This window comes from Armigeres subalbatus, chromosome 1 (assembly GCF_024139115.2).
Source record: "Armigeres subalbatus isolate Guangzhou_Male chromosome 1, GZ_Asu_2, whole genome shotgun sequence".
NCBI classification, from domain to species: domain Eukaryota; kingdom Metazoa; phylum Arthropoda; class Insecta; order Diptera; family Culicidae; genus Armigeres; species Armigeres subalbatus.
The window spans coordinates 307,321,106-307,443,001 of record NC_085139.1 but is presented as its reverse complement, the minus strand read 5'-3'; the positions used below and the strand labels follow the sequence as shown (position 1 = coordinate 307,443,001).

Here is a 121,896-nt window from a genome sequence, read left to right as displayed (position 1 = left end):
TTTTAAAGATTTTGTTCGGAGAACGATGTGTGCTCGTAGACGATTTTCTCTAGCAGATCGCAAACTCGGGGTGTTGGTGCGAATACAGCTTTGAACTATAAATTTGTTCAGTAATTAGTATTAAGGGTCTGTCTCATTTGGAGAATTAAACTGAAATTAAACTTAAAAGTGACACTTCAATAATTATCGAATAACCCTGCTGGCAGAGCAAGATGCAAAATGATTCTATATCTGTCAAAAGTAATCTTGCTCTGCCAGCAGGGTTATTCGATAATTATTGAAATGTCACTTTTAAGTTTATTTTCAGTTTAATTCTCCAAATGAGACAGACCCTAAGTTTCATGTACAATAAGTTTTACTTTACAATTATCGGTATCAAAGCCTATTCCGGATTATTCTATTGTGTTCGTCCAGCCAATATTTCTCTGTGATATTCAGGGGACTGAAGAGAAGGCTAATATGCCTACCCACCATTCATTCAATATGACGTAAGATGTTTTTGTTTTAATTTCGTTTGATTCATGATAACAGAACTTCGAAAGTATTGACCAGCTATTTTTCGACATAAAGAAGCCATACAAATACAAAAGGCTCGATGTATCTCAACCAATTGCAAGTTTTCGCCAGGAGAAGTTAAATGCCGATAATTAGCACTAACTGCGTACGAGCCAATCACCCAAAATGAGCGCTGAATTCGGGTATACTACCCAGAAACTGGGTACCAAAAACAGAAGTACCAAAAGCGATGTTGGGTAGAGTGCCATTGTACCGCGGATGACAGGCGTTTCACCCTCCTGGTGATATTAGTTTAAGGTTAGAACTGAGGAGTATCTCACCAAGAAATTCATCTCGAATCTCACACAAAAAACAAACATGGTTTTATAGAAAGTTTTGCACTTTCCACATGAAAAGTACTTGGTTTGCTTAAAAATAAAAATGAAACTAGCCTTCGTAAAAGTTATTTTTTTAAATGAAAGTTCAGTTTTTCTTGTTCCGAATGTGAAATTAAAAGTTCTTCCATTCAACTTAAAAATTGTAAAACTGTCAAATCAGTCACCAGTAAACCATTGTGCAAAAAGAGTTAAAGAAATATTTCAAGACAAAATTTTCAAAACGACTTATCTGCTTTTGTAAACAAAGATTCAAACGACGATTCGACGAATCTGATAGCTCTCCCACGCAAACCAACACCATCAACAGGTAGCGGAATCCTTCACCTACCCATTGATGGTGTTGGTTTGCGTGGGAGAGCTATTAGATTCGTCAAATCGTCGTTTGAATCTTTGTTTACTAAAGCAGATAAGTCGTTTTGAAAATTTTGTCTTGATTTCCGTGCAGTGCCCTATAGAGGCACTATGGTATACATGAGATGGTCAAAAACAAAACCAAGCTCAATTCAATGTTGGAGAAAGTATTTACCAGTCTAGCGTATACGCGTATACAGAGGGTCGTAGGTTTAAGCGAAGGATTAAGCCCCAACGAAAGGAATTGCATTTTTCGAAAAGAATCTTTCACATGCTGTGCAAATGCACATTCTATTTTCGAAACATTGTAAAACCATCTTCTCAAATTATGATTGTTATATGTCGTTAGAATTAAAAATAATCCACTAATTTAAAAAAAACTTCTAAACTTTTATACAAAATTGATTTATGTTTTGCAAATTGATTAAAACTATTTTTGACTATTTAACAACGGAAAAGTCACAGTGTGCGCTAAACATTTTTGACAGCCATTTTAACTCTCTCGCCTGTCGCCTCTATCCCCAGCCGAAAAGCATTGTTTGGCGGAAAATTAGTGGTGTCGGAAACCAAATAACAGTGTCTAATTGTGTTGTGCTATGCCCTGTTTTGTTTTTAGGCCAGGCTGGCCAGACAGTCTAGGTTTCGGTCTAGGCTATAATCATCGCAAAAAATGCCAAATCACCAGAAAAGGCACTGCCCACCGAACGGAACCTGGAGGTAAGTCCTTTTGTAAACGAAAACCTAAAATGTACCGATAGAACTTGAAGAATCACCACCGGTGCGGCATTATTGTGTACTCATTTTAGCCATCGCTAAAAAGCGCCCAATAACTCTGCTTCAATCTCAGCTTCAATAACGAGAACAAAACTGCTTTTGCTTCGAAAGCATTGCATATCATAGCCTGTACTTATATAAGATTTCTGCTTTTTTTTACAGATAATTTTATGTTTCGGGATTTGAAGCTGACGGAAAATTATGCTGCGGTCAAGGGTACGGTGTCTACATGCCTACGATGCGCACCACGATAAGAGGCTGCAGTACCTTGACGTTCTTTTAGTGCTGCCTTAAAATTGCATTCTACCTCAACTAAAAATGCTGAAAAAAAGGATCTCGAAGAATAAAAAAATAAAAACTTCTATTCATTAGGATTTAATTCGATTTGAAAGAAAATGATTAAGGAAGGGGAAGGGACTTTTTGGGCTAATCAATGTTTAATTTCAGAATAAAAATAAATAGATCACTCTTATTTTTTTACAGTGCCACAATTTGGATTTGACAGTTCTACAGTTTTGAATTGAAAACTTAAACTTTTAATTTCAGAGTGGTACGCTGCTTTTAAGCCATGGTGTGCGTAAAAGTTAGCGTACTTTTGTTTTGAACATACCCAACTCTCTACGAAAAAGAACCAACGCAACTTTTTATTTTAACCAACGGTTTTCTTAATTTTATTAATGATTTTTCTTTCTGTGTATGAGATACCCATGGAGTTTCTTATTATAAACCCTTCCGTAATTTTTGCAAACTGTATTTCATCCTTATGTTTTAGATGAAATAAAACAATGATCTCATTCACAAATCTGAACGATAGATAATAGCATCGGGTTACTATCCGAGTAATGGCCCAAACCCATAGACTTCATTCTTAAATCCACTTTTTCATTCAGTTCCTGGATACTCATGCCTTCCGGAGGAGAATGACTGGCCACAACTAATAACTTTGTGCATAATTTAAAAAAACACACACACACATTGATGTGGAATACGAGTATCTTTGAGTTGTAAAAAATATGCAGAGAATTTCATTAAAAATTAATCTAAATGCGTACGCCTGCCGAGCTTTTTGTTTCAGGGAGAACTAAAAGAAGTAAAAACCAATAATATGTTTCAATTTGGATAGAATAATAATCCAGACTAAACCAAGTTTTAAATGAATGCGCGAAATCCAATTAAAATGTCAACATATCAACGAATAACCGATTGCTAAGATCCATCTATAAAAATTATAGTGGACACAGCATGTGTCAACAGGGGTGATTCAAAGTATTATGGCACCGACTCGTAAAAAGCTGGATAGAAAGCTGATAGATAGCTACCTCTATTATTTAATGTGATACTTTCAGATTCCTATTTGAATGGTTCCTTGAACCCGATTCCTGAAGTCTTTTTGAAAACATAATAAGGTATTTTATGAGACGTTTCGCGGTGGCCCGATTATTTACTTTTATTGTTTTGTTTTGGTATGATTGTGCGTGAGCATTAGGTCCGAACACAAATTAATGTTTGAAACGTTTTTCTTTACATTCGTGTTTTCTTCAGCTTTTCATGCTTAGAAAGCAATGGTATGAATAATCTAACGACACGTTTCAAGAATCATATGAAGAACTTTGTGCTAACGCCTTGGTAGCCGAAAAGTAAAATAGGTAGAATTGATGATGGGACCCATCGGAATGTAATGCCCAAAATTACCAAATAAATGGACTCCCACTAATTGTCAAAGTAGATAAACACGAGAAAAACAGCTGTTTCGATCTGTCTCATAAAACGCCTTATAGTAATCAGGACTAATCCGTATAACTTGTGGATGAGAAAATAAAAAAAAATTGTTTGCTTTAGATTGCTCCAAATGTCTCTCCTATAGGCCTTTGGATCAACCCATATTCCATTTAGTTAGAAAATGGTCCCAGAGTAGTAAAATTGTTCGACAGTAATCAATGATTTTGGCGCCCCTTGAAGGTTGGCGCCAGTGGCGTAGCCAGAAAATTGGTCTGGGGGGGGTTTTCCGAACATTTTTTTTTTTCGAAAAATAAATTTCTTCTGAAAGTTTTGTCTCTGGGGGGGGGTTTTATGTCCAAAACCACCCCCGTGGCTACGCCACTGGTTGGCGCCCTTGGCGGGGGCCAACCGCACGCTACGGCGCTTCAAGTGCGGCATTATTCAACATTTGATATGCTATAGAATTCAATATATTTATGGTTTTCTTTTTCTATATTCCACGTTGCTAAATGGAGTGTGAAATTTTAATTTGAATGATGTGCAAATCCATGGTCAAATTATCAGCTTTCTTTACTGTAGCTTGAACAAGTTTGGACGTGTGTTGTATACGGAAAATTGCCGGAGATGTGAGCCAACATCGCAAATTGTTGAAAGGTAAAGGTGACCAACTCCACATCTATCATCAGTTTGTTGGCAAAACAAAAAGTGAAAGATTGAAAATTATTAGCCTTCAGTCCGATCAGTGCTCCGAAAATAATCCTGTGCTTGTACTGTGATATTCGACAATAAAATCCTGTGAAAATCATTTCTCGTAACGCCAATCCTACGCCGTTTCCATGGAAGAACATGTAGTGGACATGGTCGAGCAGGTTGTGCGCGAATTCCAGAAGAGTGAGCAAAACAGTGTCCGATTGATCAACCAAGAACCGGAACGTCTGGGCGATAAAAGTTTTGTGCAGATTTGTAATGCCTGCGAGGGTGTAGGAATTGCGGGACTCCCGGACACATTGCAACCGTTGATGGTACGACTTTTGGGTACCGATGTTCAAGATGCCGAAGACGGTGAGGCACTTCCCGAGGTGATGGAGGAAAGAGGATTGATTTTAAAGGAGGTATGTGTTAAGGTTCCCGTAATATTCTGAATTTCTTTAAATCTAATACACATTTTTTTTTTCCACAGATTGTATCGGAAGTGCTCGATCGAATCGATGAATTTAGTTCGCTGGAGCAGTACATTTGGCTGGTCAAATTCTCCTGCGGGTTATGTCTTTTGAAGAATTTGCCTATTGGGATGAGCTTCGAGATCAACAAAGTAATAAGGTCGGTGGCAGGTTTGGATACGGAGGGATATGAATTCTGCCCAGTAACGGTAAAAATCCTCATCGTTTTTGTTTGACATCAAGGCTAATAAATTTATAATCAACAGGTGCACACAATTTCCAAAAGTCTCTTCGAAGACATTTCGCTGGAAGGCATGAATCTTGTCCATGTGGTCAAAAAGCTAACAGTCCTAAATCAGAAGCTGTTCTATTACGTTTCAATCGCTTTAATATTCGCCGGAATCCACCATTACATTCATCCCGGCGAACCGATTTCCATGTACCGGCTGTTCGGTTTCGATGATGTGCTCTCTCAACTCGGTCAGATCCGCCCGGAGAACTTCAAGCTTAAGAAGGATATTCGGGAGTTTTTCCTGATTTTGAAACTGCTTTCCTGTTATCAGAATGCGGTGATTTTGCGGCACAGCCTCTGCAGCTGGCAGGATCTCCAGGAGCAGCACGAGGCCTTTGCGGAGTTCTTTCGCTTCTCCGCGGAGCAGAAGAAAACGTTCGTTCAGTGGTTGATGATGGCACGGAATATTGTGGCCAATTTGAACGCGCAACATGGGATGCAGGACCTGGGACTGAAAGAGGACTTGATGATGGTAAGGAAACATTGGGTAAATGATCGTGTAGTAATATGACTGTTGCTATTTTTATATTACAGGTGAGTGAATTGATAGAATTCGATATGATAGCTCTTATGGAAGATGATACTGACGAAGAAGTACACTAAAATATTTAAAACATTTCAAAATTAGTATTTAATGTAGCAAATAGATTTAGTTAGTTTTTCAAAGCTAAGACGTACATTCCTGTAACGCAGAGAATTGTGATATCTGAGCTGTTTTCTATGTATGACTGCTCAATTATATATCTTGATAGTTCATTTCGATCAGAGTTTCGTAGATAAAATCACTTTTATGATAGATGGTAATCTCACATGACCCAGAACCATTCAAATTAGGTATGTATAAATAGAAATTATCACATGCGTCGATGATTTATTAATATAGGTACATATGAAACGAATGCTTTTGTCCTTATTAACCAACAGCAGCTTTAGCGCCACTCTCCGGGGAGAGGCTGCTGAGGCGTTTTGATTGACGCGGCTGAGACTCAATCTATTCGGGCGGGTTGATAGGAGTTTCAAACACCGATCCCATTTTGAACTTCCCAAAGCATGTAGCTGCCAATCTTAGAATTCTTCCATGCCACGAATTCAAACCCGAATAAGTGGGGATGCAGTTCAATTTAAAAGCAGGTAAAATAAGAATTTAATCGATACCGAACCAAACTATTCCCAGGGAAACGTCAACCTATTCAATCAAAGAAGAAGACTAAATTTTATCTGACCATAATTCATAATAGTTGACGTCAACGCTAGCTATCTACGTATCTTAGGTTTGTACAATTTTAGCTTATTTCTAGATATCATAAAAAACTATAGATGGGTCTGACCTGTTGTGCTTAAGATGATGCTGACGGCGTGCGAGGCTTCATAAGGCGTGTATCGATTTATTCAGGCAATTCCGCTGGACGTACATGGTACTATCAAATATATTATATTAACAATATGGTTCACTTCGAGCTTTTCCATACAACGAAATGGCGAACCATTTGCCGGTGATAACAACATCATCTAGCGAGCAAAGAGGAATCTAAACGTGTTTTCTTCTTGTTTATTCTAGCAAATCTTCCTGCCAATTTACAGTGACAGTCATACTGTTGAAAAGTTTTCATACGACAGTGCAGGGATGTCCATACTTTTTTGAATAAATCGATCATCAACAGATCGATTTTTTTTCTTTTACACTTATTTCGATAATACAGAAAAATAAATTTTGATCCGACTGCTCCAATAGAAGCTGTTCCGCATACAAGAAAATGCTTGCGGCGCGTTAGAAAATATTGATTCAATTTCTTTTGGGTCGAAAATAATGAATTATTGGCAGTGGCTGATTTTCTACTCGCCGCTTCCACATCCAGGCGCTATCGTATATGCGCAAATAGCCAGCATGAGTTAACCGCCAGAAATTTGTATGGCGAAAGACATCTAACGCAGGTTTTCTCAAAATTAGGAACTTTTAATGAAAAACTATTTGGTACCGGTTATGTAGGAACGTGTCCGCTACTACGCCTACCAAATATTTTCTCGATGAAGGGGCTTAATTTTGAGAAATCGAACCTTAGATGCCTTTCGCCATACTGATATTTGGTACTATGCTCCGCATGTGGCAGATGCACTGTTGCACCCAAGGCATGCACTCGGCGATGTTACACCGCCGCTAGTTCAAACGGTTTCCACTAGGTGTCGTTATGCTGGCCGCTGCTCACGTCGATCGGTGGATCGAGGAAGTGTTATCAAATATACTATATTAACAAAATGATTCACTCTCACGAAATTTTGGCGACACCCCATGTGGCGCCATCCGTGCCCAAAAGGATCGATACGCGCTGAAACGAAACTACCCAAAATATGAGGATCGGTAAACACACACACTTCAAAAAGTCATCACAACAAAAAATAGGGATGTTTTATGTTTTTTGTGCACATAATCGATTAAAGTTAATCGAACACCAACGGAAAATCAAATGTTGTAGCAAAATTGTGGTAGACATTTTTTTACTAATATGTATAACAAATTAGACGGATTTCATCTTACATTGGCTCAATTCTGCAGCTCGTTTGGCTGCCATATATTTTTAATTTTTTGTTGTTTAAATTTTAAAAATATTTGAAGGCATCAAATAATACGGTTCTTAGGGAAATTTGACAATAAAAAAAGTCAAAGAATCGACTCAGAAAAAAAACAAGGTTATACTCAAGGACGGAAATCTACGTTTTACTATCAGTTGCATAGACGTTTTGATCAGACGCTCGACAATGCAGGCACGAATATCTCGCAGTACGCTGTCAAACTTCCATACCAAATTATCCGCCCGATCCTTAACAGCCGATTGATGATCGAACGTAGAAAATGAATATCTACCGGGATTGAAATGAATATTTGGAATTGCGGTTGATTTGCACCGATGAATGATTATTATTTTACTTTATATACTAAATAGATTCATATATTTTAAGAATCTGACTTTAAAATGTTAAATCCATGCCTTGCAGTACGAAATGATATTCATATTTTGAGATTTCAAATTGAATATCAATGTACTAAACTGAAGATTGATTTTGACACCGCACAAAACAACGCTGACACCGAGTTTCGACGCTTCCTGCTGTTCGTGTACATACCGTCCTATTCATTCGCACATTCAAATTTGTGAAATACTGGCAACTAGATTGTGTGTTGGATGTCAACTATTTGAGTGTAGTTAAAATGACTTTTTCTGTCCCTGGTTATACTTTTGGGTAGTATCAATTTGAAAAAGACATTTTTATATTATATCGTACAGTAGCTCATGCATTTTTACTATTTACATATATAGATTTTGCGAGCATTTAGTTCAGATTACGAGCTTGTGACATGTCTTTGTATTTTCTTGCTGACATTTCACGTGTCGAAAACATAATTTTCTAACTACTGACAAAGGTTGTGTTATCATGATAGTCGAATGACATTTTATCTGCACGGCTTATCATCCGTTTATCAACTCCCGATGAACATTTTGGTTAATTGAGTGACAAGCTAAGAAAATAATTATTTATTATTAATTTTTACTGAGAAAAAATGATATCACGCTCTGAAAATACTCAATAAATTTACAAATATGAAACATTTTGAATCTATTTATTCATCTGTTTATTCACAAAATTATTTTAAATATCCCTTGTCACTATTTAACTCACATTTCAAAGATTGTTTTTCTGATTGAATCATGGTAGGATATGAACACAAAATACAACAGCCATGAAAAACCAACACAATCGCACTCAAATTTATTTAGAATGTGGCAGTAATCCAGCTGACAGTAGGACAGTAAAACCTGAATGAAAATTTTGAGTAAAGAAACTAACGAGGCTAGATCTAAAACGCAATATGAAAATTCGGAATTTGGTTAACTGCAAACTAGCTATTCATTTGAAGTCAACCAAATTGATCACACGGTTTAAACATATACGAACGTAGAAAATTATTCAAGTACTTCTGGGGGGAATTCGTTAATGAATCAAATTGATTTTTATAGAGGTTAAGTGTACCGGTTTTGGCCACCTTAGTGCCTAACATGACCAATCCTGAAAAAGCATTTTTTCCAAAAAAAATCGATCAGTTTGAACAGTTAAGAAGCAAAGCCCTCCAAATTGCTTTAATTTCAGTAAATAATGCAATATGTAAATGAAACTAAGTTTGGCCACCGAGTCCATATGATTTCTTTTAAGGCCGATACAAATATTTAAGGACTATTTTGTCTCCCCCCTCGGATTTTTTTTGCCAAAAAATAATATTTTCAGGGGGCAACAAAATAAAATTCGGATAACTTTGAGGTTTTTAAAACATTCTTTAGCAAATCCGAGGAGTTTTTTATTTTTTTTCATTTTAATATTATTTTTTTATTATCCCCCCCCCCCTTTGAACTTTCGGAGACCAGTAGGACAAAATGTTAATTAAATATTTGTAACGGCCTAATTTGTTCACCACGTCAAAATATAAAGCCACAGACAAACAGACATAACACATTGAACATTTACTCAACAAATTCATCGTCGTTCAAACACTAACGACATCTGTTGATTTCAGTTAGTTTGGCAAATCACGAACCAGGTGGCGGTAGTGAGCAAACGTCAAACTTGAGAAAAAATGATGCGCGCGCCACGAGTGATCGATTGGCCAACTACTGATTATTCAAATTGACCAGTAAATCAGTGAACGATTAAAATTTGACGAGTGTTATGTCTGTTTGTCTGTGATAAAGCTGTAACATCCTTTTGTTGTGGTATGCCATATTGTCACAGAGAACAGACGTTGAAGCTGCACTCGCTATGTTGTGATAACTTTTTACTGTTCGTTTTGAAATAACTTTGGAATGTCGACGTTATCACGTACAGAATCAGCGCTAGTATCATCAAAAAAAGCCACTGTGCGCTAGTGTCGTTATGCATGCAAAGAGCATACCAGCGCCATCGTGTTGTCAAAATGAGTTTGTGAGTTGCAATGTCGACGTCGATGGCGTTGACACAGACAAACAGACGTAACACTAGAGAAATTATCATCGACCATGACTTCAACGATCAATTTGAATTTGATTGATTGCACGTTTCACAACTAGAGGCGCTAGCGCCGTAATTCTTCGAGTTTGACATTTCACTCCAGCGCCTTCTGGTGACAATGTCATACGAATCATTGTTTCGTGTAACATGCTCGCAAGATGGTGGTACAGGAGTTGAGCGATGGATTTTTCAGATAAATGTTCAAGCTGTTACGTCTGTTTGTCTGTGGCGTTGAGGTTCGGTTCGTTTATTTACACAATAGGGTGGTTCAAAAAATCGATTTTGCTCCACAGTGCTCATCTGATTCTTTACCATGTTCTGAGTGTCCTCTGAAAATTTGAGCTCATTTGGATTAAAACGGATTTAGCACAAGCCGTTTCAAGTTTGCATGCAAATTAGTATGTCGAAATTTATTTTTTCATTATACTGTTAATGACGTTTCCCCATTAAGCGCAGGTTAAAAGAAAACCTACATAGCTAAAAGGGATACTCAACAGCTTTCACCCAACGAAAACCGCATGTTGATTAATCGTCCCAATAATTAGTAATCGATTTTAAGACAGGTTGCGAATCTTTAGTCATGATCGTTAAACTTCTTTGAGGGCATCACTGAAATGTGCAGTGCAACATAGTAGCCTGAATTTGTGCGTGCTATCTTTCGCGCCACGAGCAGCAATGTTGCCTGCTGAGGAGTTATGCAATTAGCTCCAGAAAACTACGGTATAGATTAAATTCGATTACTAATTATTGGGGCGATTAATCAACATGCGATTTTCGTTGGGTGAAAGCTGTTGTGTATTCCTTTTAGCTGTGTAGGGTTTCTTTTAACCTGCGGTTAATGGGGCAGCGTCATTAACAGTATAATGAAAAAATAAATTTCCTCATACTAATTTGCATGCAAACTTTAAACGGCTTGTGCTAAATCAGATTTAATCCAAATGAGCTCAAATTTTCAGAGGACACTCAGAACATGGTAAAGAATCAGATGAGCACTGTAGAGCAAAATTGATTTTTTGAACCACCCTACCCTAGTAACATTTTCGTTTTATGCTGGTTTTATAATACTCTTGAAGAGTAAATTATGATCTTCAAGAGCGTTATAAAACTTAAAATGTTACTTGGGTATTACACATGTTTTGCAAGAAATTTTGTTCGAGCTCCCATATCTGTTCTCTGTGATATAGTGGACCTGATCTCATTATCAATATGGCTATCTTATCTGCAAAAAAACTACACTTTATTATGTCATACGAGAATTGAACAAAAAGGGGGGGGGGGGAGGCAACACTTTATCAAAATTCAAATGACCATAACTCTGTAAAATATCAATAGATTTCTTTGGCTCTGCCAGGGTTCGAAAAAAAACTAATCTTGTTTTGGAAAATTTATGTTCAAAGCACTGAATACCGGCAAGGATGTTATCGATCATTTAGTAATCTGCGTTCGATCACTTATTAGTTTGTCAATAACTTACTCCAGAGGCTAAATTTCAAAATGTGTTGTTTGGTGAACTTCTAGTGCGAAGGTTTTTCTACACTAACAAGTCGATGTTTGAATTTAACTTATAACGGGGTTATAGCGCTAGTAGCAGTAACTTATACTAAATGATAAAAAATTTCAATCCAAAATTTCAATCATTTAGTATAAGTTACTGCTACTAGAGCTATACTGCCGTAATCTGGAAAAGTGACGTAACAGCCATTTTACAACATGCATGTTTTCCATTTTTCTGTTAAAGAGCTCGACGAGTAGTACTCGTTAACACCATTTTTGGAAAATGGCGTATACGTCACTTTTTCAGATTACGGCAGTATAGCTCCGTTATTAGTGTAATTAATTGAACGAACTGTTAGGCAGAGTTGTAGATAAACCTTTGCTCTAGAAGTCCACCATACAACATATATTGAAATTTAGCCTCTGGAATGAGTTATTGACAAACTACTAAATGATCAAAAACATATAACTAAATGATCGATAACATCCTTGGATACCGGAGAAGATCAAAATTTTTAGTCACATTCTTGTTGGATTTACTGCTAATTGACGATTGGGAAGCCGCTAGACCTGTGACAAATTAATCGCGAAAAATCTTGCAAATCTGTTAAATCACTGCAGAGGATGCAGAGAAAATCTCGACCAATTTTTATTAATTTTGCCTTCGGTGAAAGCATGGATACAGACCCATCCATAGTTATAAAACTGAAATTCTAACTCTTAAGGAAATTTAAGCATTTAAATGAAAGGCACTAGAAATATTAGTTCTGGAATCAATATTACGATAACATATATTGATTATATTATTAAAATGAAACAAATTTAGCAAAAAATATTTGGTAGGTGAAGTTGCAAATACCTTCCTGCTTAACTAACATCAAATACATTTTTCTAGAAAAGTAAGAACTGTTGAGAACACCCGCATGTGATGCAAACTTTCTGGTGGTTTACTAAAAACTAAACATTGCTTTCCACGCATATATGTTAGCACCTGGATGCTGGCAACTATGGATAAAAATCGTGCGAAAAACTAGCTAATGCTTGCAATGAATCGCCTGCTTTGAGCGTAATTACAGCGGCACACTAGGAGTTAACTTTCTGAAATCAGTATGGCGAAAGGCATCTAAGGTTCGATTTCTCAAAATTAAGCCCCTTCATCGAGAAAATATTTGGTAGGCGTAGTAGCGGACACGTTCCTACATAACCGGTACCAAATAGTTTTTCATTAAAAGTTCTAATTTTGAGAAAACCTGCGTTAGATGTCTTTCGCCAACAAATTTCTGGCGGTTAACTCATGCTGGCTATTTGCGCATATACTATAGCGCCTGGATGTGGAAGCGGCGAGTAGAAAATCAGCCACTGCCAATAATTCATTATTTTCGACCCAAAAGAAATTGAATCAATATTTTCTAACGCGCCGCAAGCATTTTCTTGTATGCGGAACACCTTCTATTGGACCAGTCGGATCAAAATTTATTTTTCTGTATTATCGAAATAAGTGTAAAATAAAAAAAATCGATCTGTTGATGATCGATTTATTTAAAGAAAAGTATGGACATCCCGGCACTGTCGTATGAAAACTTTTCAACAGTATGACTGTCACTGTAAATTGGCAGGAAGATTTGCTAGAATAAACAAGAAGAAAACACGTTTAGATTCCTCTTTGCTCGCTAGATGATGTTGTTATCACCGGCAAATGGTTCGCCATTTCGTTGTATGGAAAAGCTCGAAGTGAACCATATTGTTAATATAATATATTTGGTGTTATGCTAAGTTTAGACAAGGCAAGTGAATTGAGCAAGTCGCCTGAATCCGACGCGAATTGAACGTGTAAACACTTTAATTCAATTCACTTGAACGAAAAGAAAGTTGAACATGTTCAACTTTTGGCAAGTCAATTGAATTCAACTGAGTTGTTCAATTCACTTGCCCTGTCAAAACGTAGCATTATGCTCCGTCTCGGCGTGTAACGAATGGTGGTTGTCTTATCACACGGTGGAGCTGGGAAGGTTTGACTACACGGAGAAATAGGAACACCCAGAAGTGGGTGTTTTTTCACCCATCTTCGAGATAAGTGGACTAACCCATAAGGTGGGTAAAGTAGCTTTACCCATAAATGGGAAGAAGGCTTATACGTCAAAATGAATGTGTATTTTTCACTCATCTTCTCGAATCAAAAAATGCTTTTAGATGGGTGAAAAACACCCATCTGCAGTCAAATAACTTCAGCGCTGATAATTCTATCGAATTGATAAATTAAAAATAAATTGGACGTACAACATAATATTTATTTATTCCTTATCTTAATTCTATGCATGCCACAATTTAAAAATACTGAACCTATTAAAAATCACATGAAATTCTCAGCCATTTATTTTTCAAAGTCCAAAGATGTTCCAGTCCAAAGATGTTCCAGTGTTCCAGTTTGCTAGACTTCTGGGTCGTTTAGGTCCTAATCTAGGCATCCAAATTCCATTATATCCAATCATCACGCAATCCATCACGAAGTGAACTAGAAAAGGCGAAACATTATGAGAGGCCGGGAGAGTTTTGAAACGGATTCTGTATACTATTTTTTGTATTTTAATAAATTTCTGTACTTTGAAAACACTCGAAATTTACTTACGATTGCTGTTTTGATTTGGATGTCCTTCCTGTCGATTGTCCTTCGTTTTTTAAATAATAATTACGGGCAATGGATCTTCTAAAAACACCATACTGAAGTTTCTCGGAAAATTACTAACTATTTTTTCACCCATAAACGGATGAAAATCACCCACCTCGTTGACTGAATGAAGCTGCTGTAAGACGGGCACTTTTCACCCATTTGGCAAAATTTGAAATTACCCATCTTTTTGACAGCTTCATATAGATTCTAGAGGTGGGTGATTTTAAAACATTTAATGAGTATTCTCAAATCTCCGTGTACACGTTATGACAGCTACCACAGTAGCTCAAAATTGCTGTCACTCGCCCTTGGAGTGGGTGGTGGGCGTCCGCCTTTGCGGGCAATCGATAACGGTTGCACAGTGGTTCGGAATAGCGCCAATTGCACTCAAATATGATGGTGGGCGGCTGTACTGGCGGGAAAACGTTAACCACGTGCCAGGCAATCTCGCAGTTTGAAGTCACGTGTTGCACTTTTCGAAGCCGTGTGTGGTTGCCCCTCGGACACACCCACGTCAAACAGTGGGATATGCTGTTCCACGTACGAATAATGATTTATTAATGCCTTTATCTGCCTTTTTGCAATAATAGGTTGCTTACCTTGACCTAATGGCTTTTGATCACACGAGCCTTTTAGGAATCAATATCGAGGAGGGAGAGTTATTCTAAACTGCTTCACTTGACCTAATTGAAATACCTATAATATTAATCTTGAAAATCATTTACAACAGGTTTCTCACTTCTATAACTGCACTATGAAGCACGTTTTGCTTTCAGTTGGGTTTTAGGATTTTACTCGCACTATGACTGTTTAGTTCGGCGGATCAACTGGAAATGGTTCGATTATAATATTCAAATCGTTTCGACCGACCGATCCTGCTAACAAAGCCTCAATATCGTCTTTGCTGGAAACAATTGAATTCTCATCCCATCTCATCTTCTCTACTGGGTTTCTCCCTGCGACTGGCCTATTGTACAAATTTCGCGAATTTGCGGAAAACAAAATCCGAAATGTACTTTAGTAGCGGCAACGAGTAAGGTGGCTGTAGATGCATAGAAAATTTAAATGAGATCCGAAGTGGTACTCGCTTTAAATGTTTATGTTCAAAAGCTTGAACAGTCTCTACATCCACGTATAGGTGGCGCGTCGGCTGAATGAAAGGTTAATATCTGTTCGCATTCGTCGCATGATAACTAATTCGTTACAGGTTTAACTTCTCATAGAACTTTCGTGTGTTATTAGCGCGGTACAGTTGCTCCGTCTCTTCACGGTCTCGATCTTCCTGCTGGCGCTTTTTCCTCCGGAAAATCGAGTTTTGTCTGTTCCGCGCCTGTTTATATCGTGCCTCGTTCGCCCTCGTGCGGTGTTGCAGCAATCTCGCCCATGCTGCATTCTTCTCTTCTACTAACTGCTCACATTCGCCGTCATACCAGTCGTTTCTCTGATCCGGGGGCACCGTGCCAAGCGCAGCGGTTGCGGTGCTTCCAATGGCGGATTCAATATCTCTCCAGCCATCTTCAAGAGACGCTGCGCCTAGCTGCTCTTTCGTTGGGAGTGCCACTTCCAGCTGCTGCGCGTATTCTTGGGCTAGTCTACCGTCTTGTAGCCGCCCAATGTTAAGCCGCGGCGTCCGACTTCGACGCGTGTTGTACACCGTCGAGAGTTTTGAGCGCAGACAGGTTGGATTCAATATTCGCACTGCGGTAAGTGCGGACGTTCGTGATGTCGGAGAAGAATTTACCGTCGATTAGAACGTGGTCGATTTGGTTTTCCGTTTCTTGGTTAGGTGATCTCCATGTGGCCTTGTGGATATTTTTGCGGGGAAAGAGGTGCTTCGGACTACCATTCCGCGGGAGGCTGCGAAGTTTATGCATCGTTGGCCGTTGTCATTCGATACGGTGTGCAGACTATCCGGTCCGATGACCGGTCTATACATTTCCTCCCTTCCTACCTGCGCGTTCATGTCACCGATGACGATTTTGACGTCCCGCAGTGGGCATCCATCGTATGTCTGCTCCAGCTGAGCGTAGAACACTTCTTTCTCGTCGTCGGGTCTCCCTTCGTGTGGGCAATGCACGTTGATGATGCTATAGTTGAAGAAACGGCCTTTAATCCTCAGCTTGCACGTCCTTTCGTTGATTGGCTGCCACCCAATCACGCGTTGGCGCATCTATCCCAGCACTATGAAGCCGGTGCCCAGCTCGTTGGTGGTGCCACAGCTTTGGTAGAAGGTAGCCGCCCGATGCCCGCTTTTCCACACTTTCTGTCCTGTCCAGCAAATCTCCTGCAGCGCCACGACGTCGAAGTTGCGGGGATGTAATTCATCGTAGATCATCCTGTCGTAAACTGCGAAACCTAGCGACTTGCAGTTCCATGTTCCAAGCTTCCAATCGTGATCCTTTATTCGACGCCTAGGTCTTTGCCGATTATATCGAGTCGCATTATCTCTTATATTGTTCGTAATTATTGGTTTTCCAGGCGGCTTATTGGGCCTGCGCAAACCTCCTGTCTCGCCGGAGGGCCATCGTGTCAGGGCTGTTTAGTGTCCCACCTAACACCAGGACTTGGGCTTGTGCGCTTTGAGCGGCACACGGTCGCTTTGGCGGAGCCTACTTGCGGATACATGCAGCTTTTTATAGAGGTTTAACATGGTTTATTCATAGCAATACGACGGCGGCAAACACGTGGTCAGTTTTGAAGTAGCACTAAAAAAAATCCACGCCAGGGTAACGGGTGACGCTCTTTCGTCAAATTACGAACCAGAATCCCAAGGTTCATAGGTAGGGTGACTATATGAAATTTTTCCAAAGGAGGACAATTTCTTCAAATCGTGCCAAAAAGGAGGACATTTGGTTGTAAAAGGAGGACATGTGAAATAACTTACCAAACCCAAAATTTCATGTCTTATTTGATATTAAATTGCCTAATTTTCCGTTTGTCGAGTCAAATACTACATACAAATTTATGAAAATAACAAAGAAATAACGAACTCACTATCCTTATAGTAAAGTGACCAGACGTCCCGGATTGTGCGGGACAGTCCCGGAAAACGTCCCGCATTCCATGATGATTCTTTAAAGTTTAGAAAATCTATGAAATTTATAGTAAATGGGTGTCTAGCAAACTTAAACTGATCCAAATACTGAGAAAAAGGTAAACTTGTGCAGTTCAGAGGGTCTACTGAATTTAAAGAATGAAGGTTTGAATAATTTTGAGAAATCTGACAATTTCCGTAAGTAAATTAAAAATCTAGGCATGCAAAGGATCATTGAATTTAGTTTGTATGTCAGACTCTGGATAATACAAAAATCTTAGAAATCTGAAGCATTTGGAGGGTCTACAGAATGTGAGAATATTAAGGATCTGTGATTTATGGAACCAAAAATATCTGAATATATTCTGAAAAGTTTAGGTCATGACAATAATCTGAATCGGAAGGATCTGAGTCTGCTCTAGAATCTGAAAAAAAAAACTGGGATATCAGAAAATGTGAAAAATAAGCATTCTTTAATTAGCAAAGATCTAAAAATCTGAATATGTAATCAAGAAAACGACTGAAACATCCAAAGATTGAAAAAGACAGTTTTCAGCCAGTGGTTTTTCAGACTGAACACTCACCTACAAAAGTCAACGGACAATACTCAGACATACTCAGAATGAAGAATATTTCTGTTATCGAAGAGCTTCCATGACTGAAGCGGAATTCGAACCCTCATCTCATAAGACACAACAGTGCTGTCCAATGAGAGCTTGAAGTAGCTCGAAGTTTCTCCCTGTCCTGCTCATGCCCATTTGTTGACGAAAAAGAACGGAACAACTTAAACCATCAATCTTTTTAGAAATCTGTTTTGTTTCGTTGAATATATTATCTGACCTTCTAGACATGAAATCCAATTATCAACGAAACAATTCTAACTCAGAAATTTGAGATATTCATAACAATTTCAATTTGTTGGATTTTCAACAGCTAAAACCGTTTATATTCCGTCTTCGTACTGCCACAGGCTCTCGTGTTTCTGGATATCGCCAAATCGATGACAGTGTGTTTCTTTCTGATCTTCTTGGTGATTTTGTTGACATCCCGATTTACATTGTTTATTATAACTGTTTATTTAGCTTATAAAAAAATGTGTTGAGAAACTTATGTTTACGCGAAATTCGAGAAGCTTTGACAATAGGCGCCATTTTGTTGGATTTAAACTGTTTTACCTCTTTTCAAAAATTACAGTCGTTAACAGTGTATTATAATATACGATAAATTCTATTCAAAATTGACCAATCTGTCTGTTTTATATCGTCGTGTAAAACTGTCCTCTCAATAAACTGAACAGTCCTTAATCGAAAATCAATTTCATGCGGTTCCAACATACTCCGGGCCGAAAAATCGTGTAAAATAGTCGCGTGAAAGATGATTCCAGTGTACTACACAATATCCTCAGTATTGATGGTATAACATTTATTATTTCAAAAATACTTTAAAATACTAAGATTTAGGGATATTTGTTTGTATAAAATCGAGTAGCTACAATCGTACTGGGTGTAGTCGGTTGATAGGACTTAAAAAAATGAAACGATTGAACGTTTGTGTCCCGGATTGGTCCAAGAAATATCTGGCCACTTTACCTTATGGTGAGATTCATTTAAACAAGTTTCAACTTATCTGAATAATGGTACACAAATGTTTGATATGCCAATATGCTGGCATTTCAGGCAGCATTGCACAGAATCTTAGCAAGAAAAACTGAAACGATTACAATTAATTTTTCATTTAATGTAAATTTGGAACTTTATGTTTGATTAGAGAATATTGTTGAGTATGAAATATACTTTTGCAATGAGGTCATAAGTTTTAGTCCTATGTTTCTACCAACAAATTTTTGAACATGCTGTAATTATGCACTATGAGCTTCCAAATATAGTCCACGTTGAGTGGAGAATAGGCATTTAACTCTGATTCACAATTGAAATTCATTCTTGCACATTTTTTTGGGAAAACTATTCAGCTTTTTTAATGGAATGTCTTCATCTGTTATGGGTCGAGTTTAGTACTATTCCATTTTCATTTAATTCAACCACGTTGCAGGTTACCATTTTTAGATTTTTCTAGACTATTTTGGAGGAAACGTACCATGTGGCTATGACATTATTCACAATTTTGTAAAATTATCAAACTATTATTTCAAAACATTCCTTTGACATCTTCTAATACACTCATGTAATGTATGTTATTTACATTGATTTTAATCGAAAGCTAGATGGAAATCATTATTCCATTTACTTCCACTGGTATCACTTTGTATCAACAGATACGTATTTTGTTTTCTACTTGAAAAACTTTTTCAGTGTTTTGTAATCGACGTGTTTTCAGTGTTTTATTATATTTGTAACATTTTCCCTAAGACGGTCAACAATAATTAATTTTAGATGTAAATGATCCGAATTCGAAAGGAATTCAACCAAAATATATATTAGGGTGGCTCAAATTAGTATGGGAAAAACTTTTTTCAATTTTTTTGATGGGCCGCCCTCTTATTCGGTTCTATTTGATGCCTTGATGCTCTGGACAAAATTTCAGCCAAATCGGTCAACGTTTGAGCGGTGCTAAACTCGTTGGAAGTTTATATGGGAAAATGTATGCAGAAACATCCAAAAACAGTGATTTGCAGTTGGACGGCACAACTTACGATGAAGAACTATGATACTCATTCAGATATTGAAGAATTTAATACAGAATGTTATGCAGAAAACCGCGAGAAGATTAGAGTTAGCCCGGCTAAGTTATTAGCCTTTCTCTGAAGTGGGGTTTGAGCAAATTTCGTTTCTTTTACCTTTGAAAAGAAATAAATTCACCCCTACAACACTCCAGTAAAATGCTAATATCTTTGCCTAATAAACTCTAATCTTCTCGCGTTTTTCAGCATAACATTCTGTATTTAATTCTACAAGAACTGAATGAGTATCATTGTACTTGAACGTAAATTGTGCCGTTCAACTGCAAATCACTGTTTTTGGATGTTTCTGCATACATTTTTCCATAGAAACTTCCAACGAGTTTAGCACCGCCCAAACGTCGACTAATTTGGCTGAAATTTTGTCCAGAGCATCAGAGCATCAAATAGAACCGAATAAGAGGGCGGCCCATCAAAAATTTTGAAAAAGTGTTTTTTGAGCCACCCTAATATATATTCACAATCGTACGTTTTATTTGCGATTGGATCTCTGTTAAATTTTTTTTCAGCGATAACAAGAAAAAACTCTCAAGAAATTAATGTCTATTATTGTTGTGTCCTCAATATTTACAAAAAGGAGGACATTTCAGTGCAAAAGGAGGACAACCGATTTTTAGCGAAAAAGGAGGACATGTCCTCCTTTAGGATACTATATGGTCACCCTATTCATAGGTGACAACATGGAGTCCTGTTTGGCAAACATCGAAAAGCAGTATGTGCGACAAGAAAATTACAGATTCATGAAGAAAGAGTGCTAATTTTGCGAGGGCTACCGGAATCGTTCAAATCTCTAACGATAGCTTTGGAAGCGCGGGACGATAATGATCTCATCCTGGAGTTGGTGTAGGTAAAGCCTCTTTCTGAACAAACGCTCGAGGCTGTGTGGCCCTAAATAGCCGGAACGAAATTGTAACGACTCTCGGTGGATACATGTGCACGCCGCGGAGGTCCGACCAGCTCGCCGATTGACACGCTGAGGTGTGAACCTATGAACACACGCTGAAGCATGTGTTCGTGGCCTTCCAAGTGGTTCTCTGTTGAATACACACGCGACTTTTTTTACGCGGATTTTGGGATTTACGCGGTTTTAATTTTTTACGCGATTTTTCGAAAAAGTCTTGAAATCACGTGAAAATTGTGAAAAGTTGATTTTTTATCGATTTTTGCAAAAGTCGTTTTTTACGCGGATTTCGGATGTTACGCGGTTTTCAAAAAAATATACTAAGCCCTTTTCAAGGGAAATCACTTAGAATATTTAATGGAGGTACGATGCTGGGTCATTAGAGCGAAGGCCGTCAGTCCCGAAGGTCATTTGGCCACAGCCGTTAGGCCGAATGAGAAGTGAGAAGAGAGAAGTGAGAAATGAGAAAAAAGGTGTAATATGTGAGATGTGAGAAGTGAGTAGCAAGAAGGGAGAAGTGAGAAGCGAGAAGTGAGGAAGTGAGAAGTAATAAGTGAGCAGCGAGAAGTAAAAGGTGAGTTTTTTTTATCTTCATTAGAGTGATTTTTCAGTAAATTAAAGAGTTCATCACTATAGAATAAAGAAGGTGAGGTTTGGATGAAACCTCCCTTTGCGCCCAACCAAGGGGTCGAACCGAGGGCATTTAACGAACATGGTATTTTACTATAATTGATTCCGGTACATGCTTTTGCTTATACTAACAAAGGTCATGTGACCGTCTGCTTAGTTCTTGATTATATATCTAAAGACCAAAGATAGTTTATTGACCTACAGAGAGGGATTTCTATGTCTGCTGTTCGAGTTTTGGTAACTTAGCTTCAGTTAAAAAGGGATTAATCTGATTACATCCATAATAGAGATGGTATCTTAAGAGAAACTATGATACTAACCATAATCGGCAGTTTTGGTGGAGAGGTACAATATTTTTCCCTAACACTATTAAAACCCGCGTCTCTGATTTATGCATGCCTATCACACAAAAAAAAAAGTTGGTAGAAGTCAAAGAAACGTTGGTAAAATTAAGAAAAACAGTTAGTGATTTTCAGTAGAAAGTATACTATTGTTACATTTACCAATGCAAAAAATGTCACTTCGGTAAGAGCTTTGAAAAACGCCAAACCTTTTATGTTAACATTTTTCTCTCAAAATAAGATGTCATTTTTACATTGGAGTCAACTACTGGTACTTTCAAAACAACAATTTTTTTAACTTTCATTTTCATATTTGCATTTTCATTTTGAATTTGCCAAAATAAAATTCTACAAATTTAAAATTGATTAAATGTTTCATTTTTATTATCGCATTCAATGCTTCAATAAATTGATCAATCATAAACATAAAACAATAAAAAAATATTTGAAAGCCACGGAATACGGCTGCTACTTCCTATGTAATACATGTTCCGCAGAACTGGACTAAAAACGTTCAGCGGCTTTTCTTTTCACAGCGGCTTCGATGCACTGGAGAATCGGCTGGAGCAAGTTGCCGCATAACATTATTAAACCGTTGTACGTTGTATCCTCGAATGGGCGTGAAATTCGTTCATGAAGCACTCGATGGTCAGTGGTAGATTGATTGTTGGCGGACACCAGTTATTCATACTTCTCAATCTCGATAACCTCTGTGGAATGAAAAGGTAATAAACAAATGAGGAAATAATATTCAACTTGTTATGCCTTACCTCTTATTTGTCCTTGATATGAAATTCGTTTCCGAAGTGCTTCGCCAGCTGGCACCAGCTTGCCTTTTGAAAAAAAGCCGCCTTAATTTTGCAACGCCGTTCAACTTCAAACAACTTATGCTGGACCGTTTTAATGGTCGATAATTGATGGTAGAGACGTCGGGCCGGGACGAGTTTGTCGGATGCCGCTGGGACATCTTGATCTCATGAAACTGCTGCGAATTGCGTGAACGTCCAGAAATCCTCTTTGCATCCATGCAGTAAACTACTCACATACGAATCCAGAATCTCAAAGTCCTTCTGCTTAATTCGCGTCAGCGGATTCACTACATCAGTAAGGATGTCCTTGGAGGTGCCATAACGCAGAGACGTTGTTTATAGATAGAGACCCGCAAACAGTGAAGCCGAAAGTACCAAACGAACCGTCACACGCGGTACCAAACGAGCAAAGTAAACAAACATTACCAATAGGTACTAAATGCAAGATTGGTATTGTAATCAACATTAAAGAAATTTTGAAAAAGTTTGAAAAGTTCAGTAAATGAAGATGTTTTCATAGTTCTCATTGCAAATTTATATAAGACAGTTAATCATTTTTATTGTTGAATATAAGGAAATGGTGCTAAAGAATACAAAATATGTAGTTGGAGCAAACAAAATAACTCCTCACACTGAGAGTCACTTCAAGTTCTCACAAATTTTTATGTTGCCGATTGCACAGATTTTTTTTGTCTGCTGGCCGTGAAGCCAGAATTGCTTTTATTCTCTCCGCGTGTCTCTATATAATACCATCGTCTCTGCCATAACGGATGTGGAAAGCGCATCTGGAGATTTTTTTTGGCGGAACGAGAACTTCATTTCGCCGGAACGCGGGATAGTTGTTTTTGTTTCAATGGTTTTAATTTTGTTTTGCAACTGTCACCGACAGTCGAGGGCTGCCAGTTACATTATTTCTTCATGACAGTGCTGCCAAAATTGTGAAATGATGAAGCTTTTTTGATTATTTTAAATTTCTTGCTCTGAGAGTTTTGACTGTAAAAATAAGAATTTTAAACTGAAAAAAAACTTTCAGATCAATCAATTTAGCATTTGACTGAAAAGTTTTAACTCCTAAAAATACCAAATTCTTCGTGCTTTCAAAATAAAATTGGAAAATGTTGGAATCCCAACTTTTTTTTGCTCTGTGTATTATCTTGCTGATGCAGATGGGTGAGATAACCCGCATAATTGAAAACCATTTGCAGTATTCTTGTTACTAATCACCTGCATTAAGGAATACTGTTACTAATTGTGTAATCATAGATGTACAATGCAACTGTATGTTGATAAAGAGCCAATACTATACAGCATGTTTCATCGACAGTACTATATGCAATGATGTCATAGTTCATTGTTTCTGTATGATGCCTAATCTTCCGTTCTATTCAAAGGAATCGATAATATACTGTAAACGACTTACAAATGGTATGTCTACAATATGAGATATGGCCATGAAATATTTATGTATCTTCTAAATCTAGTTTAGTTTCCTCGCAGTGTGGAATAGCAATTAAGAATTATATCTTCCAATGATAAAAACGCGATAAAAGTATTAGTTCTACCATAATGTTTAATAGACCACAGAATTATTTTTCCGTGTGACTGTTGTTTATTTTGTTGCAGAAAAAATGGGTGGTTTGGTGGAACCAGAATGTTCTGGTTCTGGTGTGTTTTCTTCAAGTTTAATTTATTTTTGTGCTGAAGATCATGGGTAAGTAAATGCAATTTGTGTAATCCATTCAAATACTGTTAAATAACAGAATTTTCTACTGTTTCCAACAGCTTTGGAGGCGGAAAAAGTCTCAGAAAAAGTGAGTGCAGAACACCATTAGCTCAAACATAATTTAATTTGAACGTGATATTGGTAAGTATTGCTTTAATTAGATATATGATCTGCATGTTTATAATCTAACAGTTTCCCTCCTGCGTGTTTTGCAGGTCAATATCGGATTCTCCTAGATGCGGACGAGGATGCGGCTTCCTGGATGCCCAAGGAAAAAGCATATGGACATAAGCTGATTCAACTTTCCATTTCCCATATTTGTTTTAACGGAAAAACGAAAAAAATATTGTACAAATAAATCAAAATGTAACAAACATTTGTTTCATTTATTTGTGGGGGAAATCGCTAGCTTATTTCTTTCTAGTAAAAGATAAGGGGTACGGTGTGCCGTTTTTTCTCATATAATTCTACTGTTCTTATACCACATTCCATATTGTTCTCACCTAAAACACGGATTATAACTGGACCATACCACATTGTGTGTTATGAAAAATGCCCTTTTTTAAATGGTAATTATACTTAACCGCCCATTACCCGTATTGTCGATTTTCCGATAACAACATACCATACTGTGGATATCATTTATGGTGAGGTTAGTGTATCTTTCGTATTAAAAGCAATCATAATAGTAGGGGTAATGTTATTTATAATCATGAACGTTCTGATAAATAATCCACTTATGGTTTATAATTAAGCGGGAAATAATTTGTCTTTCGATTTCACTCGTTCTTTATCTACCTATTATTTGCGGTGATATCGTTGTAGAGCCAGATATAGGAAAAGGAACGAAGGTGATAGTGTGTCGTGTCGATGGCTAACAAAATGTGTTGCATGGGCTCCGGCGGAATACGGCCGGGGGTTGTGTCTGTTTAATTAATTTTATTTTTCTGTGATTTGAGCTGAGTTTGATGTTCTTGTTGAGGTATGCAGCTTAAGGTGGCTTGTCCGTCAAAGGATGTAGACTGGTGTTGTGGGGGTAGTCGGTTATTGGTCCAATCAGTTTTGGTTCTTCCCTTGTGCTGGTCTCATAGTAATAATGTTTTTGGTTGGTTGCAGTTTCTATCAGTTTGTGATTTTTCAGTTGGAATTCTTTTATGCTGGTGTTATGGTGGTGACGTTCACGTAGATGTGGGAAAACTAAAGGTGTTCTTTTGGTGTTTTCTGGTCTCAAGAAGAAAGCTTTTCTTTCGGTTGTGTGATGTTCTTGGAGGAAAAACGACGATCGATAAGAGTTGGCGAGGTGATGTGCGGCTATCGGTTTGAATGTGGACATGATGATGGTTGCTTCAGAGATCAACGGTTGCTTTTTTGCTTGGCCTTTTTCTATGCTTGTGTTTGCGTTATCTCCGCAGGGGAGATATTTGATAGCGACCGTTTAGTGAGTGTGCTTGGCGGTTGAGCAGGGATGCTGTTTCTTTGCGTTCTCGGTGCGATTTTCGGCCCGTTGTCCTTCAAGAGGAGGGCCTTGGGAACTGCGCCGGACGATCTTACTTCTGGGCGGTTGATGGGTATCGGAGTAAGCTCCGTATCGGTCATTGATACGGAATTGCTAGAGTCCGTGAAAATTCCTTCAAGGGGGTTGAAATCAATGCTGCTTTTCGCTGGAAATTTGTGGGCCGTTTTTAGGGTTGGAAGGTCTTGTGCTGAGGAGGGAGCGATGTAATTAACCGGCATAACTGAGCGAAGAAAGCTGTTGAGCTGGGTGGTGAGCAGCGTTATCTGCTGATCTTGCTTAGCGACGACCGCCTTTAGTTCGGTGATTGTAGTATTCTCTTTAGGTGCAGATGGCTGAACGGGGGTGTTGAGTGCTGCGCGTAGTTCGGCAATTTCTGCATCCTTTTGGGCGAGAATCCGATTGATATCAGTTCTGAGGCTTTTGTCGGAAGTACTGTGGGGGATGACATTCGCGTAGGTATTGTTGGCCTTGCGGGAATCATAGGCCCTCCTGGCCGCGGGGTAGGACAGGCCTAGATCCACCTTCATTCTTTGGATCTCGTTTTCTCGTCGATAGGCGGGACAAGAACGTTCCGAGATGGCGTGGTCACTGGATTGGCAGCGAGAGCAGAATTTGTCGTTGGAGCAACTCCTGTCCTCGACGATAACATGAGAACCGGAGCACTTGCCGCACACGGGGCTCTTTGATTGACAGCGTTTGGCCGTATGCCCAAAAGCCCAGCAGGTGAAGCACTGCATGGGCGCAAGGTAATATGGCCGGGTCCGACAACGGATATAGCCGAAATCGATAAAATTTGGCATGCTCTGAAGGTAATTATGATGGTTGGAGTATTCTCCCGTGTCTCTCCGACTTTACGTGTAATCCTCCTTACTTCTTTAACTCCTTGCTCTTTCAGCTCCTCTAGTAATTCAGCGTCGGACATGCCGATAACGTCTCTACAGCTGACTACACACCGGATGGAGTTAAGACTGGGGTGTTCCGTTACTGTTACCGGGGTACCATCAATAAGCGACGACATGGATAACACTTCACCTGTCGCATATTGCGGACCTACAGCGCATAGGATGTCCCTTGCGCTTCAGTGAATGCTCCTTCAATCTTACCATGGACCTGTTGCTGAACTGATTTCCGGATCGTGAAAGGGACTTTAGGTAATGAGCCACTTACCGCTGCTAAACGGAGTACATGAAGGGCACCGTGCATGTTGTCTCCGTCCATATATGGAGGGAGAGTTGGACCGGGTGGCTACCATCGATTAAGCGCGATCCACCAAGCGGTGGGTCATTCCACCAAGGGGAGTTGTCCCCGTTCATGGCTGCCGGGGATGGCAGCTGTCGCTATACGCTCTCAGTGCAGAGTGTGTACCCTTTTGAAAAGTTAGTCGTGACTCAATATGAAGATTTGATATCGAAAAATGACGATTTAGATGAAATTGAAAAACTGTGCAAAGTTTCAACTCAATAGAAAATCATGAATTAAAAATTTTCTTAAATTTTGATGCTGTTGCTTGGAATCGCTCTGTAGTTACCCACGCACAGTGAGTTCCAACCGAAACTTCCCCTATTCACTCTCGGTCTCTTCGTAGATCTGCCTCTCTTAGGAGAACCGATTGGAGGATCAGTCTCTTTATTGCGGATATTCTGCTCAGCCGCTCTTACACTTCACTTTCACCAAGATTAGCGAGTCGGTCAGCAGGACCGGACTCTTATCTTCCGCCTTGTACTTAGTCCACTCAGACAAACTATATCACCATTTTATCTACGGACGCGAACACCTCTCCGAGCAACCGCCCCACCGATTGAGGTAGGTATTCGGTGAGTATCTCTCACTTGAGTTTTTCGTGCCTCTTTCTTGTTACGGTTCAAACGCGGTTAACCAGCTGTTGGTGACCTGACGCTGATCACGCTTGGCATTGCCACACGCATTTAGATCTTTCTTTTATCTGCTATGCACTGCATACTAAGCATAAAAACCGGCCGTCCGGTTAGACGCACGCACTAGTCTTCGCGGAATCGTGACAAGAAACGATCAGGGACACTACTAGTAAAATTAAGGACAATATACCACTTAAAATTTGATGTACGGTACAAACAGCGAAACAAATTAAAAGCTTGTGAAGCGAGAGAACTACAAAAACGCGTCCGTTCACTCCGAATGCAAACGAATCTGATAAAAAAGGGTGAGCAGTGGAAAGTGTTTTTTGAAAAATGAAAAGTGAGAAAGGAGAAGTGAGAAGCAATATGTAAGATGTAAGAAGTGAGAAACAGGAAGGAAGAATTGGGAAGGCAGAAATGATAAAATAGCAGTGAGAAGTAAGAAGCGAGAAGTGAGAAGTAAGAAGTGGGAAGCGAGAAGTGAAAAGTGAGACGCGGGAAGTCAGAAGTGAGAGGCGAGAAGTGAATAGTGTGAAGTGAGAAACGAGAAGTGATAAGTGAGAGCCGAGAAATGAGAAGCTATAAGTGAGAAGTAAGATTTATAAGTGATAAATTCGATACGAGAAGTGAGGTGTAAGATGTGAGAAGCGAGAAGTGATAAGTGAGAGCCGAGAAATGGGTTGGAAGCGTCAAATGAGAAGTGAGAAATTCAATACGAGAAGTAAGATGTGAGAAGTGAGAAGTAAGAAGCCAGAATTGAATGGAGAGAGAAGTGAGATGAGAAAAGTGAGGAGCGAGAAATGAAAAAAGTAGTAAGATATGAGAAGGGAAGGCAAGAAGGGTGAAGTTAGAAGATAGAAGTGGGGAGTGGGAAGTAAGAAGTGAGAAGTGCGAATTGAGGAGCGAGAAGTGCAAAGTGAGAGGTGAGAAGTGAATAGTGAGAAGTGAGAAATGAGATAAAGATGTGATATGTGAAAAATGAGAAGTTATAAGTGAGAGCCGAGAAATGAGAAGGTACAAGTGAGAAGTGAGATTTGGAAGTGAGAAGTGAGACATTTGATACGAGAAGTGAGATGTAAGATAAGAGAAGTGAGAAACGAGAAGTGATAAGTGGAAGCCGAGAAGTGAATGGAGATAAGGGAGGGAGAAGTGTACCACGAGAATTTAACGTCACACGTTTCATTGCTTGGATTGCAATCGTGGCGTCATGCTCGTTTAGCTACACTAGTTGAGAGTTCGTTTGGCTACCCTCGTCTTCGCCTCAGCTTGTCTATAGAACCTACACTGTCAATATTCTTTCCGATTTGGGTACATTATTTAGACCACTACCCGGGATGTGGGTGGTCGTCAAGTAACTCGATAATATTATTAAATTCGCAAGCGAAAGGCAGAACATCATTAATGAACTGAAACAGAACCTGCTGGTGTTCGAGTCGTAAGACAAGAACAGGACGCTTTTATCAGTCACCCGGGAGAAGCGAGAAGGCCGACAAAGGTGCCACAACTGTGGCCTTTTCCTCCCTTGGAACATCGACTATGGCAGAAGAGACGATTGATTTCGCTCTGACGACCAACGAGAAAAATATTGCGCCAAACCAAAAACGGCTCAGCCACCAAACCGGCGAAGGTGCTCAGAGCAAAGCCAAGCAGTAGGCGACAGTAGGCCAAACGTCGTCTTGACGGAGCAGATCGGGATGTAGAAGGCGACTTCTCGGCCAAAAGAAGCGAAAGGTACCAACCGAACGCAAGTCGCCGGTCCGCAAGAGTGTACGGCCAGTGCCATCGGTACAAGAGACCGAAAATCCCTGGCAGCTCAAAGTAGCTCAAAGTGGAAGTCGAGCGCATCTCGACCCGCAAAGAAAGTTAAGGACAGAGTAGAGGCCTTGCTGCTCAAAACCGATAAGCATAAGTACGCGGACGTCGATGCAGGCGACCGAAAAGCTTTCGGCGCTGGAACAGATCGCACGAAGCGTCAGACGCACCAAGACTGGTTAAATGATCTTGGTGCTGAAACGTGGAGCTAGCAGGACGACTGGCCCAACCCTAGCAGCACACATGCTTCACATAGGTTGCTGCAACTCATATGTGACTAGATTTAGTCACAATCAAGTTACAGCAAACAATTTTTGTCTGACTTGTGCTGCTCGGCAAGAGATCTTGGGTGACGGTGCCGAGGTGAGATCGTTGGGGACGGAACTGATCTTCCAGTGCAAGCAACTGGCCGAGGTCACGAACGTGGACGACGTCGTCTCTGCCGTCAGAGAGCAGTGCGGTACAAAGGTCGTCTATTTGGCACGCAGCTAGCCTACCCTAGTTAATGGTGCGAGGAATGTTGAAATCGGCTGGTCAGTAAGCCTAATAAGCAAACTGGACTGGTACTGTTGGTGCTTAGAGTCGGGACATAAGTCCTACGACTTTAAGGGCCCAGACCGTAGCAACCTGCGTCGTCATTGTGGTTGGGAAGGGCACAAGGCGCAGGAATGCGATAAGTTACCAAAGTGTCCATCTGCGCCAGCAAAAAGCAAGCATGTTATCACGTTATGGGTAGACCTCCGTGTCCCATCGGAGAGGAAAACGAGAAGAAGCCACGCAAGCAACACAGTTGAATCATAAGGTCACTCCCGACGGAATCCAAGTTTAAAAGTGCTCGCGTTTTCGGGGGCACACCACTCGATACGGAAGCAACGCACAACTGTCATTTTTATTATTTCACGCATGCTGCGACGCAGCAAAGCTAAATCAACAAAAATGACAGTTGTGCGCCGCCTCTGAATCGAGTGGTGTGCCCCCGAAAACGCGAGCCCTTTTAAACTTGGATTCCGTCAGGAGTGACCTTAAGCACTGTGCATCTGTCCAGCAGCTGATGTGGCAGTCGGTCTCGGAGTCGAGGACCGATGTCGTTCTCCTGTCCGACCCGTACAACGTCCCTGACTAGGGTCGTTATTTACGTGACTACTTGCACTCGGAATTTATTCCATGTACCACAAAGAGCAAGCAATTTATTCGAAACTGGTCGACAGACCTTTGTTTACGCGTGTAGATGGAAAGGCCTTGCTGCAGGAATTTCTTGGAGAGACAAGAAACTATGCTGTGTACACATTATATTCTATCTACAATAAGGAACATGTACCATATATGAAACAGGTCGACAGACCTTTGGTTACGCGTGTAGATCTTAAAGCCGTACTTAAGGATTTTGTTTTTGATAGCCAAGAAGTTATTCTTCATACACATTCTATACTATGTACTACAAAGAGCATGCACCATATTTGAAACAGGTCGACAGACCTTTGGTTACGCATGAAAATAGCGAAAAACCGTTTTTTTTATTGAAAGTCCTTTTTTACGCGGTTTTCGGGATTTACGCGGGTTTTTTACGCGATTTTCGCAGATTTTTTCAAGTTTTTTTACGCTGTTTTTAAAAAAGGTTTGGAAACACGTGAAAACAACAAAAAACGATTTTTAACGAAGTTGTTTTTTACGCGATTCCCCCGCGTAAAAACCGACTCCAGTGTATTGTTTTCGCTATTCTTTCTTCCGACTTTCTCACTAAGTGACCAGCCGTATTTTATACGATTCCCAATATTTTCTTCTTTGTATACTTGATACAGTTCATGATTCATGCGTCTGTGCCACACCCCATTTTCTAGTTTCCCTCCGAGTATTGCACGCAGCACTTTTCGCCCCGAAAGCTCTCCGGTCCGCCTCTTTTGATGTCCATGCTTCATGTCCATAAAGGGCCACTGGTAGAATCAGAGTTTTGTATAGAGCAAATTTCGTTTCCGTCTGCATGCTGTGGTACCTAAGCTGGTTACGCAGCAGCAATACGTCTTTTCACTTCACGGGAAACGTCATTGTCACATGTCACAAGCGTTCCGAAGTTGTCCACCTGTCGGCAGTAGTCATCGACCGTTATACTCGACTGCCGCCTTCGCCGCCCGCAGTTGAACGGTACCTGTCAACCGCATTCGTCCGCCGCAATAAATTATTGGCAGTGGCTGATTTTCTACCCGCCGCTGTCACATCCACCCGCTGTAGTATATGCGCAAAGTAGCTTGCAACAGTAAACCACCAGAAATTTGTATGTCGAAAGACATCTAACTCGGGTTTTCTCAAAATTAGAAACTTTTCATGAAAAACTATTTAGGTAACGGTTATGTAGCAAGGTGTCCGCTACTACGCCTACCAAATATTTTTTCGATGAAGGTGCTTAGTTTTGAGAAAGCGAACCTTAGATGCCATTCGCCATAATGATTTCAGAAAGTTAACTCCTAGTGTGCCGCTGTAAGCACGCTCAAAGTAGGCGATTCATTGTTGCAATAAACCAGGTAATTATTATTAATTTCCGATAGGATTCAAACGCTCCGAAAGCTCCTTTTCGCCAGATCGCCCTGAGACCCGGTGCTAAAAGAGCCCTTTGGCGCCCACCCCCGCTAAGCTGCCGTAGCTAGACCAGACCACTGAGTAATTCCGGGGTCAAGGAATTGAGTCTTATAAACCGGAATCGGAGACAGTAGACCCGGCCTTTTCAGAAGAAGAAACGCCGCATTGAAGAAGCGGAGTGTAAGGAGATGGAACAGCTAAAAAAAATACGCAAGTTTCATCAGAAGCTCAATGCATCCCGCAAAGGCTTCGTGCCGCGAGCCGAAATGTGCTGGGATAAGGATGGGAGCATCTTGACTGACGAACGTGTGGTGATCGAAAGGTATGAGCAGCACTACGAGGAACATTTGAATGGCGCTGAGAGTACAGGCAGTGAAAGTCAAAGCAGCGGAGGAGATGACTACGTCAGTTCAGCGGACGATGAAAGCCAACCAGCCCTCACCTTGAGGGAAGTTAAGGATGCCATCCAACAGCTAAAGACCAATAAAGCAGCTGGTAAGGATGGTATCGGAGCTGAGCCCATCAAGATGGGCCCGGAAAAGCTAGCCACTTGCCTGCACAAATTGATAGTCAGAATCTGGGAAACTGAACGGCTACCGGAGGAGTGGAAGGAAGGGATTATATGCCCCATCAAGAAAGGCGACAAGCTGGAGTGTGAGAACTTTCGAGCGATCACCATCCTTAATGCAGCCTACAAAGTGATATCCCAGATCATCTTCCCTCGTCTTTCACTAATAGTGAATGAGTTCGTGGGAGGTTATCAAGCTGGTTTCGTTGACGGCCGCTCCAGATCTTTACTGTACGACAAATCCTTCAAAAATGCTGTGAATACCAGGTCCCAACGAATCATCTGTTCATTGATTTCAAGGCGGCATACGACAGTATAGACCGCGTAGAGCTATGGAAAATTATGGACGAGAACAGTTTCCCTGGGAAGCCTACCAGACTGATCCAAGCAACGGTGGATGGTGTGCAAAACTGTGTGAAGATTTCGGGCGAACACTCCAGTTCGTTTGAATCGCGCTGGGGACTAAGACAAGGTGATGGACTTTCGTGCCTGTTGTTCAACATTGCGCTAGAAGGTGTCATGTGGAGAGCCGGGTGTAACAGCCGGGGTACGATTTTCAACAGATTCAGTCAATTTATTTGTTTCGCGGATGACATGGACATTGTCGGCCGAACATTTGCAAAGGTGGCAGAACTGTACACCCGCCTGAAACGTGAAGCAACAAAAGTTGGACTGGTGGTCAAAGACAAAGTACATGCTTGTGGGCGGAACCGAGCGCGACAGGGCCCGACTGGGAAGCAGTGTTACTATAGACGGGAATACTTTCGAGGTGGTCGATGAATTCGTCTACCTTCGATCCTTGCTAACGCCTGATAATGAAGTTAGTCGTGAAATACAAATGATGTACAAAACGTTTATTAGACCGGTAGTCCCCTACGGACATGAAACTAGAACCATGCTCGAGGAGGACTTGCAAGCACTCGGTGTATTCGAGAGAAGCATGCTTACTACCATCTTTGACGGTGTATGGAACCGTCCGGCGGTTCCAGCAGTGCGTCGACAACACCATCGATTACGAGGTGCGTCCGGAGACGCCAGAAAGTATCGACCGCCAGCTGTGCGCCATCGAAGAGGCAATCTCGGTGGCCAGAGAGCAGCATGTCCCGACGGCTCGGCAGGTAAGCAACTCCTTAAACATCTACACTTCAACAACTCAAAAACATCCGCCAAGGCCTTACTCGATGTCGAGAAGGCATTTGACAATGTATGGCATGATGGCCTGGTGTACAAACTACAACGCTACAATCTTCCCAGCTACCTGATGAAAATCATCAACAATTACCTGTCGGCAAGGACATTCCGGGTCTCAATCAGCGTAGCAAGTTCCAATGCGCACAACATCGTCGCAGGCGTCCCCCAGGGCAGTATCCTCGGGCCCCTGCTTTTCAATCTGTTCACCTCCGACATGCCAGAACCTCCAGAAGGCGGCATTCTGTCTCTCTTCGCAGATGACACCTCGATCGTCTACAACGGTAGAGTGATCAGAGCGCTAGTGGCAAAACTCCAACGAGGCCTGGAGCCCTGACAGAGTACCTAATCAACTGGAAGATCTGTATCAACGCGGCGAAGACCCAGGTCATCATTTTCCCCCACTCTAAATCCCCTAAACATGTTCCGCCTGGGGACTGTAAAATCATCCTCCACGGCACGACTGTGGAATGGGCCAATGAGGCCGACTACCTTGGCTTCATCCTCGACAGCAAGCTTATTTTACGCCAACAGGTTGACAATACGGTGACGAAGTGTAACGTTTTGTTGAAACTACAGTACCCTTTGATCAACCGTCGGTCGTCATTGTCCCTGAAAAAATAAGCTTGCTCTCTACAAGCAAATCATCCTTCCTGTGATCGAATAAGGCATGCTGGTCTGGGAGAGCTGCGCTAAAACCCACCACCACAAACTTCAATGGGTCCAAAACAAATTCCTGAGGATGATCCTCAACACCCCTTCCAGGACAAGAACATCTGAGGTCCACCGTCTGGCCGGGATAAAATCCGTACATGAACGCTAACGTGAGTGTAAAGAAAAGTTTAGGGTTCGTTGCGCCTTCTCGGACCAAGAAGCGATTAGGGCGCTTGTTCCAATCTAGGTTATCAAATTATTATTGTAAATATTAGTGTAAATAGTTAGTTAGGTTATCAAATTTAATATTTAATTAACGCCTCTATAAGGCTATCATGATATATTAGATAAATTTTCTATTTTTGTAAACAAACATTTAAAATCAAAATCAAAGATGGAGGGTAGGGTGGCTCAAAAAACACTTTTTCAAATTTTGTGATGGGCCGCCCTCTTATTCGGTTCTATTTGATGCCCTGATGCTCTGGACAAAATTTCAGCCAAATCGGTCAACGTTTGGGCAGTGCTAAGCTCGTTGGAAGTTTATATGCAAAAATGTATGCAGAAACATCCAAAAACAGTGAATTGCAGTTGGACGGCACAATTTACGATCAAGAACCATGATACTCATTCAGTTCTTGTAAAATAAAATACAGAATGTTATGCTGAAAACCGCGAGAAAATTAGAGTTTATTACGCAAAGATATTAGCATTTTACTGGAGTGTTGTAGTGGTGAATTTATTTCTTTTCAAAGGTAAAAGAAACGAAATTTGCTCATACCCCATTTCAGAGAAATGCTAATAACTTAGCAGGGCAAACTCGAATCTTATCGCGGTTTTCTGCATAACATTCTGTATTAAATTCTCCAAGATCTTAATGAGTATCATAGTTCTTCATCGTAAGTTCTGTAGTCCAGCTGTAATTTACTGTTTTTGGATGTTTCTGCATACATTTTTCCATATAAATTTCCAACGGGTTTAGCACCGCCCAAACGTTGACCGATTTGGCTAAAATTTTGTCCAGAGCATCAGGGCATCAAATAGTACCGAATAAGAGGGCGGCCCATCAAAAAAATTGAACAAAGTTTTTCCCATACTAATTCGAGCCACCCTAATGGAGGGCCATGCGGCCGAACACTTGAAATGTTAATAATGTGAGGGTGAGATATATTAGAAATTGGGCAATCCACTTCCATCGTGCATTGATGACAGATATGCAAATATCATCCGTATAACGGTTCGGTTGCCAACAATGACTAGTGAATAGCAGGCCATGACTTTCCCTCTTTCCTCGTCGGGCACGAACGGAGTTGCACGCGCGGTAAGACAGCACACAGTGTGGAATTAGGCCGCACAAATATTAGGATGAGAACAAAACTGAAAAATAAACTTGAATTTATTGAAAAAAAAAAATAAACAATTGCTTCCGATCCGGCCGTTTAAAAAATTTACATATGTATATAAAGGAAGAAAAAAAAATCCTTGATTGTGGCTTTCTTTCGTTTACAGAATTTTCTACTGAATCTGTTGTTTACTTTCATTTTTCATTTATTTTATTAAAAACAACTCAGATTTTTCCATTCCCGTTGTTCTGTACATTACACAAGTTCTGTGCACTCAAAGCTTGCTTTTCGGCAAAGCACTCCAAAATACTTTCCCAAATCATTCTTTCAATCTTAAATATGGCATTCAAAAAAGTATAAATTTCTACTCGATCAAACCGGAAGAGAATGTCCAATTTCCTCTTCTGGCTCTCTCGGGTTGGTTCGTTGCTGCTGCTGCTGCTGCTGCTGCTGTGGAGACGCCACGCCTACTGCATCTAATACGCTAAACAAGACGGTACAAAACAAACTTAAAAGACAGTTCGACGATTAGCGATGCGCATCCTAACATTAATTTACAATTACATAAATTAATTTATAGCAGTAAAATGGGTGAATATTTTGTTTTCTTGTTGTTCTACTCTAGCCTAGATGTGAGCTATTTGTTTTGCTGGCGAAACTGTTCCCCCGCACCATTGTTGATGGTAAGGGGGCCATTTTTCTAATACACGCAAATTGAGCAAATTCGGTGTTTCGTAGATTATACGAGATTTTTTTTGTTTTCGCATCGCGGATGCTCCTCTGACACGGGAATCCTCGCTCCGGGGCGTTTCAGTTTACGTTTTTTTTTCGTTTAAAGCTAATTGAATTTGTTTAAAACTTATTTAAGCCTTTCTTGGGTTGTCAATGGTTGTGAAATCAGGAGATTTGCGTATTCTTCATTCTTGAACGAATATCAGCTAAAATACAGTGTACTCTTTTCTACTGGATGTGTTCTCTAACTTGATGCTAATTTTGGTTGCTAGGTTGCTATGATTGATTCGTCTGTAATTTTCTACCTTACTGTTTTGACATTCCAATAAGTGACTAGTAGAAGATTTTTTAAACTTAAAAATCCGACAGAAATCTTTTCAACTTGATTGAAATGCTGTCAAGTTGAAATAATGACGATTGTTTAGTTAGAACGGTCCTCGGCAACTTAAAGTAAAATGTTTCGCAAACTAACCATTTTTTTGGTATTGCACAATCCTAGCTAAGTGTGTTTTTGTTACGTTTTTTTGTATGTATAAGTGCGCCACTGGAATCCGCTCACGTTCTCTCTCTAAAAATGAAAGAGAACGAAGAAGTCCCACCCGCTTCGTCTATTGTTCTTCAGGGGGTAGGATTCAGAATCAACGATCGGAAACCTGTCCATTTCAGTAGGGGTAAGCGGAGTTGCCTCCTCCGGTTACGCTACCGGATGCGACTGCACTCGAGCTCACGCCTTGGAAGCTGACGCTGGTGTCCTGGAGCGGGAGCTGCTGAATCTGCTCCGGAGGTAGATAATCGTTGCGTGGGGGCTGTACGACAGTGATCACGTCTTGTTGTGGGGGAGGTCCATATGATGGGGAAGGCGCTGGCTGGGGTGGCGAGTACACTGGTGGAGGTGGCTGTTGGAAAACGGGTTGGGGTGGCTGTTGGAAAACGGGTTCGGGCTGCGGTTGGAAGACCGGCTCAGGTGGGCCGTAAACTGGGGCCGGCTGGTTGAAGACTGGAGCTGGGGCTGGAGCAGGAGCAGGCGCGTATACTGGAATAGGTTGATAAACTGGGGCAGGGGCCGGCTGGAACACTGGTGCCGGTGGGGAGTAGCTAGGAGGTCCATAAGCTGAAGCGTAGGGGAAGGTGAAAAAAGTGATGATTTCGAAAAGAAGTTGATCATATTGACATAGGTTTATTAGTACTAAGAAGCTAAGTTGCAAACACGCTAGCAATTCTTTCCTACGTGGATGTCCGCCCTTTTAAAAATTACTCGAAGTTATGCAAAGTTTTACCGAATTGCGGTAGTACATTGCTCGGTACTGTTGAATTTGGCGAGGAGTTTACAAATAAAGCAAAATGTTTTCATTTGCGACTTAGTCTCTTATGATACTACATTGCTACTTACAGCTCGAAGGAGCTGATGGGAAACTAATTGGAGGACCGTATACTAGAAATTAAAACATAAAATGATTAAATGTCAGAAACAAAACACAAATATAATATTAGGTTCGAAACAAAATTCACCTGGAGATGGAGCCGGAGCGGGTTCATGGAACACTGGTGGAGGTCCATACACTACAACGGAATTTATGATTAGCACATCGACATACAACAAATAGTTATCAAAACTCTTCCTAGTTTACAATGAATTCATGCAATGATTGTCATGAAAACCTACCTGGGCGTGGTGGCGATCTTGGTCCTTTAACCGGTAGCGGAGGAAGAACTACGATGTTAGCGTAGGAATGATCATGAGTTAAACGAAAATATGGACAACAATTTAAACGTTAATGAATTTGAGAAATTTACTAATCTGAAACTAGCAACGAGCGTGAATGATTATTACCTGGGAAACGATCAGATGGAGGAACACTAAATGCTGTTAGGAGAACAGAAAATGGGTTAACATTTTGTGAGGATTTAGTTTGAAATGAATTGGTCGAGTTCGGATCCATGCACTGCACTGAGCACCGACTAACCTGGAGCTGGGATCGAAACAGGCGGTCCGTAAACTGGTCGAGGTGGGGCTACTGGCGGCGGTCCATACACTGGCCGGGGTGGTGGTCCGTACACGGGTCGCGGCGGAGGTCCGTACACAGGTCGTGGTGGAGGTCCATACACGGGCCGTGGTGGAGGTCCGTACACGGGTCGTGGGCCATTACCACCTTTGCCTAGCAGCTGTCCCAGGAGTCCTTGGATATCGAAGAGTCCACCGAGACCGCCGCCACCGCCACCCTTTTTACTGAAGAGCGTATCAAATGTGGCCGAGGAGCATGCCACAAGGGCGAAAAGTACTATGAAAACCTGTGAATGAAATTAAATATATTAGACGATCAAGCAAGAGGATAATGATGATGACGATGATGGTGTAGCGTTGCAGCAGTAGTAGTTCTTCGCTCTGATTAGTGTCCATCTTCGTACGATCAAAAGCTTGCCTAATATTTAAAATTGCTATTTTTATTCATCAATAGATCTTCGATCTGGGTCGGTTTTTAGCATACCACACGTGGCGATCTAAGTGCAGTAAACACATTGTCTTCATTGCACAAAACGTTCGGGCCTCAAAACATCATCTCCCAATTAACTCTGCGCTTCGTTAGACCAATTGCTCCGAAACAGTCCTATCATTACCCTCAATCATGGGGTTTTCTTCGGCAGCAACCCTGCCGTGATACAGTGGCCTACTACGAGGGTGATCGACCTGCTGCTGGCTGGCCGAATGGCATAACAATCCGTCGATCAACCAATTTACGGCGCCGAAAGGAAAATAAAGAGAGGCAGGCGCTTGTGGTGGCACGATGAAAAGAAATGATGCGACAAACGATTGGTTTCGGCGGGGCCTTTTTCTCGATTGAAGTTTGAAGATTGCACCGGCCAATGTTTGATCTGGTTTGTTTTGTTTGTCGTCCGCATTATTGGTGGAACGAACTGGGGCTAATTTTAGGTCTGGGTTTGATTGGTAGGTAATTAAATTACGTCACTGAAAATGTGTAATGTGGTTTTTAAAGTATGGCGAGAAAGAATGTTCAACATTGAAAGAAATGTTTCTGTAAACTGGAATCATCGGTTATTGGGAATCCCAAGCTTAGTTTTGGTAATGAGCGTGGACGGTATTGGTGTTAATAATACTTTTAAAGATATAGCTTTTTTTTGCATTTTGCGGTAACAATCGCGACGATATTTAGTATGTATCTTCAAAAGGATAAATACAGCTGTTCTAGGACTGAAGATGGAATGGGAATCAATTTCGTTCTGCCATTTCGCCTATGACTAGATGGTATCTAGAAACGAAGTATTTATTAACGAAGTATGCACGTTCTATAATTACATTATGTACTTTCACTCGAGGTCATCGCCTATTCATCGTCATCGTCTGTGTTGAGTTTGGGGCAACTGCACAGTGTCGACCCCTTAAGAACTTCATCGTCGTCGACGACTGCTTTAACTTGTCCATTATTCTCAAGGACCCTAATCTTACGGTGTCAAGGGACTTGTGCCAAGAGGATTCATGGTCTGAGGAATGAAATGGCGGGCCGCTTACGGATTCTTTGAGGTACCTGAGCACCCGCACAGTGAGTGACCCTTACTGCATTATATGCAGAGCTCTGGCGTGGTGATCCTGACTTCTCGTGCAACTTATGAGACGAAAATTCGCCTTCTTATTAAGGAAATATTCGCCTTCTTATGAAGGAAAGAGATCTAGCGGAAAGCCAGACTGCTGAACCTCGTCGGCCTTAAAAAGCTAGGCTGCTGATTAAGAAAGAAAATCGAGCAGATTGTCGACTCTAAGGAACAACGAGAACCAGTGCCTTCGAAAAGGAAGGTAACTGGGAAGTAAGCCGAGAGGAAAGCCAGTCTTGGAAGAGGCTCGTGAACTCTAGAAAGACGAAAATATAACAAAGGGAGGCTACAAGAAGCTCGGTTAAGTAGTAGTGCCAGTAGATACAAGAGTGCTCCTTCTAATGGACGCGGCAGAACGGACAGAGGCGAGGCAATTTTCGTCATGACAAATAGTAAGAGATACGCCGATGTAGTGAAGGCCATGAGAGGCAGAGAAAAGTTCTCTGACCTAGGTAAGGATATCAACTGCATTCGTAAAATGCGGATAAGTGAAATGATCCTCGTTCTGAAGTAGGACACTGCGCGGAAAAGTTTCGCGTATGAGAAATTGACAGAGGAGCTGCTGGTTGATGGTTTAGAGAAAACCATATGCCCAGTTGAAGTAATTCATGGTGGTCCTGGTGGTCCCACTGAGAGATCGGTGTGGCGTTGAAAACCAGGATACCGCAATTCGGTTAAGGTCACTTCTGACAGAATCCAAGTTTCAAAGTGCTCGCGTTTTCGGGGGCACACCACTCGATACGGAAGCAACCCACAACTGTCATTTTTGTTGATTTAGTTTTGGTGCGTCGCAGCATGCGTGAAAAAATAAAAATGACATTTGTGCGTTGCTTCCGTATCGAGTGGTGTGCCCCCGAAAACGTGAGCACTTTGAAACTTGGATTCCGTCAGGAGTGACCTTAAGGAAAGGACACGTGTGAACTAAACTTGCCACAGAACCTCTGACAGATACCTTTGGGCATTAATCAACATCGTCGGATCTGTTAGAGGTGCTACGAGTATGATTATAAGTCATATACGACTGTAAGGGTCCTGGTCGTTGTTGCCGGAGGTGTGGAAGAAAATATCACAAAGCTCACACCTGCCAGGTGGCACCAAGGTGCTTTATCTGCATCCCTGGCGAAGACAGCAAACACCAACCACTGCAAAGCAGCGCAACTGCTGCTATAACAGTCGCTTCATGAGAATAGTACTGATGTTGCTTTGCTCTCCGACTCGTATCGCATCTCTGCTGGAAACGACAGTTGAATTGCGGATAAGTCCAAAACTGTTCTAACTGTTCAAGTAACCGTCAACATAAAAATCCTTCATTTGGGAAGATCCATCCATTACGTAACGCAAAAATTGGCCATTTTCAACCCCCCTCCCCCCTATGTCACACTTTTTGTATGAAGCCTCTAAAATTTTTGTATGGATTGTCACACTTCGGGTAACCCCCTCTCCCTCTCTAAGCGTAACGTAATTTATGGACGCTCCCTTACGTTCTTTTTCGAACGGATCCGGAGTTCCCCAAGGCGCACTTTGGGTCCATTGCTGTTTTTGTTTGTCTTCGTTATCTGTGCAGTACATAAAAGTCTTCTGCATTCTTCTTGGTGAATAGATGCACCACATTGCCAGCCATGCTGTACCGTCAGTACCGTCTGATAGAAACCGGACGAACATGCTTGAGTTTTGTACTTAATAGTAGTGAAATAAACGGTGTCTTAGAGTCGCTGGCAAAGATTCACGGGAAAACATTTTGAGGATATTATCTCAGGCTGGCATATCTATGCCACATGAATTGCGCCAGGTAGTGTTGTTTTAGTTTTATTTAAAAAAATACCAATAGGCAATAATTAATATATGATGGACCAGGATTGGAGTAATTGTTAAAACAGAGTGTAAAATAATCGAAATTTTTTGGTGAAGTCCACCTTTTTACACTAGTCAGCTCACTCCCAGACACATTCATGGTCGGCTACAGGAGAAACCTGGACTGTCAATATTCGGTTGAATATTAGTCATTGAATATTTATGCACATTCTACAAATTGATAAATTATCTGAAATCTGAATACGTTTTAAATGAGTAAAGTAGTTTATCACATCCGATTTTTATCCGCGAGGCGCTTTTGGTAGCGAATAAATAATTTTTTAGAGTAGTCGTCTGACTATGTCATTCTATGTTTTGAATAATCATGCGATGTTTGTCAAAATTCGGACCAAAGTTTCTTCATGAAGATAAATATTTTAGGCTCTGTAAAACTATGAACTATAGAATTAGATCAGAACTACAATAAATCCCCAAAAATTACTGTAATAAAACTAGAATAAATAAGTTGAGATTACTGTAATAATGTGATATGTAATAGGGGAACTGTTCCATTTTCCATCTCACTGAACATATATTCATCTCATCGCGAAACTAAGAAATACGGCACCAATTTCGTCGCTTCTTTTTGCTAACATGCGTGCTCACTGCTGAAAAAAATCACAAAAATAATAAACAAACCAAATACCTTTTCATTGCTTTGTTTTTCGTGGGACCAATATCGGAGCTATGAGATGAAATCCAGGAGCAGTAACCCTAATTGTAATAAAACTAGAATAAATAAGTTGAGTTCAAAATGCTACCAGGGTTTCCGTTTCGTCCGTATATCTAATTTAATTTTGATACAAGCTAACCAGTCGATTTTTCGCGATTATTGGCAAATTATTACGATATTGTGAAATAGACGATGCAACAGTCGAGCAAATTGTGACTGCCAGGTGTAAGCAAAGTGGATCAGTGGAAGTGACGGTGCATCAGGGAATGGATTAAACATTAGCGACGACGGACAAGCTGTGGAGCCGTCTACACTACATGAGGTTAGAAAAGCCATTAGCAGGAGCTTCTTACTTACTTACGGATCCTGTACACCTCCGGTGGTGCAAAGGGCCGACTTGAAAGATCTCCATCCTGAGGGTTGCCCGCCATGATCCTCTGGGTCTGCCTCTGCTGCGATGTCCCGCTGAGTTCCAGTCTAATGCTTGTTTACAGATTCCGTTTCCGCCCCTACGTAGAGTGTGGCCGACCCAGCCCCATTTCCGATCCCGAATTTCTGTTGCTATCGGCCTCTGGTAACAACGACGATGGAGCTCGTTGTGTGAGATCCAGTTGTGCAGCCACCAGGCCCGAATTATATACCGCAGGCATCTGTTGCTGAACACCTGCAGCCGTTGAGTGTTCTCCACTGATACACACCATGTTTCGCTAGCGTATAACAGCACAGATTTCACGTTAGAGTTGAAAATTCGTATTTTGGTGCGTTCACTTATCTGCCTGTTTTTCCAGATATTTCTTAAACTCGCAAAGGCAGCCCTTGCTTTCTTGATCCGTGCGCCTATGTCGATCTTGGTACCGCCGTCCGACGCCATTTGGCTACCAAGATATTGGAAGCTTTCAACATTCTCCACTGGTTGCCCGGCTACTGTGAAACTGGAAGGAGTCACCGTGTTTACATCCAACGATTTGGTTTTGTTGACGTTGATGACTAAACCTGCCGAGGAGGAGTGCTCGGCAAGGTCGTTGAGCTTACTCTGCATGTCAGAGCGCCGTTGTGCGAGGAGTGCAACGTCATCCGCCAATTCGAAGTCGTTTAGGTGCTCCATGGTTATAGGCTGCCATAACAGCCCGCGGTTTGGTTCACGGTCAATCGCACCTACCAGAATCTCATCGATTACGATGAGGAACAGTAACGGTGATAGGATACATCCTTGCCTCACACCAGCTACGACCCGGATAGGGTCGGACAGGACCCCATTGTGCAGCACTCTACACGAAAAGGCCTCTTACTGTGCTTCGATGAGGCCGATGATTTTCTCAGGAACCCCTTGCGTCTCAGGGCGATCCACATATTCTCGTGATTGAGACGGTCGAAAGCTTATCGTAGGCAATAAATACCAAGTAAAGGGACTCTTGGAATTCGTTGACCTGCTCCAGAATGATGCGGAGCGTGACAATATGGTCCACACAGGATCTTCCGGCACGGAATCCGGCTTGCTGCCGCCGGAGAGTCGCATCGATCTTCTCCTGAATCCGGGCTAGGATAATTTTGCACAGAACTTTTAGAACGGTACACAGCAACATAATGCCTCGCCAGTTATCGCATACAGTCAGGTCACCCTTTTGGGCACCTTTACTAAGATACCTTGCATCCAGTCGACCGGGAAAGTTGCGGTGTCCCAGATATTATGAAATAAACGATGCAGTAGTTGAGCGGATGTCATGGGGTCAGCTTTGAGCATCTCGGCTGATATGCGGTCGACCCCTGGGGCTTTATTCGATTTCATGCTTTGGATGGCTGTTTGAATCTCTAGCAGTGATGGAGCTTCGGTATTGACGCGTGTTATACGTCGGATCCTAGGCAGATCATGCCGAGGTGGTGATGGCCTGGCTGGCACTTGAAAAAGTTGTTCGAAGTGCTCGAACCAGCGTTTCAGCTGGTCAGTTGGGTCGGTCAATAACTGATCATTCGCGTCTTTCACAGGCATCGTTGCATTCATCTTCGCCCGCTTAAGCGTCGTGAGATATCGTAGAGGAGGCGAATGTCCCCGGTTGCGGCGGCTCTCTCTCCTTCGTCGGCCAGAGAGTCTGCCCACGCTCGCTTGTCCCGTCGACATGAGCGTTTTACTTCCTTCTCAAGAGCCGCGTATCGTTGGCGGGCTAGAACTTTGGCTCCTCTGGTTTTGATCGCTCTATCGCGGCTTTGGCTTCTCTTCGCTCCTCTATCTTCCTCCAGGTCTCATCGGTGATCCATTGTTTTCTCTGGGTGCGTAGTTCGCCCAGATTGTTCTCGCTGGTGGCGATGAAGGCATTCTTGATGGCGGTCCATTGGTCTTCCACGCTGCCACCTTCCGGAATATCTGCAGCACGCGTCTCCAGTTCGAAGTAAACGAAGGACCGTTTCACCGTGGCATCTTCCAGTCGGAGTGTGTTGAATCGTCGTCCAACTCTTTCCTCCTGCCGACGAATCCGCGCAATGCGCAGGCGTATTTCGCCGATGAGGAGGTGATGATCAGACGCGATATCGGCACTACGTTTATTCCGTACATCAAGAAGGCTCCGTTTCCATTTTCGGCTGATGCAGATGTGGTCGATTTGATTTTCTGTAAAGCCGTCACGGGAGACCCACGTGACCTTGTGAACCGGTCCGATGAGGGAAGAGCGATCCCCCGATCACCATGTCGTTATTACCACAAAATTCTGCGAACAGCTCTCCGTTTTCGCTCATTTCTCCGAGACCATGGCGTCCCATAATGCGCTCATGGTTCGAGTTGTCGGATCCGATCTTCGCATTGAAGTCGCCCAAATAGATCTTGATATCACCCTTCGGAATTCTATCTACGACGGCATTGAGTTGACTGTAAAAGTTCTCTTTGTCTTGCAGATCGGCAGCATCGGTTGGCGCATAACATTGGATTATAGTAAGGTTTCGGACCCGTGTTCTAAATCTGGCAACGATTATCCTTTCACTTATAGGTTCCCACTTCATAAGCGCAGAGTGTGCCTGAGCGCTTAGTAGGAAGCCAACTCCGCGTTGCCGGGGAGCGTGTTCACCTCGTAAACCAGAGTATAGCAGAACTTGTCCCGACGGCGTTCTGTGTTCTCCAAAGTTTGGCCAACGGACTTCACTCAGTCCCAGGATCTCAAGCTTCATGCGGCGTGCCTCATTGGCAAGTTGTGCCAATTTACCCTGCTGGGCTAGGGTTAAAACGTTCCATGTTCCTATTCGTGTCCGTTGTTTCGCGCTAAGAGTCGTCGCCGTAAAATCAGTCCGTATTCTTTCATTATCGGATTCTCGAACAAATTGATGTTTCGGGAACAGTAGGTTGTTGGCCCAAGGTTCCCTATCCACCGGGATGGGGCTGCCATCTTAGGTATAGCTTCCGGGGAATAGCATTTCATACTCAGCCGCTGGATGCCAGAACAGACGCTGTTGGAGCCGCACCTCCTTGGTGGACAGACGCTCGATCAGTCGGGTCAAATTTGTTTAAAGTCCTACCCAACACCAGGACTAGGCTAGTGCGCTTTGAGCGGCACACGGTCGCTTTGATAGGGCCTGCTTGGGGACACATGCAGCTTTTAATAGAAGTTCAACAGAGCCCACTGTCGAACCCCACCACATCCTAGGCAGACCCCACAGGACGCACCCTCTCACTCTAGCTGATGTCAGAAGGACAACAGTGCCCAGGCTGCACTACCAGCTAAGTACGCAACCCTTAGCTGGCGGTCAATTGTCATCGGAAGACCCGTGGAAGCGTGAGTATTGGAACTTGTGAGGACCAGAGCTATGTTAGGCGCCCCTTCCCGGATGTCAACTCACCATTTCGCAGCCCATTAGCAGGAGCAGGAGCAGAAACACAATAATGCTGCGGTGAAGGACCAGGCCCCGGCAGAATTTCTCAAACATGGCAGTGAGCAGCTTTAGGAAGTTCTACATCATCCCGGGCAGAGGCCATGAACTGAATAACAACACATGATTTGAACTTGATTGATATAAGAGATAAAATAACAGGCAACAATGTCAAAAATTTGCACGGAAATAAATAACATTTTAATATCAATATATAGGGTTAAGGCAAGTATTTTCGTCTTTTCGTCATAGTCTCAAAAACCAATAGAAGAGACACTTTTTTGCTAAACTCATCCGTACCAAATCGTAAGCTCAGGAGAAACGTTCAGCTATAGTGAAATTATGGCAAATGGACGTTACTTTCATTGGATTTAGACCCTATGACGATGGACGGAAATACCTGCCGTGTCCCTACTATGGAAGAGAACAATCTAATAGCTCGAGATATTTCACTTGCTACACATATCATAACCTGATAGCGTCATGATATTTCAGTGCGAAATATTGATATTGTCGTTTCATTGTTTATTTCTTATATCAATCGTGTCCAATATCTCATTTTGCTTCCATTTCATATTCATATTAAAGTTCAGTTGATTGCGAGTTCCACATCTAGGGGCGCGCGCATCGTATACCTTTGTGTTTGACATTTCATACCAACGACATTGTTGTACTAAACCTGATTTCGTGCAACATGCACACGATATGGTGGCATTGTAACTGAGCTATGATGTTTTTTTTTTTCAGGAAAATGATCTAGCTGTTATGTCTGTGAGTTAGGATAGTTATCCCACATTATTGGGCGCATAGGGTCTGTCTCATTTGGAGAATTAAAATTAAAAGTGACAGTTTGAAAATTAAAAAATCACCTGATCATAAGCCAAAAGTAATCTTACTCTACCAGCAGAGTTATTCGATTATTATTAAAATGTCACTTTTAAGTTTAATTTCAATTTAATTCTCCAAATGAGACATAGCTTAGAGGAAGTGCTTACCAATATAAAAAGACTATACCACCGTCTCCGACTAGAGGTCGTACAGGCTAAATACTTAACACCTTACCGAGCAACTCCTATCCCTACCTCCCCGCGGTGCTGGCCGGGATACGAGCAACCTTAGGGTAACCAACCCCGGTGGGAACTATGGTCGTATGCTGACAGGGAAGGGGGGGTTTGCTCCTCTCCGGAGGTGCAAATCTTATTGAGCGTCTGTTCTCCATGTCAGGATCGGCTCACAACAGCGTCTGTTCTCCATGTTAGGGGCGGCTGATCATCGTCCGAGTGCCAGCGAGGGACTCTAAGTGAAACTGTGCACCATGGTCCACCGGAAATAAGGAGGAATGGTCCTCCGGAAATTTAGGGGGTTTTGGTGTCAGGCCCTGCAAGCCAACCAAAAAAAAAACTCACGCAACGAACAATCAACAAGAGAGTACGAACCGGAACCATCGGCGAAGACCACTGCGACGAAAAGGGACTAGCGATTGGAAACTCGGTTCGTGGAACTGCAAATCTCTCAACTCCATCGGGAGCACACGCATACTCGCCGAAGTGCTCAAGGACCGTGGATTCGGCATCGTAGCGCTGCAGGAGGTTTGTTGGAAGGGATCAATGGTGCGAACGTTTAGAGGTAATCATACCATCTACCAGAGCTGCGGCAACACACATGAGCTGGGAACAGCTTTCATAGTGATGGGCGATATGCAAAGGCGCGTGATCGGGTGGTGGCCGATCAATGAAAGAATGTGCAGGTTGAGGATCAAAGGCCGGTTCTTCAACTTCAGCATAATCAACGTCCATAGCCCACACTCCGGAACCACTGATGATGATAAGGACGCATTCTACGCGCAGCTGGAACGTGAGTACGACAGCTGCCCAAGCCACGGCGTCAAAATCATCATTGGAGATTTGAACGCTCAGGTTGGCCAAGAGGAGGAGTTTAGACCGACTATTGAAAAGTTCAGCGCTCACCGGCTGACGAACGAAAACGGCCCACGACTAATTGATTTCGCCGCCTCCAAGAATACGGCCATTCGTAGCACCTACTTCCAACACAGCCTCCCGTATCGGTACACCTGGAGATCACCACTGCAGACAGAATCACAAATCGACCACGTTCTGATTGATGGACGGCACTTCTCCGACATTATCGACGTCAGGACATATCGTGGCGCTAACATCGACTCTGACTACTATCTGGTGATGGTTAAACTGCGAACAAAACTATCCGTCATCAACAATGTTCGGTACCGACGACCGCCGCGGTACGACCTAGAGCGACTGAAGCAACCTGATGTCGCCACTGCATACGCGCAGCATCTCGATGCAGCGTTGCCGGAAGAGGGTGAGCTCGATGGGGCCCCTCTTGAGGACTGCTGGAATACAGTCAAAGCAGCCATTAACCCTTTATAAGGCAGACGAATCTAAACAATGAATTAACAAAAACAACAATAGGACACAATGTTGACATGGTATTAAACTCAAATGTATGTTTGTTATACATTAAACAGTTCAGAAACATTGAAAAATTGGTGGCAATATAGTTGCCACTGCCCGCCAAGCGGTAAAACATTGGTGGCAATATAGTTGCCACTGCCCGCGAAGCGGGACAACATTGGTGGCAATATAGTTGCCACTGCCCGGCAAGCGGGAAAACAGGCAACAACAAAAATATAAAAAGATTTTTAAAAATTTGGTTTTACGTAGAATCAGTCAAATAAAGGTACGTTACATTTTTTGGTGAAGAGTCCTAGTCAGAAAACGCATAAGTGAAAAAAAAAAAAATCGCGTTTTTTCTCCCAAGGACCCTTGGGAAAAAACACAATTTCGTCAAAAATCCAAAAACCAAATATACAGAAAGGCAAAGCTTTTTTCACGCTAATCACGTAGTAATCTAACACAGAAGATTCAAAATAATTGATACCAACGGGAAAAAATATATCTTTGTCGTTTTTTTAACGAATTATAACTGAAAATCCTCCTTCCACTCGAAACTTACTATCTGTTCGTAAAAAAACTGTTCTCAAATTGACATTTCAATTTTTTTATGGCTCAAATTCATCTGGGGTGTTACTAGGAAGCAAATAAAGTCACTACATGTGAAATAATAAGTAGAGCTCTTGTTAATAAATAGAAAAACATATTATTTGTTGGTGGCAATATAGTTGCCACTGCCTTATAAAGGGTTAACGACGCAGCGGAGAACAACGTCGGGTATATGGGTCGAAGTCGACGGAACGATTGGTTCGACGAAGAGTGCAGACAGATTCTGGAGGAGAAGGACGCAGCCCCATCTACAAGAAAGGCGGCAAACTGGAGTGTGAGAACTTTCGAGCGATCACCATCCTTAATGCCGCCTACAAAGTGATATCCCAGATCATCTTCCGTCGTCTGTCACCATTAGTGAATGAGTTCGTGGGAAGTTATCAAGCCGGCTTCGTTGACGGTCGCTCGTTAACGGACCAGATCTTTACTGTACGGCAAATCCTTCAAAAATGCCGTGAATACCAGGTCCCAATGCACCATCTGTTCGTTGATTTCAAGGCGGCATACGACAGTATATACCGCGTAGAGCTATGGAAAATTATGGACGAGAACAGCTTCCCTGGAAAGCTTACCAGACTGATCAAAGCAACGGTGGATGGTGTGCAAAACTGTGTGAAGATTTCGGGCGTACACTCCAGTTCGTTCGAAGTATCTCTACGACGAACCCAGTATCCAGAAGGTAGCTAAAGCCGGAAGGGTACGATGGGCAGGACATGTTGCAAGAATGCCGGACAGCAACCCTGCAAAGATGGTGTTCGCTTCCGATCCGGCAGGTACGAGACGGCGTGGAGCGCAGCGAGCGAGATGGGCAGACCAGGTGCAGAACGACTTGGCGAGCGTGGGGCGTATCCGAGGATGGAGAGATGCGGCCTCGAACCGTATATTGTGGCGTCAAATTGTTGATTCAGTGTTATCTGTTTAGATGTAGACTAAATAAATGAAATGAAAAAGTTCACAGAACTGCTAACATTCTGAAGGCATTCGGTCTATCTGGTCACATTCCAGGACACCCTGGAAGAAGTGAGCACTTTCTGATCAGTTCTTAAACTCGGCTTGGGGGTCGTTCACTAATCACATAAACACATATGGGGGGAGGGGGACTGCCACTTTCTTACTCTTCATATAAATAAAAAATAATTTGAATGGAAAAAATCTTACAAGGGGAAGAGGGGGGTCCGAAAAACCAAGAAAAATGCTTATGTAATTAGTGAACAAAACAAGTTCGAAGGAATGTTTCCGTCGTATTTGATCAATTTGTTTACATTTTGGAACACCATGGAAAGCTGGCCCTGGCCCTGGGAGAAATTGCATTACAATGATCTTCGCACGTGACACGATCTTCGCAATGACACGTCGCCATTCATGTTTACGGCTCGATCAGAAAGTGTTTTTTTTTTCGGAATGGGAGGTTGTCCAGAAGCCCCGTCACAATATCCGGAATCTTGGCCATTTTCAAAACTATGATCAATGTCCCAAAAGTATATGGGCTTTGAGATCGATTGCAGAAAACAGAACCAAATTCCGAAACCAGATTGCTGAGAGCTATCATTTTGAATACGATTTACATTTTGTCAATTTGGCACTTATCCTGAATGTTTGAGGCATATTAATTACCATGTTATTTTTCTGCGAATTATTTAGTATTTTTTGAAACATTTTTTTATTAGGGAGACTTTCAGCCCTAGGCTGGCTCTTCTCCGTTTTTGGAACATGTTGCAAATGCTTTGGCGGCAAATTGAAGTCACATGATCAAAACTACGAGCGGAAAAAACGTGTAAAAAATCCTGTGTATTTAGTTTTCTATGAAATTGGGGGTCAGGCACGAAAGTGTCAATAGTTCTATTCTAGGCAAAGCATAAAATATTCATCTTCATGAAGCAACACTACCCCCGAGTTTTTTTTTGGAACATACTGAGAATAGCCACTGCTTAAAAAACATAATTAGCCTTGATTGTATTGAATGGTGGCACTACCTCTCAATTGGAGGTCGGGATTAGATCTTCGTGGGTAATTATTTATACAGATACTGTATTTAAATATTACAAAATTGTAAAATTTCAATACAATGGTAGCATTGAAATTGATATGCCAAGATTTTATACAGTTTCTATAAGGTTCTTATTCAAAATTATATTAAAACTAGTCAAACCTGCCCAATCTCGCTCGTGTTTTTTTTATCTAACTGTCAATCGTTTGTTCGAGTGGCGCGTCGCACTCTAGATCGATTACTAGATTGGCTTTCTTCTGAACTCATGAAAACGGTGTTTTATGACAATTTGCCAACTTTTCCCGTCGAGTGCACCAACTTTTTGTATACATAAACAGTTGATTCAAAAGTATAAGATTGCTAATGTCGCTACTGTTCGCGTGTCCAACATAAAGGTTACTTCGACCTGGCAGCCAAAGTACCGGTACTACAAGTGTCAAACCGATATTGGTGATGAAACCAAACATGCACTACAACATGATTCATGAATTATGGCCAATTAGAGCTTGTTGAAGCATAATTTGTCAAAATAATTTAATTGACTACAGCGCCACTAGCATTCTAGTACTTATGCTTCTACTACATAAACACAGTGGATCGCAAGACGAATCGATTAGTGCGAAAACCGTACAAATCGGACAACCCGTTCGTGAGTTATATTGCCTCAAAGGAAATGCAACTTATTTTTATATATAGAACTAGTCTACCCGGCAGACGTTGTCCTGCGTAGTAGGCGAAAATGCCCATGTGAAATTTCCATATGAATCCTAATTTTAGTTTTTTACTATTTGCACAACCTTAAGTGTAATTTTCGCATGAGGAAATATCATATAAACCCGTCGGAAACGGTAACGAACATATCTGCTGAAGAAATGAAGAAAATCCATTCAGCCGTTTTCGAGTTATGCGGATACGAACACAGACCATTTCATTTTTATATATAAGAGAAGAAGAAGAAGTTAGAAAAGATAGAAAGAAAAGAAGATCTGCCATTTGTGTCAATTTTTACATTGAAAGACGATTCTAAAACTTTGTCACTTGGCTCAACCTAGAATATAGTACCCCTGGGGACTGGGTGTACTTTCGCTATATTCGCAACAATATTTACACAGTTTTTATAGTTTTTCAACATGACCAAATATTTAAAACGGATTAATGAAGGACACACAACATGGAGCATTTTTACGGTTTTTAATCTGCTCGCCCTTCCCAGGTGCTAATCAACCAAAGGTTGCTTCTTCTTAATTAACCAGAACTAGTAAAATTGAGCAGAGAATGTGCGAAGAGAAGAATTACTGTTGAAGAAAATAGGATTTCTTGGATGAGCTTTGATAGAAAATTCGGAAGAAGAAACTTCAAAACGTACATCTGTTTGAATTTATTGGAGAATCCATAGAAAAATGTTTGAGGATCCTTTGGATGAATTTGTGGGGAAATCCCTCCAAGAAAATATTTCAAATGAAATTTTATAAATCGGTCGATACACTTATTTCTTTAGCTGATTTAGTGTTTTGACTTCTAAACAAACTTCTTGGAAAACTCCAAAAAGTAAATTTTTGAACGAGTTCTGTGAGCTTCGTGGCCGTGCAGTTAGCAACGTCAATCGTCTAGACGCATGTGCTATGGAGTGTGGGTTCGATTCCCGCCTGAGTGTTTAGTCTGTACGACCTATGGTCCAAGACGGAGGTCATTTCTTGTTTTAGACTAGACTTCTAGATGGATCGACAAACATGATAACAATGTTAACATAATTTCGGTATCCAATAACAATGTTAAGATAATTTCCGACATCGAAAATGTATCACATTTTGGAATACTTCACAAAAAAATCCATTGATATGTTTGTTCGCACGAGCAGTAATCAGACACCATTATAAAGTTTCGTAATCAATGCAACACGATCCCGAAGCCAATTATCAATCAAAATCATAGATCACTATTGATAGAAACCCATGATATGTACGCTACATATTTCCTCCCACATTTCACTGAAGTGCGTTCGTTCCAATTTCCAATCCGTACGATCACTAATAACAATATTTTATTCATTTCCGCTTCGTTTGTTTTATCCCCCATGGGATGGTGGATGGTGGTGCACTCATTTCACATCTGCTGCGAAATTCTCCTCAAGTCCGTTCGTTAATAAGTCCGTTCGCGGCGGGTGCACTTAACCATCATCACAAACCACACACTTCCTCCATTACAGCAAGCACGGATCCAACAACCGCCAAGGATTGTGGATCCAATTTTGCATAGGCTGTAATTCGCCTTCACCACCGAGTTCACCCCTCACGCGCCGGCGACCGTTTCCGCGTACGATGATCACGAATCGATCAAGCTGAGGCCGCACTTTAATTGTGTGTGCAGCAAATGTTCCTTTCGCAGAATAGGTTTTTCTTCGGGGCCAACTTGGATTTGTTCCGCATCCATCACCATCACGCGCTGGATTGTAATCACAAGCCGCGATTGCCGATCGCGCAGTAGTCCTGTCCCCCTAATTTTCATCACTTCTGCTACTTCGATTTGTCGTCCATGATTATGATTATGGGTCATTTTCAATTTGCCATCACATGCATTAAAGTTCCTTCGCCGGGATCGTAAATAAATCGTTAACACTTCTCCCCATTGATCATAGTTCGACAGTTTTTCTTTTATGTATTGTCCATAATCACTTTGCAATTAGTCACACGAATTATGTTCGAATCACCCAAGCCATCAATCACTTTTATGTCTCTTCGAATGACGCCTTTGTTCGGGTTGTAACTCGGGGTTCCGATCACGTAATCAACCGTGGGTTACACAAATTTCCCAACACCAAAAGTTATCCAATCTCGAGTCTTCTGTCTGCTACTGCTGCTGCTGCTACTAATCCTTGATTCCCCGACTGTCCCAATCCAGGACACCCAGTTCCACCAACCTTCATTGCCGCGTGTGTGCTGCGCGTCTCACGAATCTAGTCACACTGATAGCGGGTCGCACGCTGTCAACGGATTTTATACCGCGGACATATGAACTCACGCCGGAGCCTACCGAATCATTGTATAACCCCGTCTCGCGGCATCTCGCTCGGCGCTGCCACCAGAGCTCCTTCGGTGCCGTATTGTTGCCCTGCATTGTTCTGCGAGATCCAGATGCTGAAGAGGACATCTTCGATGGTTTGGATTCCGACGGTTTAAGTGAGAGAGTAGACGCACATCAGCCTGGAGAGATTCGGTTGGAAACAAACGCTCAGGCTTGATTGGCATCATCAACGATCGAGCGCAAACCATCCGTACGCAACGCCGCATCAACCGGACCGGCATTTCTAGTTTGGCCTATGCAGTGAATAAGCGCGCGCCCGCGCGAACAAAAAACATCGAAGCACGTGCGTTTGCGACGACTCTCGCTCTCGCAAACGAGAGGGAGAGTGCGATGTTTTACAACCGCGCGGACGCGCACGCGCTTTCTTAACTCAATGAATGATAAGCCGCGACGCTGCTGAATGGGATCGGAAAGTGTGAGCGCGAGTCGCGCGAATGTGAGAAAACTGATGGAAAAAGTAGGGAGGAAAGGAGTCTGTTGCTATACGCGCGTGCACCTACCTTTTGTTGGCCACTTCGTTGACCATGACTGCGGACCGCGAGATTATAGCGGGCTTGAGAATGATAGTGCGTGAAAAAGCGATCCGGTGGAAGATGATCTTCGGGTAGGAGAAAGGGTGAGTAACGCCGCGCCGTTTTGATCATTCAAGAATCGGCCGCAGCATGCAGACTTTTGGGCGCGGTTCATTATCAAATAGCAGGTTCCTCTTTATTAGCTTTCATGGTCATGATGCTATTCTTGGGATCGGCCGATGGAAGAAAAATATTTAATAGAAACTTAGAAATAGAAGTCTTCTATTCTCAAGGATGTGATGCTAATCTTCATGGAAACTATAAAAAACGACCGCCTTGCAGATGTTGAAAATTAAGTATGCTGCAAATTGAGGTAATAAATTTTCGATTATTCGATGAATATTCATCATTTCATGCGAAGCTATCCTGATTCCCGTCCAGATCATTAACATAATAAAGTTCGTTGATTATCGGTGAAGTATATATAAAATTTTCTGTTGTATGGCAATATGCATGCAAATAATCGTGCGATTTCGCTTTGCAGGTTAAGAATTGGATTCTATGGAAAGTGGTTCATTAATTTATGCATCGAGATGGCGCGGTGGCTTTCCCTAAAGGTTAACAACTCTAATGGGCACAATATTTTTCCGATAGCTGGACCAAGTTCCGGGTTATGCAATCGGGTGATGTTAATGCCCATTTAAGTAAGTCGAATGGATTTTTTTTTAATAGAAAGTGATTACCCCATGGATGCCAGATAATTTTTAATAATATCTGTGACATCGTGTCTAGTTATTCATGCAACGAGCTGCAAATGTATGACATTTTAGCACGAGTTTTACGTTTCTTTTTTTCCAATTTCGTTTATTTGGTAGGCTCAGGCGTGTATAACACTTTACGGAGCCATTGTTCTTTGTGATATATACAATCAATATCATTTTATTATACGGTTAGTAAGAGGGGGGTAGAAGCCAGCGTACTCGTGGTGACTCGAGGTTAGTTTACAATGTTTAAGGATGGACGGGGCTTAGGATTTGGGATCAGGAAATTTCAGCTTCTCATCCGGGCATTTGGCGTCAGTGACGATGTGGCGTGTCGTCGTGCTCGAGGAATGGTTCGACTGGGAGCATCTTCCGGATGGCAAGAGCTATGGAGCTCTATGGAACAAAAAGGCAGAGACAGAACAAAAAAAAACTTTAAAGAAAGAAAAAAAAACAAAATATGTCAGAAGCACAAAGAAAACTATAAATGGCCTGCATATAGACAACATCACGATCTCCCAAAACACCGCGAACTTCCCTGAAGGGTTGTTTACCTCGGGCCACAAGGGTATCCAATAATTGCTCTCTGGAGGCGTCATTTTCCGAGCAGGACCAAACTACGTGATCGATGTCATCATAACCGGCTCCGCACCTACATAAGTTGCTATCGACAAGGTTTATTCTGTACAGATGTGCGTTTAGTGAATAGTGATTGGACATAAGCCTCGACATCGTGCGAATGAAGCCTCGACTTAAGTCCTCACCTCTGAACCACGCTCGCCCAGAAACTTTTGGAACTATGGAAAATAGCCACCGTCCAAGTTCGTTGTGTGTCCAATTTCTTTGCCAACTTTGAAGAGTACTCTGACGGACTAATGGGAAAAACTCGTTGCTCGAGTATTGTCTATCATAAACCTCACCTTCCTGTGCGCCCACCTTTGCCAGCGAGTCTGCCTTCTCATTGCCGTAGATTGAGCAGTGAGATGGGACCCAAACAAAGGTAATCTTGAATGATCTTTCGACCAAAACACGCATCTGCTCTCTTATGTTTGTAAGAAAGTAAGATGCGTGCTTAACAGGTTTCATCGACCGGAGTGCCTCGATAGAACTAAGACTATCCGAGAAGATGAAATAATGGTCTACGGGCTGATTGGAAATTATCCCCAAAGCGAAGTTAATTGCTGCCAGCTCAGCAACATAAACCGAACACGGTTCCTGAAGTTTTCGGAAGGTGGTTGAAGTTACATTGAAAACACCGAAGCCAGTGGATCCGTTAATGCGAGAACCATCAGTGAAATATCTGTTGTTGCAATTGATGTGTTCATATTTTTCTGAAAAAGGGAGGAATAGAAATATTTCGAAGATGATCTGGTATTCCTTGAATAGCATGTTTCATGGACAGATCGTATTCAATTGAGGAACTGTCGTTGGTGAAGTGAACTCGAGGTGGATTATAACACGGAAGACAAAGATCTGAAGAAATGTAGTTGAGATAAACTCTAAGGAATCTTGAACGACAAGTTAGTTCAAGCATATTATCGAAGTTATCTAGAACAAGTGTGTTACTTGTTCCACATTTGACGAGTATTCTAAGTGAGAGCTCCCAGTAACGGTGCTTTAAAGGAGTGACTCCAGCAAGCACCTCCAGGCTCATGTTATGCGTTGAATGCATGCAGCCAAGGGCAATACGCAAACAACGATACTGAATTCGTTCCAATTTGATCAGGTGGCAATCAGCTGCTGAGAGGAAGCAGAAAGAGCCATACTCTAAAACAGAGAGAATAGTCGTTCTATAGAGTTTGATGAGGTCTTCCGTCCCCACCAGGTTCCGGAGATAGAACGTAGAAAATGGATCCTTTTCCGGCATTTTTGTATCAAATACTCAAAATGGAGTTTCCAAGTACATTTAGAATCAAACACGACCCCAAGGTATTTAGAAGATAAAGATTGGTTGATGTCATCATTCAACAGTTTTAGTTTCAGTTGAGCTGGGTACCGCTTCCTAGTAAACACAACCAACTGAGTTTTTTGCGGTGAAAACTCGATCCCTAGATGTCTGGCCCAAACAGTCAGATTATCCAGGGTACTTTGCAATGGTCCTTGCAAGACAGCTGCACATGGACCTCTTAGAGAGACCACGGCATCATCTGCAAGTTGTCTGAGCGTGCATTGTCCTTCCAAACAATTGTCAATATCTTTAACATAGAAATTATAAAGCAAGGGACTTAAACATGATCCTTGGGGAAGGCCCATGTAGCTATTTCTGGAAGTTGTCAGAGTGCCGAGTGTGAAGTTCATTTGTTTTTCTGACAACAAATTATACAAGAAATTGTTCAAAATAACGGGTAATCCACTACTGTGCAGATTGTCTGACAGTACTTCTATGGAAACTGAATCAAAAGCGCCCTTAATATCCAAGAATACTGAAGCCAATTGCTCCTTGTGCGCAAAGGCCAGCTGAATATCTGAAGATAGCAACGCTAGACAATCGTTTGTTCCTTTACCTTTTCGAAAACCAAACTGAGTATTTGAAAGCAATGCATTTTCTTCGACCCAATGGTCGACTCTTGAAAGGATCATTTTCTCTAATAACTTTCTCATGCATGATAGCATGGCAATCGGTCGGTATGAATTGTGATTAGACGCTGGTTTCCCAGGCTTTTGAATAGCTATTACTTTGACCTGTCGCCATTCAGGTGGCACAATGTTGTACTCCATGAAACAGTTGTACAGGTCAAGTAATCGTCTTTCTGCGATATCTGGGAGGTTTTTAAGAAGATTGAATTTGATGTTATCGCATCCCGGAGCAGAGTTATTCGATGAAAGAAGAGACATAGAAAGTTCCAGCATTGTGAATGGTCTACCCAAAGAACCGGGATCAGTGACTGATTCTCGAAATAGCGGTTCTGCTGGTACGGAATCTGGGCAGACCTTTTTGCGAAGTTGAATATCCATCGATTGGAGTATTCTTCACTCTCATTGGTGGAAATGCGGTTCCGCATGTTGCGAGCCGTTTTCCAAAGTGTTGTCATTGAGGTTTCTCGTGATAGTCCCTCGACAAATCGTCGCCAGTAGCTACGTTTTTTTGCCTTGAGAAGATTTTTGAGTTTTCTTTCGAGCCTCAAATACTCTTCAAAAAGCTCTGACCTTCCGTGTTTACGAAAGGCCTTGAAGACATCAGATTTCTCAGAATACAACTTAGTACATTCATCATCCCATCCAGGAGTGGCTGGTCTTCTTATGACAGATGTACTTGGAACGCGTCGTTTCTGAGCTTCTAGTGCGCTTTTTTGAATCAACTCAGTAAGGAATCGATATTCATCCAAAGGTGGAAGAGTATCAGTTGAGTCAATACCAATTTTCCCGCCGATGCAAATTTTTGCAAGTCAATGTTCTTCGTGAGATCGAAAGGAACATTAACTGGCTCAGATTGTTGATAGCCACTCTTAATTGTGGTGACTATCAGCATATGGTCACTACCATGGGGATCTTGAATTACCTGCCACGTGCAATCTAATGATAGTGAATTTGAACATAAAGATAGATCAATACGGCTTTGTTGACCATTTGGTCCTATTCGAGTTACTTCACCAGTGTTCAAAATATTCAAATTGAAATCGTCACACAAATCATAGAAAATAGGCGCTCTATAATCGTCATACGTTTCGCCCCATCCAATACCATGTGCGTTCATATCACCCAATATCAATACTGGAGATGATAGGAGGGAGACTGCGCTCCAAAAATGTCGACGATTAATAGAGGCATTTGGAGGAATGTACACTGAAGCTATGCAAAGATCTTTATTCTTCACATTTACTTGGCATGCGACGATTTCTAAGCCGGGAACAGTCGGAATGGGAATTCTGTAGAAGGAGTAGCATTTCTTGATCCCCAAAAGAACGCCACCATAATGATCATTCCGATCATGGCGAATAATATTAAAATCGTGGAAGTTGATTTCATCTTCAGAAGAAAGCCATGTTTCACAGAGTGCAAATACATCGCAATCGGAATTGCGAATCAAAAACTTGAACACGTCTAATTTATTTTTCAGACTATGACAGTTCCACTGCAGTACAGTGATTGTATCTTCGGTATTGGCCGTATTATCCATCGAAAGATACAATTTCTGCAAGAAGGGGCCATGAAACAGTCAATTGCTTCAGATAACTTTCAACTGTTGGAATAAAGAGGTCAATGATTGGCCTCAATGAATTCGGAATATTGAACAAGTTCAAAAAACGGTCCACAAGGTCCTTAAAGGAGATCAATCCTCGCTTGGACGGAATACTTTTACTAGAAGTGCGAATTACTTTTTTTCTTTCGTTGATTCTCCTAGCCGGATGTTTTTTCGAAACATCGGATTTTGGCAATGGCGGGAATGTCTTACTGCAACTAGGATCAAAAGAAGCAGTAGGAACAGATTGCTTCGGGATTTTAAATAATCCCCCATTACCTTCAGATTTTGCCAAGCTTTTATGGATGATTTTTGTTCTCTTGCGGCGCGATCCCGGGGAAGACGGTTGCTTCCTCTTTTCGGGCACGTGTACCTCCGCAGGATCATCCATATCGGCTGCGTCAGAGTCCAATTCATCAATGGATATGGAATCATAATAATCACTTACACGAACGGTGGCTGAAATAGCAGTCGATGCAGTGGCTGTGGCGGATGTGTCTTGCGACTTAACCATTTCCGCATACGACTGCTTGGAGCGCTGTACCAACGAGCGCTTCACTTTTGGGTGCGCTTTTTGTACACCGGGCATTCCTGCAAACCATGGGGAGGATTCAAACCACAATAAGCACATTTTGTTGCCTGTTGCTGGCAGGACTCCTCCCGATGCCTTTCAGAACATTTGCCACAACGTGGTTTGTTGTCACAAAACTCGGCAGTGTGACCAAGTTGTTTGCAATTGGTACAATTAAATACCCTTGGCACAAAAGACGCACCGGAAATAGCATGTTTTCAATATCAACATATTTTGGGAGCATCGAACCGGCGAACGTCACCCGAAGCGAACCTGACTTGGAATATACCTTCTTTCCATCTACCGTGGCTGCTGAATGCAATTCCTTGCAGTCCAGAATATCCACGGTAGACTCCATTGCATTCTTTAGGCGGCCTTTTCCCGCAAGTACATCCTTGCAAGTCAGGCTCGCTGCGTTGATCACACCTTCAATTTCGACCTCCCGCGAGGGGACATAAACCATATATTCAACATTGTACGCCCTGTCGCCAGCAATTTCATTCGCCACCTGGTATGTAGGTGCGGTGATGCGTAGTTTGTTCCTGTTGATCTGGCTAAAATCAAGCTTCGGAAAACGACGCGTCAAATCTCGTTTAATGCCGAGAAAATCTAGGCTTTTTACTTTCTGCCGAAAGTAAACAACCCAAGGCCCAGACGAAGCCGCATGGTACAATCGAGTGCGCCCTCCATCTTTAGCAGGCACACTGCCTTCTCCAGTCTCCGCCTCCATTCTCACCCCGCAAGGTGGAAGGATAATTTTGCTTATACTAACTTAAAACTAATAGCAAATTAGGAAAAAAACTTAAAAAAAAACTAATTTGATTAATTCTAAGCAGTCCCACTCTGTATCAAACAGAAGGGAGAACAATAAAAAGTTTTGCCACTTATCTGCCCCTGCTGCTGTAGGTAGCAGCAGTAACAATAGCCTGCTTCACTGGCGTCGCCAGAAGCAGCTACTTCACTCGCCGACAGTGATCGCCTTGGATCCGTAGGTAGGAGCACAACACAATAGCCTTTTCACTACCGAACACAATCCGCGATGAGACACAGCACACACGTCTGGCTCGTTCGAACTATCGGCACGGAATCTGTTTTACGTTTCTTAAACAAAGCTTGCCGTGTTGTAAGTTGCATACTCATAGAAGGTGCGATGATCGGTTGGTCTATATGTCCAGTAAGCATATTCTAGATACCCTCGGCCGAAAGTTGTTTTGTTGCTTCGAGCCTTACCACAAGTCCAAGTGGTAACCTTTGTCATCAATGCGTTGAGGAAAGACACAAGGAGCAGGCCTGCGATAACTCAACTAAGTGTATTATCTGTACCAAAACGAAGTAAGCCCGTAACCATGTTATGAACCTACTTGTCCTTGCGGTTTTGAAATAAGAAGGCCGTGCAGGTAATACAGCCAAATCTTAATCATTGTGCATCTGCTCCGTAACTGTTGTGGGACACAAAACAGACCTAACACGAAGGCCCTCCGACTAGACAGGACCCAGTAAACACAAGGTCGTATTTGATGTCACATGTAAGGCATGCAAAGATAACCATGGGATCATTAAAGACGACTACTCCAGTATGATTCGTCGGTAGCCACAAGGGGGACCCAATTAAAATGAGTGAAGCTAAAAATAATTCTTTTGACGATGCGTTAGGCATGGAGGTGGTAAACCCCTTTTCCAAGAGGGGGGTTTGGAGAGGTCTCCTCCCATGGAGGCGGAGAGCGGAGTGACGGAGGCTGCAACTAGCAGCTCCGTAGTGTCCCCAGCAATGACGGGGTATAGCCCTATCAGCACGCTCGGCGGGCCACTACCCGGGATGCGGGTAGTCGCCGAGCAACTCGTTGATATAATCGAGTTCGCGAACACAAGGCCAGAACATCAGTAAGGAACTGAGACAGAACCTTCGGATGCTCCGCCAGGCTGTTCGAGTCGCAAGACAGGCGATTTATCAGGCGTTTATCAGGCGGGTGGTGGGAAGAAAGAAGGCCGACAAAGGTGCTCAAACTGATGCCTTCTCCTTCCTTGAAGGAGTGACCATGGCCCAAGAGGCGATTGATTTCGCCCTGATGGCCAATGTAGAAAAGACTGCGCCTAACCCGAAACGGCTCAGGCAGCAATCCGGCGAAGGCGCTCTGAGCAAAGTCATACGACTTGCGACCATAAAAGCCGAACGTCGTCTGGTCGGAGCAGATCAGGATGCATAGGACCCGAGAAGGTGACTTATTGACCCAAAAAGGCGAAAGGCACCAACCAGGCGCAAGTCGCCGGGCCGCAAGAGGGTACCAGTCGGCCTGTGCCATCGGCACAATGGATAGAAAATCCCTGGCAGCTGGTCAGTAGGGCAAAGCTCATTTCAACCCACAAAGAAAGCTAAGGACAGAGGCGAGGCCTTGTTGGAAAAAACTAATAAGGCAAAGTACGCTGAAGTCCTTAAATCGATGTGGGCGGCCTCCGGTGCAAGCGACGTCGTCTCTGCCGTCAGAGACCAGTGCGGTACAGAGATCAAGAAGACCTCTGTACGCCTAAGAGGCGGTCCCTTTGGCACGCAGGTAGCCTACCTTAGATTACCGGTTGCGGAAGCCAAAAAGGTAATGGAGCGAGGGAAGTTTTTTTTTTCTTGTTGGGTATTTTAATCACTGCGACCATTTGTTAGATCTATTGTGATATAGCGAGGGAAGTTAAAGATCGGCTGGCCAGTATGCCCAGTGAGCAAACTCCAGCCACCTTCAGTGGACAGGTGCTATCGGTACTTAGATTCCTACAACTATAAGGGCCCAGACCGTAGCAACCTGTGTCGTCGTTGTGGTGAGGAAGGGCTAAGGCGCAGTAATGCGATACGGCACCAAAGTGTCTTCATCTGCGCCAGCAAAAAGTAAGCCTGTAACCACGTTATGGGTAGATCTTCGTGTCCCATCGGAGAGACAAATAAGAAGAAGCCGTGCAAGTAACACAGCTGAATCTTAACCACTGTGCAACTGCCCAGCAGCTGCTGTGGCAGTCGGTTTCGGAGTCGAGGACCGATGTCGCCCTCCTGTCCGACCCGTACAACGTCCCTGTCGATAACGGCAATTGGGTGGCAGACGGGTCTAGGATGGCGGCTATTTGCACGACGGGACGGTACCCGATACAAGAGATGGTACACTTCTCTGCTGAGTGTGTCGCGATAGCCAAGATCAATGGTGTGCTCTATTCAACCAGATGATCGATAGGCTACCGTTTGATCTAGTGGAGTGGAGTGGGGCAGCCGCTGCACCAATCTAAGGGGTCAAGCGTTATTAGTGGCGCTAGCGAAGCTCGACGCAGTGCTAGTCAATGATGGCTCCGCTAGCACGTTCAGAAGGAACGGGGTCATGGATTGGCTTTAAGATTGGATTGGATTGGCTTTAAGATCAACTATGGCGTGCAACATCCGAGGTCCGGGGATCGCTGTCAGGTCTGTGGGTGGAGAACCAATCACTTCGACAGCGAAGTTTTCACCGAGGCCCTGGGACTGGAAGCCAACACTAAAGGTCTAAGCGGGGATGCGTTGGTAGCTGTCCTATCACGGACGTGCGACGCCACCTTGCCGAGGAAAGCCCTGCCGAGAATTGACAGACAGACAGACAGATCAACCTCCCTCAAGGCTAGACAAAGGATGCAACGTGCCCGCACCGAGGATAAAAGAGCGGACCGACGTGAAGTGTTTCGAGCTGCGAAACTGACCATTAACAAGGCCATCCAGAGCAGTATTTATTAATTTATTTAGCTTACATTTAAACAGATAACACTGAATCAACAATTTGACGCCACAATACACGGTTCGATGCCGCATCTATCCATCCTCGAATGCGCCTCACGCTCGCCAAGTTGTTTTGCACCTTGTCTGCCCACCTCGCTTGCTGCGCTCCACACCGTCTCGTACCTGCCGGAAAGGAAGCGAACACCATCTTTGCACGGTTGCTGTCCGGCATTCTTGCAACATGCCCTGCCCATCGTACCCTCCCGGCTTTAGCTACCTTCTGCATACTGGGTTCGCCGTAGAGCTGGGCGAGATCGTGGTTCATTCTTCGCCGCCACACACCGTCTTCTTGCACACGGCCAAAGGTGGTCCTAAGCACCCGTCTCTTGAATACTCCAAGTGCTTGCAAGACCTCCTCGAGCATTGTCCATGTTTCATGTCCGTAGAGAACAACCGGTCTTATTAACGTCTTGTACATGATACATTTGGTACGGTGGCGAAACTTTTTTGACCGTAGTTTCTTCTGGAGCCCGTAGTAGGCCCGACTTCCACAGATGATGCGCCTTCGTATTTCACGACTGACATTGTTATCAGCCGTTAGCAAGGATCCGAGGTAAACGAATTCCTCGACCACCTCGAAGGTATCCCCGTCTATCGTAACACTAATTCCCAGGCTTGCCCTGTCGCGCTCGGTTCCGCCCACAAGTTTGTACTTTGTTTTTGACGCATTCACCACCAGTCACACTTTTGTTGCTTCACGTTTCAGGCGGGTGTACAGTAGAGTGATTCAAATTTTGACTTTTTCGCTCCCCTATGCTTAAACGATGACATTTGATGTTTTATTAATCCTCCTAAATTTTTAGCTCATTTGGATGTAACTAGACTGAGCACGCGCAGTTTGAAGTTTGTATGAAAATTACTATGAAAACAATCACTTTTGTGGAAAACCGTTCCGCAACGTTGCTCATTAGGCTCTAAAAACATATAAATATGTTGCCAATATAGAAAATTTTGCAATGAAACTGATCGTCTTTGTTGCGAAACGATTCTATGCTTGCAAGATAAGTTATTAGAGAAATACTGAATCGTGGTAAATTCAATTTAACACGTAAAAGAATAACATCAATATCAATAATGAGCATTTTGTTTCATTAATAACTTTGCTTACAAAAGTCAAATCGCTTCGCAACAACAACTGGCCTCTCGCTTAGGAAGTATTCTATGAAAGCATCGTGTCGATTACATTTGAATAGTTAATGGGTCGCAACACGGAACAGTTTTTCACTTATGTGGCAATTCCTATAGTAATTTCCATACAAACTTCAAACTGCGCGTGCTCAGTCTAGTTACATCCAAATTAGCTAAAAATTTAGGAGGGTTAATAAAACATCAAATGTCATCGTTTAAGCATGGGGGAGCAAAAAAGTCAAAATTTGAATCAGTCTAGTGTACAGTTCTGCCACCTTTGTCATCCGCGAAACAAATAAATTGCCTGGATCTGTTGGAAATCGTACTCCGGCTGTAACACCCAGCTCTCCGCATGACACTTCTAGCGCAATGTTGAACAACAGGCACGAAAGTCCATCACCTTGTGTTAGTCCCCGGCGCGAATCGAACGAACTGGAGTGTTCGCCCTTAATCTTCACACAGTTTTGCACACCATCCACCGTTGCTTTGATCAGTCTGGTAAGCTTCCCAGGGAAGTTGTTCTCGTCCATAATTTTCCATAGCTCTAAGCGGTCTATATCTTTTTTTTTGTTTCTTTATTAAGAATACTTTCAGCCCGAGGCTGGCTCATCTCCAGGGTCTATACCTGATATTCACGGCATTTTTTAAGGATTTGCCGTACAGTAAAGATCTGGTCCGTTGTCGAGCGGCCGTCAACGAAGCCGGCTTGATAAATACCCACGAACTCATTCACTAATGGTGACAGACGTCGGAAGATGATCTGGGATATCACTTTGTAGGTGGCATTAAGGATGGTGATCGCTCGAAAGTTCTCACACTCCAGCTTGTCGCCTTCCTTGTAGATGGGGCATATAACCCTTTCCTTAAACTCCTCCGGTAGCTGTTCAGTTTTTCAGATTCTGACTATCAGTTTGTGCAGGCAAGTGGCTAGCTTTTCCGGGCCCATCTTGATGAGCTGAGCTCCGATACCATCTTTACTAGCTGCTTAATTGGTCTTTAGCTTTATTGGTCTTTAGGATAGCATCCTTAACTTCCCTCAATGGTGGGGCTGGTTGGCTTCCATCGTCCGCTGAACTGACGTAGTCATCTCCTCCGCTGCTTTGACTTTCACTGCCTGTAGTCTCAGCGCCATTCAAATGTTCCTCGTAGTGCTGCTTCCACCTTTCGATCACCACACGTTCGTCCGTCAAGATGCTCCCATCCTTATCCCGGCACATTTAGGCTCGCGGCACGAAGCCTTTGCGGGATGCGTTGAGCTTCTGATAGAACTTGCGTGTTTCTTGAGATCGGCACAGCTGTTCCATCTCCTCGCACTCCGCTTCTTCCAGGCGGCGTTTCTTCTCCTGAAAAAGGCGGGTCTGCTGTCTCCGCTTCCGTCTATAACGTTCCACGTTCTGCCGGGTACCTTGCTGCAGCGCGACCGCCCGCGCTGCGTCCTTCTCCTCCTGAATTTGTCTGCACTCTTCGTCGAACCAATCGTTCCGTCGACTTCGTCCCATATACCCGACGCTGTTCTCCGCTGCGTCGTTAATGGCTGCTTTAACTGTATTCCAGCAGTCCTCAAGAGGTGCCCCATCAAGGTCACCCTCTTCCGGCAACGCTGCCTCGAGATGCTGCGCGTATGCAGTGGCGACATCAGGTTGCTTCAGTCGCTCTAGGTCGTACCGCGGCCGTCGTCGGTATCGAACATTGTTGATGACGGATAATTTTGGGCGCAGTTTAAACATCACCAGATAGTCGTCAGAGTCGATGTCAGCGCCACGATATGTCCTGATGCCGATAATGTCGGAGAAGTGACGTCCATCGAACAGAACGTGGTCGATTTGTGATTTTGTCTGCAGTGGTGATCTCCAGGTGTACCGATACGGGAGGCTGTGTTGGAAGTAGGTGCTGCGAATGGCCATATTCTTGGAGGCGGCGAAATACATCGAATATTGTTGTCGGTGGATCGTGTACGTTATTCACTCCGATTTTGTTTTAACTATTCCCGTGTAATACCGGCCAACCCGACTAGAAGGTCATATCAAAATTATATCAACCTATGTTATTATGTTATGCTAAATTTTGATAACAAAATTTGTTAGAAACATGGTGCAGGATGTAGTTAAAATATCTAAATTTCTATCAAAAATGACACTACTGGAAACAAAAAAATATCAAATTTTGTTACAATTTTATCATAAAAATAACAAATTTTGATAAAAATTTATAACAGAATCAGATACAAAATATATTGTTTATGTGCAGGTGGATTATTTTACAGGTCGTGATAGGTCTCCAGATTGTGATCAACAATCAGAAATTTTTTTTTTATATGTACAAGAATATTTTTCGAGAACATGAAACTAACAACATTGCAATAAAGGCAACCTTTTCAGGAGGACTTTGCTACACTATTTTAATTGCCTACTGTTGGGCAATTCGGTGTTAAGCATTTTTTGATATCATATTATGATAAAATACTGTTACAACATTTGAAAGATAATGCTGCTAAGAACAAAATTGTATCAAAATAAGTTATAAATATCACAATATGTTAAAATTGTGTTCAGTTTCTGTTATGCTCTTCTAGTCGGGGAATCGTCTCGTAATTGTGTATTTATTGCTTTCGGTTACTAGTGTCACTTTTATGCAATGGAGAATCGCGCGCAAGTAATCTGTGAATTGAGAACTTTGTGTTAATTTTATTGCTTACCAACGACGGCGCATCGTTTTCGCCTTGTCTTTGTTTTTCTGTGCCCTAGCTACACTTCACTTTGCTACCGTACTATTGCATTGCATCGAATAACAATTGAAGCGTCGCGGAGATTAGAGCATTCCTATCTTTGTTTGTATAACAGTTTTGGTCTCTCACAAAATCATGTCTTCTGCTTGTGACAAATGTGCGAAGCCAGTTAAAGCCGATGAGGAATCTGTCACATGCATGGGCTTCTGCGACAGAATGATCCATTTGAAGTGCTCTGGCTCAAACCCAAAGCTGAATAAAAACCTTGTAAACGTGCTTCTGACCAGTCCGAACCTATTTTGGATGTGTGACGAATGTGTGAAATTGATGAAGTGTGCTCGGTTCAAAACCACCGTCTTGTCGTTTGGAGACGCGATCAATTCGATCACTCAAGGTCAGGAGTTGGCCCACGCGGAACTTAGAAAGGAGATAGGGAAGCAAGGTGAGCTAATTGCTCGTTTATCACGAGGAATCGTCCACTCAACTCCTATTCATCCTGGGTCTGGAGGGCGCCTGCGCCAACCACCACTGAAACGACCTCGTACAGATGGACTGTTACCATCCAAACCACTCGCTGTCGGTACCAAGGTAGTGACAAATAATGACATTGTGACTGAGGTCATTACAGTACCTGATCCCGCAGCGATGTTCTGGCTGTACCTCTCCCGTATTCACCCGAGTGTGAAGATTCGGTCAAAGTGGTCCCGCTGGTGAAAAAAGGAATTGACATTAAAAATATGAGCTTCATATCTTTCAAAGTTGGGATTGACCCCAAGTTCCGTGAAGTTGCACTTAATGCGAATACTTGGCCTATGGGTCTTCTATTTCGGGAATTCAAGGATATCAGCTCAAAAACATGTGAAAGCCGCTGCTAAATACTCCAACCGTCACGGTTTCTCCTGTTGGCGGAATCTTCCCGTTGTCGACACCTACCTCTGCTCTGGAACCAATGAGCTAAATTCGGCAGCCACGATGCACGTGACCTTTCCACCAGGACGCACCGACAAAAGCATTTTGGGAGTCCCCAGTTCCTCTTACTCAGTCGCGCCTACTGCTGCCAGCGTTCACCATAAATGTCCTGGCCCTGAGTTTAGAGGCGGATTAGGGGACTTCCAACTTGTTATTCAAGGCAAGTACATCTCTTATCGACATTCATCGCCTGATGCCGATTCAAATTTCAGCATCATCGATCAACTCTCAACCTCTGCTGGTTGGTCGCCTGCAATTACTCCCAACTTCCGATTCGCGCCCAGCCAAACATCTGTTATCTCTGCTAACATCCATTCGGAATTGAGTCCGAGTTTCATCGATCACCGTTTCAGGATCACCGCATTTCATTTTCATTTATTTAGTTTACATCTAAACAGATAACACTGAATCAACAATTTGACGCCACAATACACGGTTCGAGGCCGCATCTCTCCATCCTCGGATACGCCCCATGCTCGCCAAGTCGTTTTGCACCTGGTCTGCCCATCTTTGCAGGGTTGCTGTCCGGCATTCTTGCAACATGTCCTGCCCATCGTACCCTTCCGGCTTTAGCTACCTTCTGGATACTGGGTTTGCCGTAGAGATGGGCGAGCTCATGGTTCATTCTTCGCCGCCACACACCGTCTTCTTGCACTCCGCCAAAGATGGTCCTAAGCACCCGTCTCTCGGATCGCCGCATTTACAAGAATCAATTACCATTTCTCCACCGCAACGTCAAGTGTCTGCTATGCATTCATCTAGTTCTCATCCGGGACGCACTTTTGACACCAGCTGTGAGGAAGCCTCTATTCCACTCAACGCAGTCGAGCCATTCCAGCCAGCGACCAGCAGCCGTCCCGGCCCTGCGTGTGAGTTGGAAGACGAGGTCTTCCGGACACCAACTTTCGGCAAGTATGATCAGTATGATCATCTATGCTTAAACGATGACATTTGCTGTTTGAATCATCCTCCTAAATTTCTAGCTAATTTGGATGGAACTAGACTGAGCACGCGCAGTTTCAAGTTTGTATGAAAATTACTATGAAAACACTAACAGTCACTTTTGTGGAAAATCGTTTCACAATGTTGATCATTAAGCTCTAAAAATATATGACTACGTTGGCAGCATAGAAAATGTTCCAATGAAACTGATCGTCTTTGTTACGAAACGATTATATGTTTGCAAGACAAGTTATTAGTGAAATACTGAATACTGGTAAATTCAATTTAACACGTAAAAGAATAACATCAATATCAATAATGAGCATGTTTAATTTTTTCATAACTTTGTTTCCGAACAACAAAGTGCTTCTCAACAGCAACTGACTTCTAGCTTAAGAAGTATTCTATGAAGGCATCGGTTCGATAACATTTGAATAGTTAATTGGTCGCAACACGGAACGGTCTTTTACTTAAGTGGCGATTTCTATAGTAATTTCCATACAAACTTCAAACTGCGCGTGCTCAGTCTAGCTACATCCAAATTAGCTAAAAAATTAGGAGGATTAATAAAACAGCAAATGTCATCGTTTAAGCATAGAGGAGCGAAAAAGTCAAAATTTGAATCACTCTAATGATCAGCCATCATCTCAGTCTCCGTATGAAAGTTTCCCGATTTCCAGCGAATCCACCCGAATGCCGTGCCTACAAGCATCACACAGTACTTCCGGACCTCATCATCAAGCCGCTGCAACCCAGTCGTCAAATCGTTCACCGGGACGCACAATCGATACTAGCTGTAAGGAAGCCCCTATTCCTCTCAGCGAAGTCGAGCTTCCGTTGCCAGCGCGATCAGCAGCCGTCCCGGTCCTGCGTCTGAGTTGGGAGACGGGGTCTTCCGAAACCCTATAACCGGCAAGTACAATCAGTATCTTCTGTACCTGAGAGCATTCCGGTTTCCAGTATTGCTACAACATCTCCACGCCAGTTCAACTCCATGTTACCGGATGTTTCAAGTGATAGGCGTGCGGTTCAAGAATCTTCGAATGTATTGATATACTACCAGAACGTCGGCGGGATCAATAGTTCTCTTGCCGATTATCATTTGGTCCTTAGCGATGACTGCTACGACGTATATGCCTTCACCTGGCTCAACAATAATACCACCGTAAATCAACTCTTCGACGAATCATACTGCGTTTATCGGCAAGATAGGTCATCTTCGAACAGTATCAAAAGCACTGGAGGGGGTGTTCTGTTAGCCGTTCGCTCCTGCTTCAAATCTTGCTTAGTGAGTCCTCCTGGAAACTCGTCGGTTGAGCAATTGTGAGTCGCTGTAACTACTGCTGATGCCGCTCTCTTCATCTGCGTTCCTTACATCCCTCCCGATCGAATCAATGATGCGGAGTTGATCGACAGTCACCTCGCTTCGCTTAACTGGGTGGTCTCGCAATTAGATCCAAGGGACAACATGATTATCCTCGGTTACTTCAACTTGAGCACAATCATTTGGCAGCACCATAAATCGGGATTTCTCTTCCCGATTGCATCGAGATCCCTGATCGGCCAGACGTCTCGTTTGCTGCTTGACGCGTATAGCCTAGCTGGATTGAACCAGATGAATGATGTGGAAAATACAACCGAATACTTGACCTGCTTTTCATCAGCAACGAACAGATAAAACTCAAGATAAAACCGCTCCATAACTTCCACGAGCCATCTGAAAGCATTTCATATGACTTTTACAAGGCCAATTTTAGCGGGATGAATGCCTTTCCTGCTCAAGTTGACTGGGATACGGCTCTTTGAGATTCTGACGTCAACCTAGCTGCTTCGACCATGTCAAACATACAACTTTACGCCATCGACCAATTTGTTCCCGTGAGATCCACACCAGAACCGGTCAAACCAGCCTGGTCTAACGCTCATCTCAAAAATCTGAAAAGAGTCAAACGCGCGGCCCTCAGACAACACTGCAAGTATCGTACGGACTCTACAAAAGCTAGCTATATCAATGACAACTCCGAATATCAGCAACTCAACGATCATCTCTATAACGCCTTTCAAAATCGTTTGCAAAGTCGCCTCAGGAATAATCCCAAAAGCTTTTGGCGGTACGTCAACGAACAACGGAAGGAATTTGGATTGCCTTCAACGATGACTGACGGTTTATCTGAAGCCCAAACTACCAACGACATTGCTAATTTGTTTCGTACTCAATTCAGTAGTGTATTTACTAATGAGTATCTCGACCCGCAAGATGTAGTTATTGCCACTAGGAATGTTCCCAGTCTTCCTGCCGCTAGGCAGCCATTGGTCATCACAAACGATGCAATAATAGCTGCCGGTAAGAAGTTGAAATCCTTCACGGGATGCGGCCCAGACTGTATCCCATCGCTTGTTATTAAACGTTGCGCAGAGTCGCTTGTTAGACCACTTACTGCAGTATTCAACCTCTCGCTGACTTGCGGGGTGTTTCCGGTGTGCTGGAAGCAGTCATATGTATTTGCAGTTTTCAAAAAGGGCTGCAAGAAGACCGTATCAAACTACCGGGGAATAGCTGCGCTGTGCGCCGTTTCCAAGCTATTTGAGTTGATTGTTCTTGGCGAATTGACTTCAAGCTACGCCCATTACATTTCAAACGACCAGCACGGGCTTATGCCCAAACGTTCAACAAGCGTGCTTCACTTCCTTTGTAATAAGACAAATAGAGAATGGCCATCAGATGGATGCAATCTATACAGATCTTTCTGCTGTATTCGACAAAATGAATCACCATATTGCCATAGCAAAATTTGACAAATTAGGCATAAATAACGCTCTGCTCAGCTGGCTTCAATCCTATTTATCAGGTCGCAGTATGGCGGTGAAATCTGGAGATCACATTTCCTCACCGTTTGTAGTCCGATCCGGCGTTCCACAGGGTAGTCATCTTGGACCGTTTCTGTTTCTGCTTTATATGAATGACGTCAACTTTGTTTTGAAACGTCTAAAGTTATCGTACGCCGACGACATGAAACTGTATTATTGTATCAAGCAAACTTAAGACGCAATGTTTCTGCAACAACAGTTTGAATCCTTTGCAGAATGGTGCCGTATCAACCGAATGACGCTCAATGACGCTAAATGCTCGGTCATATCTTTTGGACGCAAACACTCTCTTCTCCAGCATGAATACTCTTTGGCAGATAAAAAGCTTCAACGAGAATCGCCAGTCAAAGACCTAGGTGCTTTGGTCGATACGAAAATGACATTCAAGGACCACGTAGCATATATTGTTTCGAAGGCATCTTCACAGCTAGGTTTCCTTTTCCGATTTGCTAAGAAATTCCGGGATGTGTACTGCCTGAAATCATTGTTTTGCGCCACTGTTCGACCAATATTGGAATATTTCTCGGTCGTCTGGTCTCCGTATTATCAGAACGAAATTCAGCGTATCGAAACTATCCAACTTAAATTTATCCGCTTTGCTCTACGACATTTGAGATGGAGAGATCCAGGCAACCTTCCCAGTTATAGTAACCGTTGCATGCTCATCAATCTCGATTCGCTTGAGGCAAGACGTAATGTGGCTAAAGCTTGCTTCATCGGTGACCTTTTACAAGCAGACATCGACTGCCAAACGCTTCTTAGCATGCTGGACATCAACACACGCCGCCGTAACCTCCGAACGCACTCGTTCTTCAATCTTCCTGCATCCAGAACTAACTATGGGCTACACGAGCCCATACGAAGCATGTCTCGCCTATTCAATAGATGTTATTCTGTGTTTAATTTTAATGTATCACCAGAAACTAATAAGTGCAATTTCAGACGTGTTTTATGTTAATCTTGACAATACTAATATATTTAGTTTTAAGTAAACGGTCATTGGAGTGACCATTTCACCTGTTACAATAAATAACAATACAATAATACAACAATCAATTAGTCGTTAGGCCGTTTTCATTCGTCAGCCGGTGAGCGCCGAACTTCCCAATAGTCGGTCTAAACTCCTCTTGGCCAACATGAGCGTTCAAATCTCCTATGATGATTTTGACGTCGTGGCTTGGGCAGCTGTTGTACTCACGTTCCAGCTACGCAAAGAATGCGTCCTTATCATCATCAGTTCTTCCGGAGTGTGGGCTATGGACGTTGATTATGCTGAAGTTGAAGAACCGGCCTTTGATCCTCAACCTGCACATTCTTTCATTGATCGGCCACCACCCGATCACGCGCCTTTGCATATCGCCCATCACTATGAAAGCTGTTCCCAGCTCATGTGTGTTGCCGCAGCTCTGGTAGATGGAATCCCGAGCAGGAGAAATTGGCCCAATAATATTTAATTCTGTTATTGATACCATACTCTGTTATGAACTAGCCCTGGATAAGAGGTAAAATACCAAAGGAATAATACCAAAAACTAATATGCGCAATACTTAAGCCATAAAAAACTCAGTTATTAAATTAAATTTTGTTATTAATAATTGGTTATGCATTACCAAATGCATAACCAATTATTATTCGTTTGGTATTGAAATACCTAAGCATGTATTCTGCATAGTTTTTGGTATTATTTTTTGGTATTTTACCTCTTATGCAAGGCTAAATCATACCAATTTCTGTTAACGAGGTCGTCGCTCCTGCTCGGGATGATTACCTCTAAACGTTCGCACCATTGATCCCTTCCAACAAACGTCCTGCAGCGCTACGAGGCCGAATCGGCGAGTATGCGTGTGCTCCCGATGAAGTTGATTTGCAGGTCCACGAACCGAGTTTCCAATCGCTAGTCCCTTTTCGTCGCAGTGGTCTTCGCCGATGGTTCCGGTCCGTACTCTCTTGTTGATTATTCGTTTCGTGAGTTTTTTTTTGCTGGCTTGCAGGGCCTGACACCAAACCCTCTAAATTTCTGGAAGACCATGGTGCACAGTTTCACTTAGAGTCCCTCGCTGGCACTCGGACGATGATCAGCAGCCCCTAACATGGAGAACAGACGCTCAATAAGATTTGCACCTCCGGAGAGGAGCAAACCCCCCGCCCTTCCCTGTAAGCATACGGCCATAGTTCCCATCGGGGTTGGTTATCCGATCTTCCCTAAGGTTGCTCGTATCCTGGCCAGCACCACGGGAAGGTAGGGATAGGAGTTGCTGGGTAAGATGCTAAGGACCGCGAGATGGGGTTATCTCTGTCAAACTGTTATCTATGTGCGCAGGTGAAAGCTGTTGTAATGTTGTTGGCCGTCTAATCAATCTTTCAATCCTACTTGAACTAAAGATACCTGTAGGGGAAACTGGACACACATGATCCCCGCTTTTTGTTTAGGATATTTCTTGATGTAACATGCACAGATGTTATTAAACTTTTCTCCTTTGAAGAAAAAAAAAAGAATTGAGAATGCTAAAATAATAATACCTCTCTAAAACCCATATACATGAAGTTACTTTTATCAAATGTTACTCAGATTCAATAATCTATCTAACGGATCCGTTAGCACATATCAGTGGTATAAAAATGTGATTAATTTTCGAGAAAACAGGTGGGATCATGTGTGTCCAGTTTCCCCTACAGTTTGACTAAAACTGTTGTTTTATTAGTAACCCGTAGACCGATATAACAAAAAAAAAACAAAAATCGCAAACGACGGTCGTAAATTCATCAATATCAATAGTACAAGCGAAAAAAAAATCGTGTGAAAACAGAATCCTGTGTATTTATGAGAAAATCTACCTTTTTTGTTGTCTGTTTTGTTTCATGTATCAATATATTTCATTGTTTTTGTTTGGAAGGTTTTGGAAGATAGAAATGTGCTAAGAAAATGCTCGTATTCGTAATATAAGTCTACATGGTACAAAGCCAAAGGCAAGCTATGGCAAAGCGACTCTGTATCGCTAGAAGCACAACAGCCCAATACTAAAGCCTGTCCACGTTAAATTTCGGACACCCATCTTCCAATGCGATTTTTAACATTTTTTACAAACCACTGAGACAATCCATTGACATGGCAGCTAAATGTTTTCGGTTTATGTGCTGCTTTCAGCATGTTTTAGTACTCGTACAAATTGAAGAAATCGTGAAAAATCATTCAAACATTATCTTAGTGTCCGAAATTTAACGTGGACAGGCTTTAGTTCCAGGTGAGACTATACGCAGACCGTTGGTACGATGGCCCACCCGAGAGACAAACGGCTGCGTTGGTGCGCAGGCAGAGCGATACCGACAATAAGCCGGCTCGTAAAATACATTTTTGCGAACAACGTTGAAAAGAACACGAGGCAATACGGGGACCGAAGATTCTTCATTAATTCACACATAATTTTCATGGATTGCATCCGTGTTCTTCCAAAAGTTGATCGTTAAATTTCATCAAATGTCCAATCTGTCTAATTTGTCTGAACTATCCGTAAGTTAACAAGAAGACTGGTGCAAAGCCGAACAAGCTGGTTATAACGTATTTTCAATAGGGGAACCGTTCCGTTTTCCATCTCACTGAACATATATTCATCTCATCGCGAAACATAGAAATACGGCACCAATTTCGTCGCTTCTTTTTGCTAACATGCGTGCTCACAGCTGATAAAAATCACAAAAATAATAAACAAACCAAATACATTTTCATTGCTTTGTTTTTCGTGGGACCAATATCGGAGCTATGAGATGAAGTCCAGGAGCAGTAACCCTATATCATTTTGTCAAAATATCCCATACAAACAATTTTCCTATTAGTTTTTTTTGCGTCCGATTTATTCGCTTATCCAAATTATATCTGCCCAATTTGTCAAATTTTTCGGTGTTGAACTTACATTTATTTATTGTCGCCAATCATAATTGTAGACCTATTTACATTTGTATTCTTAACTATTCTGAATAACATTAAATAATGTTGATACTGTTTAAACTTATTGTAAAGTGTCATTAGCTTATAATACGAGAGAAGATCTGTTTCAGCTGTGTTTTGGACATCGATAAGTCAATAGTGTCACAATGTTTATTATAAGTGATCATCATTTGATTCATTGGGCCATTTTTTGCATAGTTTGTTCGATGATAATTTACGGAGAATATTTGACGATGTCGTAAAGATCGTAATGGAACATAAAAATTAAGTTTTGATAATAGCTCCGTTGAGTCAATTCTGTTTGAAACAATATTGTTTATAAAAGTTACCATTGCTAAATCTCGACGCACTTTCAGTGAATGAATATTGATGAGCTTACAACGAGCTACATATGGTGGCAATGGAAATTCGGTCCACCCTAACTTTCGTAGTGCATAGAATAAAAATTGTTTTTGAACTGACTCAATTCTGTTGGCATGAATAGCTGAAAATGGGGACCAAACTATGCTGCAATATTCTAAGATTGGCCTTACATAAGCTGTATATAGTGTTTTTATTGTGTATGGTGTCGTATCCACTGCTCATTTTTAGCTTTTGCTGAGCCGAACCGGAACGCTGTTCTCGAGTAGAACGAATTACGTCTGCTCGGTAACACGTGTGTCGAAAAACTGACTAAAATGTTCTTTGCGTTTAGAGATGTCGCAAAATAATCGATTACTTCGATTAATCGATTCATCGTTGTGATAATCGATTAATTTTGAATCGATTATTACCCAACGATTAATCGATTCAATAATCGAGAGGAATCGTGAGTAATCGATTAGTTACTAATCGATTAATCAGAATTTTACGACATCATAAGGATGTCGAAAATTAATTGATTATTTCGATTAATCGATTCATCGTTGTGATAATCGATTAATTTTGAATCGATTACTGTACAATGATTAATCGATTCAATAATCGACAAGAATCAAGAGTAATCGGTTAGTAACTAATCGATTAATCGGGATTTTACGACATCTCTATTTGCGTTCTCTAAAATACCATCGAGTATATTCCTCTCACGTTCTCTCTTTTTCGCATACGTGCTTCATTCCGTGTCGGGTATATACAAACACAACCAACTCAATTGCACCGTCTTCTTTTGCTCAGTTCGGCGAACAAAGCTTTCTTTTGCTGTAGCTCCTCATGATATTCATACACTCACACAAATCACTCGGACAATTCGCTTTACTGACTCACATACTGAAATTAGCCATATTTTTAACGATAGTTCAGAAGAACTTCTCTCCTGACAAGCTTACATTAGCATCGATCTGAATGCTGCATATGCTTAATTTGAGAGCGTGATCGAGCCTTACTGGCACTGGAACGAACTAACTGTTATGATTCATTTTGCTTTTATTTATTCCTAATGCCTGCTATATTCTCTACATTCACCCTGTCTCCTACTCTACCGATTAGTATACTGCTTATAAGCCGAAAACAAGAGCAAATTCTCAAGTTTATCAACTTTGTTTTGATATTATCTAAAATTGATATAGTGCAATGCGTTTCTATATTAACAAAAAAATACAGCTCTTGAAATAGCTCTTTAGGTATTTAGTCCACGTATGGGCCAATTTTCCCGACAATCACTGCATTAACAATTTTGTAACAACATTTCTGTTCTGAGCCCACCTATTCATGCGAATTAAATAACAATTATGATTAATCAACGCCATATTGTTAAGCAGATGAATTTTGGCGTATTGAACTAACAATAATCCCGCACTATTGAATTGCACAATAGATAAATAGTATGTTACAGTATACTAGAAATACTAGAATAAGAGATCGGCGAAGACGCCATCTTGTTTCCAATCGAACCGTCAAAAGCGGTTCCATTTCGACTTGTTTACTTTTTACACCCATAAGAAGCAAGCAAAAAGTTCAAGTGCTGCCAGTATCATTTTCACGATTTCATGCATTTTCATACGTTGCCATTTCGACAGTTTTTCACTCCGCCGGTCTCTGGTTATAGGGTTGCTACAGTATACTGTTAATATTGTATTCGATCATGCTCAAAATGAATATATAAAAAAAATCGATTAACGACAAGCATAAAACTCGAGCACCCCTACCTTAACTGACCGATGACAATGATGACAATGCAAGAGAATATAAATACCGAGGTGAGGGAATTCATATTTTGTTTGCGCGGCATTTATGTACGTCATCAATTTTGTTTACATTTTTACTAGAGTCCTATTATTATATATTATTATGGTCACTGTAATTTTTACCAAACTTCCAATGCGGATATTCCCCACCTCAGTATGTATCATTGAATTAGAGTGGTCGATGATGTTGACACCGATGACACGGTTGAGGCTGACATCCGCACAGCTGATTTTCTAACGTTCAGGATAAATATACAGCTTTAAATTTTCCTGGAATGTTTGAGCAAATTTTAGACTCAACTCACTATGGAATACTTTCGCAGAATAAAGGTTAGTCTAATCGATATTTTCGGTGGTTATTTGTGCTTATATAATCAATGTTTCGAGTTCTCAGTATACTTATTTATTTTCAAACGCGTTTGTTTTAGCGAATCACGTATATTCTATTTATAAAAGGTTGTTCTTGCAATTGAAATTAACCCGAATTCAATATAATAATAATCAATTGAATGCTTTACATTCGTTTAATTCTATGCTACTGATAAACATGGTACAAAAACATATTCTTAAGCCTCTCTGGTTTTCTTATTGTCCGTGTAGGTCTTTCCTGGTAGCGATCTGTCGGGTTATCATCTGGAAGCTTCGTCAAAACTGCATCGTCATTGATAGTACTTGAAGCTGATTCTTCTTCGGACATGGTATCCAGTTCCACAGCCCTCTTAACATCAATAACGTTCCTGGCATATTGCACCCCTTGATCATTCTGGATGACCACCTTCGCTCCTTGGCGTGATAAAACTATGTATTGCTCAGTGGAAAATGATGGATCGGTTTTATTCTTCTTCGGAATCGCAAGGACAACTTTATCGCCGACTCCTATGTTGGACTCTCTTGCACCTCGGTGATGATCTGCATATTTCTTGCTCAGCAACTTCGAAACCGCATCCTGATCTCGAACATCCGTTCGATCCAATTCCTTGGTCAGTTTGGATTCCCACAAACTTGGGAAGAATCCCCGGTATCGCCATCCTACCAATAACTCGAAGGGAGTTATTCCTAGACGTGCATGAGGTTTGACAGTGTTATGTGCATGCACATATGACTGTAAAGCTTCTCTCCAATCGCAACCTTCGTGTTTGGCAGCTGCCAGGGCCTTTATTATGCCCTGGTTTTGCCTTTCGACGGCACCGTTGGATTGCGGGTTTAGAGGAATCGATTTGTTGACCTTCACTCCTTTTTCTTCCCAGTTCTTAATAAACTCGCTACTCTGAAAAGGGGACCATTATCACTCTGAATGGTCAACGGTAGACCCCAGGTGAAAAAGATTCGGTTGAGTGCAACGTTAGTGCTCTTAGCATCTTTACTTTTCATTTCAACTGCGGCGATGTACCTCGAGTAGGTATCGACTACTATTAAAAATTCTCCCGATCCGCAGCCTGGGACGCTCAAAAAATCAATCTGCAACACCTGCCAAGGTCCATCTGGCATTGTTCGATTCGAGAGTGGCACTGGAGGATTCTTCCTGGAGATAACCAAACAGGTTGAGCATTGCTTAACGAACGACTCCACATCCTTGCTCATGTTCGGCCACCAAAAGTATTCTCTCATTACACGCTTCATCGCCGCACATCCAATGTGACCTTGGTGAGCGGTGGTCATTATCGTCGAGCGGAGTTTAGTCGGAGGTACGACTTTATCGTCCTTGAAAATAATTGAGCCCAACTTACGCAGTGATTTTGATTCTGCTTCATATCGTCGCAGGTATTCTGGCCAGCAATGCGTTCCTAAGCACATTTTCACCTCGACAAGCTCAGTATCGTCTTCAGAAGCAAGTTCTATATCCTTCCAATTGATGCTCATCAGTCCGCCATCCAAAGTGTAAAGTAGGTGCTTTCCGTCATCCTCGTCGAATGGTTCGTCTTGGCGGGTTTGAGATATCAATCGTGATAGAGCGTCCGCCACGTTTAGGTGACCTGGTATACGTTTCACGACAAAGTCAAACGCTTGCAGCCTTAAGGCCCACGCTTCAGCGCGATTAACCGCCCGTTTACTGGTTCTGTGTCCGTTGCCGAATATGAACTCGTTCGCTTCGGAGTCCGTTCGGATGGCAAACGACTTTCCAGTTAAATAGAACGCAAATCGTTCAACGCCCCACACGATCGCCAGCGCTTCCCTTTGTGTTTGAGGGTACTTCTTTTCCGTCTGCGATAAAGCTTTTGAGGCGCATGAAATGATTCGGGGTTCATTGTCTTGGCTAAATTGAATCAATACCGCGCCTAGACCAACGGGAGATGCATCCACGTAAAGCTCGGTTTCGTCTTCGTAATTGAAATACCCTAGCCGAGAAATTGACTTTAAAGCCTCCTGTTTCAAGAACATGAACTCGTCCTCTTCCGCATCAGACCAGTAAAATGAGTCTGATTTCGCAAGCTCCCTTAGATATTGAGTTTTATCAGCGCGCATGTAGATAAACCGCTCCGAAAAATTCATGAAACCCAAGAAACTTTTTACTTCTTGAACAGATTCCGGTCGACGGAAGTTCTGAATAGCGCTTAATTTGCTATCTTCAACTCGCAGACCTTCATCGGAAACGGAAAAGCCAATGAATTTCACGTTATTTTGACCGATCACACATTTTTCCTTATTGATTCGCACATTATGCTCCTGCAGCCGTTGAAGTACGGCGGCCAGGTTTTCATCGTGCTCTTCCTTTGTCGCACCGTGCACTATTATGTCGTCCAGATAACACCTCTGACCACGGCATCCAGCTAGAACCTTTGTCTGCAACGTTTCCTGAAAAATGTCAGGCGCATTGCAGAGCCCAAAAGGCAATCTTTTAAAGCGATAGGTTGCATCGCCCGCAAAAAAATTGGTCAAATGCCGTGACTGTTCAGCTATTTCCACGTGAAAGAAAGCGCTTGTTAAATCGACAGTGGAAAACCACTTCGCGCCGTGGAGGTCGGACAAAATTTCTTCCAATGTAGGCATTCGAAAAGGCGTTCGAATAATAGACTTATTCGGTCCCCTTAGGTCTACCACCAATCGTATGTCGTCCTTGCCCTTAGGAACGACTAGTAACGACGAGCAGAAAGACCTGTCCATGGAATCTGTTACGTGCTCGATTATACCGGTTGCCAGGAGATCTTGTAGTCTGCGCTGTGCTTCTGCACGAAACGGCAAGGGTATGTTCGTAAAAATGTTTCGAGATGGTGGTTTACTTTTATCGTACATGAGTACAACCGGTGGAATATTAAACTTCGGAAACTCGTCTGAAATACTCACGGCAAATATCTCGCCGGGAAAACGCTTGGACGAAGTATTGCATGTTACCTTATCACAAATTGGTACATCTAGTCCGATTCGTAGGACACTGTAGCGGAGCGCTGTCTCCCTACTCAATAAAGGTTTAACCTTCTTGATGACATAAAATTTTTCGAAAAAGCGCGGACGGTCGTCGGATATAAAAAGCTCAGCCACGAATGTTCCTACAACGGATATTTCGTCATGGCTAGCATAAGCTCGAAGTGGCTTATCTGTGCCGCTTGATACACAGAATAGTTGCTCCTTAGAATGTCTGTCGCTCATGATGGTATTGAAGATATCCTCGTCGATTGTATTGACCTCCGCTCCGGAGTCGATTAGGAACATCACAGGTATATTCGCAATGTGACCGAGGATTCTTTCTGCCTTTATGTCTAAGTCGTAGCATCTATCGATGGAAGCCGATTCATGCGGCGGACTCTGTAAATGACCGACAATAAATGCAGGCTATTAGCAGCATACTTTTGAGTGGAAATTTCATAAAAAAAATTCTTTGGTGTCAATGAAATGCGTTCATATATAATATCGTAAAAAAAGAATCAAAGCAATCCTGCTGTTTATTTTAATTCAGTTTTCAGGTAATTATACAAACATTAGAAGGAAACGATAATTGATCATGGCGTAAAATCACTTACGGAATCTGTTTGCACCTTCTCGTCTTCTTCCTTGGCGACGACAGCAATCTTCTTGGGCTTAGTAGAATTTTCTCCTTCGTCGCTTGCTCTGCGTTTCGGTGTGATTGGAGCAGGCCCTGGCATCTTTCGACAGGCGCGTTCGATATGTCCAACGGCGTGGCAGTTGCGGCAAATTTTATCCAAAGCATGACAGCTGGCAGGTGAATGGAAACGACTGGTACATCGCCAACATGGAACACCGTCAAAGTTGGATCGTGTGTCGTTCCGTCGTCGATAGCCACTAGTGCCTCTGAAATTCTGCCAGTTTACTGCTCGCCTCGAATAATCATCGTGTCTTCCTCGTCCTCTTGATGGACCACCTTGATGCTGGCGCTGCTGATAACCAGTTCTCGCCTGTCCCTGGTTCACAGCTGCTATGAAAGCTTCAGCCGCATGCGGATGGTTCTTCGCGAATATTTCCTCATTTGTCTTGTCCAGGTCGTACCCTCGTATCTTATCGACAAGATCGGATAACGAGCTTCCCTTCCTGAGCACCTTACGACCAGCTTCTCGAACTTTTATGTTAAACGCATGTAGTTGAATTACTTCCGCCACGCTTTCAGTCAGCTTGTCATCATCAAAGTCGCACAACTTAGCTGCAGCTACCACTCGCTTCACGTATTTGAAATCAGCTTCACCGGGTATCTGGACCATTGCTCTCAACTTTTGTCGCTGAATTAGGCTGTACTCACGGGATCCGAAGAAATCTTTCAATCTTTTCATTGCGTTAGAATAAGGCGCGGTTAATATGTCTGGTGAAATGACCTGTGGTGTACCCTCAAGAACGTCCAGCAATTTACGACCTGCCTTCACCTTCAAAATGTTTACCTTGGTGTTTTCGTCTGTCACACCGATCAGTTCCAACGATGCTTCCAATATTTCCTTCCATGTTTCGAATGACTTACGGTCGATGTCCTCTTCTTTCTCAGCCGGTGCGCATTCCGGAATGTTTAACGAAGCAACCGATAATGTATTCATGGATGTCATAAGCGTTGAGCTTTGGCTATTCGAATAGTCTTCGTGCATTGTCGAATGCCTGGGCATGATGCCGGTCTCCTCATCGAACCGGGACTTAAATTCGCGAAGCTGCTTATTGTCTGCCCGTATTTGCTTCAACTTTACGGACAAATTAGAAATTTGTTTGCTCTGGGCTTCCAATGTTTTTTCCATCTCTTTCTTCGTTTTTCTAAAAGGAGCAAACATAAATATGCACACGTTATTTGCTATAATTTTCCTTATATTGGCAAAATTTTTAGAACGTTACTAACAAAGCTTTTTCGAACAACGGTTTTTGGTTTTGGTATGTACCATTTACGGTTAAATCAATGTGTCTAACATACACATACACAAGAGCAAGTTTACCATAACAACTACAAAATCTAAAAGTTTGCCAGCACACAATACATTGAAAGATATTATACGTGCTTATACACCACCGATTCGTCGAGTGGTGTTAGTGTACATACCTCAAGAGGTGTAAGTTTGATCTGCAATACGTAGCCAAAGGGAACAAGTAAGTCAAAACTGAGCGTCCATATTCAATTGATAGCTAGGGTAAGTGTAAACGTTACGAATAAGTTTTCTGTTGTGTACGTAACATCCATAGAGATTAACACTTACAGGCGCATCTATATTTTGGATTAACAATTTCCGTTTGTATTCTCCCATGCTGAAGTACGATTAGAAGTCAATAAGTACATAGGCACAAACGATTCTACATTAGTTTTATACTGCCTTCTCGGAGACACTTTGAGGAAAAGACAACACGATTGTAAGGTACTTTTTGGACAGACCTTCTCAGTAGTAGTAAACGACAAAGGATATCAAATGTTCTAGAATGTTTATTTTTATGTGTCCGTTGGCTTTTCAACAAGGTCTTCCAAGATTAGATTAAGCCTTCCCAGAGGCTTGCCGAAGAAAATCCTCAACAATTTCAAGTGCCATCACAGAGGCGTTCTCGGAATGCCCGCTCAGAGGCCATTTTGATTTCGATAACATTTTTACACACAGCCTTTTTGGGAGAAGTTAACGAGAAAAAAAATCAAGAAATTGCCATCTCAGAGGCGTCCTAGCAATGCCTTTTTTTAAGTGCCATCACAGAGGCATCCTCGGAGTGCCCACTCAGAGGCCATTTTGATTTCAATAACTTTTTTACACATAGCCTTTTTGGGAAAAGTTTAAGAAAAAAAATCAAGAAATTGCCATCTCAATGGCGTCCTAGCAATGCCTACTCAGAGGCCATTTTGCTTTATATTATTTTTCTCAGAAGTTAACGATGAAGTAAATGTTTTCAACCATTTTCAGTGAGCGCAGGTAGCATTTCAGCAAAGCCTCCGGCAAGACAAAGAAAACGGTTTCAAATGCCAACCCAGAGGCGTCTACACAATGCCCACGCAGAGACACAATGGTTGAAAACGAAAAAAAACATGGACTTTTTTTTTTTTGTCGAATGCGCCGCTGTTTTTGCACCTTCTCGAAGGTAGTCGAACACCATTTTCCTTGTTTTACACGTGAGCGGCAAAAGGAAGAAGAAACAATAAGATCAAAATCTGCACGCTTAAAGATTATTCGTCGCCATTTTGTTTCGGTACCCGGTATTCGATACTATATTTTTTACAATTTCTTTTTTTTAATCATCACCACTTTAAAACTCGGAATTTAGTTTCAGATTCCTGAAGATTATACTTACTTCACGGGAGCGCGTTTTGCGCCATTGTCGTATCCACTGCTCATTTTTAGCTTTTGCTGAGCCGAACCGGAACGCTGTTCTCGAGTAGAACGAATTACGTCTGCTCGGTAACACGTGTGTCGAAAAACTGACTAAAATGTTCTTTGCGCTCTCTAAAATACCATCGAGTATATTCCTCTCACGTTCTCTCTTTTTCGCATACGTGCTTCATTCCGTGTCGGGTATATACAAACACAACCAACTCAATTGCACCGTCTTCTTTTGCTCAGTTCGGCGAACAAAGCTTTCTTTTGCTGTAGCTCCTCATGATATTCATACACTCACACAAATCACTCGGACAATTCGCTTTACTGACTCACATACTGAAATTAGCCATATTTTTAACGATAGTTCAGAAGAACTTCTCTCCTGACAAGCTTACATTAGCATCGATCTGAATGCTGCATATGCTTAATTTGAGAGCGTGATCGAGCCTTACTGGCACTGGAACGAACTAACTGTTATGATTCATTTTGCTTTTATTTATTCCTAATGCCTGCTATATTCTCTACATATGGGTCCTGGAAATTGTAACAGAATCGTTTTATAAAACCTAACATGTTGTTGGATTTGCTTACAATTAAGTTATAATGATCGATGAAAGTTAGTTTTGAATCCAATATTACTCCCAAATCTCTTACTCTATTGCTTCTTACTACGTTCTGATCATCAAAACTAATATTTGCGCTGAGTATGTTTCGTTTTCTGCTGAAGGTTATTGAGTTGCATTTTTTTATATTCAACTGTAGAAGACTTTTTTACACCATGTATGGAATACCAATATTTCATCTTTGAATGTATCGATATCCTCGACAGTTTTGATTTTTAGGAAAAGTTTCATGTCATCTGCATAAATTAAGACATTCAATTTATGAAGCACAAGAGGGAGGTCATTTACAAATAAAATAAAAAGTAACGGACCTAAATGAGATCCTTGAGGAACTCCAGAAGAGGCTTGTATTGGGGTTGATAATTTTCCTTTGAATCTTACAATTTGAACCCGACTTGTTAGATACGATTCAAGCCAATGAAGAAGTTTTGGTTGAATTCCCATCTTCTGCAGTTTGAACAAAAGCATGGGTAAATCAACGCGATCAAAAGCTTTGCTAAAATCTGTGTACAAGGCTTCTACATGGTGACCACTATCCATTGCATCCAAAGAATAATTAACGAATTCTGTTAGATTTGTGGCTGTCGAACGACCTTTAAAGATACCGTGTTGCTTAGATACACACCTAAAAATAATCATGTAATTTTAGGTGCTGTGACAACGACATATTCAAGCGTCACTTTTGACGTAAAATTGGGTGATCATTTAATTTTACATCACAACTATATTGACAAAAAATTGAAGTATTAGAACGAGGACCCAACATAAGCCCGCTGAGTGAGAGCCCAACACGTTACCACTCAGCTATCTTCGTCTCTTGAAAGAGAGGTGATCGAAGTAAAGCATGTTCCACGATTTGCACTGAACAAGTTTTTCACTGCATCAAGGCATCGACTGCCAGTGCGTTAGGTGCGTCGCATCGGGTGCTGTGTTTAGGTTTCATGGCATGTAATTTTAAATCATCTAACATTGAAAAATATGCGATTCAGTTTATGTCATGTGGTTTTGTGTCATTTTATTCACGTACGTCACCTGTAATATTCATATTTTTTTGGTGTGTATGATTCGATTTTTAATTTGAACAAATATTTTTTCATTAACAATTGCTTCGAACAATTTCGGTATGCAAGATATAAGAGCAATACCACGATAGTTACGAACATTGGATTTTATACCAGATTTAAAAATTGGAACTAAAAATGATTTTTTCCATATTAACGGAAAACATCCTGATTCCACACACCAAAAAAATATGAATATTACAGGTGACGTACGTGAATAAAATGACACAAAACCACATGACATAAACTGAATCGCATATTTTTCAATGTTAGATGATTTAAAATTACATGCCATGAAACCTAAGCACAGCACCCGATGCGACGCACCTAACGCACTGGCAGTCGATGCCTTGATCAGGCATTGAAAAAAATCAGATCATGAGTAAAAATCAGCTAAATTAATGCCAACTTGATGTTCTCCTGCGGTCTAATCGCTGATGCTTTCTAGATCGTTGAAATTTGGGGTTCGTTGATTCAATGTTTAAAGATCTTCATCGCTCACCAATGGAAGACAACTGAGCGAGGCAAATCACTTGGTAACCTAACAATGAGTGTTGCTACCACACGCTGTTAGAAAAATCTTTTCAGACATTAGGAAAATTAAGTCCGCTATGAGAATGGAACTCGGAAACACTGCATGGGAGGCTTTGATACTTTCTCTCCTCCATCCCAGCAACTTGAAAGCAAAGTGAATGAAGCAGAACACCTGATGTGTTTTGGTTTTATTCTAGAAGAGCAAGCGTAATAGTAATGCTCCAGTCGTAGCTTCCCTGGATACCATGCCAAGTTTGGCTTGGCGAACCCTGTTGCTCGTTGTTTACGCAGCAACGATCGCTCATCATCGTTGTTTGGTATCCATCTGAGCAAGGCTGTTCACTCACTGGCATTGGATGCTATGATTGAATTAGATCAATGCTCGTCCGCTTCACTCACGCTTTCAATGCCTGGCCTTGATGCAGTGAAAAACTTGTTCAGTGCAAATCGTGGAACATGCTTTACTTCGATCACCTCTCTTTCAAGAGACGAAGATAGCTGAGTGGTAACGTGTTGGGCTCTCACTCAGCGGGCTTATGTTGGGTCCTCGTTCTAATACTTCAATTTTTTTGTCAATATAGTTGTGATGTAAAATTAAATGATCACCCAATTTTACGTCAAAAGTGACGCTCGAATATGTCGTTGTCACAGCACCTAAAATTACATGATTATTTTTAGGTGTGCAGTGACATGTTGAAAATCCAGAATAATGGAGCAGTAAGTTCAATTGCTAGAGTCTTAATAAACACTGGAGGTATTCCATCGGGTCCGGAGCTCTTAGACCCATCTAGATGTTTCAGGGCATCACAAATTTCGTGTACATTCAGATGGTTGACGCAAACGTCATTTGAAAACTCAGGATAAAAATCGAAAAAGTCGCGATCTCGATCTTCTTCTGAGTGGGTAGTGTATACTTCTTTAAAGAAATCGGCAAACAAATTACATATTTCCTCTGGACCATTACCTGTTCTACCATCTAAATAAAGTTTCGATGGAAAATTGGCTGATTTTAATTTAGTGTTCACATAGCTGAAAAAATGTTTTGGACTAGTCTTGATTTCACGTTCAGTTTTTAAATTATATTCATTGTATGCGATATTTATAGCACAGTTCAGTTGATCACAAATATTAAGATACTCCTCTAAATAATGTTGAAGATTATGCTTCTTGTAGTTTTTATGTGCTTTCTGCTTGCGATTTTTAAGATTTCTAATATCTTTTGTAAACCAAATTGGATTTTTCGATACAGCATGACTTCTCCGTCTTTTAACCGACACTTCTTCCATTATTATATTGTGCAATGTGTTATAAAACTTTTCTGTCGCTTTATCAACATTTTGTTCGTTCCTTATAGCAGTTTGCCAATCTATATTCTTCAGTTTATGCTTTATATTTCCGTAGTTGGCTGATTGATAATCGAAGATTTCTTCAAACTCACATTCGATTGGTATATCATTAACGTGTACAAACAAAGAGAATTCAATTGCTGTGTGGAATACTTCATTTCGCCAAAGAGGAGCTAGTGATTCATTTACACAAAAATCTTCATAACAGTTAGTCAGCAGTAGATCTAGATAACACTTTTGGATATTCTTCACATGATTGATTTGATTTAATCCTAAGATAGCAATTTTATCGAATACAAAATGCAATAGCTCATTTTCCCCTATGACTGGAAGTAAAATGCTCTCATTGTCACAGTCCGGTATGAAATCTACATTTCTTTGGTTAAAATCACCATATATATGCACTTTTACTTCAGGAGGCAAGCCAGATAAAACATTCTCGGCGATACCAAAAAATGTTTCATAAATATCTCGGCGAGCATTATTTGGAGGAATATAAACTGAAGCAAAAACATGAGTTTCACCTAAAATTTGTACCGCCCACACTTGTTCAAAATCATTGAATTTATCCGTTTTAATTATTTCTGAATTGAAAATTGTGGATACTGCAACCAAAACACCTCCTCCTGATTTTTTTCCAGACCGCTCGTAGTCTCGGTCATCTCTGTAAACGTTGTAACTATTACCAAAAACTTCTTCATTTTTAACACTATCGTCCCAACTTGTTTCAGTCGCTAAAATCACTTTGAAAGATGTACTTAAAACATTATTTTGGATTTCAGTCATTTTAGCAGCGCTTCTCATCCTATTGAAATTTTGACAATATACCGATATCTCCTGAATATTGCTATTTGTAGCACTGTTTTCATTTATTACATTATTAGTGTGATTTTCGCCATCGTCATTAATAATAATACAATCACATATAAAATTAGTCCTATCTGCTTCCTCTATGGAGTGCGTCAGTTCCGGCAAAAACACTGGCAGGATCGGCGTCTTTCAGTTGCACTTGTTCGGTTTAAATATGTTGGCCGTTCATCAGTAGGGTAGGGGTTCAATACTTCACCTCTCTGAATCTATAGATTAAAAAAACACATTAATAAAGATTAAAAAATAATAATAAAATTGTCAAATTTGAAACCTTATGAATTCGGTACTCTTTGCCCTACTTGATTATAGTAGCCTGTGCTAATGGTGGGTTTTGTCGTTGCTATGGTACCAGTAGTAACGTTTTAATTATGCTCCTTTGCCACTGCTTCTACTCTATCATGTAGGTACAGTGAACTCTTCCGTACTCGATATTATAAGGATCAAGAAATTTCAAAAATAAATATGAACTAACTTTCCAGAGTAGGCAAGATTTACATCGTGCTCATGAACACATCGAGTTATAAAACATCGAATAAGGCAGAGTTCACTGTACTGTGTTTGGACCCATTACTTATGCATATTCAAGATGCGGCAGTCGTTGAACCATAAATAAAGCATTGCTTAAAAATAGTATGCAAAAAAGCTCTAAATTCAATCTGACCTTTCCGTATCCCAACTTGTGACCAGATGAAATTGGTCGTGAGAACGACAGAGGGGCCATAAAAACAACTCTGTTCGGGGGACTGTTTATATTATCTAACAATCGTGTAATACTATAAACGATCAATCGGTCGATCACAGCGTATCATTCATAAACTATTTTTCATTCTTAAAAACACTTTATGATTCATCTTTGAGCGATCGGGCCCAACCCAACCAAGGAAGTCTGCGATTTCTCCATTTTCCGCACCTTAACTAGGAAGATAAATAGCTGCCACGCGATAGCAAGACACTAGTTTCAAGGCCGTCGTCGTCGTTCAATGGCCACAACAGCATGGTGTGCAAATCGCGAAAGAAAGATACACGCTAAGGTGGGACACCATTCCACGCGTGTCTTCATCTCAACGAGAAAAGTGCAACTCCGCGGCAGGCATATTCTGAACACGTTTGAACAGATTTTGACATTCAAGCCCACTTGGTTCGCACATACGTGCAATTCCATCAAACAGATTGCGTCCTATTCTATACGGTTAACCCCATGGCACCCCATGGTCTCTGGTCTCTTCATATCAATATGCGACTGTCCTCCTATCGAAATGCGTTTTGTATGGTGTACGATTTCGTAATGATGCTCAAATATTTGTCGTGACCAATGACAACCAGCATCAGCAAACATAACAGCAAACCTGCTGCCACCTTCGGATTTTCTTCTTTCGGCTTAGTTCGTCCCTTCCTGCACCTCGGAGCACCCGGTTCATGGGGTGCTGTTTGCTGGGCCACAATCAAGTCCATCTTCACATTCCGATTTGACACAGTTTAATTTAATAACCTATAGCTCCCCCCCTTTGGTCAATGGCTTGCATCACTCGTGTGGATTATGAAGAAGCATGGGAGAGAATATAAACTTGTTCAACCCGCCCGCCCAGTTGTGAATTGCATCACTTGGCTTTTTCAACAATCATCAAAGTACTAAAAATATCAAATTCACAGGTATAAGAAATTTTAGGATGATAATAAAAAAGTGACCAAAAATAAGCCGGGCATGTTGGCACACAACGATCTAAGTTTGAATTGAAAAAAAAAAAACAAACAATGTTTGTCTCAGTGCTAATGCTGAATCAGACATTGACGTTTACGGTTGGAAGGAGGCTTCTGAGCCTCTTGGAAGGAGTCTTCTGAGCCTCTTTGAAGGCGGCTCCTGAGCCTCTTGGAAGGAGGTTTCTGAGCCTCTTGGAAGGAAGTTTCCGAGCCTCTTGGAAGGAACCTTCTGATCCTCTTGGAAGGAGGCTTCTGATCCTCTTGGAAGGAGGGTTCTGAGCCTCTTGAAAGGAGGCTTCCGATCCTTTTGGAAGGAGGCTTACGAGCCTCTTGGAAGGAGGCTTACGAGCCTCTTGGAATGAGGCTTACGAGCCTCTTGGAAGGAAGCTTACGAGCCTCTTGGAAGGAGGCTTCCAAGCTTCTCGGAAGGAGGCTTCCGAGCCTCTTGGAAGGAGGCTTCTAAACCTCTTGGAAGGAGGCTTTCGAGCCTCTTGGAAGGAGGCTTCCAGCCCTTGGAAGGAGGCTTTGAGGCCTCTTGGAAGGAGGCTTCCGAGCCTCTTGGAAGGAGGCTTCCGAGCCTCTTGGAAGGAGGCTTCCGAGCCTCTTGGAAGGAGGCTTCCGAGCCTCTTGGAAGGAGGCTTCCGGGCCTCTTGGAAGGAGGCTTCCGAGCCTCTTGGAAGGAGGCTTCCGAGCCTCTTGGAAGGAGGCTTCCGGGCCTCTTGAAAGGAGGCTTCCGAGCCTCTTGGAAGGAGGCTTCCGAGCCTCTTGGAAGGAGGCTTCCGAGCCTCTTGGAAGGAGGCTTCCGAGCCTCTTGGAAGGAGGCTTCCGAGCCTCTTGGAAGGAGGCTTCCGAGCCTCTTGGAAGGATGCTTCCGAGCCTCTTGGAAGGAGGCTTCCGAGCCTCTTGGAAGGAGGCTTCCGAGCATCTTGGAAGGAGGCTTCCGAGCCTCTTGGAAGGAGGCCTACGAGCCTCTTGGAAGGAAGCTTTCGAGCCGCTGGAAAGGAGGCTTACGAGTCGCTTGAAAGGAGGCTTACGAGCCTCTTAGAAGGAGGCTTACGAACCGCTTGAAAGGAGGCTTACGAGCCGCTGGAAAGGAGGCTTACGAGTCGCTTGAAAGGAGGCTTCCGAGCCTCTTGGAAGGAGGCTTCCGAGCCTCTTGGAAGGAGGCTTCCGAGCCTCTTGGAAGGAGGCTTCCGAGCCTCTTGGAAGGAGGCTTCCGAGCCTCTTGGAAGGAGGCTTCCGAGCCTCTTGGAAGGAGGCTTCCGAGCCTCTTGGAAGGAGGCTTCCGAGCCTCTTGGAAGGAGGCTTCCGAGCTTCTTGGAAGGAGGCTTCCGAGCTTCTGAAAAGAAAGTTTCTAAGCCTCTTGAAAGGAGGCTTATAAGCCTTTTGAAAGGAGGCTTCCGAGCCTCATTGAAGGAGGTTTCCAAGCCTCATTGAAGGAGGTTTCCGAGCCTTATGGAAGGAGGCTTTCGACCCTCTTTAAATGAGGCTTCTGAGTCTCTTGGAAGGAGGCTTACGGGCCTCTTGGAAGGAGGCTTGCGAGCCTCTTGGAAGGACGCTTACGAGCCTCTTGGAAGGACGCTGACGAGCCTCTTGGAAGGAGGCTTACGAGCCTCTTGAAAGGAGGACTGCGAGCCTCTTAGAAGGAGGCCTACGAGCCTCTTGAAAGGAGGCTTCCGAGCCTCTTGAAAGGAGGCTTCCGAGCCGCTGGAAAGGAGGCTTACGAGCCGCTGGAAAGGAGGCTTACGAGCCGCTGGAAAGGAGGCTTACGAGCCGCTGGAAAGGAGGCTTACGAGCCGCTGGAAAGGAGGCTTACGAGCCGCTTGAAAGAGGCTTACGAGCCGCTTAGAATGAGGCTTACGAGCCGCTTAAAAGGAGGCTTACGAGCCTCTTAGAAGGAGGCTTACGAGCCTCTTGGAAGGAGGCTTACGAGCCTCTTGGAGGGAGGCTTACGAGCCTCTTGGAAGGAGGCTTCTGAGCCTCTTGGAAGGAGGCTTCTGAGCCTCTTGGAAGGAGGCTTCTGAGCCTCTTGGAAGGAGGCTTCCGAGCCTCTTGGAAAGAATCTTCTGAGCCTCTTGGAAGGAGGTTTCTGAGCCTTTTGAAAGGAGGCTTCTGAGCCTCTTGGAAGGAGGCTTCTGATCCTCTTGGAAGGAGGCTTCTGAGCCTCTTGAAAGGAGGCCTACGATCCTTTTGGAAGGAGGCTTACGAGCCTCTTGAAAGAAGGCTTACGAGCTTCTTTGAATGAGGCTTCTGAGCCTCTTGGAAGGAGGCTTACGAGCCTCTTAGAAGGAGGCTTCCGAGCCTCTTGGAAGGAGGCTTCCGAGCCTCTTGGAAGAGGGCTTCCAAACCTCTTGGAAGGAGGCTTTCGAGCCTCTTTGAATGAGGCTTCTGAGCCTTTTGGCAGGAGGCTTACGAGCTTCTTTGAATGAGGCTTCTGAGCCTCTTGGAAGGAGGCTTCCGAGCCTCTTAGAAAGAGGCTTCCGAGCCTCTTGGAAGGAGGCTTCCGAGCCTCTTGGAAGGAGGCTTCCGAGCCTCTTGGAAGGAGGCTTCCGAGCCTCTTGGAAGGAGGCTTCCGAGCCTGTTGGAAGGAGGCTTCCGAGCCTCTTGAAAGGAGGCTTCCGAGCCTCTTGGAAGGAGGCTTCCGAGCCTCTTGGAAGGAGGCTTCCGAGCCTCTTGGAAGGAGGCTTCCGAGCCTCTTGGAAGGAGGCTTCCGAGCCTCTTGGAAGGAGGCTTCCGAGCCTCTTGGAAGGAGGCTTCCGAGCCTCTTGGAAGGAGGCTTCCGAGCCTCTTGGAAGGTGGCTTACGAGCCTCTTGGAAGGAGGCTTCTGAGCCTCTTGGAAGGAGGCTTCTGAGCCTCTTGGAAGGAGGCTTCCGAGCCTCTTGGAAGGAGGCTTCTGAGCCTCTTGGAAGGAGTCTTCTGAGCCTCTTTGAAGGCGGCTTCTGAGCCTCTTGGAAGGAGGTTTCTGAGCCTCTTGGAAGGAGGCTTCTGAGCCTCTTGGAAGGAGGCTTCTGAGCCTCTTGGAAGGAGGCTTCTGAGCCTCTTGGAAGGAGGCTTCTGAGCCTCTTGGAAGGAGGCTTCTAAACCTCTTGAAAGGAGGCTTACGATCCTTTTGGAAGGAGGCTTACGAGCCTCTTGGAAGGAGGCTTACGAGCCTCTTGGAAGGAGGCTTACGAGCCTCTTGGAAGGAAGCTTACGAGCCTCTTGGAAGGAGGCTTCCAAGCTTCTCGGAAGGAGGCTTCCGAGCCTCTTGGAAGGAGGCTTCCGAGCCTCTTGCAAGGAGGCTTCCAAGCCTCTTGGAAGGAGGCTTCCAAGCCTCTTGGAAGGAGGCTTCCAAGCCTTTTGGAAGGTGGCTTCCGAGCCTCTTGGAAGGAGGCTTCCGAGCCTCTTGGAAGGAGGCTTCCGAGCCTCTTGGAAGGAGGCTTCCGAGCCTCTTGGAAGGAGGCTTCCGAGCCTCTTGGAAGGAGGCTTCCGAGCCTCTTGGAAGGAGGCTTCCGAGCCTCTTGAAAGGAGGCTTCCGAGCCTCTTGGAAGGAGGCTTCCGAGCCTCTTGGAAGGAGGCTTCCGAGCCTCTTGGAAGGAGGCTTCCGAGCCTCTTGGAAGGATGCTTCCGAGCCTCTTGGAAGGATGCTTCCGAGCCTCTTGAAAGGATGCTTCCGAGCCTCTTGGAAGGAGGCTTCCGAGCATCTTGGAAGGAGGCTTCCGAGCCTCTTGGAAGGAGGCCTACGAGCCTCTTGGAAGGAAGCTTTCGAGCCGCTGGAAAGGAGGCTTCCGAGTCGCTTGAAAGGAGGCTTACGAGCCTCTTCGAAGGAGGCTTACGAACCGCTTGAAAGGAGGCTTACGAGCCGCTGGAAAGGAGGCTTCCGAGCCGCTTGAAAGGAGGCTTCCGAGCCTCTTGGAAGGAGGCTTCCGAGCCTCTTGGAAGGAGGCTTCCGAGCCTCTTGGAAGGAGGCTTCCGAGCCTCTTGGAAGGAGGCTTCCGAGCCTCTTGGAAGGAGGCTTCCGAGCCTCTTGGAAGGAGGCTTCCGAGCCTCTTGGAAGGAAGCTTCCGAGCCTCTTGGAAGGAAGCTTCCGAGCCTCTTGGAAGGAGAATTCTAAGCCTCTTGGAAGGAGGCTTCCAATCCTTTTGGAAGGAGGCTTCCCAGCTTCTTGGAAGGAGGCTTCCGAGCTTCTAGAAAGAAAGTTTCTAAGCCTCTTGAAAGGAGGCTTACAAGCCTTTTGAAAGGAGGCTTTCGAACCTCATTGAAGGAGGTTTCCAAGCCTCATTGAAGGAGGCTTTCGACCCTCTTTAAATGAGGCTTCTGAGTCTCTTGGAAGGAGGCTTACGAGCCTCTTGGAAGGAGGCTTGCGAGCCTCTTGGAAGGACGCTCACGAGCCTCTTGAAAGGACGCTGACGAGCCTCTTGGAAGGAGGCTTACGAGCTTCTTGGAAGGAGGACTACGAGCCTCTTAGAAGGAGGCCAAGAGCCTCTTGGAAGGAGGCCTACGATCCTCTTGGAAGGAGGCTTTCGAGCCGCTGGAAAGGAGGCTTACGAGTCGCTTGAAAGGAGGCTTACGAGCCTCTTAGAAGGAGGCTTACGAGCCGCTTGAAAGGAGGCTTACGAGCCGCTGGAAAGGAGGCTTACGAGTCGCTTGAAAGGAGGCTTACGAGCCTCTTTGAAGGAGGTTTACGAGCCGCTTGAAAGGAGGCTTACGAGCCTCTTAGAAGGAGGCTTACGAGCCGCTTGGAAGGTGGCTTACGAGCCTCTTGGAAGGAGAATTCTGAGCCTCTTGGAAGGAGGCTTCCGATCCTTTTGGAAGGAGGCTTCCCAGCTTTTGGAAGGAGGCTTCCGAGCTTCTAGAAAGAAAGTTTCTAAGCCTCTTGAAAGGAGGCTTACAAGCCTTTTGAAAGGAGGCGTCCGAGCCTCATTGAAGGAGGTTTCCAAGCCTCATTGAAGGAGGTTTCCGAGCCTTATGGAAGGAGGCTTTCAACCCTCTTTAAATGAGGCTTCTGAGTCTCTTGGAAGGAGGCTTACGAGCCTCTTGGAAGGACGCTTATGAGCCTCTTGGAAGGACGCTGACGAGCCTCTTGGAAGGAGGCTTACGAGCCTCTTGGAAGGAGGACTACGAGCCTCTTAGAAGGAGGCCTACGAGCCTCTTGGAAGGAGGCCTACGATCCTCTTGGAAGGAGGCTTTCGAGCCGCTGGAAAGGAGGCTTACGAGTCGCTTGAAAGGAGGCTTACGAGCCTCTTTGAAGGAGGCTTACGAGCCGCTTAAAAGGAGGCTTACGAGCCTCTTAGAAGGAGGCTTACGAGCCTCTTGGAAGGAGGCTTACGAGCCTCTTTGGAGGAGTCTTCTGAGCCTCTTGGAAGGAGTCTTCTGAGCCTCTTGGAAGGAGGCTTCCGAGCCTCTTGGAAGGAGTCTTCTGAGCCTCTTGGAAGGAGGTTTCTGAGCCTCTTGAAAGGAGGCTTCTGAGCCTCTTGGAAGGAGGCTTCTGAGGCTCTTGGAAGGAGGCTTCTGATCCTCTTGGAAGGAGGCTTCTGAGCCTCTTGGAAGGAGGCTTCCGAGCCTCTTGGAAGGAGGCTTCCGAGCCTCTTGGAAGGAGGCTTCCGAGCCTCTTGGAAGGAGGCTTCCGAGCCTCTTGGAAGGAGGCTTCCGAGCCTCTTGGAAGGATGCTTCCGAGCCTCTTGGAAGGAGGCTTCCGAGCCTCTTGGAAGGAGGCTTCCGAGCCTCTTGGAAGGAGGCTTCCGAGCGCCTATTGGAAGGAGGCTCCCAGGCCCCTTGGAAGGAGGCTTCCAAGCCCCTTGGAAGGAGGCTTCTGAGCCTCTTGGAAGGCGGCTTCCGAGCCTCTTGGAAGGAGGCTTCCGAGCCTCTTGGAAGGAGGCTTCCGACTCTCTTGGAAGGAGGCCTCCAAGCCTCTTGAAAGGAGGCTTACAGGCCTCTTGAAAGGAGGTTTCCAGGCCTCTTGAAAGGAGGCTTCCAGGCCTCTTGAAAGGAGGCTTCTGAGCCTCTTGGAAGGAGGCTTCTGAGCCTCTTGGAAGGAGGCTTCTGAGCCTCTTGGAAGGAGGCTTCCGAGCCTCTTGGAAGGAGGCTTCCGAGCCTCTTGAAAGGAGGCTTCCGAGCCTCTTGGAAGGAGGCTTCCAAGCCTCTTGGAAGGAGGCTTCCAAGCCTCTTGGAAGGAGGATTACAAGCCTCTTGGAAGGAGGCTTCCGAGCCTCTTGGAAGGAGGCTTCCAAGCCTCTTGGAAGGAGGCTTCCGAGCCTCTTGGAAGGAGGCTTCCGAGCCTCTTGGAAGGAGGCTTCTGAGTCTCTTGGAAGGAGGCTTCCTGAGCCTCTTGGAAGGAGGCTTCTGAGCCTCTTGGAAGGAGGCTACTGAGCCTCTTGGAAGGAGGCTTCCGAGCCTCTTGGAAGGAGGCTCCGAGCCTCTGGGTAGGAGGCTTCGGGGCCTGTTGTAAGGAGGCTTCCGATCCTCTGGGATGGAGGCTTCCGAGCCTCGTGGAAGGAGGCTTCCGAGCCTCTTGGAAGGAGGCTTCCGAGCCTCTTGGAAGGAGGCTTCCGAGCCTCTTGGAAGGAGGCTTCCGAGCCTCTTGGAAGGAGGCTTCCGAGCCTCTTGGAAGGAGGCTTCCGAGCCTCTTGGAAGGAGGCTTCCAAGCCTCTTGGAAGGAGGCTTCCAAGCCTCTTGGAAGGAGGCTTCCAAGCCTCTTGGAAGGAGGCTTCCAAGCCTCTTGGAAGGAGGCTTCCAAGCCTCTTGGAAGGAGGCTTCCGAGCCTCTTGGAAGGAGGCTTCCGAGCCTCTTGGAAGGAGGCTTCCGAGCCTCTTGGAAGGAGGCTTCCGAGCCTCTTGGAAGGAGGCTTCCGAGCCTCTTGGAAGGAGGCTTCTGAGCCTCTTGGATGGAGGCTTTCAGAGCCTCTTGCAAGGAGGCTTTCAAGCCTTTTGGAAGGAGGCTTCTGAGCCTCTTGGAAGGAGGCTTCCGAGCCTCTTGGAAGGAGGCTTCCGAGCCTCTTGGAAGGAGGCTTCCGAGCCTCTTGGAAGGAGGCTTCCGAGCCTCTTGGAAGGAGGCTTCTGAGCCTCTTGGAAGGAGGCTTCCGAGCCTCTTGGAAGGAGGCTTCCGAGCCTCTTGGAAGGAGGCTTCCGAGCCTCTTGGAAGGAGGCTTCCGAGCCTCTTGGAAGGAGGCTTCCCCCAGTCAACCACAGATCGTATATGAAAGGAGAAATTTTATCGCATATACTGCTATTTTATATCACACTCGTATATTACTACTTATAAATATAGTCAAAATATGATTACTGTCGTAAATAATACCTAGGAATGGAATATATGCAACTGTTTTCAAAAATGTTTTAAATCAGTATAAAAAATATCAGTATAATCGGATTGAATCACAAAAATAGCTTATACATACACGTGTTGTCATGTTAGTCGTATATTCATACGCGATGTACCTATATATTTTGTTACTTCAGAGCGTTTATCAAAGACCACTGCACTGCACATTTTGATGAAATTAATTTCATTTGCACTTACCTACTCCACTCTATCCGATATTTTTGAATTCTAACTTTCACTTCTATGCTATTATCACTCCCTGACAATAACTAAAACAACTAAAAACATCCGAATAAAACAGCTCGAGGGTAATCAAAGGGATATAAATCACTGTTGACATTTCATTATTGTTGACATGCATGCAGAGTCGTTTGCAATGCTGCATTATCGTTAATATGTATGATAATTGTCGGAATAATCAAACAGATTTCATATACGATTCAAGCTGCATTCATACGTAAAGCAACAAGGTACTTAAATCGTATCAATGTAGTATGTATCGTATACTGTATGATTATGATTGTCAAAACTCTACTGCTTTTCAAGAGTTGCTGAGTAGTACATGGGTAAAGCATTTGCCTTCAGATCCAGTGGTCGAATGTACGAGACAGAGTTGTTTACATTTATTTTTTAATTATTTTCACCGAATCGTATTAATGCCTTAGAAAACTCGGGAAAGTCGTTTTTCAGTATGTATATGGCCTCCACTTTAGTACGTATATAGCGATTTTGTGCATTATATACGAATTAGTTTGCTTGTATATTATTACTTATATCATTGGCTATACGTATATAAATGTTGACTGGGCCGAGCCTCTTGGAAGGAGGCTTCCGAGCCTCTTGGAAGGAGGCTTCCGAGCCTCTTGGAAGGAGGCTTCCGAGCCTCTTGGAAGGAGGCTTCCGAGCCTCTTGGAAGGAGGCTTCCGAGCATCTTGGAAGGAGGCTTCCGAGCATCTTGGAAGGAGGCTTCCGAGCCTCTTGGAAGGAGGCTTCCGAGCCTCTTGGAAGGAGGCTTCCGAGCCTCTTGGAAGGAGGCTTCCGAGCCTCTTGGAAGGAGGCTTCCGAGCCTCTTGGAAGGAGGCTTCCGAGCCTCTTGGAAGGAGGCTTCCGAGCCTCTTGGAAGGAGGCTTCTGAGCCTCTTGGAAGGAGGCTTCCGAGCCTCTTGGAAGGAGGCTTCCGAGCCTCTTGGAAGGAGGCTTCCGAGCCTCTTGGAAGGAGGCTTCCTTGCCTCTTGGAAGGAGGCTTCCTTGCCTCTTGGAAGGAGGCTTCCGAGCCTCTTGGAAGGAGGCTTCCGAGCCTCTTGAAAGGAGGCTTCCGAGCCTCTTGGAAGGAGGCTTCCGAGCCTCTTGGAAGGAGGCTTCCGAGCCTCTTGGAAGGAGGCTTCCGAGCCTCTTGGAAGGAGGCTTCCGAGCCTCTTGGAACGAGGCTTCCGAGCCTCTTGGAAGGAGGCTTCCGTGCCTCTTCGAAGGAGGCTTCCGTGCCTCTTCGAAGGAGGCTTCCGTGCCTCTTCGAAGGAGGTTTCCGTGCCTCTTCGAAGGAGGTTTCCGTGCCTCTTGGAAGGAGGCACCCGTGCCTCTTGGAAGGAGGCTTCCGATCCTCTTGGAAGGAGGCTTCCGAGCCTCTTCAAAGGAGGCTTGCGAGCCTCTTGGAAGGAGGCTTCCGAGCCTCTTCAAAGGAGGCTTGCGAGCCTCTTGGAAGGAGGCTTCCGAGCCTCTTAGAAATAAGCATCCAAGTGTTTTAAAAAGAGGCTTCGGAGATTCTCTGAAGGAGGCTTCCGAGCCTCTTAGAAAAAAGCATCCAAGCCTTTTGGAAGGAGGCTTCTGAGCTTCTAGGAAGCAGGCTTCCGAGACTCTTGGAAGGAAGCTTCCGATACTCTTGGAAGGAGGCTTCCGAGACTCTTGAAAGGAGGCTTCCGAGCCTCTTGGGAGGAGGTTTCCGTGCCTCTTGGAAGGAGACTTCCGTGCCTCTTGGAAGGAGGCTTCCGATCCTCTTGGAAGGAGGCTTCCGAGCCTCTTGGAAGGAGGCTTCCGAGCCTCTTGGAAGGAGGCTTCCGAGCCTCTTGGAAGGAGGCTTCCGAGCCTCTTTGAAGAAAGCTTCCGAGCCTCTTGGAAAGAGGCTTCCGAGCCTCTTAGAAAAAAGCACCCAAGCCTTTTGGAAAGAGGCTTCCGAGCCTTTTGGAAGGAGGCTTCCGAGCCTTTTGGAAGGAGGCTTCCGAGACTTTTGGAAGGAGGCTTCCGAGACTCTTGAAAGGAGGCTTCCGAGCCTCTTGGGAGGAAGTTTCCGAGCCTCTTGAAAGGAGGCCTTTGAGCCTCTTGAAAGAAGGCTTCCGAGTTTTTTGAAAGGAGGATTCCGAGTCTTTTGAAAGGAGGCTTCCAGCCCTCTTGACAGGCAGGCTGATTAAGGTAGGCTGATCAAGTGCAGAACGACTTGGCGAGCGTGGCCTCGAACCGTGTATTGTGGCGTCAAAGGGTTGATTCAGTGTTATCTGTTTAGATGTAAACTAAATAAATGAGAACAGGAACGGAAGACAATGTTGCCAAGTCGTCGCTCGGAACGTAACCGAAATCCGGAGAATCGCTCATGATTCGAATCGCGTTTTCCATCATTGTATGATTATTACGTGTTCTTCATTGTTGAATGCAATGAAATAACATTTTTCGCTTAAAACAATGGCTAATAATCAGCGAGTGAGAGAAGCGATGCGATTCTGTGAAATTCTAGCGCGATGCTCTTTCTGCAGAATCGCAAGCGAGTTAGCTCGTGCATGAAGCCTCGATGATTGAGATTTGACTATGATTCTACCAACACTGGTGGCACGTGGGTTTAGTCTGAAAGCTGGGTTTGACTACACCGAGACATATTATTCGGTAGTGCGGTTGGACACTGTACGAGTAGTGCTAGCGTTTGCAAACGAGCGAAGAATGGCATCAGATGGACGTGAATACGGCTTTTCTGAACGGCCAATTAGAGGAAGATTATCATGAATCAAACTTAGGGGTTTACGAAAAGAAGAATTTGTTATGTCGACTAAATCTCTTTGTCCTGAAGCAGGCGTCAAGAGACTGGAATGCAAGATTCAATTCTTTTTTTGATGATTGGGTTCCAAAGGTGTTCCAGCGATCCGTTCGAGATGTATGACGTGGGGAAGTACAAAACTGTCTTGGAATGCGGATTCATCACGATGTGGAGAGAAGAATTCTTCAGATTAACCGAAACAGTTTTTTTGGGAGGAAGAGGATTTTTTTTTGAGTCGTTGAGGATGAGCGAGATAAAGGTCGCTTGAAGTACGTCGACGTTAAGCATAGAATATGGGTTTGGTAGGTTTCGGATGTCGAGCGGGGGTGTTGAGTATAACAAAGTCCGAACCATGCGTGTTGACCAACCTGTCCGAACCGTTTCTTTCATCAACATGATAGCGCGGATACCTTTGTATTTTCTGGGTAACATATTTCTCCATGCGAACTAGCACAACAAATCAAATGAGTTAAAATATTGTCCATGGACAATACATAATGATATTTATATTAAGTGAAAGTATTACATGAAGGGCATGAAGTAATAAATTACCTGTCTACCAATTCCCATGGGTTAAAATATGGCCCAGGAAGTTCAAAACTACCATAGAATGCCATAACTTTTGATATTATTATGTTTGGTATGCCACTTGATGTGGTTCCAATCGGTTCAGATATGGCCCAGAAAGTACAAAATTACCTTATATTGCCATAACTTATGAAATCATGAAGTTTGATGAAATGCATGATGGTATTCGCCTATTTCCGTAAAAAGACTCCGTAACAGGCTTTGGCGGAACGTCCAGAATACAGGTCATATTTTGGACCGATCAAATTCCTGATAAAATTTGGCATAGTTTATGTGTCGTTTCGAAAATATCTAAAATAATCATTTCCGAATTATGCGTTCTGAGAAATAAAATAGAAATCAATAAAACTCCTAAAACTTGAATAAATTCCGCTTCTTTTGGTGAAACATGCAAAACAAATGTTAAAAGGGGTCTTAAATCCTTGGCCTAGGAAGGCTCTTTTAAGCCTAGTTAGTAAGTGGAAACTAATTAATATTTTTACCCTAATCGAGATTCGAGACCATGTTACCTTTTGGTAAAAATCATCTTTTAGTGTGCTTTACACGGGACTAAGGATCAAGAAGCATTAGCATCGGTACACGTGGCAAAATTGATCAATAATTGTCATCAACAAATTAGAAAGTCATTTATAAATAAACCATTACTCTCGTTCTATGGCACGGAATTCCTTCTATATTGTCTGCATGTACTGTACATTCTAATAGCCTAAAATAATGCTAATCCTTACGCTAGTATTCTCATGAGAACCACTCAAAACAATCTCTATTTTGAACTATATATTCATTTTTGGTTGCAGTTACAAATCGTCCTCTATCTCGCAGATCACTAACGGGGCTGCGGCTGAACATTTCGCGTCTTAGCATTTGCAGTCTTGTACGAAACACTTCCCCTCGTCGACGCTGCCGATGCCGCCCTTGGAGAACCGCTCTGTCTTTGCCTTTTCAAGGCAGCGTTCTCCCGCTGGAAGTTGCTGATGATCTGCTGGTTCACCTTGCCCACACTGCGACGCTCTTCCTGGACGTTGTGTCCCACTTGCAGGCCTTTTTCGAATACGATCTTCGATTCGGATTTGGCTTTCACCGCTCCGGATTTGGACTTCTGGTTACCGATGGGGACGACCAGATTTTCCGATTCGTCGTACTGACCTCGTGGGAGGGAGGTTGCATACATGACGACAACCTTTTCGTTCTGAGCTTGCTTGTGCTGAGTGTAGGGAGTGACAATGTGCACGGGTTCCGACTGCTTTTGGGACACAGTGGAGCCAACTTTTTGGACAACTTGCGGAAGTGTTTGTTGAGCGATTCGCGGCGAGACTTGTGCGATAATGTTCGGGATGACCGCTGGCGGAATCTGCTGTGTCAAGTGGGCTTGATCGAATTTGGCTGAGGCAGTTATTGGTTGGGGAACGTTCGCTACCGAAACGTCGGCAACAGCCTGGGCAGTTGAAACTGCGTTAGTGTCTACCGCGGAATTGAAGACGACTGGTTGCGACAGTGCGGGTGGTTGCAATACAATAGGAAGATGGTTTACGATCTGATTTGGGGAGGGGTCAACAGCAATCGAAACAATATCAGGAGTGTGCAGGTTGACTTTGAATGGGCCATCATCTTTAGCGATCGTATTTATCTCCGCAATCGGTGCAACTGTTTGCTCAAAGGTTATGTGCTCTTCAGGGAGGCTATATGAACGACCTTCAGATCTCACCACTTCTACGGTGTAGTCAGTTCCTCCCGATACTACGGAAAAACTTTGATATGGCACAACGCTTTGTAGGGGCTGTTGGACGGAAGCTGCTTTTCCAACATTGAATAAAACGGATTTAGGAGGCGCGTTTTCCGGATTAAAGGATATGCTTTGCGCGGCATAGTTATTTTGTGCAGTCGATGCAACGGGGATGGAAGCAAGTTCTGCATTAATGGCAGAGAACGAAACGGGTTCAGCTGGCGCTAGTCTACGTGTTTTTTCTGTATTGTAGGAGACGCTCTGATATGGCACAACATTAAAGTCGTTTCGTTGCTCGGGGATGGTAGCTTCCGGAGCAACGAGAGATAGTGATATTTCACTAGGAGTATTTGCTGAATTATAGTCATAGCTTTGAAGTGGTACAGCAGTGAAATCGTTCTGTAGAGTCGATTGTATGGGGACGGCTGCTGGTTCTGGATGGCTATCCGTTGCAAACGAAACGGATTTTGAATTTCCGATGTTAATATCGGATCCTAGCTCTTGTGCGGCATCCAAATTTGTCGCGACCGGATTTTCTTGAGGGAATTGATAGTAGGAGACAGGTGCAAGTGATGGCGCTGCAGTTTGAACTGACCGATATAACGGGACCTGCGCAGGTGCATGGCGGTAATAGGAGGTATGAACTGGATGAGCAGATGCCCCATGTTCGCAGAATGAAGTGTACGTAGGCTGGAAAGAAACTGCAGCAGGAGCTTGCCGGTAGTTGACAGCATATCCTGGTTGAATGGCTATCGGAACTGGAGCATGTCGATAGTATGTGGCATATCCTGGTTGCAACAAGTTTGATTTAAGTCGTAACAAGCTTAACAACGCACCCAGTTTAAATGTTGCTTCTGCACAAACAACAACAACCAGCAGTGTCAGTATAATCTGCGAAGAAAAAGCACAATCATGCGTTCACAGTCACATAAGTCCATGTATTTTGATTGTTCAAATCTGTTTGTAATTGGCAATGTTGCTAACACTTGTTGCTCACTTTCACTTGATTACATAATCGTCAGTTCCTCTATGTTTCTTCGCCAATTGTCTTTCACATTGCGTACTAATCAGTCTTCTTTGTATTTGCAAATCTATGCTCACCTTCATCTCGAAATTCAGTGCATTTATCCCGAAGAAATGGTCCAACCGGACTAGCGGGCGATAACCGTGACACTGAAATGCATTTTCGACTAGAGCCAGAGTTTTATACTGCGGTCACAGACTCCCCGAAAGATACAATATTTTTGATTTCTATTTTTTCGAACCCTCTGAATCCGGCTCCGGGGTCTCATCTCTGCCCTCAAGCATCGGTCACCGCCATGAAATGCGAATCGATGCAACTTGCCGTGACAATTTCGAAGATTTGAATTTTAATATCCATTTCGCCTTCACCTATAGGAGTGGATCCAAACCACTTTTTCCAACACACAGGCTGTTCCAATAAAAATAGATCTATAAAGTTTGAAACATAAACCAACATTGGCAAAAGAGCTAGAGAAAGCCCCTTACTCGAATTAGCATCAAAAGAAGAAGGCACATCGGTCATCGCTCTGTGGCTGCCAGTAACGGCCACCGACCACCATCACCGAAATGCTGCTCCTGGATGAGGTAAACTTTAAAATTTATGCTAATCACAGTATCTAAAACATTCAACTATCTCACTCTTTCCCTCTTCGGCAGAAAACTAGTTGGATCTGATTTGGTCTAGACATAACAGATTACAGTGAGTTCTTACTCATTCGACATTGGAAGCTCATTGGGTTTGAGAGACAGGGCTAAAACCCCTGCAATTACTAGGCACAAATCAATCGCAGTAACCGAGTTTTAAGTCACATAACATCGCGTTAGGACTACTTTACTGTGTATCCAAAATGCTAGAAGTTTCATAAACTTTTAGAGCCCTAAGATTGAATAATATCACCTTCATCCACTATTCGATCGATTTGATGTTTCTTCATTAAAAATTGATAACTGATCCAGTTCAGTCAAGACTAAAACATCACCAACAAGCAACAGATTTTCTGATAAAAAGAAAACAAATCAGCTGCATTACATAATGATGGTAGGAAGGATTACATCCGGTGATAAAAAAACAGCAAGTCACCTGCTTCTCGATGAAAGTGAAAACAAAACCGGTCTATCTTTTATTATCAGATAGGATATGATGATAGCCGCACACCCACTCAAAAAAAAAACGATTATCGAAATCTATTGGCTGTGAATTTCTTTTTTGTAGATTTTCATACAGCAGCAAAAAATAGTAAATTACCAATACAGAAATTAGGATAGAGGCAATAAACAAATATATAATTTCCCAAAATAATTGAAAATTGCAATTACAAAAGTAGAATTTTCCATACTGAAATCTAGTTTTTCCATTGAATAAAATACAATATTTTCCATTATCATGCATTATTAGCGATAAACAAATAATTATTTATTTATACAAAATATACAAAATTACAACAGATAGGTACAAAATTTAAAAAAAGATATACACAAAAAAATTAAAATCAATCTACACTCAGAAATATATAAAATCGTGTTTAGATTAGATTTAATACTTTTTTGATATTTATCTAATTTAAACTATCAATAGATTAAAATTTATGCTATCTAAGAATAAAAGATAATCTTTTAATGATTTGTGTATTGAAAATATTTCGGTGCATTCTTGTGATTTGAAAACAATCATTTTGTGTTAACGTCAGTTGTGAACATGTAACCGCCGGATAATTGTATCGCAAAAAGGTGACACTTTTTACTAATCTTTAATCCGTATATTAAATTGATTCTCTTTCTGCATTTTCCGGCTATACTCGCCGATGATGGCGATCAACGGATTCAGTGTGTCACATATTGTATTTTTATGGAACAATCTCATGAATCGAACGTCCTCAAGAATCGGAAAAGACGACAGAATTACTGATCTGGTATGTATAACTAAGGCAACTTATTTGACCTAATAAAAATACTTCTACGCTTTTAGACGAAATGTGCTCAGGAAGGAGTGGACTTGGATACGGTGGAAGGATTTTTGAGAGGCGATTACTGATAGCCTTAGAAAAACTTGTGGCGATACCAGCTTGACTCACAATGATCCGGTGGCAGATAATTTACCCCTGCAGAATTTTCGGTGTAAGCCAACTGTAAAACAACAGTTATCATTCGCCATTTCTGCGCTCTGCTTTTTGTTTCGTAACTATAGTTCACTAATAATGTAATTAAACAGGAAAATAAAGTATTTGTATGATATGTGATATGCAAGAGAACAAAAATCATCCATAAAAGCTTGGCAAAATCTGAAGGTAATGGGGGTTTATTTAAAATCCCGAAGCAACCTGTTCCTACTGCTTCTTTTGATCCTAGTTGCAGTAAGACATTCCCGCCATTGCCAAAATCCGATGTTTCGAAGAAACATCCGGCTAGGAGAATCAACGAAAGAAAAAAAGTAATTCGCACTTCTAGTAAAAGTATTCCGTCCAAGCGAGGATTGATCTCCTTTAAGGACCTTGTGGACCGTTTTCTGAATTTATTTAATATTCCGAATTCATTGAGGCCTATCATTGACCTTTTTACACCAACAGTGGAAAGTTATCTGAAGCAATTGACTGTTTCATGGCCCCTTCTTGCAGGAATTGTATCTTTCGATGGATAATACGGCCAATACCCAAGATACAATCACTGTGCTGCAGTGGAACTGTCATAGTCTGAAAAATAAATTAGACGTGTTCAAGTTTTTGATTCGCAATTCCGGTTGCGATGTATTTGCACTCTGTGAAACATGGCTTTCTTCTGAAGATGAAATCAACTTCCACGATTTTAATATTATTCGCCAAGATCGGAATGATCATTATGGTGGCGTTCTTTTGGGAATCAAAAAATGCTACTCCTTCTACAGAATTCCCATTCCGACTGTTCCCGGCTTAGAAATCGTCGCATGCCAAGTAAATGTGAAGAATAAAGATCTTTGCATAGCTTCAGTGTACATTCCTCCAAATGCCTCTATTAATCGTCGACATTTTTGGAGCGCAGTCTCCCTCCTATCATCTCCAGTATTGATATTGGGTGATATGAACGCACATGGTATTGGATGGGGCGAAACGTATGACGATTATAGAGCGCCTATTTTCTATGATTTGTGTGACGATTTCAATTTGAATATTTTGAACACTGGTGAAGTAACTCGAATAGGACCAAATGGTCAACAAAGCCGTATTGATCTGTCTTTATGTTCAAATTCACTATCATTAGATTGCACGTGGAAGGTAATTCAAGATCCCCATGGTAGTGACCATATGCCGATAGTCACCACAATTAAGAGTGGCTATCAACAATCTGAGCCAGTTAATGTTCCTTTCGATCTCACGAAGAACATTGACTGGCAAAAATTTGCATCGGCGGTAAAAATTGGTATTGAATCAACTGATACTCTTCCACCTTTGGATGAATATCGATTCCTTATTGAGTTGATTCAAAAAAGCGCACTAGAAGCTCAGAAACGACGCGTTCCAAGTACATCTGTCATAAGAAGACCAGCCACTCCTGGATGGGATGATGAATGTACTAAGTTGTATTCTGAGAAATCTGATGCCTTCAAGGCCTTCCGTAAACACGGAAGGTCAGAGCTTTGAAGAGTATTTGAGGCTCGAAAGAAAACTCAAAAATCTTCTCAAGGCAAAAACGTAGCTACTGGCGACGATTTGTTGAGGGACTATCACGAGAAACCTCAATGACAACACTTTGGAAAACGGCTCGCAACATGCGGAACCGCATTTCCACCAATGAGAGTGAAGAATACTCCAATCGATGGATATTCAACTTCGCAAAAAGGTCTGCCCAGATTCCGTACCAGCAGAACCGCTATTTCGAGAATCAGTCACTGATCCCGGTTCTTTGGGTGGACCATTCACAATGCTGGAACTTTCTATGTCTCTTCTTTCATCGAATAACTCTGCTCCGGGATGCGATAACATCAAATTCAATCTTCTTAAAAACCTCCCAGATATCGCAAAAAGACGATTACTTGACCTGTACAACTGTTTCATGGAGTACAACATTGTGCCACCTGAATGGCGACAGGTCAAAGTAATAGCTATTCAAAAGCCTGGGAAACCAGCGTCTAATCACAATTCATACCGACCGATTGCCATGCTATCATGCATGAGAAAGTTATTAGAGAAAATGATCCATTGGGTCGAACAAAATGCATTACTCTCAAATACTCAGTTTGGTTTTCGAAAAGGTAAAGGAACAAACGATTGTCTAGCGTTGCTCTCTTCAGATATTCAGCTGGCCTTTGCCCACAAAGAGCTATTGGCTTCAGTATTCTTGGATATTAAGGGCGCTTTTGATTCAGTTTCCATAGAAATACTGTCAGACAATCTGCACAGTAGTGGATTACCCGTTATTTTGAACAATTTCTTGCATAATTTGTTGTCAGAAAAACAAATGAACTTCACACTCGGCACTCTGACAACTTCCAGAAATAGCTACATGGGCCTTCCCCAAGGATCATGTTTAAGTCCCTTGCTTTATAATTTCTATGTTAAAGATATTGACAATTGTTTGGAAGGACAATGCACGCTCAGACAACTTGCAGATGATGCCGTGGTCTCTCTAAGAGGTCCATGTGCAGCTGTCTTGCAAGGACCATTGCAAAGTACCCTGGATAATCTGACTGTTCGGGCCAGACATTTAGGGATCGAGTTTTCACCGCAAAAAACTCAGTTGGTTGTGTTTACTAGGAAGCGGTACCCAGCTCAACTGAAACTAAAACTGTTGAATGATGACATCAACCAATCTTTATCTTCTAAATACCTTGGGGTCGTGTTTGATTCTAAATGTACTTGGAAACTCCATTTTGAGTATTTGATACAAAAATGCCGGAAAAGGATCCATTTTCTACGTTCTATCTCCGGAACCTGGTGGGGTGCTCACCCGGAAGACCTCATCAAACTCTATAGAACGACTATTCTCTCTGTTTTAGAGTATGGCTCTTTCTGCTTCCTCTCAGCAGCTGATTGCCACCTGATCAAATTGGAACGAATTCAGTATCGTTGTTTGCGTATTGCCCTTGGCTGCATGCATTCAACGCATAACATGAGCCTGGAGGTGCTTGCTGGAGTCACTCCTTTAAAGCACCGTTACTGGGAGCTCTCACTTAGAATACTCGTCAAATGTGGAACAAGTAACACACTTGTTCTAGATAACTTCGATAATATGCTTGAACTAACTTGTCGTTCAAGATTCCTTAGAGTCTATCTCAACTACATTTCTTCAGATCTTTGTCTTCCGTGTTATAATCCACCTCGAGTTCACTTCACCAACGACAGTTCCTCAATTGAATACGATCTGTCCATGAAACATGCTATTCAAGGAATACCAGATCATCTTCGAAATATTTCTATTCCCTCCATTTTTTCTGAAAAATATGAACATGTCAATTGCAACAGCAGATATTTCACTGATGGTTCTCGCATTAACGGATCCACTGGCTTCGTTGTTTTCAATGTAACTTCAACCACCTTCCGAAAACTTCAGGAACCGTGTTCGGTTTATGTTGCTGAGCTGGCAGCAATTAACTTCGCTTTGGGGATAATTTCCAATCAGCCCGTAGACCATTATTTCATCTTCTCGGATAGTCTTAGTTCTATCGAGGCACTCCGGTCGATGAAACCTGTTAAGCACGCATCTTACTTTCTTACAAACATAAGAGAGCAGATGCGTGTTTTGGTCGAAAGATCATTCAAGATTACCTTTGTTTGGGTCCCATCTCACTGCTCAATCTACGGCAATGAGAAGGCAGACTCGCTGGCAAAGGTGGGCGCACAGGAAGGTGAGGTTTATGATAGACAATACTCGAGCAACGAGTTTTTCCCATTAGTCCGTCAGAGTACTCTTCAAAGTTGGCAAAGAAATTGGACACACAACGAACTTGGACGGTGGCTATTTTCCATAGTTCCAAAAGTTTCTGGGCGAGCGTGGTTCAGAGGTGAGGACTTAAGTCGAGGCTTCATTCGCACGATGTCGAGGCTTATGTCCAATCACTATTCACTAAACGCACATCTGTACAGAATAAACCTTGTCGATAGCAACTTATGTAGGTGCGGAGCCGATTATGATGACATCGATCACGTAGTTTGGTCCTGCTCGGAAAATGACGCCTCCAGAGAGCAATTATTGGATACCCTTGTGGCCCGAGGTAAACAACCCTTCAGGGAAGTTCGCGGTGTTTTGGGAGATCGTGATGTTGTCTACATGCAGGCAATTTATAGTTTTCTTTGTGCTTCTGACATAAAAATCTAACATTTTGTTTTTTTTTTCTTTCTTTAAAGTTTTTTTTTTGTTCTGTCTCTGCTTTTTTGTTCCATAGAGCTGCGTAGCTCTGGCCTTCCGAAAGATACTCCCAGTCGAACCATTCCTCGAGCACGACGACACGCTTCATCACCCCTGACGCCAAATGCCCAGATGAGAACCTGAAGTTCCCTGATCCCGAATCCCAAGTCCCGTCCATCCTTAAACATTATAAACTTAACCTCGGTTCACCACGAGTACGTGGGCTACCATCCCTCTCAAACTAACTTAATAAAATGATATTTATTGTATATATCACAAAGAACAATGGCTCCGTAAAGTGTTATACACGCCTGAGCCTACCAAATAAACGAAATTGGAAAAAAAAAATACTTTGAAACAGTATTATGAATGTCTAGATAGTTTTGTTAAAGATAAAGCAGATTGTTGATTTTGGAAATGAATAAAACTTATATTGCGCGAGGCAGAGTTGTCCTATACAGTTGGCAAAAAAATTGCCCTTTTATTTTTCACTATTTTTAAAAATTAAATAAAATGCATTCAATAAGTGCAAATAATAGATGGATATCAAGGTTTTCTAAATGTCACTTCCATCTGCCAAAATAGGGCACGCATTGATGTATTTGATGTGCGGCGTGCGCCATTATGACAGATCGATGTGATATTTAGAAAACCCAAAAATCCATCTATTAGTTGTACTCACTGAATGCATTTTAATTAATTGTTAAAAATTATGTAATTTTGATCTTATTGATCTTTTGTTTCTTTCGACCTTTTGTTCCCTTTCGACCTTTTGTCCCGTTCGACCTTTTGTCTTTCGACCTTTTGTCTTTCGACGTTTTGTCTTTCGACTTTTTGTCCTTTCGACCTTATGTCTTTCGACCTTTTGTCCCTAACCCAATATGTTCACGTGGTGTATGAACAGTCCCTTAGCATTTAAAAATGTTAGAACCTGAAAATCTTATTTTTTTGGCAGCAATAAATATTTTTTTCTAAAATTTTAGCTAAAAAATCGTCTAGGAAAATTATTCCGATTTTATCACTGTACCTATGTATCTGTATTAACTTATTTGAATTTCTAGCTAATTTTTTTTACATCCTACTCCAAATTTCTACCTTTTTCAATGACATGCTGCTTATTTCTGTGGCCTTCTGATACCTTAGCAAGAAGAAACAATTGAATTGAAGTAAGTTTAACAAAACAGATGTAAAGAATGACTATTTAATCACATAAAAAATCCAAAAATTGATTTTCCAACACAGTTACATTATGTTTTTAACAAATCATGATGGTTATTTAAAATATGGCTAATATTGACCATCTCCATATAATCAGAATGCATTTGATTAACTGTAATATTGTTGATTCATACCTTCTGAAGTAAGGCGAAACATGAAAATTGTATCGCCCCCTATGGAAATATTGTATTTTTTCCGGTGGAACGTTTTAACCCTAGCCCAGCAGGGTAAATTAACACAACTTGCTAGTAAGCCACGCCTCATGATGCTTGAGATCCTGGGACTGAGTGAAGTCTGTTGGCCAAACTTTGGAGAACACAGAACGCTGTCTGGACAAGTTCTGCTATACTCTGGTTTACGACGTGAACACGCTCTCCGGCATCGCGGAGTTGGCTTCCTACTAAGCGACCAGACACACTCTGCGCTTATGAAGTGGGAACCGGGTGGTAATCGGGGGATCGCTCTTCCCTCATCGACCGGTTCACAAGGTCACGTGGGTCTCCCGTGATGGCTTTACAGAAAATCAAATCGACCACATTTGCATCAGTCGAAAATGGAAACGGAGCCTTCTTGATGTACGGAATAAACGTATTTCCGATATCGCATCTGATCATCACCTCCTCATTGGCGAAATACGCCTGTGCTTTGCGCGGATTCGTCGTCAGGAGGAGAGAGTTTGATGATGGTTCAACACACGCTGACTAGAAGATACCACGGTCCTTCGTTGAAGAACTGGGACATCGCAAATTTCCCGGTCGACTGGATGCAAGGTATCTCAGTGGAAGTGTCCAAAAAGGGTGTATGCGATAACTAGCGAGGCATTATGTTGTTGCATACCGTTCTCAAAGTTCTATGCAAAGTTATTCTAGCCCTGATTCAGGAGAAGATCGATGCGACTCTCCGGCGGCAGCAGGCTGGATTCCGTACAAGAATTAAAAATTATCTCAAGATAATTAAAATCTGTAAAACATCAAGTGTATAACGAATACGAATAAATAGTGAATGTGAATCACACTTAGAGTTATTTTTTAAAAACTTTATCACGTTCACCACGTAACTGGAGATCTTCCAAGTCGGCCATTTGCACCACCGGAGGTGTACAGGACCCATAAGTAAGTAAGTATAAGTATCATTTAAATGGAATTGCGATTAGTTTTCCTTTTTTCTTCTGTTCACTTCTAGTATTTAATTTGAGGAACGTACATATATACAGATATAGACCTTCCTGAGCCTAGCAATAAAGTTGTTGATAGCAAGACAAAATTTTCAAAACGACTTATCTGCTTTCGTAAACAAATATTCAAACGAATCAAGAGTGGAATAAGCCATTTTATGAGACAGATTCGAACAGCTGATCGAAATTTTGAGTGGACCTCGGTCTTTGTTTTGGTAAATTTGCAGGCAAACCATCATCATTTCGTCATCATCATCATCATTTCATTCCAATTTCGCAACTGTTCCTTGGAAAATGTAAATATTAGTGTTAATTATCTTGATGGTCCCATTGGAGTTATTCTGAACTCCACCACCACCCCATACGCTTCATTTGAGGCTCACAAGACTGTTTATCAATTTGATATTTATGTTGTTATCATCCATTATCTACATTTTTTTAATACTTTGTTTGGGTGATTTTTAGGTTTTTACAGTTCATTACTACCATTATCTACAGTTCTTCTCATTTTGTTAGTTGTCTTTTATTTATGTTTGGCTCCCGCGTATGTCCATCTTCTTTTATATTTGCGTCGTGCTTCTTATGAATTCTATACATTTCCGTTTATTAGCTTCGAATTTTATTTCGTCTGGTAGCATATTGTCTAAATCCTTTGTAAAATAATGAGTTTTGTGTTCCCGTCATCGTCATGTTTGGTAGTCGCAAATCGTTTGCTCTCCTTGTCGCATACTGATGTACATCTGATCCATACTGTACATTATTTGTCAAGTATTTCGGTGTCAGTCCATTTCTAATTTTAAAAACTAGAATCAGTGTTTGAAGTGTGATTCGCTCCTCTATTGACATCCACTGTAGTACATCTCTCATAACTCTGCCTGATGTCATTCTGTCACATCCCAGGATCAGTCGCATCATCCTGTTTTGAACTGTTTGCATTCTCCTTTTTTGCCTTTTCGAAGCTAACAATAGAAGCGATGGACAGTATTCAAAACGTGGGGCAATTAATGCTTTATACACCAACATTTTGTTCTCAAAAGAAAGACATTTTCTTATTTTGAATATCATTGCATATTTCGAAGCTGCTTTGCGTATTGTGTAATCAACATGTTCATTAAAATTTTGTTTCTCATCGACCATCACTCCAAGGTACTTAACAACTTTTACTTGTTCTACGGGCTCATTATCGATTTCTAGCGTATCAGTAAATACTCCTCTTATCTTGTTCGTGATTACCATGTATTTTGTTTTGCTAATATTAAGTTTGAGTTTTTTCATTTTCAACCAGTCTGTTAACTTATTTAGCTCTAGCTTCATCATAGCACACGCTGATTTCAAACTGTCTGCTATTATGAACAAGACCGTATCGTCAGCGAATAAATTGATATTTCCAAGTGTAACAATATCTTTATCATCATTTATGTATAATATGGAAAGAAGCGGGCCCAATACACTTTCTCGAAGGACTCCTATATCAATCCACTTATACTCCGATTCCTGCCCTTCAAATAGAGTGGCCTGTGATCTCCTAGACAAATAACTTTTGAACCACTCAATGACTTTTCAAACGTTCTTCTTATATAGCAAAAATACAAAATACAAAAACACAAAAATATAGCGATGATCACATTTTTGGCTTCTAGAGCATTTTTACACTTTAACAATAACAAATTTATCATAGTTTCACATGAATGTTGTTTCCGAAATCACGATTGCTCGTCCAATAAAATGTTATATCTATGCATAAAATCTATCAGCTCTTTTTTAACGATTATCTCTAAAACCTTTTCATACAATGGTAACATATTTATAGGCCGTCTATCTTCTATCTTCCTGGAATTGGGAACTTTTGGAAGCGGTATCACCAAAGACCTTTTCCAGCCTGAAGGAAACTCTCCTCTATTTAGGGACATGTTTATTAGGGTAAGAAATTCATATTTTTATTTAGCTTAGCTTAGCTTAGCTTAGACTGACTGTACATATCAATGGTTGCTATTCCGTGATTGATCGGAACTGGTGCAAATTGCACTTCGATCCAAGTGAATAGTGATTGGGATTTACCATCTATTCTCGAAGTGCACGTTTCAGCAGCTCTCAAATGTTGATCAATAACGGCGCCGGCCAAGTCCTTACAGTCAGTTGGGAAAGGAAGGGAATATTAGTGTGTGGTTATTGTTGCTACTAGAGACCGAGAATACCTCTGCATCTCCACAATTACCACGGGAAGGAAGTTTTGTTAGTTGGGTGGGATAATCAGTAACATAGATCGGGATTCACCATGGAAAGTGATGTGACCTATGCAACTTTTATACAACAGTATTAGCATTTCCTTATCTTGTTCAATTGTTCATCCTTCGCGAGAATAAACAATCAATTGCTCAAAGTGAGCGATTGTTCATTTGAATTTTGGATTAAGCGCCCGCGTAATTATTTTTAACGAATGGAAAGAAGAAAAGAAGTGGGATTGAAATTGAAAATATGAAGATAATCACGGCTATTCAACAACATTATGTGGAAAGCTAATGTCAATCAGCAATCAGCAACCCTTATTTAATCTCAATTTGAGGTTAAATAAGAATGCACAGCCATACAAATTTAGTTAATTTATGTTTATTTTACGTGTGTGCGTGTGTGTGCGCGTGTGTGTGAAATTTTCGATTTGTACTACGGATAAACATCCATGTTATACATATTTGATCCTAGTGTGTATTTAGTAAAATCGTTTTTATAAATTGTAATCATGGAACGGACTCACCATATTTGCAGCTCTTACAATAGGTTATGCTTCGCTTAAAGACTTCAGTTTTTCAGTACTGAATCTGTATGCCATTCAGATCATCAAACCCATTAAGATCACTTCCTTGGAAACAGTTCAAATCCAGCACATCCACGTATCAAATATAAATTGAGTGGACATTTTTCTTCCTTGACTTCTTGACTTATTTTCCATATTTAGTTTTCTGTGAAAATAAGTAAAGTGTTAATATAGACATTTAATTGATTGTTGTTCATAACCAAGTTATTAGTCAAGGGTAAAACATTGCAATAATTTGTCGAAAGAAAATAACTATATGATGTTGAAATCTTTGAATTGATAGTTTTTGGTGTTAATCCTTAGAATACTTTTTCCCTGATTTGTAATCTAATCTGGACACTCATTTTCAGAACTGTATTGCTTTCCAGACATTTGAATTCCTATTTCATATATTGTATGAAAATGTCATTATGTGTTATACATATATTGAAGTTTATTTAAAAATGAAGTGGGAATTTTTATCATGCATATTCTTATTTCGGTGGTGTATAACTAGTACGCAAGAAAAATCTGTCACACGCTGATTGGGTGTGGGAATCTGATTAGCAATAAATAGTGGAAATTTTATTTAACGTTTCGATGTTTTAAGTACAATGGGATATCGAACATTAAGTGTAATTAAGGACATCTACATATCTACATTTAGCATATTGTTTAAGTATATTTATTCTGTAACGATACCATTCATGATTAACGTTTTTCATTTCTAGTCTACACGTTATTGTATTTGAGTTGATTGCGAATTAATAACAAGTAAAAATGCCCTAATGAGCATACCCATTTGTTGAAGCAAATTTTAGAAATGTACCGTTTGTTATACATCTCCTTAAGGTTAAGTCTTAATTCTATTGCTTAAATGATCATTTTCACTTGAATTGAAATTTATTACAATTATACTATTACCAATACGACCATTAAATGACCGATGTACACATGTGAATGGGTTATGCATCCATGATAATTATGCATTATGCTTTTATTTACTTTTCATTTGACGTTGAGTGATTAATTGTTTAAACATTGACAATAATTTTATATTACGATATGATGAAAATAATTTACGCTATTTACAAGACATTTTTTGTTATTATTGATTTGAGAACGTAACTGCTTTTTCTTTAAATCTTCGTTTCATCTTCAGATAATGATAAAAACAAAATAAAACATAATATTTAATATATATTATATGCGTAATAAATATTGAAAATCATTCACGGTTCAATAATTTAGGGAATATATTCTTACAGCAAAATCAGTTTAACGTAATCTGGAAGCGTGGAAGCGCAAATTTAAAAGCGTGGCATCTGCTTACTTTTTTATTATGTTAGTGTGACTCTTTTAATATGCCAGTAGCCATTTTTGTACCATTTATGAATGTCAAAAAATCAATCAAACATCAAATGTGCTATTATGAAAATTTACTAATGGGATCTTTATATTATGCTTTGAACGATTTCCAAAAATACACACTCATAACAAACATGAATAAATACAAAATAATTAAATAATATTATACTTAGAGCATTCAAACCGACCATTTCACTGACTTGAAATTGATAGTATCCTTCGGGAAAAGTCCGTACTATTGAATCATAAACCCAATTATATCTATTGGTAGGATGTTCACACACTTCAATAAACATCGCATTCTGAGCAAGTTGAGTTCCTCTATTAGGGTAAGAAATTCATATTTTATAGATTCAAAAAAAAAAGAGTCAATCATTACCGAAGTATTGACGTTATTAATTCCTCCACAATTCTTCAATTCCGTTATTGTTTTTCTTAATTGGGTCATATCCACGCTTTTGAAAGAGGTCCATCTACTATCCACAGTTTGAGTATCTTCGGTATCGACGTATTCTGTACTGGGGTCAGGGATGCTATCATGAATCTGTTTCACACTATCAACGAAGTATTCATTAAGTCTATCAGCTTTAGCTTTATTGTCCAAGCCATCAGTTACATCACCAAATTGAATTCCTCTATCTGAATGTTTAGTTGGATTAATAAGTTTTTTTTAATGATTTCCATAACTTTTTTGAATCACCTTGGCATACTTGCAATTCTTGATGAATGGCCCTTCTTTTGGCATCCCGCAACGCATGGACATAATTATTCCTCTTCCTCTGATACGTTTTCCAATCCAATCGATTTTTGGATCTTCTAAATATTGAATGGGCTTGGTCTCTTTGCCTCTTCACCGACAACAGAGCACTCGTATAGCATGGGGTTCTTTCTGAAATAACAATTTCTTTCTCTTCCACCATGCTGTTTACACTATTCTCTAATGCTGCAGCTAACAAGTTAGCTGCTTCATCTGTATTATTATACTCAAAATAATCCCGCAATCTCAAACGAAGTTCAGAATGTAGACGAACTTTAGAATAGTTTTTCTAAATTTTTATTGTGGATGTAACTGGCATCGGTGCGACGTACGTACAACTCATCAAAATTCCTATGGTCGCATGGTCGGATATACTATCTGATGGTAATTCAAACACTGTTAATGCCGCATTGTTACTAAACAAAAGATCAATCATGGTGCTACTTCTGTCATTTATTCTGGTTGGAAAGTGCACTGCTTGCCGCAAAGCCACGGAATCCATCACATTTTTCAGTTCTCGTTTGTCTGAATCCACTAACCAATTCATATGAAATCTCCTAGAACTAACGTTACTTCATTTTTATCTAAGACAGTAGGCAACCATTCCTCTTCCAAATACCTCAGAAATGTTGAATCACTAGCATTTGGCGAATGATAAAGACCAGCGTACATACCTTTCATAGCTCCAGATGATAGGGTAACCGGCGGTAATGTTGGCCCTGGATTAACATTGGATCTTCACGCAAATTAATCAATATTTCAGCGATAATACGTCGATTTGTAGGGAGATATTAACCACTGCTTCTATAGAAAAGTGTATCAAACACATATCTGCTTCATAACTCTAGATTTATACACTTCTTAAATTATTACAAGCATTTATCTTGCGTGAAAAATCACTTTGACTCGGTTTTTTAGCAGCCATGTTTCGTTGACTTATGCAGGCTGGCTGTGCTAGAGTTTTTCTTTTGCCCAATAAAAGAGTTTTCTGAATGAACATACCTGCTTTCGCACATCAGATGAATGGATAACAACCACAGTATGTCAGATATCATTTTTATTTCACAATTTCCATTAGTATAGCGACATAATTAACCAAAACTTTTTTGGACAATACTGGGGGCACCCGTAGCCAAATGGTGGCATGTGCTTTCGATTTGTAGCACTACGTTAGTATAGGTGAAACTCTAAAATCAAAACATTCTCACCAATAACCTGTACTGGAGAAAAAAACCGAAAGCTGCAGATAGAATATCCGATGCTTGCGTTTAGGTTGCTAAGAATTTTTGTTAAAACAGGTTAATCCACTCAGCGGTTAAGTTTCATTCGCAAATTACATAACGCTAAACTCAACCCACACCAAGCCTCTAGTAATGCATCATGTATGGTAGGATTCTGAAATTTATAAAGTCCTTAATGCTCAGACAAGTACCCTCCCACAACCTAAAACAGCATGTAGTTTGTAAATGGGCCCTCATGATGCTTTTCTCGAATCACGATATAGTCGCTTTCATTCGCAGAACATACCAGAAATAATTGCCTACCTTACGGCTTCCAAACACGATTCAAGCAAAGGCGTTTCAAGCATCAACCTTTCGTGGTTCGATACACCATTTTCTTCATAATTTTGCAAATGAATGATTCAATAAGTGTAAGAACATTTAGTTTTATCATCTTTCGCACGAATCCTACAAACATTTTCCAATTTAATAATGGAAAGATACAATGGATCGTATGTTTCATTAGATAAACTTTCAACGTCATTTCATGTGAATAATTTCAAGTCAAATTACTTGACAAATACCTTCATTATAATTTAGATTTATTAAAGCTTGCAAAAAGTATTTTGTTCTGTAAAATGATACCGAAAAAGTATTCTTTCAACTCGGGAAGTTGGAACACGTGAGAGTTTTGAGAGGATTCACAACAGCTGATCGATATAGAGAGGAGTAAAATCAAACGCACGTACCAATCATAAAACTTCAATGCAGGCAGAGTTAAAAACAAGCATCCAATAATTTTATTTATGAATAATTGTGTAATAATATCAGGTAGTTGGCACAGTTATAACTGTTTATGCACAGTACAAAGCAAGGAATTGCCTAGAATAAGTTTTACAATTGGCTTTCTTTAGTAGTGCGTTATGCATCATCCCCACCTAAAGCGTTGTTTACGTTTTGGAAAAAAGTTTCTTGGAGAGTATCGCAAGAGCGAGAGCAACACAACTGCCATGGTTTCAACTAGCAGTAAATCTCAAAATTATGCGGCAGCCAATAATTAACGTATGCAATTTGTTTGAAGGTACAACATGGGGCCTAGAACATGTAGCCTTTTTGCAAGTGAAGTTTTTAATATAGTTTTTATTTTTTTAAACTTCTA

General features: G+C 42.2%; 3 protein-coding genes and 3 long non-coding RNA genes across 9 annotated transcripts; 3 read left to right on the top strand and 3 right to left on the bottom strand.

Moving 5' to 3' along the window:
• The first annotated feature begins 4,417 nt into the window (after positions 1-4,417).
• Positions 4,418-5,954, top strand: LOC134217557 (uncharacterized). Its single transcript, XM_062696338.1, has 4 exons — positions 4,418-4,849; positions 4,918-5,106; positions 5,164-5,661; positions 5,724-5,954. Exons 1-4 carry the CDS (start codon positions 4,574-4,576, stop codon positions 5,790-5,792), a joined length of 1,032 nt encoding a protein of 343 aa, XP_062552322.1. The 5' UTR covers positions 4,418-4,573; the 3' UTR covers positions 5,793-5,954.
• A 16,387-nt stretch (positions 5,955-22,341) lies between these two features.
• LOC134217551 (uncharacterized) lies at positions 22,342-23,161 on the bottom strand. Its single transcript, XR_009981088.1, has 2 exons — positions 22,757-23,161; positions 22,342-22,696 (listed from the first exon to the last, which is right to left on the bottom strand). It is a non-coding gene; the product is annotated as an uncharacterized LOC134217551 (long non-coding RNA).
• Positions 23,162-24,101: 940 nt separating this feature from the next.
• LOC134217548 (uncharacterized) lies at positions 24,102-24,892 on the top strand. Its single transcript, XR_009981087.1, has 3 exons — positions 24,102-24,506; positions 24,578-24,659; positions 24,734-24,892. It is a non-coding gene; the product is annotated as an uncharacterized LOC134217548 (long non-coding RNA).
• An 11,329-nt stretch (positions 24,893-36,221) lies between these two features.
• Positions 36,222-54,833, bottom strand: LOC134207888 (uncharacterized). 4 transcript variants are annotated; one of them, XM_062683899.1, is made up of 7 exons: positions 54,698-54,833; positions 38,738-39,062; positions 38,605-38,637; positions 38,437-38,484; positions 38,283-38,333; positions 38,164-38,205; positions 36,222-37,884 (listed from the first exon to the last, which is right to left on the bottom strand). In XM_062683899.1, exons 1-7 carry the CDS (start codon positions 54,701-54,703, stop codon positions 37,436-37,438), a joined length of 954 nt encoding a protein of 317 aa, XP_062539883.1. In that variant the 5' UTR covers positions 54,704-54,833; the 3' UTR covers positions 36,222-37,435. The 4 variants fall into 4 exon arrangements, with proteins under 4 accessions (XP_062539883.1, XP_062539884.1, XP_062539886.1 ...); XM_062683900.1 differs by lacking the exons at positions 38,437-38,484; positions 38,605-38,637; XM_062683902.1 differs by lacking the exons at positions 38,283-38,333; positions 38,437-38,484; positions 38,605-38,637.
• A 48,960-nt stretch (positions 54,834-103,793) lies between these two features.
• Positions 103,794-106,061, bottom strand: LOC134217540 (uncharacterized). The gene is made up of 2 exons (XM_062696313.1): positions 105,973-106,061; positions 103,794-105,762 (listed from the first exon to the last, which is right to left on the bottom strand). The coding sequence occupies exons 1-2, from the start codon at positions 105,976-105,978 to the stop codon at positions 103,975-103,977; spliced, it is 1,794 nt and encodes a 597-aa protein (XP_062552297.1). The 5' UTR covers positions 105,979-106,061; the 3' UTR covers positions 103,794-103,974.
• Positions 106,062-107,398: 1,337 nt separating this feature from the next.
• Positions 107,399-108,001, top strand: LOC134217537 (uncharacterized). Its single transcript, XR_009981082.1, has 3 exons — positions 107,399-107,622; positions 107,720-107,804; positions 107,861-108,001. It is a non-coding gene; the product is annotated as an uncharacterized LOC134217537 (long non-coding RNA).
• Positions 108,002-121,896: the final 13,895 nt, after the last annotated feature.

Coding starts and splice junctions, on each gene's coding strand:
- LOC134217557 (XM_062696338.1), top strand. CDS start 4,574: ATGGAAGAACATGTAGTGGACATGGTCGAGCAGGTTGTGCGCGAATTC. Junction 4,850..4,917: donor GAGGATTGATTTTAAAGGAG/GTATGTGTTAAG, acceptor TTTTTTCCACAG/ATTGTATCGGAAGTGCTCGA. Junction 5,107..5,163: donor ATGAATTCTGCCCAGTAACG/GTAAAAATCCTC, acceptor TATAATCAACAG/GTGCACACAATTTCCAAAAG.
- LOC134207888 (XM_062683899.1), bottom strand. Junction 38,638..38,737: donor TGTTTCGATCCCAGCTCCAG/GTTAGTCGGTGC, acceptor TTCTCCTAACAG/CATTTAGTGTTCCTCCATCT. Junction 38,485..38,604: donor TCCATCTGATCGTTTCCCAG/GTAATAATCATT, acceptor CTAACATCGTAG/TTCTTCCTCCGCTACCGGTT.